The 144,179-nt window shown below is 44.7% G+C and overlaps 7 protein-coding genes across 7 annotated transcripts; 4 read left to right on the top strand and 3 right to left on the bottom strand.

Moving 5' to 3' along the window:
• Positions 1-60,710: 60,710 nt before the first annotated feature.
• Positions 60,711-64,704, top strand: ttll9 (tubulin tyrosine ligase-like family, member 9; the record flags this gene model as incomplete). The annotated part of the gene is made up of 14 exons (XM_084436486.1): positions 60,711-60,725; positions 60,865-60,911; positions 61,043-61,135; positions 61,248-61,359; positions 61,492-61,677; positions 61,798-61,866; positions 61,987-62,081; positions 62,205-62,241; positions 62,828-62,915; positions 63,210-63,268; positions 63,422-63,618; positions 63,747-63,860; positions 64,193-64,317; positions 64,634-64,704. 14 exons carry the CDS (start codon positions 60,711-60,713, stop codon positions 64,702-64,704), a joined length of 1,308 nt encoding a protein of 435 aa, XP_084292612.1.
• Positions 64,705-65,361: 657 nt separating this feature from the next.
• On the bottom strand, positions 65,362-68,667 carry fam217ba (family with sequence similarity 217 member Ba). The gene is made up of 4 exons (XM_084461955.1): positions 68,159-68,667; positions 67,958-68,057; positions 67,787-67,851; positions 65,362-67,672 (listed from the first exon to the last, which is right to left on the bottom strand). Exons 1-4 carry the CDS (start codon positions 68,266-68,268, stop codon positions 66,241-66,243), a joined length of 1,707 nt encoding a protein of 568 aa, XP_084318081.1. The 5' UTR covers positions 68,269-68,667; the 3' UTR covers positions 65,362-66,240.
• A 411-nt stretch (positions 68,668-69,078) lies between these two features.
• On the top strand, positions 69,079-70,899 carry ppp1r3da (protein phosphatase 1, regulatory subunit 3Da). The gene is made up of 2 exons (XM_084462023.1): positions 69,079-69,154; positions 69,450-70,899. Exon 2 carries the CDS (start codon positions 69,484-69,486, stop codon positions 70,414-70,416), a length of 933 nt encoding a protein of 310 aa, XP_084318149.1. The 5' UTR covers positions 69,079-69,154; positions 69,450-69,483; the 3' UTR covers positions 70,417-70,899.
• Positions 70,900-72,615: 1,716 nt separating this feature from the next.
• Positions 72,616-91,414, top strand: sycp2 (synaptonemal complex protein 2; the record flags this gene model as incomplete). Its single annotated transcript, XM_084461954.1, has 40 exons — positions 72,616-72,745; positions 73,054-73,139; positions 73,250-73,344; positions 73,535-73,569; positions 74,088-74,230; positions 74,496-74,548; positions 74,638-74,683; positions 74,847-74,951; positions 75,046-75,106; positions 75,219-75,367; positions 76,158-76,232; positions 76,532-76,655; positions 76,819-76,905; positions 77,009-77,169; positions 77,362-77,436; positions 78,225-78,294; positions 78,384-78,435; positions 78,544-78,626; positions 79,151-79,632; positions 79,751-79,893; positions 80,035-80,071; positions 80,528-80,571; positions 80,676-80,727; positions 80,941-81,100; positions 81,247-81,311; positions 81,636-81,815; positions 81,928-81,996; positions 82,786-82,891; positions 83,776-84,056; positions 84,341-84,649; positions 84,899-84,956; positions 85,568-85,711; positions 85,874-86,050; positions 86,227-86,417; positions 86,940-87,034; positions 87,236-87,335; positions 89,248-89,306; positions 90,539-90,617; positions 91,012-91,068; positions 91,325-91,414. 40 exons carry the CDS (start codon positions 72,616-72,618, stop codon positions 91,394-91,396), a joined length of 4,590 nt encoding a protein of 1,529 aa, XP_084318080.1. The 3' UTR covers positions 91,397-91,414.
• Positions 91,415-92,505: 1,091 nt separating this feature from the next.
• On the bottom strand, positions 92,506-120,401 carry phactr3a (phosphatase and actin regulator 3a; the record flags this gene model as incomplete). Its single annotated transcript, XM_084461953.1, has 12 exons — positions 92,506-92,681; positions 93,122-93,198; positions 93,602-93,742; positions 93,966-94,027; positions 94,429-94,484; positions 98,940-99,093; positions 99,329-99,549; positions 99,902-100,121; positions 100,536-100,754; positions 101,484-101,648; positions 102,815-102,979; positions 120,296-120,401. The coding sequence occupies 12 exons, from the start codon at positions 120,399-120,401 to the stop codon at positions 92,666-92,668; spliced, it is 1,602 nt and encodes a 533-aa protein (XP_084318079.1). The 3' UTR covers positions 92,506-92,665.
• Positions 120,402-121,235: 834 nt separating this feature from the next.
• Positions 121,236-130,711, top strand: pigt (phosphatidylinositol glycan anchor biosynthesis, class T; the record flags this gene model as incomplete). The annotated part of the gene is made up of 12 exons (XM_084461952.1): positions 121,236-121,662; positions 124,027-124,204; positions 124,775-124,902; positions 125,014-125,114; positions 125,512-125,598; positions 126,104-126,191; positions 126,308-126,405; positions 126,687-126,846; positions 128,123-128,323; positions 129,154-129,319; positions 129,501-129,584; positions 130,343-130,711. 12 exons carry the CDS (start codon positions 121,236-121,238, stop codon positions 130,590-130,592), a joined length of 1,968 nt encoding a protein of 655 aa, XP_084318078.1. The 3' UTR covers positions 130,593-130,711.
• A 1,801-nt stretch (positions 130,712-132,512) lies between these two features.
• Positions 132,513-134,419, bottom strand: wfdc2 (WAP four-disulfide core domain 2; the record flags this gene model as incomplete). The annotated part of the gene is made up of 5 exons (XM_084461951.1): positions 132,513-132,646; positions 132,829-132,966; positions 133,179-133,322; positions 133,711-133,842; positions 134,395-134,419. 5 exons carry the CDS (start codon positions 134,417-134,419, stop codon positions 132,513-132,515), a joined length of 573 nt encoding a protein of 190 aa, XP_084318077.1.
• Between the last annotated feature and the right edge of the window lie 9,760 nt (positions 134,420-144,179).

Below are 144,179 nucleotides of genomic sequence, written 5' to 3'. Positions count from 1 at the left end.
TTAAAAAAATAAAAATAAATTACAATACAAGTGCAAAAATGCAAATAATAAAAACAACATATTGAGTTACTCATTACCAGAGTAATGTAACATCCACACTCATCGAACACATAGGACTACAACACCACCTGTGCTGTGGCACCTGGAATCTGCTTTGACCACTGTTTTTATTCACCACCATATCATGTTATTATGCAGATTAAATGTACTGTATGTCTACACGACACAAAAAAGGCTTTATATAAATGTTATTTTTTGGCCAATATTTTAATGCACTATTTTCTCTCCCTTCTGTTCTGTTGCAGCTTTGATGCTGGGATGCCTGGTGTGGTTGAGGCCAGAGAACACCGTGATGCAACACCAGTCAGGTGTCGGCTGCTGTGCAACGCTGATGTCCAGCCCCCCCCAAAGATGGTCTTCAGGTGCAAGCCCCACCCGGACAGGACATGGCCAGACAGCAGTATCTGATCATGGATGGCTGTGACTGTGTCCATGGTACAGGCAGTACAATTACATAACATGTCAAGTATACTGTACAGTAGTATACAGTAGTGCAGAGTAAGTACTCTATTGTTTAGACAAGGTGTTCAATTGCTCAAGTGTTGTCAGGTGTTGATTCAAGTGATAGTGTACAGTAGTGCAGAGTCAGTTGTCTATTGTATAGACGAGGTGTTCAATTGCTCAAGTGTTGTCAGGTGTTGGTTCGAGTGTACAGTGGTGCAGGGTCAGTTGTTTATAGTACTCTGGTTGTACTATACATAGGCCCTCACTCTAATTATAGCAATGGCACACATGCAACCCCCTGGACCAACAAGTGACACCTTGCACCTTGTCTATATAATAGACAACTGACTATGCACCACTGTACACTCCAACCAACACCTGACAACACTTGAGCAATTGAACACCTTGTCTATACAATAGACAACTGACTCTGTACTACTGTATACATGTGCATTACATGCCTCTCTTCTTTACAAAGATGGTCACAACCACAACATGTCCTGAGAGCACATGCAAAATAACAACTTATGGCTACTTTTAATGTGCATGTCTGTATGTTTAATAAAGCATGTAGGAAAAGTTTCAATCAAGACTTAAATATTACCTATTCTGTTGAGTACTATGTTTACAATTGTTCATTCATGATATTATTACAATTAACCTTTCAAGTCGGCCTACACTTAGGTTACTTAGCTAAGAACCATTTTAATTACAATTTACTTCTAAGGGCAAATACTTTACTTTCATATCTTCATATCAATATAATATCAAGATCCTAGTAGTGTCCAGGTGACAAGACCCATCTTTATTTATCAGACATTACCGTCCTACCAGTCCCGCACAGAAACAAGCCAGCCAACACACATTAATTTTAAACATAATTTTGCAAGTCACAGTTTGTCATAAGACTGTAAAGCGGTTATCCCAGAATGAGTATAAAAGTATTAAAAGAGGTGAAAATCACTATTAATCTGGGTATGTTGAGAGTTGCAGCAATGCGTAAGGAGAGTTATGCCTGATTCATATTTGACGTAAACAACGCAAGCTACGTTGTGAACGCAAGCTCCAACATGACTCGAGAGCTTGCGTTCTGTGTTTTGCGCTCTACACAGCTGTAAGCTTGCCACTGTTCAGCTACATACAGCTTGTTGGTGGACACACAGCCTAAGTAAGGAGAAAGCCACCTTCCAGCAGTCCCATGACACAGGCAGCGAGCTTACATTCTGTTTATCTCGCAAATAAGCCTGGACACTCTCCATAGAGATCCGTTAATGCCAGATCAGAAAACGATCTAGCCAATCAGACGTTCTAAGAGAAAATACAAACAGCAACGCTTTGGTGTGACGATAGCGAGGAGCAGCTAAAGTTAAGGCTTGATAAGATGGTGATAGACAGATGGTTCATCCAATCACAACTGACAAGTATTTTTGAAAGTGCTTGCCCTTTTCCAAACAGTTTCCAACAGATAGTTCCCAAACCATCTAGCACGTCAGGTTAGGAGACAGCACATCAGTAAGAAAATCCCTCACTAATGACTGTCAGACCATGTCCCATGTTACAGGATAAGTGACTGGCCAAGCCATCAAGCTCTGGAAGAACATGGCAACTGGACAGACAGACAGACAGACAGACAGACAGACAGACAGACAGACAGACAGACAGACACACGGCACCAAAAACATAACCTTATGCCGGACTTCCTGGTGGAGGTAATAAGCACCAGAAACTATTAAGACTCAGGACAGAAGATGCTTGGAGAGAAGAGGGGAGAGGCAGCCAGTGTGCTGCCTCATGTGATTTATGTTTGTTGAAAACCTTTTATTGCAACCTGTCTCTTGGTGTGCCGCTGCTGCTGTGTTTGTGGATTCCCTTTCCCCTGGGTCACAATGTACTGAAATGTCTTCTACTGGGTCCCTGATATAAGGCAAGGCACGTTTATTTGTGTAGCACATTTCAGCAACAAGGCAATTCAAAGTGCTTACATGAGACATTAAAAGCATCAAGACGAAGTGCAAGACACACATTATAAAAGGTCATATAAAACAAAACGCAATAAAAGACACAAACAGACAAAGTGCAAGAAACACATTATAAAAGGTCATATAAAACGAAATGCAATAAAACACGTATAAAAGGACATTTAAAACAAAATGCAGAAAAAATAAAATACAAGAATTAAAGTTATAGTGCAGTGTACAAATGAATAATTATATGATTTAATAAAAAGCAGCGGCAAAAATAAATTCTTCAGTCTTAATTGTTATTGTTTAAAAGAACTGAGAGTTGCAGCGGACCTGCAGTTTTCTGGAAGTTTGTTCCAAATATGCAGAGCATAAAAACTAAACACTGCTTCTCCATGTTTTGTTTTAACTCTGGGGACAGAAAGCAGACCTGTGCCAGACGACCTGAGAGGCAAGCCGTGCACACCACACATGCACACCACACTCAGGAACGCTCAGGCACTGTTATTGGAACACCTGAACCATTATTTTTTGCACCTGGGTGGAATGAGCCTGTGGCTGAAGGTTCCCTCAATCTGCCACAGCTCATCATAGAGGGGATGGGAGGGGTTGTCCAAGATAGACTTCAGTTTGTCCCATATCCTTCTCTCCCCCACACCTCCAGGCTGTCTAGTTGTTGCTCCATGACAGAGTTAGTCTTCCTCACTAGCTTGTTCAGTTTGTTTGTCTCCTCAGACCTGGTGTTGCCTCCCCAGCTGGCCAAGGCAGAACAGTGTGCTGGCTACAACAGACTCGTAGAACATCCGCAGCAGCCTGCTACACACATCAAAGTACCTGAGCCTCCTAAGAAAGAACAGTCTGCTCTGCCCTTTCCTATAGAGGACCTAAGTGTTGTTCAGGTGCACTCCCAGGAACTAGGAAATCACCTAACCCGAGACCAAGTCAAGACCAAGAACAGAGTATATCGAGACCAAGACAAGACCAGACTTTTAGGGGTTGAGACCAAGTCAAGAACTGTTCCTTGGGGGAGGCACGTGTTGCTTATCTATATCTATACAAATATTTAAATATCAAACTATATTTGATAAAGTAAATCTTGTCAATCTTGAATGACACTGTCAAAATCCTTCCTGTATTGACAGGCAATCTATATCTAATCAAATCAAATCAAACTATACTTGTATAGCACATTTCATACACAGAGGAAACACATTGCACTTTACAGAGAGTGATGGGGGTGGGCATGGGTCCCACCCCTACATATTCCAGAGGGAAGCAAAAAGATAATGGAAAGCAACAGATGTGTGCGTATTGCGCAATGAGTGCGAAAGAACATTCACATGAAAGTGTGGAATTTATCTACTTGTACTTGTGCTAGACATCTGTTAGAATTTACGACCCATGTTGGAGCGAGAGATAAAACACACCAAAGCCATCCCACTGCACATCAAGGTCCTGTCCACCTTGGTATTTTTGGCCACTGGAACATTCCAGCGTCAGGTTGGAGACATATGCGGAATTTCGTAGCCGACACTGAGCAGAATCATGCCTGTGTTGAATGCAATCTGGCCCCAACCTATCCAGTTCCCATACATACATCACCAACAAGCCAAATTTAAATGAAGATTTCATTCCCAAACATAATCGGAGCCATAGATTGCACCCAGTGCCTGTCCAGCACGGGGAGGACACTTCAGTATTGGCCTGAAAAAGTGTGCCACATCATCTTGGCTTGCTCTGTGCTTCATAACTTGGCCATCAGACAAGGCGTCCCTCTGCAGGAACCCCCCAGACCAGACGAGCCCATGCCCAACACAGAGCCTTTACCACCTCCTAATGCCGCTGCCATTCAAACAAGAGAGAGATAATACAGAGATTTTCGGTAAGTCGTTTATTTGCAGTAAGACATTTGCGATGTTGGTCAGTTGATCCTTTATTTCATTTATTGATTTGGTTGTGTCTTGATTTTGCTGCCTCTGTCAGCACCCTCTGCCCCCCATGACGCACCGAATGGGGTTTGGACGGCCCCCCGGCTGCTCCCGTTCCTCCAGCTCCTGAGCGCAGGCGGGACTGGCTTGAGTTTCTGAGTTATTGACTAAACATTATCACATTATTGTCACGTTTATTTTAATTTTCACAAATTAAACTGTCATTGAAATTCTTACACCTCTAAATAAATGTTTAACACCTCAGTCAAACCTTTCCTTTTACCTGCAGTGTGACTGGTCGATGGTCCAGCTGGATCTGTTGGGAGAGTGTCTGTATTTCCATCATGAATAATTTCAGATAGTGCTGTGTCCCTGATGACCCTGGCAATAGGGGTATCCATGGGTGAAAGCTGGGTTGTTGCTTGTCTTCCATTTACAGATATTTCGTGTTTGTGGGCAGTGACGCGTTTTTTGCCTGCAAACAAATACCCACATCAGAATAAGTTGCATTGTTGGGGTACATTATTAAGAACCACATGCAATTCAATAATCATATTATCTGATGCACTTGCAGGTTATTCTCTTGGGAAAGAATAATACAAATGCAGGCTATGTATATTTGACAGGTGGAGCAGTTTCTTCCCAGCTTCCGATTGGCTCCCCACAATCACAGGCAGCTTGTCAGCTCCGCAAAACATACAAGATACCTTGTTGTATCATTGTAGAAATATACTCTGAAGAAGGCATTTGTGCCGAAACACGTCAGCGTTATTTGTAGCCAAATAATAAAAAAACTCTAATGGTAAGAAAGTCTTTCGTCACCTATTATTATTTATTTAAGGGATGTGCTACCCTCTCAAGTTTTTGATATCACACCTTTTTTTTTTTTTGACATTTCTGAGAGTGATCTTTCCTCTGACCCAACAGAATTAACAGCAGTCTTTACCTTCTCCCACGCAGCATTTTTTCTTTTGTTTGTCACACCTGCATTTAGTGTTCCAAACAATATTTTTTGGTTTGTTTCTACTTCACTTTCAGTGTCAGAGAAGTTCCTCTTCTTCACCCTCTTTGCCATGATTTCTGTGAGGAAAAAATCCATTCACACGATTATTAGGGATTGTGACGTGTATGACGCCTTTAGTTGTTTAATTACAATCTTCAAAGTTCTTTGTTCAGTAGTTGAAGTCGAATCAATAAGGCACTAGTAACCGGATCCAATGCAACAGGCTTTATTGTTTGTACAGCAGTAACAGACAATAACACCGGTGGGCTCTCGAGAGATATCACACACGACTGACTTATATACCTTCTCATACAGTTTCAATACACATTTATTTATACATTCTTTTTTGAATCAATGTTATCTGATGAACAGTCTCGTTTATGTGAGGGCACCTGTCTTCCCACGCTATGTTGTTCTACTGTTTTCTTGCCTGAATCAATGTTATCTGATTTTAATATAATGTTTCAAATTCTCATTTCCACGTTTCTTTTTGTGATAACACCTGCTTTCCCACGAGGCTCCTCGTGACTCCCCCTCCCTCATAAAAACTCTCCTGATACTATTCTGCTGCTCTGGCCTAACTGACTGACAATAGACATATATAATATCATCTTGATTAGAACAAAGGGTTGAGTCTAATTAGGGCCTGATCAAATTAATACACGACAATTGCTGCTACCATATATGGTCAATTGGAGGCGTTCCTGAATGCAAAGGACCCTAACCGTGCACGAGCATGGGAGTTAAGAACACGTGTGATTTATCACACCTACGTCTCAAGACGTACCTTTTCGACCTAGCCTACAATCACTAGCCAGGACCTTGAGACACAGAAAGGCAGCCTCAAACCTGTGAATCCTCTGTATACATTGGTGTATTTTCTGCTATGCACTGTATATATCAAGTAATGTACAGAAGCTGGTTACCCTGAAACAGGCTTGTTCTGTTCTGACATCTGTGTTGCTTCCGCAAACCACCCTGAGTTCGATTGATACCCCCGTGTCAGCTGTGGATGTTGTAGTATTTAGTTAACACACACAGACACACATCAGTCCACATCCGGCTTAGGCCTGGACCTGATGCTCTGAGCCTTTCTTGCCCTGAAAATGTAATTCTTAGCTGGTAGACAAACATACTCCTGGAGCTTGCTCGATCGCCTTGTTGAGAAGGGTCAGGGAAGAATTTTTACAGCTCACTTATCTGGCCCCCGGGTGATTACTGTTTTTTTTCTTCCCTCTGGAATATGTAGGGGTGGGTCGTATACCCACCTCCCTTGTTCTCTGTAAAGCGCATTGTGTTGCCTCTGGGTATGAAATGCTCTATACAAATAAAGCTTTGATTGATTGATTGATTGATTGATTGATCAAGGATTACTCGTGTGTGTACGACCGGTGTCCGCACCTTTGATAATTACGTTTGTTTTTGTTCTTGCACGCATTCTAAGTTTAATTTGTATAACAGAATTTAGAGCCTTTTCTATGTGTATCAGTAGTACTCGCGAGTGTTGCGTTGTCTTTTTAATAAGAAGCTGGCAAGGTTGTCTCAGGCTTTGTCCACACAAGCCTGTGTACTTTTGCAGCCATGCATTTGTCTTCGCGGTTGCCACTGTTCGTCCACATGCAATCGCGCTTTCGGGCCCCTGAAACCGTGTTTGTTTGAAACCGGAGTCCAGGGGCATCATTTATCATTGAGGTACGCCTTTTTTTACACAGTCTTTTCCACGATTTCTGGCGTATGCCCTCTTCCCATCCCACAGCGCGATCTATCAACCAAAAAGGGCGTATATTTAGTCGCCTTTTTACACGCTTTTCTACGACACCTCTCGACTCGGCGTACCGATTTAGACAGGTTTTTACACCCTTTTTGAACACGGGGAACTGGCGACGCCGGTGGTGCGTCGGTGAATTACAATGTTTGATGGAGAGAGGAAGAGAGAGAGTTTATAAACGCACAATCATGTAGGCTTATAGCCCAATTCAGCACAAACATATATCTCAATGCAAGATCGTGTCCTCTAACCGGCTCATTAATGGTCCGATATGGATTTGTTCCCCAAACTTAACCTATGCGCTGTCCCAAACCTTTCTGCCTAATATCCTCACATATGTCCTAATGCAGCCACTCCATCGAACGGCAATAGTTGACCAATTAGATTCTCATTAATATGTGATCATGTGGACCCGTTTGCTGTTTGGTAAGCATATAAATGACAGTCCTCCTGTGTGTAATGCGAGCCAAAATGAATCGGGCGCTACTCGGCCTACTGGCCGAGATAGAACTCCAAAGAGGTGGCGGCGATGGCGACTGCACCCACATATTGATAAGGGCACCATCAGTGAATGAATACGTCTATGTGAAAAATGTGCACACTATAAATAGCCAAATCATATGTGACGCCGACATGCTCATCACAAGTGTAGTGGCACGGTGGCCTGGCTCCACGCATGACTCATTCATCCTGGCGCACAGCAAGGTAGGGGCTAGACTGGAGGCAGGCGCTGCGCGTGACTGCTGTATTGTAGGTGAGTGCATATGCCAAGATACATATTCTTTTTTTTCTAAACTAATCTTTATTAGCATTTTCCATCCATACAACGACAATACAATAAAACAAAAAACACAATAAAAACTAACAATAACAGCTTATGGGTACTTCCATCAAGTCACAATGCAGCTATTTTCTCTTACTCAAATATTACAATTTCAATATTAGTGGTATCATCACACTTCCTTCTATAATCCATCCATTTTTCCCATCTCCCTTCAAACTTTCCTACCTGCATCCTCAATACATGCATGAACTTCTCCATAACATAAATCTCCTCTACAACACCCAGCCACTGCTCCTTGGTTGGGCGTTCCACCTTATACCAAGCCCTCATTATTGTCTTTTTACTAGCAACCAATAGTACTTTCACTAGGTATCTGTCCCCTCCTTGTACATCATCCTGTTATGTTTGCCAAGATACATATTCAAAGCTGATAAGAATGAGAACCAGTCAAGACCCCACCACAAAATGAGGACATCATTTGGTGAGTTATTCCTATTAATATCGTCAGCATGATGCTTGCTGCACCTGCTTTCATCACAATTTTGAAAATCACCTGCAGTGTTTTTTTCCGTTTTTTTCTACTCTCGTTGGTCAATTCCTCTCTCCCAGATCACTCCATCTCTCCTCCTTCCATTCCTGTCCAAAAAAATGGGGAATGGAAACAGAAGTATCAATTATTTTCTCTCCTCTGCTGCCAGAGATGTAAACATCCAGGTCACCCTTCGACCGTCAGGGTCGTTATCATGTTTTTTTATCTTAATGACCTTCCCCATCACTCCCCTCCATCCCCATCTACTCTTAGTTGGGGGGGCCTCACACGGCTCAAAGAACACAGCTAATGACTTTACAGCCCCAGTGGCCGTTGCGTTCAGGGCAATCCTCAGCCCACACTTATTCATTGTCCCTCCCAGGTTTGCATGTTCGGCCTTCCGATAGCACATCCTTCTCCAGTGGGTCAAGTACACTCGCTCCTCTCACCCTGATACGCCAGCTCAGCACCTCGCGATTAACAAAGTGTCTCTTATGTCTAGTAACCTCCGTGAGCCAGTCCCACTCCAGGCTGTCATCGTGACTCTTTCGGAAGGGGATCGGTTTCATTTCCCTGCTCAGGACTTTTCGCATCCCCATCATAGTTTTGAATATACCAGATATCGTCATAACGACGTCCACGTCCTTCAATCGCACAGCCGTCATAACCTCATTTCTCGTGTCTGACATTCCAATCCTAATGAGCTCTGGGCCCTTTGAATATTTCTGGCAGTCGGGTCATGAAGGCCTGGCTACCGGGAAGCAAATATCCACAACACTCTCCAGCTCCGATCTCACTAGCCCATTCAAATCCTCCGTACTCCCATGAAAAGTAATCCCCTCTCTCCCTATCCTAGGCTTCCTTACTGGGTCCATTGGTTCAAGTAAGGAACCACGTCCTCTATCTACACATATTCCAGAGTGGATCGTTATCCCTTCGTGTTTTGAGCACTTTAACAGTTAAACCCCTGTCCACTGGCACCTGCACTTTTTAGACATTTCTCTATCCATGCGAGGGTATGCAGTTATAACTAGACTAGCACCACATATCATGACAGGTCCTGCATAGCAGAACTCGACACCCACTCGGCCCCTTCCTCGGTCCGATGACTCCTTTCTCCACAGGTAGGTGTGTGGTCTTGTCCCCAGGGACAAGCAGTGGTTTTTCTTTCCTCACACGAACCATTTCACTTTAGGGGTAGGTACAGAGCAATACATGCCGACCCTAAGGCATATGGTGCCTATTTCAGGGGTTCTTCTTTTATCACAGGTTTATATCTATCCTTGCGGAAGTAACATGATGCCTACACTTAGCTGTTAGTAACTCTTTACCACCCACTCCAGGGGAGACAGCTAAAAGCACTTTCATTGAAGCCACTTCCATAGCAAAGGGTAGCCCTCTCGAAATATCACTCCGCCCCATTCTCATAAACCGAAATATTGGGATCTCTATCACTTGCCTTTCATATTTGCGTGGGATGTATGACTCCGTATTGTTCCAGTTCAATCTGCTTAGGTGTGATGACCCTTCTGACTCGGTCCTGTCCTTCGGTCTTCACAGCCGGGTTTCCTTCTCCAGGCCTCCGCCTCATCCACACCAAATCCCCTGGAACAAAAGGACAAGGAATTGAGAACTCTGCTACATTCGATGTATCACCATCAGACACACAATTCTTTTAGTCTCTACCCAGATTAATTGAGTGGTGCATCTTAATCATGTTAACCGGGGAGACCCAATCGTTCTCGTTTTTTATCATACTCTTTCACCGTTCTCACAGCCCGTTCAGCCACCTCATTAGTGTGGGGGACATGCAGTATAGACCAAACTGGTTGAACTCCCATTTCCTCTAAAACCCCTCGGACTGCTTCAGATCTGAAATACGCTGCATTATCCATCCTCAGTGACATTGCGTCACCCTCCTCCATTAATGCTCTTGAAATGTTGTCAGCTATGACTGATCCTTGACATGTCCTGAGCGGAAAAACATGGATCTTGCCAGGCCCATTGTCCACCACAACCAACACATAACGTTTCTTCCTCCTTGTCATGTTAGAGAAAGGTCCGGCTACATCAGCAGAGCAATGACAGCCCACTTGGCCCGTGGCAATCCGTCCTGGGGTGTAGTCTGTTTTCTTGAACCCCCCTGCTTTAGCACATGACCAACACTGTTGCCTGATTTTTGTCGCAAAGTCCCTAGCCCTTTTTACTCTGATGTCATTATTCCTGAGCCACTGCAACATCCTATTGACCCCTACATGACCCAGCCCTTCATGCACAGCGGTCAATAAATCCTCAGCCTCTTCATCCGGTCCTACCACCAGTCTAAACTCCAGGTTAGACGACTTGACATGTTGCATAGGATTTGTGTCCAAGTCAGGTGGATCTTGCAATCTCCAACCTTTAGGAACTATCAGCCTTAAGCCCTTCGCTCTGGCCCCGTTCCAATTCTGACCTTGAAATTTCCTCTTCTCTGTACATATCACCTTTGGTTCAACCATATTCTGTGCACGAGCATGTGCCAGTTCATCAACCTCGTGGTTACCATTATGGTAGTAGTCTCTCTGTGATGTATGACTTTCAACTTTCCTCCATGACAGTCATAGTTTGTGTCTGTTCTGCAATTATGGCCCATTGTTCTGCATGGGTTAAAGGTTGACCCCTCACATTTTGGAATTCACGGCATTTCCAGTATTCCAATTCTTCTGTACCTGCCTTATAGCAATAATCACTGTCTGTGACTATCTCCACTCGTTTTATGTTTTTCTGGCTACAGAACTAGAACTAAATTTCTGTTCTGTCTGGTTAAAGGTACATGATAAATACAGACATGGTTCTTGCTGAGACGGTTCCTACATGTCAGTGTAATGCCCGCGTCATGCAAACGTGTATGCACTTCTAACGGTTTTGCCATCTCTCTTTTTTCCAAAGGCTCACATTGCAAAGCTTTAAGTTTGAACCGTTCCCATTCTTGGCTGCCGTATCTCCTGTACGTTATTACGTCTAGCCGCCCTCTGTATCTTGTGCAGGGGAGATGTCACCTGGGAGAGGCCTGGCACGTGGTTGGAGATAAACTCTATCTTCCCCACCGCATGATCCAACTCTTTCAGTGTCCTCGGGATTCCTAACTCCTTAATGCTTTGTATGTAGCATGGAGTTACTTCCTTCCCCATGTCAGTGAAATTAAATCCTAGACACTTTAGCTGTGGTTTTGCAATCTCACATTTTTTTAGTCCGGCCGTATTTTGCGCCGCCCAATCCATTTCAAGTCATCTTGTGTTCATTGCACCGTGAAATTCCCACCACGGGAAGGAAGCAGGTCCATCATTTCTGCATTCCAGCTCAGCCCCTCCGTCCCCCTACACATCAGTCTCTCTCTCTCTATCATTGCTTTGTCTTTTTTATAAATTCCTTCTCTCAGGTAATCATAACCTGATGCTAAGTATGCATTCTTATATGGGGCGGGGACCCTTGTCTCTAATAAAGTAGAGGCCTTAGGAGCTTTGGATAACTCAAAGGCCTCTCTCCATGTCACCGGGTATCCAATCCTTATTGCCATGTCATAGTCCCTCTCCTCTGTGAGCATATCTAGATCCCCCTGGCCACTCACTTGAGTTACCACTAGCCCCCACAGGTCATTCCCTTGTATGTAAAATATTGGTTCTGCCAAAGGCGGCCCGAGAGACAATGGTCTAAATATTTGAGGCTGGGCTTGTTTGTTATGGCTCTGCGGTGCTTTTCTCCTGCGGAGAATTGGGCGGGGTTGGAGGGCTTCCTGCTGCTGTTGACTAGGTGATTTAGGTCGATCCCCATTCTGGGGTATCCCCTCTTCCCCCTCACTCTCTGAACCCGATGTTCTCCCTTCTATCATCTCGTGTGCGGGAGACAGAAGGCTATTCGTCATTCTCCTCTCCAATTCCTCCCAAGCGATCGCCATCTCGTGTGTCCCTTGTACCCACAACATCATTCGCTTCTTCCCTGGCCAGTGAAATCTGAAGAGGGCCCTTATTGCTCCTCTTGTCAGCTGTGCAGCTGACAAACCAAACAACAAAATGGGGATCTGAAAGAAAGAAAGAAAGAAAGAAAGAAAGAAAGAAAGAAAGAAAGAAAGAAAGAAAGAAAGAAAGAAAGAAAGAAAGAAAGAAAGAAAGAAAGAAAGAAAGAAAGAAAGAAAGAAAGAAAGAAAGAAACTGTGATAGGTAGAGCGGCCCGTCCTCAACCTGAGTTACTGTGGGGATTTGTCCTTCTTGTCTCGTCCATATCTCCTGACTGGCAAACATCTTACTGAAACACCGATCTGCAACTTCATTTCCGAACTCTAGGTTTTGACCCCTCATTTTCAAATCTTTAGCCAGGAGTGTCCAGTGTATTATACAGCTATTGTATAACGGTTGTCCAAATTGAAGGCACCTGTCACGGCCAGTCCCCCTTTAGGGAGAAAATGATGGCTCCTGTCGAGCATAGCCTTAGCCCTTGCTCGCCCCAGAACCGCTCTTCCTGCAAGGGCTCTGACCTCTGAGTCATAAATTTCTTCACTCATGAGGTGCTGAGGTGATAAGACAAGTAACCCTTTACTCCCAGGAACCACCACATCTGGACTGTTAATCCCCACCATCATTTCCAAATCCCATAGTAGGGATTCCTCTTAGTTCATCTGACTCTCTGAGGAGGGGGGGGGGGACTCTGACCCCTCTCACTTCTTGATCAGACCATATGGTTTTGTGAGAAAAAGTCATCCATTCTTTCAGCCTTTCTCCACTGAATTATCTCTGGGGCAAACACTTTCCCAAATGATGGCAATATGCCTTGTCTCTCGCGTTCGTGTCGGACTGAGCCTCGTCCCCTGTTTAATGTCAGGTTCATATCTCTATCATGACGTGAGTGTCCCTCATTAATTGATGCAAGGGGTCTCGGAATTGTGTTGGGTAGGTCTAGGTCATCTCTAGACTCCGAGTCCCATTCTCTTAAACTGGGGTATGGCGGAGGAGGGAGATCACAATATTGTGGGGCTGTCGCCACCGTTTCTCTTTCAAGGTAATTTGACAACTCCTCCACTATGGGGGGTCTATTCATTCCCCACTCCGTTTGATTCGTGTGGTCTCTGTTTTCCTGAACTCAGTGTTTACCTCTCCTCCAAACATTGATAATAAACTTTGCCCATCTTCAAACTCTCCTATTGTGCTCTGTGGAGAAGGTGCTCTTTCGTCTGTCATGTTTATGACACCCCTTTGTGTCGTTTTTACGACAAGTATTTATGTCGCAAATGAGCTCTCTTTAGCTCTTCAGCCTGTGTGAAGAGGTATCCATCTTTTAGGATTTTTTCAAAGAAAAAACAGACACATGTCCTTGTCCATAAGCCTGGCTCCCTGTAGCTGGCTTTGGCTAATTGCCCTGCTGTAAAACCTGTTATCTTCATCTCAATCATTAATTCAATTATTCAACCAAAACATTTTAATACTCACCAAACCAATAAAGGCAAGAAGAAAATATCTGGTGTTGAAGTAAGAATCTTTGTGAGGTTATACAAATAATCCAGTTACATGGAAAAATACAAGTCACAAGAAAAAGTACATGAAAGAGAGTAAATCCCAGGTTCTCAGCTGCTGACTTCTCCCACACCTCTGGTGATGGAAAGAAAGTGCCTCCTTCTCCTTCTTTTAATCCCCATGTTAACATCACTTTCCTTTCGTCACTCTCCCCTTCTGATTGGTTAACAATTCCTGCATTTGAAGCTTCTCTCTCTCACACCCAAAGCATGGAAAAATACAGGTTACAGATCATCACAAAATGGATTGTCTAACTAACAGCTTATTAAACATCTAGTTTTAAGCATTACTTATATATCCAGACAGTTAATACATTAATACATTTTCTAACCATTACATGCTTGTCATATATTTCTACAAGGTTACATAGTTGATTTTTGACTAACACATGCGTGCCTTATGAATGGTTAGTTCTGTCTTAAGTATCTACATTTCCAATAAATGATATTCAACTGTATTTTTACTAATGGATTATACTGTTATTGTCATCATTACGCATTAAGGACAGTTATTTCCCTCCATGCAAATATTCTTAACACAGCTTCTTTTGTCCATCCATCCATCCATCCATCCATCTCTCCTGGATGACTGAACTTCTCACCTGATCTCTCAGGGAGACCCCAGCCACCCTCCGGAGAAAACTCATTTTGGCCGCTTGTATCTGTGATCTTGTTCTTTCGGTCATGACCCATCCTTCATGACCATAGGTGAGGGTGGGGACGAAGATAGACCGGTAGATCGAGAGCTTTGCCTTTTGGCTCAGCTCTCTTTTCGTCACAACAGTGCGGTAAAGCGACTGCAGAACCGCACCAGCTGCTCCGATTCTCCGGCCAAGTTCCCTCTCCATGGTTCCCTCACTCGTGAACAAGACCCCCAGATACTTGAACTCCTTCACTTGGGGTAAGGACTCATTTCCTACTCGGAGCGGACGGACCACTGGTTTACTGCTGAGAACCATGGCCTCAGACTTAGAAGTGCTGATTCCCATCCCAGCCGCTTCACACTCAGTTGCGAACCTATCCAGAGAGTGCTGGAGGTCGCAGGCAGATGATGCCATCAGGACCACATCATCTGCAAATAGCAGCGACGTGATCCCCAGCTCACCGTACTGCAAACCCACCTCCGCGCGGCTACGGCTCGATATCCTGTCCATGAAAATCACAAACAGGATTGGTGACAAAGCGCAGCCCTGGCGGAGGCCAACCCCCACCGGAAAGGAAGATAACTTACCCTCCAAGATCCTTGCGAGAGTGAAGAGCTGGTCGGTGGTTCCACAACCAGGACGAAATCTGCATTGTTCCTCTTCGATCTGAAGTTCGACTATCGGCCGGACCCTCCTTTCCAGCACCTTGGAGTACACTTTCCCTTGGAGGCTGAGTAATGTGATGCCTCTATAATTGGCACACACCCTCTGGTCCCCTTTTTTAAATATTGGGACCACCACCCCAGTCTGCCACTCCTTTGGCACTGACCCGGACTTCCACGCAATGTTAAAGAGGCGTGTCAACCAAGACAGCCCCTCAACACCCAGCGCCTTCAGCATTTCTGGACGGATCTCATCAGTCCCCGGGGCTTTGCCACAGTGGAGTTGTTTGACTACTCAGTGACCTCCTCCAGGGAAATTGGCGATGACCCCATCATCTTCCGGCTCTGCCTCGATCGTAGAGGGTGGATTAGTCGGGTTCAGGAGTTCCTCAAAGTGCTCCTGCCAACGCTCAACCACCTCCTCAGTTGAGGTCAGCAGTGTCCCTTCCTTGCTGTATACAGCTTGGACGGTCCCCCGCTTTCCCTTCCTGAGGTGTCTGATGGTCTTCCAGAAACACTTTGGTGCCGACCGAAAGTCCTTCTCCATGGTTTCTCCGAACTCCTCCCACACCCGCTGCTTTGCCTTGGTCACGGCCGAAGCCACAGCCCTCCGGGCCAGTCGATACCCTGCAACTGCTTCTGGAGTCCCCCGGGCTAACATATCCTGGAAGGCCTCCTTCTTCAGTCGGACGGCTTCCCTGACCACCGCTGTCCACCACGGTGTCCTAGGGTTACCGCCCCTTGAGGTACCTATGGCCCTCAGGCCTCAGCTTCCAGCCGCAGCTTCAGCAATGGAGGCTTTGAACACCGACCACTCATGCTCGATGTCCCCAACCTCCACAGGGATGCCAGAGAAGCTCTGCCGGAGGTGGCAAAATGAAATCTCTCTGGACAGGCTCTTCCTCCAGATGTTCTCAGTTAACCCTCACTACACGCTTGGGTTTTCCAGGTCTGTCCAGAGGTTTCCCTGCCATCGAAACCAGATGGTGCTCAGTGGACAGCTCTGCCCCTCTCTTTACCCGTGTGTCCAAAACACATGTCCTCAGATCGGCTGATACGATAACAAAATCTATCATCGATCTTCGGCCTAAGGTTCTGATGCCAGGTGTACTTGTGGGCATCCTTGTGTTCGAACATGGTGTTTGTTATGGACAAACTCTGACTAGCACAGAAGTCCAACAACAAAACACCACTCGGGTTCAGATCGTGGTGGCCATGCCTCCCAATCACGCCCCTCCAAGTTTCTCCATCATTGCCCACGTGTGCATTGAAGTCCCCTAATAGGACAGTGGAGTCCCTTGCAGGAGCCCCAAATAGGACTCCACTCAAGGTCTCAATATCTGTGTGCAAGGTCCCAACCTTCATGCCTTCCGTTAACATAAATTCCTCATCTGTACTGTTAATCACCAGAATTGGGACAACTATGGAGGTAGATTTATATCATAAATACACACGTACGAAAGTATAATACGCAACCGTGTTTTGCTATCCATCCACACACATCTCTCGAGTCGTGTGTCGTAAAAAGAATTAATGCGTGCGTGAACAGATCCACGCGCAAAACCCCCTTTATACGTGCATAAACAGATCCACACGCAAGCGTGTTTTGCTATCGACCCGCAAATATCTCTCCATTCGTGAACCGTGTTTTGCTATACACCCGCAAACATCTTTCGATTCGTGCTCAACACCCCTCTTCGTACATATGCAAAGAGAATCCGCACGCAAACACCCCAAACGCTTTGCTTGCAAACTGGCAAGACACGCTTGCTCTGCTTGGATTTACGTATGTATTTTTGAGATAAACATTTCCCTGTTTGGCCGTCTCGATTCGTAACTCGTAATATTCATTAGCTGATTATAAGGCGCTATCTGATTGGCCGGTGACTGCCAATCATTCTAGGCTGGAAGTGGAGGTTGTTTGAAAAGTTATCAAGGGTACGCCGGTCTGCTGAATAACTTTTGCTAGCCGCTATCTGGTGTGAATGACATTACGTTTGCCATCTTAACATCAACCAGATGATCGGTAGCCTACTGTAACTGGGAAAGACATGTATTGATTTGTGAGTAACGTTGTGTTGTGAGCTGGTTCTCTCTATCTTTACGTTAGGCTAACTAACGTCAGCTAAACCTGTTTACCAGAGCTGTCGGCATTGAATAGGCTCATGACGTTGAACTAGCTTTGGGAGTATTTAGAATGGGCAATAGCATGTTAACGTTAGCATATCAGCTGACTAGAAAGTCAGCATTACATTCCAGATAATAGTTGATCTTTAAGCTTGATTAGCAATCAGCACCCCCCTGTGTTAGGGTACATTGTGCTAACGCGGTGCCCTCTCCAGTTCCGACTGCTGTCTGTTGAGATAACGCTGCCGACAGATTTCCACCCGGTCTGTCCATTGATAAGGGGTTGTTTTTCTCTGTCTCTTTCGCCTGGAAATATAATTAAAGAAATCTTCACTCAATGATTGTTTGCTTTTTAATTGTTAGTTGTTTGGGTAGGCCTACATTTGCTGATTACTAGCCTACCATATGCACTGACAACAGGCTACTTGTATAGTGTAGCGTTCCTACCTCATAAGGCCCGTTGGCAGCAGCGCCAGTGGGTCAGCCAGTGGGTAACGCGGCTGCTTGAGGAGCGGGAGACCGGAGTTCGAATCTCGCTCAGGGCGTTCCCCCGTTGGTTACACTATCATTCCGCTGCACAGGTGTTCTAATGATCGTCGTAGCCTAATCTAAACATTCAATTAAAGAATTAAAGCGTGTCCTACAACTGAATTGCTTTTGACACAGTTTAATAGAGTACAGTAGCCTAATGCTCACGCCATATCTCGTATATAGCCTACAACCCTATTTCAATTAGGCTAAGACAATTACAATTATCAAGAGTACATTCCTGTAGATTTCACCATACCCTTACATTAATTTAGAGTGACTAGACCATGAAGTGTAATTTCATTTTCATGTCAGTGCATATGGTAGGCTAGTAATCAGCAAATGTAGGCCTACCCAAACAACTAACAATTAAAAAGCAAACAATCATTGAGTGAAGATTTCTTTAATTATATTTCCAGGCGAAAGAGACAGAGAAAAACAACCCCTTATCAATGGACAGACCGGGTGGAAATCTGTCGGCAGCGTTATATCAACAGACAGCAGTCGGAACTGGAGAGGGCACCGCGTTAGCACAATGTACCCTAACACAGGGGGGTGCTGATTGCTAATCAAGCTTAAAGATCAACTATTATCTGGAATGTAATGCTGACTTTCTAGTCAGCTGATATGCTAACGTTAACATGCTATTGCCCATTCTAAATACTCCCAAAGCTAGTTCAACGTCATGAGCCTATTCAATGCCGACAGCTCTGGTAAACAGGTTTAGCTGACGTTAGTTAGCCTAACGTAAAGATAGAGAGAACCAGCTCACAACACAACGTTACTCACAAATCAATACATGTCTTTCCCAGTTACAGTAGGCTACCGATCATCTGGTTGATGTTAAGATGGCAAACGTAATGACATTCACACCAGATAGCGGCTAGCAAAAGTTATTCAGCAGACCGGCGTACCCTTGATAACTTTTCAAACAACCTCCACTTCCAGCCTAGAATGATTGGCAGTCACCGGCCAATCAGATAGCGCCTTATAATCAGCTAATGAATATTACGAGTTACGAATCGAGACGGCCAAACAGGGAAATGTTTATCTCAAAAATACATACGTAAATCCAAGCAGAGCAAGCGTGTCTTGCCAGTTTGCAAGCAAAGCGTTTGGGGTGTTTGCGTGCGGATTCTCTTTGCATATGTACGAAGAGGGGTGTTGAGCACGAATCGAAAGATGTTTGCGGGTGTATAGCAAAACACGGTTCACGAATGGAGAGATATTTGCGGGTCGATAGCAAAACACGCTTGCGTGTGGATCTGTTTATGCACGTATAAAGGGGGTTTTGCGCGTGGATCTGTTCACGCACGCATTAATTCTTTTTACGACACACGACTCGAGAGATGTGTGTGGATGGATAACAAAACACGGTTGCGTATTATACTTTCGTACGTGTGTATTTATGATATAAATCTACCTCCATAGACAACTCCTTGCTCTACCTGACAAACAACCCGGGCCACTAGGACATTACAATGTTCAGACAGTGACAATGAGGGTTCCAGCATACCTTCTACACACTCGCTGTATGGGCTTGTGACTACACCAGGAAGTATAGCCTCGCTTCGGGGTGGGACTTCAGTGTCTGATTTTATGACCACGGTACAGGGCTTCACAGAGTCTTCTGGGAACAACAGGTCTCCATCAAGGTAAACACTCTCTTCTTATAGTCAATCATGGCCCCATACTTAGACAAAAAGTCAAAACATAATAAGATATCACATGAGGGAACATCAGCCACAAGAAATTCTACTACTAAGGCCAGAGAGTTGAACTGACAGACTGCCACCCTCCTGATAAGTGCATGCCCCCCCCCCCTTGGCAGTGGACACATTCCCAAGTGTCAGTTCACAGCAGAGCCGGCCCTGACCTCCCTGGGACCCTAAGCAAAGTTCTGCTAAGGGGCCCTCCTACCTGACCCGTGAGACCTTTTTCTATCGACAGCCCAGTGCTAAAATCGAGTTCCCCCCCTGTAGCTGATGCTAGCTGTACACCTCTGGTTGTGCTAGTGCTAGTACTGGTTGAAGCTGCCTGTACTTCACCTAGGTCTGTGTTAGTAGTTCCCGAAGCTGGCTGTACTGAGCCTGTAGTATCTGTTGAAGCTGGCTGTACTGGGCCTGTAGTATCTGTTGAAGCTGGCTGTACTGGGACAGTGATATCTGTTGAAGCTGGCTGTACTGGGCCTGTAGTATCTGTTGAAGCTGCCTGTACTGGGCCTGTAGTATCTGTTGAAGCTGGCTGTACTGGGCCTGTAGTATCTGTTGAAGCTGGCTGTACTGAACCTGTAGTATCTGTTGAAGCTGCCTGTACTGGGCCTGTAGTATCTGTTGAAGCTGGCTGTACTGGGCCTGTAGTATCTGTTGAAGCTGCCTGTACTGGGCCTGTAGTATCTGTTGAAGCTGCCTGTACTGGGCCTGTAGTATCTGTTGAAGCTGGCTGTACTGAACCTGTAGTATCTGTTGAAGCTGGCTGTACTGAGCCTGTGGTATCTGTTGAAGCTGGCTGTACTGGGCCGGTGATATCTGTTGAAGCTGGCTGTACTGGGCCTGTGGTATCTGTTGAAGCTGGCTGTACTGGGAATGTGGTAGTACTGGTTGAGGCTGGATGTGGATCAACTAAGCTTGTACTAGCTGATGATCCAGCATCTCCTTTAGTTTTACTAACAAACTTCAGCATAGCACCTGTAAATTATAGGTAACAATGCTATTAATAATTTTATTATCTTATTAATTTCATCAGTGGCATTATGGATAGGCCTATCCCTAGTGAAAAACTATTACACAAGTAGACTTAATACATGTACTTCAACGTAGCTAGCAGCTAACATTATCTAGCTAACTCATTTGACCACACAGCGTAAATATTCGTGGAACAGATCGGGTAACGTTAGCTATTACCGCAACACATTTCTGAACTGCAGTTTATAAACAGCTGTGCATGTTGTGGCATTTCTCAAACCATACATAATACATTTCACTCTCACATTTGTCAGGCACAAAGTCACAGAACACAGCCCTGGAGTCACTGGCTGACAAGCAAAAGACACACGCAGACCAAGAGATGCGCTGCTGAGCCCAAGTGCTGGTTAGCAAGACAGACAGACTAAGATGCGCTGAAAGCTAACAAGCAACTTAACGTTAACTTTAGCCACTGTTATTTGCTGACATCAAACTTGGAGAGGAGATAACACAAGTTTACCTGATTGCTGTTCCCGCAATTCAGTCTCATGCTTTTCTTTTCCTCTTTTCATTGCCCAAAATGTAGCTCCGCTTCATCTTCTTTATGCTGTAACTGATTGACACCTGCTTTGGCACGAGAGGAGGGGAAGGCAGGGCCCTACGCAACTTGCGTAGCGAGCGTATAGGGAGGGCCGGTTCTGGTTCACAGACCCCATTTGTAATTGTCAACCACAGATACCTGTGGATGACGGACCAGTCCACTACACTATCCACTAACACCAAGAAATCCATTCCTCCCACTTTGGCAGCCACATGGCTGCCCTTCCTATTGGTAGGGGCCACAATCTGAGTCATAAGTAAGGGGGTGGGCAATTGGCCCATTGTACCCACCCTCTCTAGTTTCCCTGGACATAAGGGCAATAACGGCGTAGGTGTCGGTCACACCCACATTGCCAACATGCACCAGTTTGGTTGCGAGCTCTACACCTGGGGATATCACTTGGGGCAGCCCCAGTGTCAACATTGGGGTTCCTAGAGAAACCGGAAGGGTCTGCTGCCCTAGGGGGCATCTGGGTGTTCCTTGGAAAACCTAGAGACGGACGGGGAGGGCCAGCCGTCCTCGAGGGCATGTGTGATGACAGCAGCCTGTATTGTCTTGACCTCCTGACGCAAACTCTACTGCTCCTAATAGAGCCTCAAAACGGTCATCAGCTTTATTAGTACTCTCTGTAACCTCCCTCACTCTTGCATCAGGGATAACATACATTTGTTCCAAGCTTCTAAGGAGCTCCATTTCTACAGCCAAATGGATTGCCAACTCCAATGTTTTGGGTTTTGCAGCGCAGACGCTAATACTGAGGTCTCTTGTCATGAAATGGGTCACAAAATGGTCCCGGGCCAACATATCTCGGTTCTGGTCATTTACAGTGGGGTAAGCTTTGACCACAAGTCTAGGCAGAGCATTTCCAAACTCCTGAGCCGTCTCATTAGGTAACCTCCTCCTTTCTGCGAAAGCAGCCCTACTCCACTCGTCGCTATGTCAGGGTTCCAAGCATCTGGTAATAGCTTCTTTTAACCGGGCATAATTTATTTTGTCTTCAACAGAAACCTCATTATACATATCACATGCATGGCCGGACAGCAACAACAACATGAATTGGAGTTTTACAGGCTCACCCCAGCCATTTACATTAGCAGCAAATTCAAATTGCTCTACCCAGGCGGACCAGTCCCGACTCACTACAGTAAAGACATCGGGAATAAATACTGTCCAAGAAATGGGATTGGTTGGCCTTGAAGGGGCAGCCATACTACCAGAACTTGAAGGATGATTTTTGTTAGCAATTGCCTCCTGTAAACCCAGCTGGGCCGAAACATTCTCCTCCTCTGACATTTTTATTTTATTCCACCGCTGCCACCAGTGTAATAAACCTTTGCTATTAGAGGTTTTATAGATAGCGTAATGCTGCCACCACCTTTCTTTGCCCGGTTTGGTCCGGTGTCGGAGGTAGGAGAATGTTCACCACAGAGACTTGGATACAGGTACAAAAGGGCAAACTTTATTTAAATACATAATTCATTAAAAACACCCTGGCAATAAGCCTCTACAGAGGGGACTCCTAGTAAACCCGTAGGGTTCCCATTTCCACTAACACCACACACTTCAACTGGTTATTAAATAGGCGACACTCTGCCCAGAACACAGCACACACCAATCGCACAGCAACCCATGGCACACTAATAAGACTGTAACACAACAGAGAAGTTACACAGCACTCTAAGGACCACTGCAAATTATAGGCCGGTCAAAAGTCGCGGGCCAACATTGAACAAATGAAAATTTTAATATGGACCCAAACAAGTTTTGCTTTAACATTGAATATGCACTTATCACTTTCGCTTTTGGTGTGCATCAATGGTGTGCACTAACATATGTGAATACGCCCTCAGACACAAGTGTTGGTGCTCCATCTGCTCAGTAGAGAAGCTTGTAAAACCCTGACTGTCCTACAGCCAGCCAGGCAGACAGACAGACAGCCGGAATGCAGACATACAGGCCGGCAAGAAGGCAGACAGGATTGAATGAACAGGAACAGAGCAAACACAGCGGCCGGCTAGGTCAACACAGGTGTCTCTATCACAGTGAGACATTACATAACGTAAAGCTTCTGTTTTCTGCCTTTCTTTTCGCCATTTTTAAGAAAGGGTAACACGGTTACAGTTGTAGTATGAGATTGCTATGACTACTGTCACAGAAAAGAGGGCGTTTCTGGGTCCTGTCTTGATTGACGCGCCAAAACAACAGCAGAGCATTATGGGATTTGTAGTATTAGCGGTGAATGCGCTGTATAATACTGGCGGGCCAGCTCTAGTAGTTATTTGGTATTGCCTCGCGGGCCAAATATAATTACACTGCGGGCCAAATTTGGCCCGCGGGCCAGAGTTTGACACCCCTGCCTTAGGCCACCAGCGTCGACCAATAGAAGGCTACACTTAACAGGGCGATGGCATTTAGGCTAGACACATTCATGTAAATATAAGTAACAGAAATAGTGAACTCCCAAACATAAAGTTATAAACTAAGACAGAAACACTGACAGGACGACATCAAACAGAATAGATTTTAAAACTTAGCTCACCCCGAGCTGGCAAGACCCCCCCCCTGGGGATCGGACATGGGAGTCTTTCGTCCCGGATTAATTCATCCACAGCAGCGACTCTCGCGGTCGCAGTCACACAGAAGGACTTGCTGTCGATGGCCTGCTCCGGAGACACACGGTCGCATAAGGAGGTGTGGCCCTACTCCCCGGTCCCTATCACTGACTAAAGAAGGCGACCAGCCTTCCCTCCTAACAAGGGGCAACTTTGGCTCACTCGCTGTCTTCGCTGCCGGCACCACTAAAAGGCACGAACAGCACCCTCCCCCCGGGAATAACCCAACCTCAAACACAAAACACAGGATCAGTCTCTCTCCGTCGTTTGCCCGTTCAATGTTTCTTTTTATAATCTTCTCCACCCCCAACACAGGTGAGTCCTAAATCAACACTACACAGGTGAGAGTCATCCATCATTAGCGCTCTCCGGCATGTGGGAGTGGTTTACTTACTTACCCTACTTCTCTAAACTAGAAAAGCCCACTGCACACTAGGGCTGGGAGTCCGAACTTCGGGATTCGAATATAATTCGAATATTGACAGAAATACTGGTATTCGAACGAATATTAGGCAGCCCTTAATATTCGAACCTGTAAGTTTTGTAAATGTGTTGGCTAGCAAACGTTGCTTTTGATTCAGATTCAGGGTTTTTCACGCCTGGTGAAGTTGCAATCGCGAGCTCATTAGCAAGGCTATTGGACCTGTAGGAGGTGACGTTAGTTAGCACTTAGTTAGCAGAACAATGGCCTCGCCAACGCCCACAATCACGCTGGAGGAGATCGAAATCTATACCCCTAGACTGGGTTGCACCAGTTTGTCTAAACCCAAGCATTTAGTCACGCCTAAACACTGACTAAACTCTTAGTTGCTACTAGTTAGTCGCATATTAGTTGATATCTTATTTCGGTTGCACCACGGCAATTTAGGCGTTGTCTTAACTAGTAACTACTAACTAGTTACTAAAAAATAGTCGTTGTATGACTGTGACGGCAGGATCCAAATAGCCAATCGGTAAGCAAGTAAAAATGTAAACAAGGAGGTTGATCGCCCTTACCCAGCCCTTACCAAGGAGCTTGGGCCGTGTCCGAATGTCCATATTACATACTATATAGTACATACTGCAACTCGCCTACTACATACGATTTAGTACATACCTGTACTACTCCACGAAAACATGTTAAGTATGCGAGATAAATGTAGCATGCTTCACGAGTCATCCAGTGAAAGCGACGGGCTCCGGCTCGCATATGCGATTCATGTTAAACTTACAACAATATTGAGCTAGCCAGGCATTTGAGTTGGTCATCCAACACAGGCTCGATCCTCACCTTTCTGTATAATCCCAACTGTGAAATGGATGTGATAATAGTCCACAAAATATTCTTCCTTTGCCTCGTTTAGCACCAGCTGCAACACTCTCCTCCAAATTCATTATCTCCGTTAGCAAGGCTAACGTTGCACTTGGTAGCTTGTGCTTATTATTATTATTGGAGTTGGTGCTTGTGCAGTGGAGGGGTTCTTTTGGGGGAGTTAGCCGTTGGATTGTTATGCTTAAATTATCCTAGCCAGCTAGTTCCCAAGCTTGTTTGATAACCTTTGATTCAGACATAACGTAGGCTGCCTGGTACAGTCCACTGACCAGTTGCTGGTTAACTATGAGGATCCCAGCCGACCGTTGCATCCCCCCAACCCGCAACGGAGGGTTATCAACTCGGCTGGGACTCCCCCTCTCATCGCTAACCAGCAACTGAGCCAATTGAGCTAAAGGTGGTTAGCTAGCTCGATCGTGAAATTACTCAAACTTATTAAATATGACACCAATAAGCACACCGGTGCCAATAGTTAGCTTAATCTTGATATAACTAAGACATCTGCTAAAAAAATATTTTTTCCACCGACAGATTTAGCTACAATGTTTCAGCCCACCTCCATCCAGAGTTGAAGACGCTACTTCCTCGCACTAGTCATCACTTACACCACCTCCCAGGGTGGTGTACATATTTAGTTGTAGGAACTAGTCGTGAGTGGTGCAACCCATTTAAATTTAGTAGTGACCAAATCTCGAGTTAGTCACCACTTAGGTTATAGGCCTAGTCACCACTTAGTAATGACTGGTGCAACCGGCTCCTGGTTGACGAGGGTTGTTGAGTCTTACATACTGCAGCTAGATAGCCCATAATGGCAAGTTCTGATTTAGCCTAGGCTACATGTTTGATTAATGGGATATACATCCTACTACCTTTATTTATCTTTTATTTGTCTTTCAGTACCTAGCCTGACTGGCTTATTTTTATTTATTTTTGTCAAACAGTGAAAACCTACTGTTCAAGCCAGGGTCTGACATAAATTAAAAGAACGGTTGTTGACAAAGACTTGTATTTGCTTCTGAAAACATCATTGCTTATCGATATTGCCTATGATACAATGCCCACTAGTGGACAGAATGTGCACAACTTTATTTTAATACCTAGGTAGGTCTTTCTGTAAGAATTTAATGGTAAAAATATTATTAATAATAATTCGAATATATTCGAATATTATTATTAATAAATAAACGAACTTCGAATATGATTTTGGGGCAAAAGTCCCAGCCCTACTGCACACATTCAACGACTGTACATGCTGACGACACACATCCTGGGCAGAGGTCTACGCTCTCTGAGAGTCCCATTCTAGTTTGATATACAGTAGGCTAAGTGTGACAAGGTTCGAAGACAGGTAGAATAGATTTCAAGTAGCCTAGCTATGTTGATGTGACAACCTCTATATTTGATATAGTAACTATTGTTTGAATGATGCACTGTCTAAATCCCTCCTGTCTGAAGTCCAATTAATATATAATTTGATATCTGATAACCTCTGAGCTACAGCCCCAATTAGCCTACAGTTGAATTGCCTTTATTTAGAAAATAATTGAATCATTATTGGTCCTGGCTTCCTACTAAAACGTTGAGGGGGAGAGAGCATGGGAGAGAGCCGTGGGCGTGTCAGCAGAGGGATACGAAAATGATCGCAAAAACCCAGTGGAGCACTAGAGCGAGCAGTAACCTTCTGGCGCACATTATCTAGACACTGACCATAGGCCTCCAACTCCCACACAGAAGCAACCATGCTCGTCGCATCATCATTTGAGAAATAACCTGTCGTCTTCTACTGTAACGAAAATTACGCATAGACTTAATGAAAGACGTCAATATGGATAAGACATTGCGAATAAGAACCGTTCGTGGAGCTATCTTATCTGGACCATATGAGATGAAGGACTCGTGTTTATTCTTACATTTATAACTATTTGCGTTTGGACTTATTGTGATATGGCAAGGATATCTGTCGTCCTAGGACTTTTGCTATTATTCGAATTGCCATCAATTTTCTCAAAGGGTAAGTATAAGGCATTCGAAAGTAGGCCTATTATTTTGACTGACACGACGACATTCCAGCCGATGTGATTGATTATCATCAACTATGTATTTTGACCTGTATAATGTCAATCAAGGTGTCGTGGTCACTGCAGCCGTGGCAAAATCCAAGGCGCTACCGGCGGACCCCCCAGCGCGTTCTGAGGGGCAGCCGATAGGTGCGTATGGTCCGAAGAGCCCAGGGTGGCCACTGTCCGCGGTGGCGAAGGCTAGACCCAAGCGCTGCACATGCTACTCCTACAAGGATAAGGAGTGCGTCTACTACTGTCACCTTGATATCATCTGGATTAACACTCCCGAGTAAGACCTTTTTTCTTTTTCTATGACAATAAAATGCACGAATAGGTGGCTGGAAGGATGTTTTCTTTTCAGTTGAAATGGTGTGCTCAATGAAAACCCAAGAAAAACGTAGTAAATGTGAAAAAGACTGCTCTCCGCTTCTTTTTTTTAACACTTAAACTGTTATGCGGTTTATGTTCTGTTCTATCATTTGTATTCTAATCAGTAGGCTACATTAATCAGATTATGGCTTAAAAATGTCTAAAGTGTTTAGACACAACACTAGAATGTTCTGCTGGACTGTATACTTAACTACCAGACAGGGTCCGCAGACGGAACATAAACAAGCCAAGTTTAATAATTGCCTCTCACAGGCGCAGTCTAATTTGGGACGCATAGTTCAGGTCATAGCAAAGCCATTAGCAAAATAATGAGTCTGCACTGCCATAATTATGTTCGGTGTTACCGAGAAGTGGACCACATTATTGTGGACTGTAAGTGTACACACACGTACACACACGCTCATGCACACACACACACACACACACACACACACACACACACACACACACACACTCTCATAACCTTGTAGACTGACTGTGTGTACTCTGGTTGTTAACCTATTGTATGGGTTTATTCATTGTCCATTTGTGAAGTTTCCTTGGCGGTTACTGTCCATGGTGCTGATGTTACTGTATCAGGCTATGGCGTCCTTATGCAGGGCATAGGCTATTGTTGTGTCTAACTTCAGTCCCCTGCATGTGTATGTAGTTCTGACTCGCGAGCAAGTCTTGATTGGTGATTATAAAAGAACAACACACATTTAGGTAATGTGATCCCAGGCTGGGACAGCAACAGTCAGTTCCTCAGTTTCCACATCTTCATTACCATTCACAACAGCCATCAAATTAAAAGTTCAGCATCTTAAAGTTCCCAGATGAGAACAGATCTGTTTCAGTAACCTAAGCCTGCTTCATCATGCCTGGGGGTGGGTGAAACAGTTCCGATGCAGCACGAAGTGTGTCAAATTAGACGGCATTGATTATGCGTTTCAAAGTGGTCGGCTTGATGTCTACATGAACAATTTTAGATTCTCTTCGGGCTCTTGTCATCGTCTGACAGTGCCTAATGGATCCCAGTGAGCTGGAATACCGTTGCTCTGAGCACACAGAGACTGACAGACCGAATGGAGAGAGATCAGAGAGAACGCTCCACACCCAGGGATACGGGGCTCAGTAATGCTAGACAGATGAGGCGTCTGCAGAGCACTACACACTGGACTGAACCAGGCTTTAGAGTAACATCACTGACTGGGGCTCCGTTTTACATGTGGCCACTCCATCAATATGACTTGAGTGCATATCACTATTGAATCATTCTCACCTGGGAATTTCAAAAAGAGCTGATAATGGGCCCCATCACATTTTATTCATTGAGAGATTTTCTAAATCAGGTGATTTGTTGTCATTGAGGACGACGATTGTTGAGTGAGTTGAAAGGGGAGACATAACACAGACATGCCCTTTGAGATGATTACTGTACACCTCAGAGCTACCTATCATGCTGTCTGGATGGGCTGTCTCCAATATATGGCAAACCACAGATTTATCCCCTCCCAGTACAGTGAGTAGCTAAAGCACATCAAGTACCTTTGATATAGTGAAGAGCTTGGCAAGACACAGGCATTTTTTCCTACTCTTTATTGTCTTGCCATGGCCTCCGAAGGCTTTTCCAGGAGAGGCCTGGTTCACTTAATCTCTCTTAGCATGATACGTTTATATAGATTGTCTTATTCATCTAAAAGTTTAAGTGATATGACTACAACACATTTCCAAATGATCAGCGTGTGTCTTGGAGGATGTGGTGTCAGGCTGTGTTTATTTTCTGCAGTACACGATTGCTCACACATCCACGTTTCCAACAGGTGCAGGATAGAAAGATGGTCGTAAAGAAAAATAGAATATCCGCACATCAATAAATCTCGGTGAGAGCATGGAAAACTGTGCGGATATTTTTCCTTTTCTACTTGTTCTATGTATTTATTTCCTGTCAGGCTTAATCTCCAGAGCATATAGCATACAGAAGCATTACAATAAACTATTGAACCAATTTCCGTGTTTGCATGAAAAGAACTGGGCTCAATTCTCTGAGCCCTTTGATGTAAGATCCTTTTAAACTAGAACCAAACAATGGAGTTCAATAGTGTATGTCCCCACACAAAATGTGTACTGGTGTGCAGGCCCACCTCTTTCACATCTTGCCAAGCATACTGTACAGTCAGCAAAGAGGGGACAGAACACAGGAATTAGAGTACATTCACGCACACACAGACATACACCAGTGTTTGCCATGTCTCTCCTATGATGTTTTTAGCCTCTCTTACTCTGAAAATGTAATTTAATGTTATTTATTGCTTTATAAATGTTCTTAGCCGGTAGACAAACATACTCCAAGAGCTTGCTCGATCACCTTGTTGAGAGGCGTCAGGGAAGAATTTTTACAGCTCACTTATCTGGTCCCTGGGTGATACTGTTTTTTTGCTTCCCTCTGGAATATGTAGGGGTGGGTCGTATGCCCACCTCCCTTGTTCTCTGTAAAGTGCATTGTGTTGCCTCTGGGTATGAAATGCGCTATACAAATAAAGCTTTGATTGATTGATTGATTGATTGATAGAGCAAGTCATGGCACTGGCAATGGACTGGAAACCATGCCATTTTTTGGAAGAAATTATTTGGACCAGTTGGAAAACAAGTGCACAGCCATAGCTCATTCTATTGTTGGATGTAACACTGTTCCTCTAGTGGGCCATATACTCAGAGCAGGGCCTCTCTGTATGTGTGAATGGATCACTGTATTGTATGTGTCTATTTGAATAATGTGGGCTCAGTATTTGTGGTATAGAGTACAACTAAAGGAAGACACAAGTGGATTTATCAGGGATTTGGTTTTGAATATGTTGGTTTTCAGAAGTTTATAAGTTGTCCAGAACGCATGCTCCAGGTTGATTAGCACCAATTTTTTGTCCAAGTTTTTTTTTAAGACCACTAAAACAGTGACTGTCAAATGTAACCACAATGGATGTAATTAGCATAATCATCCACATTTTCTGAGCAGTTAGTTGGAAATTTAGTTTGAAACATTCTCCATTGACATTTCAGTCACCTATATTTACCTGCCAATGGAGATATTTTCCTCAGGATCACAATCTGTATGATCGGATCTTTGCAAGGATCGAATAAACTTTTAAAGGGTCGTCTGACACAGAGCAGCGTGCCTCTACATTATGTAACCTTATCATTTATTTTGACACCATTATCCACCACTTGGGTTAATCGGTGCAAGCAATTGTCGTCATCAGGACACCACTAACAGACTTGAGTGCCAAAGAAGACAAGATGCTGTACTTATGGCCTGTAGAACGCATGGTTTGAAAGACCCTCACATGGTTTCCATCTGAATATTTCCATCCCAAACCCGCAAACCCTTTTGTTGTATAGGGAATACGTTTTGAGTTAAATCCCAAAGGATGGGTAAGAGGGAGGGAGGAGAGGGACAGATGAATGGGAGGGATGTGGGCAGGGGAGAGCAGTCTCTGGTGACAAGCTGTCTGTCCATTGGGTAATGCTCCAAGAGGACAGATGGCTGACGCAATGGAATGGCATCTGAAAGACAACGCATTCATTCATATCTCATTCATACCGTAAAACACCCTTCACCTTTCTCAGTGAGTGCACCACATGAGCGGACATACCCTAAATCTGGTTGTGGTCTACTGGACAACTTCACATCACGAAGCAGCATAGCATTAGCAACATAAATTACAGAATATATAAACTTGTGGTGTCACAACTGCTTTTTCTTTAGATCAGAGCTTAATGAGTCCCTTAAAGTCATGTTAAAAAAATGTGTTCAGAATGTTGTGTTTGGCTATTTACTGAGAAAACATCTGTTATCCAAAGCAAAAAATAATTTGTGTTAACTCGCTAAGGCCCGTCTTGAATTGAGAGTGTAGTCATTTCTGTTTTGTATGTTCCCCTATAGACGCATAGTGCCTTACGGGATGTCCAGCTACCGAGGACATCTGCGAACCAGCCGCTCCGTTGAGAGTTTGCCCTCTGACCCAAAAGGGGCAGGATCTCAGCGCTGTGTGTGTGCCTTTCCCAGTGGTGATCCTCATTGTCACGACTTCTGCCAAACAAGGTAAGACACTAATGTCCACAATGATGCATTTAAGTGCAATAACAGTGTAATAGCAGGATGTTTTTGGTCTTATAAAAGCTACTCTTGTCTTGTACATGTTTCTCTCCAGTTCTCTCCGGAACTATTCAAACAGGACTACTCCCAAGGGCCGAGGTCCTGGATGACCTGCTTATTTCCATCCATCTTCACCTGCCCTGTGAGCCCTCCGTCCTGGACTGCACTTTGTACAAGCTGTCTCTTTAGGTACAGCACGTTCAAGGGAAGGGAATTGGAGCATCTTCTTGCTCACATACTTTGGCAACATACATATAACCTGGAACACCTTCCAGTGGTCCCAGAAATGGCAAAGTGAACACATTCAGTTGTGCTCTCTAAAGAACATCGAAGATCCTGATGAAAATCAATCATCATTATAGAGTCAGCTGATATACTAATTCAGTCCATCAAACCCACCTACGGAATTCGCTTGGGTTTGTTTTTTGTTTTTTTGAGATACCTGGGGAGAGATGGAGAGTCTAGGGGGCATCCTGAAGTGACCTTCCCTGCGTCACTGCTAACAGAGGAACAGTGACAGTCAATCTTGACTGTCACTGTATAAATGACCACGGAGCAAAGGCCACAGAAGGTTATAATGGCCCTAAGGACATGGACCTAAAAAGCTCCTGTGACTCTCTGTAACTCATGAGAGGCTGGGGAGAAAAAAAACACTTACAGTATATCAATGACTTTGTGTAACACACAGAATTTGTATAGCCCATCATAAACTGGTAGGCCAAGAATAATTATCAGTTTGTAGTATTATTATTACTATTATTATTATTATTATTATTTGTACCAAATTCTGTTATGTCTTTTTCTGGGGTAAAACATTTTTTTCAGATCTTTTATCTTAACTAGTTTATCAAAAATATATGTGAACTGACAATGTAGTTATACTGACAATGAACAATGACAATGTACAAGTTACACTGTACGCATATTGAATGTACCAAAGTTCATTGATGCCCAAAGATAACCACAATATTTATATTGTTAGTCAGATGACATTACTTTGTATCAACAATATGGTAGATTTTGAGATGTATTTGCAAACTTGAGTTCTGTGTTTCTGTCCATTTGAGTGGTCCTCTAATTTCAGACAACTAATGAGGATGATGATAAAAGAAACCAAGATAAGCTAGCCACATCACCATGCTGACTAACATGTGTTACATAAGGAAGTTACATGGGACTGAACTGCATGGAAATGAAAAACCTAGAGCTGTCATTACTCCACAGACAGGAGGTGCTCCTCTCAGCCTTCTGAAACTGTGTTCATCTGTTTTACATTACTGAGGCGGACCATAAATTAAAAAAAACTTAAAAAAACATGCATTTTCATATGAGACTAGGGACAGGATTTACAGTTGCACTCCTGTCTTATATCTGATCCCTGTTGCCCCAGAAGCTACAAAACCTCACTGGAGACCAGATCATCGGCTGTTGTTCTCAAACTGCATTTTTATTGGCTAATGAAAACCTTTCATGTGCAGAGGAGGACACAATTCCACATGGTCGACTCATGATGTCAGCTGAAGTTTGTATTCCTAACGGACGACTTGTGGAAGGGGATATAGTAATTAAATACACTCCAACTCGTGTAGTCTATTATAAAGTTTGATTTAACAGTTGGCCTTTGCACTACATTATGTGTTTGGGTTTGTAATATGAATTAAAGGTAAATGAGGGAATGTAATAAAATGTAACTACATCCTTTGCTAGTTGTTCTACTTGTGCCTTGATACAAATTAGCAATAAGGTACAGTATTGTGTTCAAATTGCCATGGATCAGAGCAACTGTTATTAAGCAATAAACAGGTATTCATTATACTGTATCCACTCATTCATCCAAGTTGTTTGTCATTTGTAATATGAATTAAAGGTAAATGAGGGAACGTAATAAAATGTGTCAATTTGTAGCTGACTTTATCTAACTACATCCTTTGCTAGTTGTTCTACTTGTGCCTTGATACAAATTAGCAATAAGGTACAGTATTGTGTTCAAATTGCCATGGATCAGAGCAACTGTTATTAAGCAATAAACAGGTATTCATTATACTGTATCCACTCATTCATCCAAGTTGTTTGTCATTTGTAATATGAATTAAAGGTAAATGAGGGAACGTAATAAAATGTGTCAATTTGTAGCTGACTTTATCTAACTACATCCTTTGCTAGTTGTTGTACTTGTGCCTTGATACAAATTAGCAATAAGGTACAGTATTGTGTTCAAATTCCCATGGATCAGAGCAACTGTTATTAAGCGATAAACAGGTATTCATTATACTGTATCCACTCATTCATCCAAGTTGTCTCTCTCCTCATATTGGTCTATTGTTCTTGATAGAGAATAAAGTGGATTGTTTTTTTGTCACTGATGAACACAAAGTACTCTAAAATGTCAAAGTAATAAGAGAAAAGACATATTTTCCTTAAGTAATTACAAATGAAAAACTACAGCTGCTGCAGGCACTGGATTGGGGCCGAGCATTCAGGAGGAAGAGGAAGGAGACAAATGACAAATACATGAGGGCCTCTTTAAAACTTCCAACATTAAAAAAATCTTTAAAATCATCTGTCTGAAATCCAAACAATGCCTCAGTAGGCATTAGCATGTTTATTCTGCACTACCTGGGGCGTGAACTCACAACCAGACCCCAAGGGAAGGTCATGTTCTTGTTTGAGCCATGCGAGAAGCTATAGCAGTTTGACCTAAAAACAGAAAAATGTCACAGCTAGATATTTACCGTGGGAAACCATATATACCGTGGGAATCCTGCATGAACATTTTAGTAGGCCTACATACTGTGATGGGAATGAGTTGTGGGACTCTGGACTGAGCATGGATTCACTGATTGATTTGATTGGATTGAACACAGGTGGGACTGATTGAGATGTAAGCAGACAAAAAACTGGACAGAAGAGATGAAAACCAGAAGAAACAGTAACAGCTACAAATTAAAAATATCATTAAAAAAATCATGTCAGCGCACTGGAGTATGCATTTGCATGTTGTTGAGTCGTCTCGCGGGCCAGACGAGTCGACTTCCAGTCCGGATTGTCTACTACGTGTTCAGGCATTGAAATTTTGGCGGATATCCCGTCAAAATTCCTTAGAGAGTAGTAGACAGTCCAGACCGGAAGATATTAGTTTTTTTAAGAATTTCCTTTTACAAATTCTAAGCGGCTGAAGTCTAGACTCCTCCGTAGAGAGTCTGGCTCCGAGACTACTTGTTGAGCTACCTGTAATGTGAGAAGCCATAGATCGTTTCACACTGACTTCAACATCACAATCACAAGGTTTGCATGTACTGTACATGTAAATGACACAGGTGCATGTAACATGGAGGTTTCAGCAGTTTCCACAAAATGTTTGTTAAAATAAAGGCAGACAAAAACAAAAAACTTAACAAAAGACAAAGCTTACAAGCTTACAGACTTACAAGTTGGCACAGGACAACGCACAGCTACAGCAAATAATAAACAGACAAAGAACAAGAGGGGAGCTAGGCTATATATACACAGACTAATAAGACAGGTGGAAACCAATCAAACAATCAGTGGCACAGGTGTCCTCTCAGGCCACATCCACAAGAACACAGATATTTATAAAAACGCCCCCCCCCCAAAAAAAATTTTTTTTTATAAAAATAAATAATAATAATAATTGCATCCACACCAACAGATCTTTGGAAAATCTCTCAGTCCACACAATAACGCAAACTAGGCCAGGTCTAGCCTGGCTTATGTGCGTGGCTGGCTTGTTTCTGTTCAGGACTGATAGGACGGAAGCTATTCATGCCACTGAAATAGCTGTGAATTGAAATGACATGAAATAATGTCTGATAAATTAAGATAGGTCGCCTGGACACATCGGTTCCAATGCTTCTTTTGCTAATCCAGCACAATGAGCTCACAACAACTAGCAGCAGCTTCCATAACATTAATGGTAGCAGTCAGTGGCTAAAGCAGTTACACTGATGATAACATAAAGTCATCCCCAATGGGTCTTGAACCCCGGTCTCCCGGGTAGGAGTCCAATGCTCTCACAACTACTCTACTTGTGGAGTGAAGATCTACAGGTTGGTTTTGGTGTCTTTCTTCCAGTCCCTATGTGGGTTGAGGTTAGAATAAGGGTTGGGACAGGATCTGATCTATAAGGCAAGGGGTAAAGGTTGGAGTGAAAGGATGAACATGTGGAGGTTTGGGGTATAGTCCCATAACGTCATTCCCACCAGGTCTTGAACCCTGATCTCCCGGGTGGCAGTCCAATGCTATCACCACTACTCTACTTATGCAGTGGAGATCATTGGCGTCGGGAGCCGTGGGCCTCCGGGGCTTGAGACCCGAATGTTTTTCATCTAGCCCCGGACGTTTTTTGACCCCCAGTTCCCAGCAAAAAGTACATATTTTAATAAAGAAATGGACGCAATACGCAAATCAAATTCCAAAATCGAGTCAGACAGTCACAACTCTCCCGTGTGGGTCGTATGTTATAGCTAGCCCCCTCCGCCCTTAGCCTAGGCTACTGTAGTTTTCCTCTATGTTTTTTACATATTAAAATGACACTGCTCAGCGCCCTTCTAAAGCTGTGAAACCTCCCATCAGGGCATGCTTTGAAAGCGCACCCCCCAAAAAATTGTGCGCGCTGTGCGCATGTTTCATTGGTCCTGGCTTACCCGGTTCTAGGACCCACCAGACGCCACTGGTTATCAAAAGTTTTGACATGCTGAAAAAATAAACTCGAACGCCATTGTGTTTTGCGCTGTGTGCGGGTGGGAGATATATTAGACCAGTGAGATGTCCAGGCCCTTTGCCCTGGTGTGTGGCAGCTGTTAGTGTCAGAGGGTAAGCCTCGTTCAGACTGCATGATTGCCATCTCTGAGGGATCTCTAATAGATGATGGTCAGCTGGCTCTTTTTAGCAACTGCAGTCATTTCATCTTCCACTGGCACATTTTCCCCCCAGATTTTTCATTTTTTAAGGGCTCATGTCCCGCAGTATGTTGCATTAAATAGTCTTTACTACAGTAGATGGAAATGTGGCACATTGAGTTGTTTGTCAGGGTGTTACCTATATTGTCATTAAAAAAGACTGGGCACGACACTGGATGCTATTTAATATTGATTTTTATTTATTAAAGTCCTGTCTCGTTTACCATGATTTGTGTATGATTACTTCTTTGCCATCCCCTTTCATAACTAAATGTGGTCTGATGATTAAATTGCTATGGCTTCTTGATTTTGCTCTCAAAGTGCGCCAAATGGATGCATTTAAATTAACAATGTTAAAAAATGTATCACGGGGGAGCATGCCCCCGGACCCCCCTACAGGGTCGGAGGTCCACCCCCCATAACTGCCCTGTGGGAAACACTGTTTATGGTGTGTGTCTTTGGTGCATGGTGGCAAACCCAAATGGGCTCCTAAAATATATTTTCCTGCAGGTTTCACCCGCAGTTTCACCCGCTCTGAACTTCAGCCCCTGATGCTTTTCCCTTAGCCCCTAATGTTTTTGAATCCTAGAAACGCCCCTGGTGGAGATCGGGTCTTGATTTTGGTGTCCTTCTTGATTTTGGTGTGCTGGGACTACTGCCTCTTGTGGTGTCCATTTTCAGTGTCCAAAATAAAATGTAAAAATGTGTGGACGGGAGGCCAAAACGCAAAGAAAATACTACGTTTTCAGAAATATCTGTGTCCGTGTAGCCGGGGCCTCAATCAGAGCCAAATTAGCCAGTTGTAGTCCTAGGGTCCTCTATTGGGGTGGGGTTGCCAACAACAACGTCTCTGATTGGTGGAGACATTGCTGTTACACTATAGGATTATATAGGAACAGTAGTAGTTTGAGGGGACAAAATGAGGACATACTTCAAAATGCTGTCAAAAATTACATTTTTGAGATAAAATGCCACACTACATCTACCATGTTATGAAATGTTTTTCATTTTTTTCATGAACATTAGAGATTTATTGAGAGCGTATTTGCAGTAACTACATACAGTACTGTTCACAGTAAAACATTTTGATGCGCAGTGGACTCTGTGAAATCTGTGAAGATCGTTTGTGGAGGACAGTCTGAAGATGTAGTGTAGCAATTGGGGTGTCAATTGACCATATATTTATAATCCCTGCCAGCTCAAAGCATATGGTTAAGACATAAGTTTCTGCTCACTTGGGCCTACATTTTGGTGGTGGTTGCAAAGTGATTGCACGTACGGCTGATTTGTTATGATTTTTGTACGTTTTAAAGTTTAGACGGTTAATGTAGCGCCACCATCAAGACTATTGAGGAGTTCAGGACTTCAGTTGAGGACTGCTGGCATAGGACTGGACCTATGTGCAAAGTTTGGTGATTTTTCATGCATGGGAAATCAGACTTCCCTAATAACTGATTCCATATGTATAACCCCACCCCCATCCCCGACATACACACAAAATTGCTCATGCTCCATCAAATTGGATGGGTGCCATTGGTGTACAACAATTTTTAAGTCTTGCCACAGATTCTCAATTGGATTGAGGTCTGGGCTTTGACTGGGCCATTCCAGGGTATTGACTTTTTTAAGCCACTCCAGTGTGGTTTTGGCTGTATGTTTCGGGTCATTGTCCTGCTGGAAGATGAGTCTTTCCCCAAGTCCCAGGTCTCCTGCAGACTGCAGCAGGTTTTCCGCCAGAATTTCTCTGTAATTTACTCCATTAATTTTGTCCTCCATCTTTGTGAGTTTTCCAGTCCCTGCAGAGAAGCATCCCCATAACATGATGCTGGTACCACCATGCTTCACATAAGGGATGGTGTTCTCAGGTTGATGTTTGGTGTTAGGCTTGTGCCAAATATATAGTGCTTAATGTTGAGGCCAAAAAGTTTGATTTTAGTCTCGACAGACCATAGCATCTTCTTCACTTGGAATCAGATTCTCCCCGCATGCCTTCAGGTACACTCTAGCTGAGATTTTGTCCAAGATATTTTTTATGGATGGTCTGCTTCATTAGATAGGACAGTGAAGATTTTGACATGAAGTGTGAGAGAGAGAAGGGAGGACAGGCAGTACCAGGCCCGGGCAGGAATCGAACCCAGGTTGCTGAGGTAAGGACTAGCCTTGTAGTATGCGCCTTAACCTGGTGAGCCACCAGGGTGCTCCTCTGCCTGAGATTTTATGTGAGTTGTTTTCAACAAGCGCTTTCTTCCAGTCACTCTCCCATAAAGCCCAGGGCTGAGTTTCCCAGAGGCATCGTAGCGCTACGTTCATCGTAGCGCTATGATGAACGCCATAGTTTACGATGAACGTAGCGCTACGATACCTCTGGCTTCCTGTTCGCTTCAGGATTGATTTTAACATCTTAATGTTTATTTTTAAGGCTCTACATGGTTTGGCCCCCCACTATCTGTCTGAACTGATTCAAGTTCGGGCAACATCTAGAACCCTGAGGTCCTCCTCCGAGACTCTTTTAACAGTCCCTAGATCAAGACTTAAGACCAAGGGTGATCGATCTTTTGCGGTGGCTGGTACCAAAGCTCTGGAACAGCCTCCCTCCACACATTAGACACGCACAGAACCTAGGGCTCTTTAAGTCTCAGCTTAAAACGCACTTGTTTTCACTGGCTTTTGAGGCCTAATAGCCTACATCCCTTGTCCTGTTTTGTGTCCTGTCCTTTTATTGTTCTGTGATTATGTGCACTTTATTCTGTTTTTTGTTTTAGTTTATTTTATATATTGTACAGCACTTTGGTGCAACTTCGGTTGATTTTAAACGTGCTTTATAAATAAAGTTGACCTTGACCTCCGGGAAACTCAGCCCAGATTTGTGTCTGGGGATATGTTCCAAAATCCTTCCCTTGATTGGTGCTTTTCAACAACCTTGTCTCGGATCTGTTTATAATGTTCCGTTCACCCAAGGACAAGTGTATTTATTCTGAAATCAAGTGAAATAACACTAACCCTAACCCTAAGTACACACAGGTGGACTCCATTGAACTAATTATGTGATTTATGACAAATAAGTATTGTGCAATCAGGTGTGCCTTACTGCAGCACAATGATCAGGCACATCTGAATAATCATTTCATCCAATGGTGTAAGACAGGAAATAGAGAAGCATTTTTCATTTCAGGAAGTACTGGAGTTGTGCATATAGCCCATTACAGGACCCGAGGTGATCTTTATTCAGCCACACAGTGACACACACATTGTGCAGCAACACGACACACAGCGCACACACACATGCAATTTCCGGGGGTCGTCGATGGAAATTGTTCCCTTTCTCAGTGGGTAGCCATCATTCATCGACCAAGTCCAAGTGCTCAGTCCAGGGCTGAGTTTCCCAGAGGCATCGTAGGTCCGGAGACCTTGTTGCTGTGAGGCGACAGTACTAGGTACTACGCCACCGTGCCGCACATGAGCAATTGTGGGGTTCAGTGTCTTGCTCAACGCGGTACAATGTCGGGAGCTGGGATCAAACCGGGGACCTCCCCAGCCAGCCACTCTACCTCCTGAGCTATGCCATTGTACGGACCATTGTAGGGCAAGGTCATTTTTCAGTTCTGTACAGATTATGAAATTGCAGATTGTAAGCTTTCAACTGATGTCTTTTGAATGATCATACACTGAAATCCGAAAATAGCTGAAGATATGTAGGCTACAAGATGTGTAGGCTTGTAGGCTACACCTAAAATCAACAATCCCTCTCAAAGTGTTTAACCCAGCTGGAAAACACATTAACAAGCTTACTTTACTGAGTATTTAGTAATCCTAAACATGTTGTTTATTACAGTATAGTGAGTGACTTCTTCAACACTTACACAACCCTAACTTTTGTAATTCTGATTCCATATTGTATCACAATGAAATGTGGAAAAAGTCCAAGGGGGGTGAATGCTTTTCATAGGCACTGTAGATGGTGGTTATGAATATATTAAACCAGCCACCTAGCTCATAAGTAGCTCATCATGTGCTATGTACTACATGTATTATTGAGATGTACTGTACAGTAGGTCTACAGTACCTCATCAAACAGAATCAAAACAAGAGAGTTCCACTGGAGTACAAATATTACCTTTGTCTCGGAATGTCCCTCCAAGTCTGAAAACGTTCCCTGGGGTCTGAAGTTGAACTTTTGAACACCACGAAGGCTGTTCTGTAAACAAGGCCTCATTCCCAGAGCGTACTCTGGGAAACAAGACTATGAGCTGTGCGCTGATATATAATAGGTCTAGACCCGTACAAGGTCTTACAGGTTGCTGCTACTCCCTGAAATGTTTTGCTAGAAACGTCCACCCTGGAATATCCTAATAAATCATCTTTTTTTGTTCCACCTGGTATTTTTCTACACCCATGTATAAATTCTGTAGTCTGACAAGTCCATGGAAATGCATGAGCTTAACACTTATGTTCTAGTAACTGTGCTTCCTGTGTGACGATAATCAATCAGTCCAGTGACACGCATGTCAAAACAGCCATTCAGGCTGCCTTCACGGGGGCTATTTATGTAACATAGACATCTGCTAATGCGGAAACCACAAAACACACACACACACACACAAATGGATGGAATTATGCATGGATAAACGGGGATCATTAAGAAGATTTTTCATGGATTATCAAAAATGACATGTGCGGTCGAGCAGGACTTTCACAAAACTCGTTTCACAGATATCACATTCCATATGCTGCACTCTGTTCCCTTCGCTTATGCTTACAAATCCCTATGACGTCAGTTGTGAACCCAGCATGTTGGATATGTCTTCAGAGAGGGACGGAATTATTTCATGACTATGAGACTAATAGCACCATGGGGCTTGGGTGAAATTAGGTATAGCAGAGAAGACTCTTTCTTCTCTTGCTCCCCTAACAGCACTCTGTGACTGTATCATCCAGTGTGGTCCTGCTTTTTATGTCTAAGGAGGCATTTGATAATTTGATCATAGTCAAATATGAATCTACCAAGGACACAAGGACATCAAGGACATGAACAAATGCACAGTTGTTTTTTTGCTGCAACCACCACAAAAGTTGGAGGCATGACCAAGTCACTCTATGCGTGTACACGGTCGCAGTTTCATTTTGCTAGAACAAAATTAAAATGTATGCTGAACGACAGAACTATTATACAGCCCACAGATTTCTTCTGAAAACTGTTGAATTTCTGAAAGTACTGTAGGTTTGTCTAAATTTTTTATATAAGTAGGTCATCATATTATGTGGGAGCTGTTTCAGTTTAGGATTTGAAAGTTAGACAGTATATAAAAAAGATTAGAATTTTGTTCCCCAGACTCCAGTTAAAGCTGGGAATAGGCTGTGAGATTTAAATGTTGGTGAATCTCTCACACTGCACAACTGAAAGTTTCAGTCCTACCATCTCAGACTTGATTACGACTCATTCATACACTCCGAGACACATAAATCCACTTCTGCAGACTGGACAGTTGCCATGACACAATGTCACAAATATTGTTAATATCAAATATTTTATTTTCATTTTAATTAATTCACTTTAGACACTGACACATACAATACAATAATATATTTTGTATTGTGTTGCTGACTCTGGTCTGCTAGCTGTAGAAAAACTTCAACTCTCTTTTAATCTCTTTCAAGATGCCCTTGTTTCTTTAAAGCTTGTACTTAATGTGAGCCAAACTTAATGTATGTTGTTCTCCAAGGCTTAAGACCCTGACCTTGATAATCTGTTCTAATGGCTCTATCAGAGAAAGTCTCAGAGTACAAATATCTTGGTGTTTGGCAAATTAATGACAAATTAACATTTCGTTTTCATATTGATAATCTTGTCATCAAACTACGCCAGAAAATAGGTTACTTGTATAGGAACAGAACTAGGTTTCCATTGGTTTGTAGAAAGAGAATTGTGGAAGCTGTCTTTTTAACTGTCCTGGACTATGGTGATGTAATCTACACACATGCTTCTGTTTCCACTCTTAGATCCCTGGACTCAGTTTGTCATACAGCACTCAGGTTGGAGACAGCTACAATACTCATCATTGTTCTCTTTATGAGATGGTTGGTTGGCCTTCTCTTTCTATTAGACGTGAGAAACATTGGTTTTTATTTATTTTTAAAGCTCTTATTGGTAAACAACCACATTACATATCTAGTTTGCTTGAGTGGAATGGTAGGTCTTACTGAACCCGTTCTAGTGAGTTGCTTCTTTTAAAAATTCCTAGGGCTTATTAAAATTTATATTTGTCTGCTTTTAGTGTTAGTGCTCCAATGTCTTGGAATGCCCTACAAAGTTCCCTAAAATGTCTTCCCTCCCCACTCTTAATCATTTTAAATCTATGCTTTCTGTATTTTTAACATCTTGTTGGGATTGTTTTAGCTGAATCTCCTGATTTTTTATGTTTTTATCTTTTAACCTTTTACTTTGTTTGCCTGTGTTATCACTGTCTTCTGTTTCTTGCATTTTCCTACTCGTCATCACTGAAAATGAGGGCAACCTCAGTGGCCTTCAAGTAGAAATAAAGGCTATTGAATTGAATGAATATGATATAACTAGAAATGGTGAGCACAAACCTCCGCCCATGAATGCATTTTGTGGCTCTGTGCACGTGCATGTGCATATGAGAAGGACATGTTGGGTATTGCTGCATTCCTTAGGTCGAGAGCTTTGGGCGGCTCTGTGGCACCCCCCTCGGGTCGCAAGCAGTGGATGGCGATTCGGTGCACTCCAGGCTCTCCTCGTGCACCCCCCGTGCACCCCCGAGTCCAAACCCTGTGTCTCTAGTGTCCCCACACGGGGATCTGGCTTCGCTCAAAGTTTTGTTTTGGCTCTGTACACGTGCACCTGCATGCGAGCAGGACATGTTTCGTATTGCGTATCAGGAACTGGAAAGACCTGTATTGCATATCAGGGACTGGAAAGACCTATAGTGATGTCATGTACAGCCGGATCTGCAGTCTCCACATCTGGTTAAAAGGATACTGCTCTCGCATTAACATCCCTTTCGTGGATAACTTCATCACCTTCTGGGACCGTGGGGACCTCTTCGCCGGGGACGGCTTACACCCTAACAGGGAAGGTGCTCGAATGCTCTCGTTGTCTATGGAGCTAGCCCTAAAGTCCTGGACCTGGACTTAGACCAGGATCTGATGCAGGGTGAGTCTGATCCATTTCAACTGCCCTACTTCTCAACATAGATCTCCTGTACCCACTGTTTGGGCGACACCAGCTCCATCTCACCAGCGCTCCTTCACCAAAGACCTGGATGCCCTAGCCCGCAGAGACCTGGCATAATAGCAATGTTTATGCTTCTATAAACAAAATTTCCACACCTGAATATGTCATTCAGGGCATTATCTCCCATCACACTCAAAACAGTCAGGTGGATCAAATATGAAAAACCTGATATCCGTTACAGTGAATATACCACCCAGGCATGTCAGTCAGGTGAGCCGGTCCGCTTCTCCGGAGGTTATTTCGATGGCGATCCTGAATGTCAGGTCCCTATCAGGCAAAGCTTTTCTCATTAATGATCTTATACGTGAACGTAAATCAGACTGTATTTTTGTGTGTTGGCTGTTGCTACCACAAGAGGCAGTGGTCCCAGAACATCAAAACAAAAAGACTCCACATAATTCCCAGGTCAGCGGTGGCCGAGTGGATAGGTGGCCGGGTGGATAGTGTGCTGCCTATCACTGCGAAGGTTGTGAGTTCAATCCTTGGTGTGGACATACCAAGGTACCATGACATATTTTGTCACTGGATGTTATAGAAGTTATGTAACGACCGTGGGTCATATTTGTTCATTATAGACCCTTTTACAGCCTAGTCAGCACAAGTATGCGTGAGCATTCTTGAAACAGTAGCAGAGGAAGACAGACAAAATCGCCATTATTAAGCGTACGAACTGGACTGAGGACATAATCAGAAATGCCCGCGTTTGCGGTGCCCATTTTATATCAAGTAAGTTATTTTGACTACCTGGTTTCACTAGAATGTCTGTTGAAATGTTGCCCTTCTCAGTCCCGTTGTCGCATTCCACTCACTCATGCCAGACAACAGTCCTTTGCTGGTCCATTCACTTTGCCGTCAAAATAAATCAGTGTCGGCCTAGGTGGAGAGGCGCTCATATTTACAAGTGTCAGATAAACATGAAACTTCCGTTACCTAAGCAAAAGGGTCTATTTTAACAAATGCTGGGTTGAAGCTTCAAAGCACCGCCACCACCACAGAAGAAGACTACTTCGGAAAAATTATTTCACTCGGACAGAACGCGTCTAAATAAGTTATTTATTGGTAGCGCCGAGGCTTCAAAACCCAGCATTTGTTAAAATAGACCCTTTTGCTTAGGTAAGTGAAGTTTCATGTTTATCTGACACTTGTAAATATGAGCGCCTCTCCTAACTAGGCCGTCACTGTCTCCCATCTCATTCACACGCTCTCATCTTGCATCCACACATTCCCGCCATTCTCTGGCTATTGAATAAACACGCCGACGGGCTTTCCTACTACGCCATCTCTATGTTGCCTCACTGGTTCCATCGTCAGCCGTTACACAAACTTTTACAATACATTTTTACGGCCAAACATTTTTGCAAGGGACAATAAAAAAAAAGATTTTTTCCACAAACCCCCTAAAATTTTGCTGTTGAGGCTATCAGGGGGTCTCAAACCTGGAAAATCAGCATTGGAAACACCTAGGCTACAGCCCTCTTTGGGTCAAGCCCCCAGGAACAGCTGGGCTGTGAAACATTTTGAGTGCAGTGGCCAAGCTCGGTATTGCAAGCTATTTCATGCATTTGGGGTCGAAAATACTGGCCTTTATTTTCTTGTTTTAATTTTTTTTAATCTTTTCCCGGCACCGTCTCCCGGTGTGTGAACAATTTTCAGATCACTGGTTTCTGGTAATATGATATGCACTTCATGATGCATTATGAACGGAGATTATTTCTTAAACAGTGCTTAAACACTTTTGTGGACGGAGATCATTTTAGTTTTAAGACACAGTTTAAAGAGTATAGTGTAAATGTACAGTAGCCTAAGATCATAGACATATAAGTAGCCTACTTTATTGAGAACTCAGATTCTGTCCCAGTTGGAGGTAATACCCCCTGGATGCCAGCATTCCAACTCAAATCCATTAATGCTTAAAGGAGAAGGACCTTATTTATGGCATACTATAAGACGTTTGACTCACCAAGATAACTTTGGTGTAATTCGGAGGCCTGTAGAAGAAATTTAAAATCCAGCGTGAGCCAAGTATATCCATGTAATGGCAGCAGACGGGGCACCGAGAATGCAGCATATAAAAAAAATTATTTTCTGCCGCAAAACGGTTGTTTTCATCAATCTATTTTTATGAATCGCTAGTTGTGCTTCGATAGAGCGAGGGCTTGTTGTGGTTTTCACATGCCTCTGTAATATGATCTTTAGAAACGTCTTTAGAAACGAAATAAAGCTTCCCCACTTGCTCCAGCACGCATGCGCAAAGCAGCGCGCAGACTGGCCATTCTCCGTCTGTAGGCTACACTCGCGGCTCACATTCTCTACGCTACGATCGGCTTCCATCATATTCTAAGTCAACTTCTTTATCCTCAAAATCAGATAAATATTCAGCCATATTGCACACAATATTCCAAAAACAAGCCGATCGCGCTGGATTTTAAATTTCTTCTACAGGCCTCCGAATTACACCAAAGTTATCTCAGTGAGTCAAACGTCTTATAATAAGCCGTAAATAAGGTCCAGGTTGTCGAAAAAGAGCCTTCTCCTTTAAGCACAGATCTTCAGACAAAACATGTTTGGTCCAGAGAACAATAATGTTTCCAGGAAAGGAAGGAAGGAAGGAAGGAACTAATTGTCTGCCTTTCCAAGATGTTGGCTGCAGTGTGTGATGCCTAGCTTTGACTAAGGCAAAGTTTTCCCTATGGTATGAGTAGGCAGAGCATTACTTGAAGGGGGCTTAGCCTGAAGTGTTGAGTCTGTTTGGGGGATTTTCTCCTACTGTAGTGGTTAGGACTGGGAACCCCTCCTGCGGCTTGTCCTGCTACATTAGGGTTAGCCACCAAATCCCAATCCCATTACCCCAAAGTAGCCGAAGAAAGAGACCTACTTGATGTTGATATGACGGTGATCTTGAGAATTGCGGGATGTTCATTCAGTGCCATGTGTGAGTGTGCATAGAACAACAATGAAATATCAAAGTTGCAAAAATGTGTATACAGTTTGCCACAATATTTTCACCCATTGAGGTCCATCTCAGAGGTCCATTCCTTTGTGAATGACATGTGGATATGGGATTGATTAGATACAGCATCATTATTCAATGTCAGGGAAAACATTTCTCAGGACTCTTGCCTCTGAGGGATGGTCCCGTTGGGATTTATGTCTCCTACATAAAAGAGTAAAATCCAAATGGATTTTATACATATAGAACATTCGATTCCCGATTGGGACGTTGTCGGCACTGTGGATCCTCTCCCCAGGGCTGTCAGGTATTCAGGTGGGGTATCTCCTGGGTATTTCTGTGTGCTATCTCCGTGTTTGCAAGGGTTTCCTCTATAAAAACCCAATACGAAAAACATGGAGAACAGATGTTCTTCAGTCCTGTCCCTGACCAAGACTTGGACTGAGCACTTGGTCCACGGGTGCCACTGACAATGCTGCCCACTGGCTGCCTCTGGAGGGGGACAGCTTGGATGGGTGAAATTTAGAAGACAAAATCCACCAGTGACCGCTTAAATGCATGTGTTTGTGTGTTCCGTGTTGCCGCTCACTCACGCGTGTTGATGTAAATTGCCATATGGCCAATAAAACGACCTTGGAGGTCTTGTGTCGCCGACCAACTCAGGTCCGAGGGGGCGGAGTCTTGCCACCACGCCACTATCCACACCATGGACCACAGAACTCAGCCCAAGTAGGCTAGACACACACGGTCTTCTCCGGTGGGTAGTCTGGAGAGGGATACACTGTCCCCAACTGGCTATAACCCAAGGGGGTGGAGCCTTGCCACCACGCCACTATTCATGCCACGGAATCCACAACTCAGTCCTTGAGTGGGCTAGAGGCACACAGTCTTCAATGGTGGGTGCATGGAGATTGCCGGGAGGTCACTGCACTGCTCCTGACCTGCTCTGAGCTTAGGGGGTGGAGTCTCGCCACTACGCCACTATCCAAGCTACGGACCCCACAACTCAGCCTTTGAGTGCGCTAGAGACACACAGTCATCACCGGTGGGTGCAGTGATTGCCCGGAGGTCAGTAACGTGTACCCGACCAACTCAGACACAAGGGGGCGGAGTCTCGCCACCACGCCACTATCCACGCTACAAACACAACTCAGCCCCTGAGTGGGCTAGAGATGGGGGTCTTCATCCGTGGGTGCATGGAGATTGCTCGGAGGTCACTGTACTGTCCTCAACCAGCTCTCTACCCCTGGTCATCTGGGTTTATCCCTTACCTTTGTCCAGAAACAGAAGTCTTACCAATTGCAGCAACAACAACAAAAACTTCCTGTACAGAAACAAGCCAGCCACGCACATAAGCCAGGTTTACCTCGCCTGGTTCTCCCTTCTCTCCAAAAGAAAAAAACAAGGTGATTATCTTGGAACCACATTCATTTTCAAATCAAATTTTCATTTAAAAAAAATTTTAATCAAAAAAACACATCAATGAGGGTGAGCAGCACAAGCACACACAGGTCCTCTACTCACTGAGTCCAAAGACTACTGTCTTTGCCGCTGGCTGGGCTCTTCAGCAGTCCTAAAGCCTCGGATACACTAGAACACTTTCACAAACTTAACAGATAATGAAATGACTGGGAATATACACTAGATGACTGGCTTCTGCTGATTTTTGTATAACAACTGAAAAACTGGGTATCGCACATTTAACGACTGGACCAGGTGATAGATCATACATTATACGACTTGTCACTCCAACTGAAGCCAACTGAACATACCAAACTCTCATCAAAACACTTGTAAGAGTTTGCAGAGTAAACAAACATGGATGCTGCAGATCTTCCATTCCTGTACTCCAATTCACTCGCAGAGCTCTCCGTTCATTCCTCCCTTTTCTGTTAGTCATTATTATTCTTATTTATTTTTCCTGTGTCCGGCCTCCTCTGATTTCATTGGCTATTGACGATAGGCATTCACAGTGGGGTGGTGACGAGTTTACACTACACCATTGCGTCCAGAATCTGCTAAAAAATATCAAACATGTTTGATATGCTCCGACTCGGATTGGGAGAAGTCTGTTCTCATCATACACTTGGCGATTTAAATCTGTACCCCTCATACACTTACAGATTTCTGTGCCAAATTGCCACTCCTACTACCCCCAACTAGTGCAGACTGCTTCTGACAAGGACAGACTCGGCAGGATTGTGAATCGTGTATAAAATCGGGCATTATATCTTGTAGTGTATCCTCAGCTTAAGACTACTGTCTTTGCTGCTGGCTGGGCTTTTCAGCAGTGTGGAAGCTCATTATCCAATTGTTTCCAGCTGGTGTGCTCCCGGTTTGGCCCTGATTGCGGCATGGACTACAGCTGGGGTGGAGTGTTGTCTGGGACACGATGAAGGGGCGGTAAACCCTATTGATCACCTGGCCACGCTGTCCGTGGTGCTGAATTTGGCCAGTCTGCTCGATACCTGCCGGGCGCTGTCCATGGTGCTGAGGGCTAGGTTTACGCATGGCGAGGCTCGGCCTGTGCGTTAAAGAGGCTGCGTAATGCGGCCTGGTGGCAGCCTCTTGCCAGATGGTCCCGGGGAGGATGCCACAGCGTGTCCTCACTACGACCAAAATGAGGGCACACATCACACCAGTCTTACAATCACTAAATTGGTTACCTGTCAGTTTTATAATAGATTTTAAGATTATTTTATTAGTTTACAAAGTACTCCATACCAAACCGTCAGGCATGGTTTTACGATATACACCAAGTAGGTCCCTGCGATCCTCTGGCACTGAAATTTTAACGATTCCTGGAGCCAGGACTAAGAGACATGGGGAGGCAGCCTTCAGTTTTTACGCCCCCAGCCTTTGGACTACCCTACCAGAAAACCTAAGAATGGCTGAAAATGTGGGAACTTTTAAGCTAGATCTTAAGACATACCTTTTTGATCTTGCTTTTATCATGTAGTTTTACTTATTTTTAATATTCTTTTATTTCTATTTCTTTTAATTTAATTTCTTTAAAAAATGTATTGGTAAAAAAATAAAATACAATAAATCGCTCTGTTGGGCATTTTAGTGCCATGCAATAACATTAAGCTTGCTTTAACATAGCCTACAATATCTGATCATACAGTTAGTTTAATGCTAGGTTACAGACCTACCTTTGTCTCCGGGAGAAATTCCAGCTGCCTGCAACTCGAGGCTTCCCAGACAATATACCCATGCTACTCTGCCTCTGATAGGTGGGATGTATTGGTTTAGATTTGACATGTCGAGGCATGAGATTTTTGTTGGTGTAAACTAAGCCAATCAGACATGAGTAAATAATAATAATATAATCGATTTTTTTTTTTCAAAGGGGAGGATAAACATGTCATTTCAGAATAAAATCCCATAAAATAAAAACATGTATTTTATGTATTTAAAATACATAAATACAGGCTACAGTATATGTGTAATTAATTACAGAATACAAATTACTTTTAAAATTCAAGCTAAGTACAAATTACAAAATACTTTAAAGTAATTAAAATACATATCTGCCAGTTATTTATCTCAATGACAGTGTTCAATGTTTTTTATGTTTGTTTTTTTAATCTATTCACCTACTGTAGCCTGTTCTAGTATGGACAGTGGAATATCTCTCTCATTCTCTCTTCACATCTCTATCATTCATGCTCTCCTTTCACAAACCCCACAAAGCACATATGGATATGTTTGGTGCTGTTCATCCACGCCAAATACAAGTTCTGTCCAGCAAACATTGACCTACTATTACTCATCAACCTGGAACAGCAGCATTGGAAACACCTAGGCTACAGCCCTCTTTGGGCCAAGCCCCCAGAACAGCTGGGCTGTGAAACATTTTGAGCGCAGTGGCCAAGCTCGGTATTGCAAGCCATTTCATGCATTTGGGGTCGAAAATACTGGCCTTTATTTTCTTGTTTTAATTCTTTTATCTTTTCCCGGCACCGTCTCCCGGTGTGTGAACAATGTTCAGATCACTGGTTTCTGGTAATATGATATGCACTTCATGATGCATTATGAACAGAGATTATTTCTTAAACAGTGCTTAAACACGTGTGGACGGAGATCATTTTAGTTTTAAGACACAGTTTAAAGAGTATAGTGTAAATGTACAGTAGCCTAAGAAGATAGACGGATAAGTAGCCTACTTTATTGAGAACTCAGATTCTGTCCCAGTTGGAGGCAATACCCCCTGGATGCCAGCATTCCAACTCAAATCCATTAATGCTTAAGCACAGATCTTCAGACAAAACACGTTTGGTCCAGAGAACAATAATGTTTCTAGGAAAGGAAGGAAGGAACTAATTGTCTGCCTTTCCAAGATGTTGGCTGCAGTGTGTGATGCCTAGCTTTGACTAAGGCAAAGTTTTCCCTATGGTATGAGTAGGCATAGCATTATTTGAGGGGGGCTTAGCCTGAAGTGTTGATCTAGAGTCTGTTTGGGGGATTTTCTCCTACTGTAGTGGTTAGGACTGGGAACCTCTCCTTTGGCTAAAACATGTTGTCCTGCTACATTAGGGTTAGCTACCAAATCCCAATCCCATTACCCCAAAGTAGGCGAGGAAAGAGACCTATTTGATGTTGATATGGCGGTGATCGTGAGAATTACAGAATGTTCATTCAGTGCCATGTGTGAGCGTGCATAGAACAACAATGAAATATCAAAGTTGTAAAAATGTGTATACAGTTTGCCACAATATTTTCACTCATTGAGGTCCATCTCAGAAGCCAATTCCTTTGTGAATGGCATGTGGATATGGGATTGATTAGATACAGCATCATTATTCAATGTCAGGGAAAACATTTCACAGGACTCTTGCCTCTGAGGGATGGTCCCGTTGTGATTTATGTCTCCCACATAAAAGAGTAAAATCCAAATGGATTTTATACATATAGAACATACTTGAAACTAGAGGATCCTGTATGACAATAATACACGGAGCATCACGGTGGCACAGTACTTACAGTAGCATTTTCACCTCACAGCAAGAAGGTCCGCGGTTCGATTCCCGATTGGGACGTTGTCGGCACTGTGAATGCTCTCCCCAGGGCTGTCAGGTATTCATGTGGGGTATCTCCCGGGTATTTCTGTGCGGAGTTTGCAGGTTCTCCCCGTTTTTGTAAGGGTTTCCTCCATAAAAACCCAATACGCAAAACATGCAGAAGAGATGTTCTTCAGTCCTGTCCCTGACCAAGACTTGGACTGAGCACTTGGACTTGGTCCACGGGTGCCACTGACAATGCTGCCCACTGCTCCTGGCTGCCTCTGGAGGGGGACAGCTTGGATGGGTGAAATTTAGAGGACAAAATCCACCAGTGACCGCTTAAATGCATGTGTTTGTGTGTTCCGTGTTGCCACTCACTCACGCATGTTGGTGTAAATTGCCATGTGGCCAATAAAACAACCTTGGAGGTCTTGTGTTACACAAATGCACGTCGACAGTTCTGATTCTGTCTTACTATCTGTAGAGCGCTGTAGAGATCTGTTGTAGCTCTGAAGATGAGCTGTGAACTGCGAAGAAGCAGTGAAGGAGATACTGTTGATACCAATAGAATATCCAATCTTCACACTACACTCATTAATGGGTATAATAGCAACGCATCCATTACAAAAAAGGTGAGGTGATACTTAACCCTAATTAGTAAATATGCTTTGTGAAAAAGATTTTATACAAAGGTGTGAAAGTATGAAAAAAATCATTTTCAAATCAGTAACAGCAGCCAATTATTGTTGGATCATTCTAAACTGAAGTATCTCAATGTCCGTTCATTCCATATGGTATACAGTATTTACATTGACATGTCAATAACAAGTCTTACCCAAATACAGTAGTAAAATGTAAGGTATAGTATTTTACTCTATTTTTCTCCCTTCTTTCCAAAAGAAAAAAAACAAGGTGATTATCTTGGAACCACATTCATTTTCAAATTTGGGAACACATCAATGAGGGTGAGCAGCACAAGCACACACAGGTCCTCTACTCACTGAGTCCTAAGACTACTGTCTTTGCCGCTGGCTGGGCTTTTCAGCAGCGTGGAAGCTCGTTATCCATTTTTTTCCAGCTGGTTCGGCCCTGATTGCGGCATTGACTGCAGCTGGGGTGGAGTGTTGCCTGGGACACGACGAAGGGACGGTAAACCCTGTTGATCACCTGGCCACGCTGTCCGTGGTGCTGAATTTGGCCAGTCTGCTCGATACCTGCCGGGCGTTGTCCATGGTGCTGAGGGCTAGGTTTACGCACAGCGAGGCTCAGCCTGTGTGTCAAAGAGGCCGCGTAATGCGGCCTGCTGGCAGCCTCTTGCCAGACGGCCCCGGGGAGGATGCCACAGCGTGTCCTCACTAAGACCAAAAGGAGGGCACACATCACACCAGTCTTACAATCACTAAATTGGTTACCTGTCAATTTTAGAATAGATTTTAAGATGATTTTATTAGTTTACAAAGCACTCCATAGTCATGCACCTGAATACATGTCAGGCATGCTTTTATGACATAGCTACACCAAGTAGGTCTCTGAGATCCTCTGGCATTGACATTTTAAAGGGGTAGTAAAGGGAAAATGCATGTTTAGCCCTGTTTTAAGGTTACTTATGATCATATACAATGGTTCAGATCAACACGTTAACAAAACTAGCACTTTTGAGAAAGTCTGATGCTCTACCACCGTAGAGGGGATTCAGGAAGCGGAACTACTTATGGTAGCTATTGTTATTGTTTATGTTGCTAGGCTACCTAGTTTGCAGAGGTTTACACACGTATGTACTGCGACTAAATAGTTCTATGCTAAATATTTTAAAAAGCCTTTCCAGATGAACTAGAATCTTACTTTATGGCAAATTATGTCAGAACGCCAACTAACACCTCGGTGAGTTTCTTGCCTTTGAAATTGAGAGTTTAACATGTTTTTTGAATGATTTTTCAAGGTGCCCACCCACCTACATTGTATGACCTAAACGGTGGTAGAGCAATTATCAGACTTTCTCAAAAGTGCTAGTTTTGTCAACGTTTTGATCTGAACCATTGTATATGATCATAAGTAACCTTAATCATAAGTAACCTTAAAACAGGGCTAAACATGCATTTTCCCTTTACTACTCCTTTAACGATTCCTGGAGCCAGGACATTATTTATTCTGTAAAGCATTGTGTGCTACATTTGCTTGTATGAACATGTAAATAAATAAAATTGACTGACTTTATTCCAGTCCAAACCCTTGTGTCTATGTGACCTTCCTTCTTTGAGATACGGCCATTTCAATCCCCCCCCATTGACAATGAATGGGGGGGATTTTTCGAGTCCAAATTGCAAATAATGAATGGAGGTTAATGGGCGACCGTGTTTGGCCGGCTCTTTGGCACCCCCTTGGGTCGCAGCCAGAAGGGGGTAGGAAAGGTCTCTCCCCCTGCACCTCCAAGTCCCAACCGCTCCAAAATTGTATGGGTGATAAATTGCCCCATAGTTCACTCCTCCACTGAATTTCATGAAAATCGGTCTAGTAGTGTTTTTGTAATTCTGCTAACAAACAAACCACCCATGTTTGGGCGGCTCGTGGACTGTGGATTCGGATCCAAGCCGAAGTCGAAGCCTCGGACTCCCTGGGACACCCATATTTCGTACGCTGGCTGGTCAACCACAAAATGACTTGAAAACAGGGAAATGCTGAACTACACTGCTGAACTATTTACTTGAGGTTGGTGTTAACTGATTGTGTGATAAATGGGAAATTAAGACCACATTGAGAATATGGGTGCTAAAAGAAATCCCACAAACCTCATTGTTTATCATGTTTGTCATTCTGGTATCACAATGTGTCTACTCATTTCACCAATAATGTTTATTGTATTATGTACCCAGTTATTTATCTCAATGACACAGTCTTCAATGTTTATGTTTTATTTTTATTTTTATCTATTCACTGTAGCCTGTTCTAGTACAACAGTGGAATATCTCTCTCATTCTCTCTTCACATCTCTATCATTCATGCTCTCCTTTCACAAGCCCCACAAATTATGTATGGATATGTTTGGTGCTGTTCATCCATGCCAAATAAAAGTTCTGTCTGGCAAACATTGACCTACTATTACTCATAAACCTGGAACAGCAGCATCGGAAACACCTAGGCTACAGCCCTCTTTGGGCCAAGCCCCCAGGAACAGCTGGGCTGTGAAACATTTTGAGCGCAGTGGCCAAACTCGGTATTGCAAGCCATTTCATGCATTTGGGGTCGAAAATACTGGCCTTTATTTTCTTGTTTTAATTTTTTGATCTTCTCCCGGCACCGTCTCCCGGTGTGTGAACAATGTTCAGCTTGCTTAAAGATTCACGTACATCATTGCAGGTTGCCGTTTCCAATTCCTACTGGATTTCGTCATCAGCATGCTCATTAAGGTCATTTCATTTTCTGTTTGCTCTATCATGGTTTTTCACACAACTGAGGTTTGCAGCAGCAGATTTTTAAAATGCTGTCAATCCAATCAAAACTGGCCAATAGAGACGTGGTCCCACCAATACTAGAAATAGGTTTTTAGCGGAGCGGAGCGGACCGCTGTCCCTGATGCTAATAATTTGCCAGAGGTCCGCTTGCCATTCGATGTGCAAATGGCCAGGAACCTACCAGCGGATTTGGCCGGAGGTCCGCCAGCTTGTCCATCGGGGTCCTGCTGTAGGTCCGCTAGCCTTGTGTTATCTGGGTTTATCCCCTTACCTTTGTCCAGAAAAGAAGTTGAACCAATTGCAGCAAAATAGCTAACGTTACAGCAATCATCAGTGTAACTGCTTTAGCCACTTAACGCTACCATTAATGTTATGGAAGCTGCTGTTAGTTGTTGTGAGATCATGAGCTTACTGGCTATCCTGCACTTATTGTGCTGGATTAGCATTGGAATTGATGTGTCCTGATGTGTTAATGTCATTTCAATTAACAGCTATTTCAGTGGCATGACTAGCTTCCGTCCTACCAGTCCTGAACAGAAACAAGCCAGCCACGCACATAAGCCAGGTTGGACCTGGCCTGGTTTCCATAGACATGGGGAAAGAAAAGGCTGGGGAAAGTAACTCTTTTTTCTGGGTATCACTCAAAGTCAAAAGCAACTCTTAATTATCACACTTTAAATCATTGGGTCCATTTTTTTTTAGAAGCCACACATCTTCCAATGCCTTATCCAGTTCTTTTAATACATCCATGGTTTTGGCTGCTAGGTATCAGGTCAGGATCAAGATGGCATGCCATCCTGAGGCGATGTTTAAACTAATAGGCTATGGTTTCCTTTTAAAACACATAACTTTTGCTACACTACTCCGACATTTTCGAGGCCCAAAGGTAGAGATTTTTGTGAAACACTGACCCAGGTTTCATTTGAATAGCCTACTCTGATTGCATTGTAGCAGGGTTTCCCAACCTTGGGTCCGGGCCCACCTTAGGGGGGCGCCAACAATCGCAGGGGGGGCGCCAGGCCCCAGACAATTTGAGGCCTTAATCAATCAATCAATCACCTTTATTAATCGGACACTGGTCCATAGAAAAAACACATACAACAATATAAATACAAGACAGGGATACAAAAAAGGGTTTAAAACTCAGTGTAGAAGGCACTGGTACCAATATGTCCAGAAGTGGGAACTGTATCTTACAGTGCTAAACTTAGCAGCAAGAGAATTTATAGGCTACATCAAGTTCCTAAGCAGAGCCTCAAAGGTGCTAATTCTTGCCGTGCTGAACAGTTCACTGGCACTACTCCACCTGGGGCCTCATTTATCATTGAGGTACGCCTTCTTTTACACGCTCTTTGATAAATGAGGCCCCTGGGCTTGTTGAAAACTATTCTGAAACAGTCATTGTAGGCAACCCGTAGTTTGTGAAAGCTCTCCTTTTTAAACTTCACCCACAAGGGGGCAGTATACAGCGGGGTACAAAAAGTTCTAAAAAAATTTGAACTTCACATAATCGGAACACCAGTAAAATCTCCTAGCCAGCATATTAGCCTGGGCATACAACATGCTGCGCTGTCTATACATGTCATCATCATCTAACATTAGATCCCTAATGATATGACCCAAATACTTCTGCTAACAGACAACATTTTCTCTGACAAGTAGAATGGGAAACTGAGGTCCTTAATATTAGCTAGACAAAGACTCATGTTATTGACATGTCACAGCAATTTTAACAAAATACGTGATCATATCTGATGAAGGGTCAAAAAGCCTTGTATTTACAGTACTACAATACCACATAAATTCAACAAATTAATCTGAGACTATGAATCGTGTCAACATTAATATTACTGCTACTTGCGAAGCGCTTCATGCACCCTAACTTACACCTGATGGAATCCATCAAGTGTAAGTTAGAGGGCTCTGGGGAAGGAAGGTCGGGAACCCCATTGTAGTGTGAACAGGCAGGCTTTTGAAAGTCCCAACTGAATGGCGGTCAATGAGCAGTTATCGTCAAATGTTTTGGGCACCCCGTCTCGAATTGTTAGATACATCTTAAAGAGGGTGTATACCAAATTTGGTGCTTTTATCCGCGGCGTAACGATTAGGTCATTTTTCTGGGATAATCCCCCCTACTACAGCTGCACCTCCAGTCATCAGTCCAGCTCCTGAAGTTTGCTCAAGACACCAGGCTCATTGCACTTATCTAGAAGATCCAATGTTCACACTACACTCATCAGTAGGTATGATAGCAACGCATCCATTACAAAAAAGGTGAGGTGATATTTACCATAGTAAATATACTTTGTGAAAAAGATTTTATACAAAAGTGTGAAAGTATGAAAAAAATCATTTTCAAGAGAGCAGCCAATTATCGTTGGATCATTCTAAACTGAAGTACCTCAATGTCCATTCATTCCATACAGTAGGCTATATTTACATGTCAATGACAAGTCTTACCCAAATAAAGTAGTACAATGTAAGGTATAGTATCTTACTATATTTTTCTCCATTCTCTCCAAAAGAAAAAAACAAGGTGATTATCTTGAAACCACATTCATTTTCAAATTTGGGAACACATCAATTTTTGTAGCTCATCAATGACTCACAAATTAGCAATATGAAATGTGTTGGTGTGAATAATTTTTACGAAACAACTTTTATCTGGTCTACATTGAAAAATTAAAAAAATGGCGAACATTCCATTAACTCAATACAATAATTGTGTGAGGCTCTAACAAGCCTGACATCATTCCCTCATCTTGTTTTGTTATTCTTTGATAGAAGGCAGGAGTGGTGACATGGTGGTCAGCCAATTCCACTTCTATGTGTCTGTGATGTGTGTGTGTGTGTGTGTGTGTGTGTGTGTGTGTGTGTGTGTGTGTGTGTGTGTCTGTGATGTGTGTGTGTGTGTGTGTGTGTGTGTGTGTGTGTGTGTGTCAGGTTGGCTGAATGGATGTAGCTATCACAGCATGAGGTCAATTGCAACTGCAACAAAGAAGGCATTCTCCATTTACCTTTAGACCATTCTTCGTAATATGCTTACAATTAGGAGGCATGCAACTATCCCTGATGAAAAGCCAGCTGTGAGAGCCTAGGGGATAAAGAGAGAGAGAGAAGCAGAACAAGAGGACAATGGGAAATACTACCCTCCAGCAATATGGTCCAACACATTGCAGATAATTATTGTCAGACATTCTTGGTTAGGGGTTTGTTGCCACCCAGTGGTGAGGTTCCATAGGTGACACCTTTACTTGAAATATCAATTCAAAGCAGAGAATTTACTTTAACAAGTCCTTGGCTGCTTCCTACTCTACTCTCCCTTATCTTACTATTCTTTAACTTTTTTTTTCATTTTCTGTTTTTCACTTTCATGTATTTCATTACAAAGAAAGGCATTTGGATTTATTCTAATGTATCATAAGCAAAAGTAATTTATCTCTGATAAAGGTTTTAAAAAGGAGAAGAAATATAATGTTGAACATTCAGGTGCTATCGTGTATTATTAGTCATGGAGGTATAAAGGACTTCCTGCCCTTTTTGGGGTTGCCATGACAACAGATGTTGTCCTCAATTTACAAATCTGGCTCACGTATCAAGCTAGCTGGCCAGCTACTGTAGTTAACGTTAACCTTACTGTATGTCTAGACTTATTGCCATTATCCACCTTTAGCCATCTTTAATATAATGCAGGTGCATGTGTATTGAAGACAGATTGCGGCAAAGGTCTATAAAGCAGCTATGTATAAGACAAAGGTGAGAAAAAGAGTGTAAAATACTTGTGTCAGGTTGGCCGAATGGATGTAGCACTGGCTATCACGACATGAGGTCAATTGAAACTGCAACAAAGAAGGCATTCTCCTTTTACCTTTAGACCATTCTTCTTAATATGCTTACAATTAGGAGACATGCAACTATCCCTGATGAAAAGCCAGCTGTGAGAGCCTAGGGGATAAAGAGAGAGAGAGAGAAGCAGAACAAGAGGACAATGGGAAATACTACCCTCCTGCAATATGTCCAACACATTGCAGATAATTATTGTCAGACATTCTTGGTTAGGGTTGCCACCCAGTGGTGAGGTTCCATAGGCGACACCTTTACTTGAAATATCAATTCAAAACACATTTACAAGTCCTAGGCTGATTCCTACTCTACTCTCCCTTTTCTTACTATTCTTTAACCTTATCTTTACATTTTTTGTTTTTCATCCATCCATCCATCCATCCATCGTCATCCGCTTATCCGGGGTCGGGTCGTGGAGACAGCAGTTCCAGTTTCTGTTTTTCACTTTTACGTATTTAATTACAAATCAAGGCATTGAGATTGATTCTAATGTATCATAAGCAAAAGTAATTTATCTCTGATAAATAAATACAAAATTAAATGGAGAGAAAAAAAAAGTTAAATATTCAGGTGCTACTGATTCTGATTGGACAATCGCGCATTCTATCATAATGTAGTCTGGGGCCTTTCTCGGTTCGCAGTTGTTTCGCCGGTCTAGAGCGGAAGCGCGATGACGCATCGCATAATCATCCGGTCTGGACCGGAAGAATCGCATAATCATCCGGTCTGGACCGGAAGAAGAACAGTTGTTGTAATGTTTTTACTGTAGGCTGCACATGGTGAAGTTTCGAGTAGATAACATTCGCGATGGCATCACCAGCATAACACAGACGAAAATTGTAAAAGAAGATGCGAGGAGAACTACCGGTTAAGGAAAAATAAAGCAAGCGGATGTTGGAGGCGGGCTCTACAGGCTCGAGCCGGATGAGGGGGCGGGCTTAAGGCAGTGAAGTAAATAGAGGCTCTTCTCCCCGAGGAGAGACTGGTGACGCGAGGCTAATCATAATGGAGCAATAATCATCGCTGCCAAGGGCAACACAATATCTATGGGCGACCTTTGGAGGTTGTCTGAAAGTTGCTGAACATTCTCAACATAACGGTTGGCTTTTGAAAAGCGCCAATATTGCCCAGGCACACGGAACCAAGTGTTTCTAGGGACGCGTTGCTGAAGCCAGATAGTTTATTTGTGAACACGAATGTATAATGAACAAAATTAAATATCTTTTAATCAATATTTCGTCTCTGTGTATTAATGTCGTTGGTAAGTAGCCGTGTACCCTTCAGTGCTCCCTCATGGAGGTATAAAGACTTCCTTCCCTGTTTGGGGTTGCCATGACAACAGACGCTGTCCTCGATTTACAAAGCTGGCTCACGTATCACGCTAGCTGGCCAGCTTGTTAACGTTAACCTTACTGTTTGTCTAGACTTATTGCCATTATCCACATTTAGCCAGTTTTCATATTATACAGGTGCTGCATGTGTATTGAAAACGGACTGCTGTGAAGGTCTATAAAGCAGCTATGTCTAAGACAAAGGTGAGAAAAAGAGTGGAAATACTTGCGTGAAGCTAACGTAGCCCTCACATAGTCAGATGTTCAATCCCTTAATAACAATTGTTAATGGCTAACTTAGATAACGATAGCTAATTTGGTAATTCGTTCTGATTGACATTAGACTGCCGGGTACAAGGGCCCCTATGGCTATCAGAAGAGGAGAGAGGGGTGAGTTTTTCTGACTGCATGGTCGCTGATAGTGGGCTTTATAACGTTAGCTAGGCCTACACTGCATTGTGGGAACCCATCCAATTATTAGTTTGTTTGTGAATTAGATCAATGGTTGTTTTTCTTTACAGGGAAGGAAGAAGCTATGTGCGTTACAAATGTGGCCTCTTAAACACCATTCAGGATGTCCTGAGACAAAGACCTGGCTGGGTTGAGGTTAAGGAGTGAGTTGTGTTGTGTGTGTGTGTGTGTGTGTGTGTGTGTGTGTGTGTGTGTGTGTGTGTGTGTGTGTGCGTGCGTGCACACCAGTGTTTCATTTGTTTATCTACTCTGCAGTGATGGAGAATGGGATTTTAACTGGTGTGATGTTGGGTGGCTGAGGGAAAATTTTGACCACTCTTACATGGAAGAGCATGTGAGGATATGCCACTTTCGCAACCATTATGAGGTCAGTCAACCTCTGCTCAGTGTTGGTTTTGTGCCATCGACTGTAACAACGTTGAGTCATTCACATTGTTTCTGTGACTAAAATGTACTCTAAGTGTGGTGTGCATTTCTTTTTTTGCTTCATGTTGTGCAGCTGACTCGCAAGAATCTAATGGTAAAAAACCTCAAAAGGCATCGTAAAACCCTGGAGAGAGAAGCTGGCCGAGTGGAAGCGGCCAAATGTGACTTTTTCCCCCGCACCTTTGAACTGCCCAGTGAATACCACCTCTTTGTAGAGGAGTTCAAAAGGAGCCCTGGCAGCACCTGGATCATGAAGCCGGTGAGGGGAACTGCATTGGAACTGACATTTCACATTAGCTCGGCTCGGTATATTGTCATCATATCATTGTCAATTGTACGTACGACTGAAGTCACATGTGACTTGTGAATTTGTGTTTAGGTAGCAAGATCCCAGGGGAAGGGTATTTTCCTGTTTAGAAAGCTAAAAGACATCATGGATTGGAAAAAGGTAACAACGTGCAAAACATGAGAATGCTTCCTTTGAACTTCATGACACACAGGCAAACACACATACTCACACAAACACATCCACACAGACACTCACAGTGCGATTGTTGTGTTTGAATAGGATGGGAGCCGCTCAGAGGAGCAGAGAGATGAGACCCAAGTGGAGAGTTATGTTGCACAGCGTTACATAGAAAACCCCTACCTCATTAGTGGTATGTCACAGTTAATATCTCTCATTTGTAATTTGAAACAACCGCAAAAAGAAACAACTGCAGGCAGTATAATGATACTCATAACATTGCTCATTGTTAACTTCAACTTTTTCTGACTTAAAGGTAGAAAATTTGACTTGAGAGTGTACGTGTTGGTGACCTCAGTAAGTATGTATCTAATATGACACTAGTCCGAAATGAACATGTTAGAAGTCAGAAGTGATAAGAAGGTTAAATGTGTCTACTGTTATGGAAAACATTTGAAACATTTACTGAAACATTCATTTAGCAATGTTTCAGAGTAGATTGTCTTTCAACCAGTCACTCAACAGTTTAGAGATTCAAAGAGACAAGGCTATCTGGTAGATAAGAATCAGCTGGTGTTGACTCTATACTCATAATATAGAATATCTACGTATCCACTCAACTCCCAAACACTTCCTGTTTCTCCCATGCCTAGGGGCTATGAACTCCTTTGAACTGAGATTTTAATGCTGAACCCCTAAATAAATTGTCAAACTTACTGTTGCAGAGCCTATTGTGGTTTTGGCCTGTGTCAGTAGATAGGAAACACTGATGGTAAATTAGCTTCCCAAACTTCCTGGAGTTCCTTGGTAAAATGGCATTCAGGTTGTAACAGAATCTGAAGGGATTTTTTTTAAATTGTACCACAACACAGTATCAGTATACTCAATTACTTCATTTTATGTAGGTACAAAAGATGATTTCTGTGTGTGTTTCTCTTTTTAGTATATCCCCCTTAAGGCCTGGTTATATCGAGATGGCTTTGCCCGTTTCTCCAGCACCAGATTCTCTCTCAGCAGTATTGATGACCAGTGTATCCTTATCATCTCAATCCATCCTGTATTCTTTCAACAGCCCATCTGTTATTTTCCACTTAATGTTATTGGCTCACAGCCAAATATATATACTGTACATACATATGCATGATTGTTAAGTGAATATAGCCTGAAATGGCATGCAAATTAATAACATCCAAATTGTGATCTACAGTACTCTTTGTAGTCTTTTGTTCGCGTGGCATCTTTCATCACTTTCCCCCTGGGGCGACCATAACACGTACAGTAGGGTACAGCATGTTCCCAAATCTCTCCTTAATACTTCCATTAAGATGTCCACCTCACCAATGTCGCTGTGCAAAAAACAGCACCAGATTATGATCCTGAAAAGGTTGGAATTTAACCTAGGATTTATGAAGGTTTTAACATTCAGAAAAGAAATAGAACAAGACATTTCTCTTTCTACTTTTCTCATTCTCTTTTTGTTTTGTCTTTTCTGGCCTCTGTCTCGTTCCCTTCAATCCCTCCGCCCTCCTCCGTGCAGGGCTGTAAGTGGCAGATACAGCAGCTGCGCCGGTTCCTGACCGCCAAGCATGGCACAGAGACCGTGGAGAGCCTGTTCAAGGACATAGACAACATCTTCATCCGCAGCCTGCAGAGCGTGCAGAAAGTCATCATCAACGACAAGCACTGCTTCGAGCTCTACGGCTATGACATCCTGCTCGACCAGGACCTCAAACCGTGAGAGGCCTCTTGTCAATCTGAAGCTTTATGGGCTGCCATATTGTAACCTAATGATCGTCTTGAATGTCACCAGCGTCGGCACTGAAACTCATTATGCTCTGTTGTCTTTCTGTGCGTGTTGACAGGTGGCTGATCGAGGTGAACGCCTCTCCCTCTCTCATGGCCAGCAGTCAGGAGGACTATGAGATGAAGTGTCGGCTGCTGGACGATACTGTACACATAGTGGACATGGAGGGCAGGTACAGGACAGTACCGTATGACCATGGCAAACTCCAGTCCTTAAGTATATCTAGTTTAAGTATATCTAGTTTAAGTATATCTAGTTTAGCTTCCTGCCCGCAGACCAAGGGAGTACATCAAAGTTATTGTCTGTATTTAAACTAACAGTTACCCTGAAATTTCTGCTGCCCCTTTTAGTTCATGAAGAGGCCTGGTAGGTGAAAGCAATACAGTGAAACTCTATCTGCTCCTTTCACATATGACTGGCTTACTAAGCGGACGAGAAGCAGAGGTGGTTATTGAGAAGTGGGATGCAGCCTGAGGTCTCATAAGTTGTGGTTTTTCTCATTAGGTTAACGGGCCGAGAGAAGAGGGTTGGCGGCTATGACCTTATGTGGAACGACGGGCCCGTCTTCAGAGAGGATGTGAACCTTGAAACACTGGGCAGTTCCTGTTACACTGCTAACACTCACTTAGGTAACTGTCAGACCATACTGAAGCTAAACATTCAGCTTCACCATACTCTCGTCAGGGTTAGTTCTAGCCAGTGGAATCAAGTCTGTCATTACCTTGCATTGGAAATTAGCAATAGCTATACATGCTATGATGCAGTTCTTTGGAAGATTGCTGCGCAACCTAACAATGTACATTGTATCTGTCCCTATTCAAATAAACTATAATGAATGAATGACCTGAAATGGAAGGAAAACCTAATTGAAAATGACAGGCCATAATCAAGTCCAGACCAAAGCTTTTTCTATGAATGTGTTATCATAATGTCTCTTTACTACAGGGTGTGTGAACGACAGAAAGAAGCAACTCCGGCAGCTTTTAAAGCCCTTTCCAGGACAAAAAAGGATATGATTAAAAGACCAGGGATTTTGAAAATACATTATGTGTAATAAATCTTTATTTTCTTAAGAGGCCCTGTATCTTGTCTCAATGTACTGTGGTGACTCAATGAAAATTGCTTAAACTTGAAATGAGTGCAAAACATATTTATTTGTATGCCTTACAAATAACTGCATTCAACATTGAGAAAATATGTACCACAATCTTTTTGCGTGCGTGTCAACATTCATTATACCACATTACAGACCCTGGTCTATGGCTTTGATGCATTATACAGTATCAACATTAAATAAATTAAGCGAATGGGTGCAATCTGCTGTATACTGTACACATCACAATTATCATCTTTATGGATTGATAGGCATTCTAATGTAAACACACTGAATTACACATACAATGTTCAAGTAAGAAGCACACTTGTAACAATGAGATATGTTTAGACGTAACAGCTTGAAACCAACACAAGGACTACAGTAAAGGCCTATTTGAATTTCATAGTATTACAATTGACCAATGTTGCAGCACAGTAAACATATCAGAAAATGTACATTCATCATTTCCACTTAACATATATTCTGATAAATGGAAAATGTAAACCCAACAACGTCAAATACAAATCTAACTGTTGAACACAATATCTATCATAAATAGAACTATGGTGTACAAAATCTGGAAAAATATGCATTTTTACATTTGTAGCAAACATTAGGCCTACACTGTCTCTCTTGAACAAAAAGCTCAGCTCTAGGCAAAATATTTGAATAGACTCCAAGAATTAAAGTCTATACAAACAAGAGAAAAGCCCTTATAAAAAAAACATTGCACATCTAAGATATGCTACAACATTCTTATTCAATCTGAACATACAACACAATTTATTGTACCTCTCTACTAGTTCAACAACTCATCTCTTGAACCAACAGATGGACACTTCCTGAAATAAGCGGTGCAAAAGAAATAAATGAAAACCTCCAAGTAACATCAAAGAAAGAACAGCAAGAATATAAATTAAGGAACATATAGTACATTCCAACACCAAAAACCACTCCACTAGAAGGATAATAGTGCCAGCTAATGTGACTACGAGAGAACTGGAATGAGCAGGATTTTAATTTGATTGTTGCGTGTTGAGCTGGTTCAATATATATTTTACAGTTAAGACTATGCCTTACCTATTTTTCAATAACCTGTACTGACAAGTGACTGTACAGTGCAAAGTGCCGTGAGCCAAGGTGTTCAGTGTGCCTAAAAGCCTTGCTAGGACGGTTCTACAGTAGCTCATGTAAAGGCATTATAGTCCTGGTCAAGACTGTGTTCCCTAACTTGTTTCCTAACATTCCAACAACAGTACTACAATATTGCTCATATACTATGACTGGTTTTATCGTTTTTATGTCACAATATGACTGAAATTAAAGAAAAAGTTTATTCTATCTCATTGTTTTGACCTTTTTAAGGCTACAAACAACTGATTTGTTGATCGTGTTAGTAATGCACTGATAATTACACACATAGCAAGCATAGCTTAAAGATCTTCTTCTTGAGTGGTTATTTTGCAACAAAGTTAACATTTTTTGCTTTCCCATTCTGCTTGGCGCCTAGTGGTGCTTTGGAGAGAGATGGGGGCTCCTTTGTTGTTCTTTTCACCCCAATTTTGACCTCTTGACCTCCTCCTGCCTCAGTCCTCTGCCGGTCTCTCTCGCCTCTCTTAGTGGTGTTCATCTCTCGTTTACTCCCGGAGTTAACACATCTCTCCGTGCTAAGTCCTTTTACCCCGCTGGACTCCTTCCTCCCCTCGGTTTCGGAGTTAGCTCTGACACGGCCCTTCTTCACACCAACTTGCCCTTTGCTATTAGCGCTAGGCTCCTGGGAGGGCTTGCGGACATTGCCCACCGTTTGCGTGTGTTTCACGTTGCTCCTTCCCGCTGAGGAGCTTCCTGGGGTTTGTAGTCCGCCTGCTCCTCCATGGCTGCTTCCTGTGGCTCTGCCCTCAGAGGAAGTGACCCGGTTCTCACTGCTGCTCCTGTTTGACGGGGCCCCGGGCCTAGCTCTTCGCTCAAGCAAGGGGCTGAGGCGCGAGTGTCGCTGGTAGGCGTAAGCAGAGCAGCTCCCGTTGCAAAGCGGGTAGCGGATATGACAGTGGGGGCACACGGGGAGGCGGGAGACCTGCTGCTGGGTGGAGGCAGGAGAGAGTGGGGGGTTGACGGGGTTGACAAGGAAGGCCCGCTGGCACTGGCGCGGGCCCTTGGGGGAGTTGAGGCGGGTAGGGGGCGCCGTGTGGGGCCGAGAGGGGTGGGCAGTAGCAGCATGGGGAAAGCCTACAGGCCTGGGACGGACCCCGGAGGGCCTGCCACTCTCTGCCTGCACCGTCTGGATCTGGAGCCACTCTAGCTGCAGCAGCCTTTCCAAGTACTTCTCCAGGGGGCCCACGGGCTTGGGCCTTGGGGCGCCACGGCCCTCCGTGTGGAGGAACACCGCCAGCTGCCGGAGGCTCCAGGTATTGAAGGGAGGCGGCAGAAAGTCGGGGTAGCTGTAGCTGGGGCCGTCACTGTCATCACTTGAGGCCCCGCAGGGTCCTGGGAAATCTGGGGGGAAGTCGTTGGAGTTGATGACCTCAGCACGGAGGTTGAGATGGGGCGGAGTACAGGGCGTACAGGGGGAGGGGAGTATGGGCAGTCGCTCAGAGTCTGATAGGTCGCTGGCGCTGTCAGTATCGTCTTCCTTCGATTCGTAGTGCCTCAGCGACTCCAGGGTGGGAGCTTGAGCGTGCGTGAGAAGGTGAGCACAGGCTGGCCCCTGACGTAACCCTGGTATAGGTGACAGGGGAAGAGAGAGAGCCCTTCTGCTGCTGCCCAGGGCACCATGGTTCTGGTCTAGCTCGGCGCAACATAAGGACGTCTGCTGCACTTCCCACTTCTCTTTCCTCAGAGCTAAAGAGAGCTTGGGCGGTTTAGGCTTTAAGACTCCTTCCTCCTGAGGGCTGTGAAGAAAGGTGATGGTGGTGTTCTTAGAAATGTTTTGGCTGCACTAATGTACTACCATATTTTACTTCACTGGTAGTTACTGTACAATGTGAGAACTACTGTAAACTTACCTTGATAGTTTGGTTGAGTTCCGGGTAGTGGCAGACTTGACTCTGCTCCCTCTATATTGAGTAGTCTAAATACAAAAAAGGAAAACGTTATCCACATTATAACCTTCTGCTGAACTGGTGCGTAATTGAATGAATGTTTTCGTAAGCATGCTGTCTCAGTAATTCACTCGCCTTCTGGGCTGTTGGCACCGTGTCCTTATCCTGACCCGGACTTGGGAGGCCGTTTTTCACCGGAATTCCTGCCTTCTTCATCTTGTTACCTTTCTTTGAACTGTTGAAATAGCCGAGAAAGTCACTATTTTCATTACGCACTATGGCAATAATACACGGGTTAAATTATGTAATTATCATTGTAAGTGGTTCTCACGATACCTGGTGGTAACTGGCCCATTATTTTCAGCATTTTTAGCCCAAATCTTCTCTTTAGACACCACTCGTTTCAGGGTCGTGGACGCTGTGCGCTCCTGGATGATTGGTCCCATGATCTTGGGTAGAGGACTGCGGCTTTCAGCCCAGTGCAAAAGAATATTGTTCTAGCTATAGACACCACCAACCTAAATCCTTGGGGTATTCTACTATTAGAATGAGGGTAAAACCTTCCATTTTGTCGAAAGTGTTGCAGTGCATCATGCGCAGAACTTGAGCGTCGATTCCCTACAGTGCGAATTAACGGTAGCCTACTAGATTCCGTGTAGTAGACCAGCTCCAAGTGTCGTCGTGTCTACCGCAGGTCCGCAGAACGTTTTGTACTCATTTATAAACCGATGCCTGAAGCAATGGTACTTGCATGCGTGTAGGCTATGTCGCCTTCGGTATACTGTACTACGCAAACGCTTTTGTTTGGCTTCCAAGTGTAAGGTTTGTTTACCAGCTGATGTCTGGTTCTCTCTGCCTCCTGCCTGCCTCCGCACAGTGTCGCCTGAGCATGACGGGAGTTGTAGTAATAATAGCACTAACGCTTTTACGGAAAAATAGGCTGTTGGGGGTTTTATGGTTAAAACATACCGGCAAAAACATTTGCATTGACACCAGGTTCAGAGGACGAAGTCATGTACAAGCAAAGTTATCAGTAACACCCACGCACATCACTGAATTTTCACTAAATACTTCATTTCCCATAAGACTTCTTTAACAAAAAAAAATACAGTAGCTGCGCACATACTTACTGATCTTCAACGACACATTTATTTGATAGTGATCTGCTGTTTATCTACTTAGGTCATGCCACATACAGTGCATATCACTGAAGGGTTGTCTGCGCAGTGACGCACGGAAATATGCAATGTCTTATAGAATAGTCACTGCAAATGGAAGACACGTCCTCCAACCTGCGAGGCTGTTTGGCTACTTTTATTACATTGTTTGATGGTGAGATGCAATTTGATCAAGTGTATAGCGTTAGAACAGCCGACTCAGGTGTGCTCAGATGAATATAGATACGTAGGCTACTCCGATACTCGAAGTTAAGTCCACTTACAAAAGTAACATGGGACGATTATGAGAGCAGGTTCCATATCACAGGACACCGTGTCTTTCTCACAGGCTTTTGCTTTCTCGCATGTCCATTCTCAATTGCATAAAAATGATTTAAATGTATATTTTAATTTCACTAATTAACATAATTCTCACCCAATAAATCTGATCCATTTGCCTGTCCTCCAAGGGGTGCTGGAGTTCCAGTTCCATCGCTGAAGAACATGGATGGATCATGGTCCATCGGACAGAGCAGGATTCCCCCCAGGTCCAGAGACCCAGAGGTTCCAGTCTCTAAGGCCACAAGCCAGGCCTCCGGGCCCGGCCTCACCATCAATGTGACTGAAATGCTCAAGTCCAGTTTTAAACCTGATACAAAGAGAGAGCCAGTTCGAATCCGCCCCCCTAGTCCAAGGCATTCTGCCCCCAGAGAACTGGAGTTCAATCGGAGGGTCTCCTGTGAGCCCAAGCCCAAACCCATCATCCGAGGACGCTCACGCTCTCTGCCGTCCACCAATGAGAGGAAGAGGCACACCCGTAATATCGGGGTGCGTTTTGTTGATTCTCTGGGGCTGGACCTAGAAGATGTGAAGCTCTTCAAAACTGGGGAGGACCCCTTTGTGCCACAACATGTCACCTTCAGGCTGTTGATGGGTGCAGAGTTAGCAGGGGGTAAGAACTTGGAGATTTCACTGCCATATCTGAAGCCAGTGTTCCTGCAGCAGCCCGGAGATGAGCCTGGGTTTCACAGACGTCTGTGCCAACAGAGAGTGTGTCTTGAGAGGGTCTTGTGTTTTGAACTGGGCATCATTGGAATCACCCAAGTCCTCAACCTTGACTTCGAGAAAGAGGTTATTGCACGTTACTCTTTCACAGAGTGGAGGAGCTTCACAGAAACCAAGGCATCCTGGGTGTCAACTCTCACCAAGTCCTGGGAAGGAAGAGAGGGCCAGCTCAGCTGTGACACTTTTCGCTTCCACCTGCCTGTGCCCCCCTTCCTGCAACCGGGGGCTGTGCTAGAGTTTGCTATCCGTTACAAAGTGTGTGGAACTGAATGCTGGGACAACAACAACGGGCAGAACTATAAATTGGTCTGTCATAGCTACAAGCTTACTGTACCCAAGGAGTGTGAGAATAGCATGGTGCACTTTATTTAGAATACTGAAGAAAATAGAACCTCTGAAAGAAAATAACCAATAGGACACTTTTTTTGACTGTTCCAAGCAAGTCCAGTAATTTGAATCATTAATAATCTATGGTCATTTGAGTGACAATTCACTGGAGCACCAAGTTGTTTAGCCAAAGCATCAGTGCCACACAGACAGAGCAGCTAGTCTATGCTTGGGTTATCTGTGTCATAATGGTTTTGTAACAGCACACATACTGATGCAGTGCATGTTGGTTTTAGCAAAGGCACTTTACTTTAGATCTGAAGATAAAACTGACATATTTACCACTGAGCACATTTCATTGTGAAATATTTGATTATGTCTAACTTAATGCACTTTTTACCTCTGTGATTTCTACTGGTTGGATGTTTTATAGTATATTAGCGTATGCATTTGTAATGATTTTTAGTCACTGACTTACTTTTAAGAATTTCAATGTTGTAGGGAATCCATGTAATGGATGAGCCAAACATTCCCACTATGCAAATTCCATAATTTGATTTAGGAAGTTACGAAATAATTAACCAGTGCATTGTTATGCACTGATGCATATAAATGTACACGTAGAAGTGTTTAATTCAGATTCAGATTAAAAAGCATTGATACTGTCTTGATCATTCAGAGTGCGCCTCCATTGCGCTCTAGTTCAAGTGGTGCGCGCGCATTCACATTGCCATCTTTCGCGCGCTCCCAGACTCACCGACCGCTGCTGCTCACTGAGGAAAATGTTCAGGTTTGTTGACAGGTTACCACTAGCTTGTTAATTAAACTAACGGTAGAGTAGTTAAACAATCCAGTCTTTTGAAATGTTAGTCTGTTGACCCAGGACTACTGTTAAATTAGCTATTAGTTGCCATATTCAGCTACAGGACCAGCCAACTGTAGTGCTAGCTAACGCTAACGTTACCTAATCCTAGCCAACTAACGTTAGTGGGCTAAGAACCAGTTGAGGTTCATTGCCCTGTTTAGCTAGGCATACGTTTCTAACGTTATACCTTCTTAATCTAGGCAATGAGAATACTACATTGACCTTTCCCTGTAGTTTGTGTGTAGTAATAACTTAAAGTTAAGCATTTTGATTGTCCATTATAGAAGTTGAGAGATCGAGCGGTAGTGAGTGGATGAATGATGGCACCGTGTCAGGATCAACAGGTGAGATACAAGATATCATACTCAGCATATGTTTTATGAGTAGGAGTATATGCCTAGTGTAGTTAATTAATTCAAGCTTAGATGGAGTAAAGAAAAGTTTGCATAGTGCCGGGTGAGTTAGCTTAATATTCTTTTATTAATCATGAGACATATTATTCTGCTGCAGCAGAAGGAGCATCTCCAGGCCAGATCAGGATAGACTCTTGCTTACAATTCAACCACACAATATTTTATACCCCATAAACATTGAATAATTTTGGTTAGTCCAGTATGGTCACAATTCATATGTCCCTCCTCATACGGGCATAACTAGTCTCCACATTTAATAGTTTACTTAAGAAACCTGAATCACTTCCAGGCATCCTGTTCAATTCCGTTGTGATCTAAACACATTCCTAATAAAGTGATATTAGACAGTTGAGACACTTAAATGTCTACCACAAAGTACAGACTAATCTAAACACAGCTGTCTTCTATTATAAAATTATTTAAAAAATACTACACTAGCAAGGTAATGGCCAAAGTTTAACAGAGGAAACAGGCCAGTTAACCTTTTTGTATTCAGTTGGAGAAGCTAGTTGATGAGGTGCTGAAGAGCAGCAATGTCCAAGCATTGGAGGACTTCATGCAGGAAGACATCAGTGAGAGAACAACATTGAAGTGTTCCAAACAGTTCCTCACCAAGTTGGACAAATTAATCAACAGAGTGAGTAATAGTGTCAGACTATCCCTGTAGGTGTCTCAACATAATGTCTTGTAAAGGGGAATAAAGCATTATTTTCTTACCTGTGTAGGGATTCAATCAAGGGAACATCAAGAATGCCTGTCTGGGACTCTCCATCCTGCATAAGTGTGGGACAAACCTGGTTCAATCTGGAGGTCGGGGGTTATCTGAGATGGTGTCTCAGGGTCTTGTCAAAAAGATAAGTATATTCTCATCACTTGCACTGATTTATGTTTATAATAATATGCTGATGTAAGCTATACATTATATTTCTTATATTGTTTGATGGGCTGTGTCTGGTCTTTGTGCACATGGTGCAGTGGTATGAGAAAGCCAGGCAGTTGTGGGTGGAGGCCGGAACACGGAGGACTGAGACCTTGCTGAACCTTGCTGAAGACTTCTTTGATGCTGTAATGGTGAGTTGCCAAACAACACTTCCTGGCAGACAGTCCCCTTCTGGTAATGAAGGGCCCTATTGGTTTCTGAATCTCTGGCTGACCTATCCATGATACAGTCGGTCATCTATCTTTGATCTAGCTTTGTTTTTTCCCACTGTTTGCATAGGCTGTCCATGAAGCAAGCAAAGACGGTACGTGTGCACTCAAATCTGACAAATTTACTCCCATCCCTGGTCCACGATAAAGTGACCAGGGATGGTCACATAAAACAAACAAAATTAAAAATTAAAATCACATACAGCAACAAATCAGCCTGTCTGCTTATGAATCAAATCAACCTGTCTCTCATAGGCACATATCAAGTCACAGAGTCCCTGCTGTATCCATTTGGCCAACTAGTTGCAGACCCAAGAGTCCACATTATAATCCAGAAAGAGGTGAAGAGGAAACGTGATCATCCTCACACAGTTCTTTTTAGTTTTAGCAAAAGTTAAGTATCATTAAAGATGGATGTCAAATTCTAATGTTGGTGTCCATGTTATTGTAGGCGATTCGGAAACTGAACCTCATCCTGGATAAGATCCCTGTGGAGCTCAAGAGAGAGAAGAAGATCTTGTCATCTCAGGAGGCGTCTGGTGTTATGTAATTCAAATGGGATTTCCAGTATCTAAATGTGTCATTTTATATGCTATTGCATTACATTTTACATTACATTAGTCATTTAGCAGATATTTTTATCCATAGTGACTAACAATATTGCCACCACAGTATCTGCCTTTTGCTTTGAACACTGTTAATTAGTTTGTTCTGCTATTTCTGGTCATTTTCAAAGGAGCATCCTGGCAGGCAGGATTGTGGAAGGCGGTGGTAAGTTTGAACTTGTTCAAATACTGTATTAGAAGTACAGTATTGGCAACACACCTCCGCTTATGGATAGGGATGCACCGATTGCAAAATTCTGGGCCGATGCCGATGTTTAAAATAACAATCCGGCCGATGTTTATTTTATTTTATTTTTATTCCCCCTTTTGTGCCAGGGAAACAAAGAAATGATGCCTGCTTTTCAAATGGCCAGTTAGATTTGATGTGTTAAAATCCTTGGCTGTAGTACCTCCTCTTGAAATGTCACTTGAACAAGTTTTACAAGTTGCATAGCGCATATCTTTGTCTGAGATGGTGAAATATCCCCAGAGGGCCGACATTTTTATCTGCAGCTGGGTAGGCTACGTTTTGCAACAAAAAAAGCCGTAATTGTTGCGACATAACATCGGCCACTACCATCGGTGAATGTCATTTTATTTGCCGATGGGCTGATGGCAGTCAACAAGGCCAACATCGGCCGATGCATCGGTGCATCCCTACTTATGGACTGTGCTGTGTGGTAGATTATGACCTGCAGATCGGCCTGATGGAGGCGCTATGCAGGATGACCACGACAAGCCAGAGGAACGAGCTGGCTGACCACTGGTTCACCATGGAGTTTGTGGCCAGCGCCTTTAGCAAGATCCAGGACTCTGAGTTTGAGACGGTAACTCAGCCTGATATGTACGATAAGACTCGCCGCTGTTACATGACTTCAATGGTTTCACCTTCAATAGGTTACATGGGATTATTTTACAATATTAATAGGGATTGAATTGGCCTCACTAAAAGTGCTATTTGAGTTTTGTTCTGGCTAGATTCAGTGGTATTTGCTGTGAGTAATCTGGGTATGATCTGAGGGTGTGATATGTACAGTACTATAACTTGTTCTCATTGTCAATACAGTATAACCAGTGCAACTTGTTTCCCAGGACTGCCGCAAGTTTTTGAACCAAGTGAACGGGATGCAGGGAGACAGGAGAAGGTACACAGGGACCATTGACCAGTAATTGTTGTAATACACACTCATTCGTCAAGTCGTACAATTACAACATGGTGTCTTTCCACCTACAGAGTCTTCTCCTACCCTTGTCTGGAGGTGTTTCTAGACAAGCATGAGGTCAGTGTCCCCTGTTAATGACCTTCCCACTGAGTGAGAACCGCTCATGTTTGACAGTAGGGAATTGCATAGACAGGTAGAATATTTTGTGGTGTTTGAGAAGTGTGAGAGGGTCGCCAGCCGCTGTGTGCACAGCTGAGAGTTGTTAGGTTTGCTTCTCCAGCTGCTGATGCCCTCTGATGAGAAACTGGAAGAGTTCTGGATCGACTTCAACCTGGGGAGCCAGAGCATCTCCTTCTACTTCTCTCTGGCCGATGAGAGCTCAGAGGTACTGGCTCACGTAGGAGGTGTGGTTGCAACCACACTTGGTAGTGAGGTCTAAACACTATGCCAGTAAATGCTCTGCTTGTATTGTCGCTCAGGAGGGCCAGTGGGACACTGTGTGCATCCCAGAGAATGAAGTCGACAGTTACACAGTCACAGGTAGTCAAACCAACATTAACACTGTATTGACCCGGTTCTATCAGCACACACGCTTTAGCCAGGCCTCTAAAACTGACTGGCCCTGTGCCTGCGTGCGTGTGTCTTTGCGCAGAGGAGGGTCAGAGCCGCGTGCTTAGGCTAAAGCTGTCGGAGCCTGTGAGTGTGAGCGGGCTGTACGGTCTCAACCTCACCATCCACTTCAGCTCCTCCCTGGACATCATGCAGGCTGCCCACAGCGTCTACGGACCCTCCAAGGACAAGGTAGGCCCTGCCCTGCTGCTCGCGCCACTCTAGATGCACTGGACCGCGCACGAGTAAACACAGATACAGGTGCATCCCCCAAAAATTTGAATATTGTGAATATATGAAAGTTTCACTTTTTGAATTAAATTCCGGAAAATAATGAACTTTTCCACAATATTCACATTTTCTGAGATGCACCTGTAGTGGTGTTACTACAGTGTTAATGGTGGATAAAGACAGATCGATGGATTCAGTGGCTATAGTATAGAGGAATGTGTATTGATATGTACATATGTAAGTACTAGGGATGGGCATCAATGATCGATAATTGATTGATAATGATTAATACATTTAGTGGAAATTAGTTTGTCTACGTTCTGTGTGAGAAATGTATTTGTTGAAAGGCTACGCGAAAGTTCCCGAAGTAACGGTATAGTTGATGCATATTAATATTTAGCCAGTCCAGCAGCAGCAGAACAGCCTAGCCATGTTGAAGACGAAGCGGGCAAAACGAAGTTTGGCGTGGGATCATTTTTATATTTAACAGGCGACACGGCTTAGAGGATTGTTATTGGATTGAAGTGTCTAGTTTGAATGCCGTTTTGAGTGCAATCGCGTCAGCATGCGTGGACAGCCTAATGTAGGCTAACGTTATCAGAACACAAGAAATAAAGCTATTTTAAAGGAAACATGCTCTATTTGTTAATTCTGCCTTAGGCGTTGTTTTAATGGAAAAAAAGCTTATCAATTAATCGATAGTTGATTGTTAATTCTTAAGTAAGTACACACTGTACCTCCTCCCTGGCAGACATTTATGGGCAAGAGTAGCACCTCTGTAGTGAAGACCACTGTCAAGATCATAATGGATGAAAGCAACACCCAGGCAAGTAACGGACTCAGAACCAGAATGTTTATTTGCCATGGTAGTTTACACATACTAGGAATTTGTTTAGGTTGATGGTGCATACACGGATGGTGACAACATTAAAAAAGGGTGCAAGGACGGGACAATGAAGACAACAGTGCAAATAAAAAATACAATATATACCATTATATAATATATAATATATACGGTGTGACACTTTAATAAAATATATCAATCAAAATATACCATAAAATGCAAAAGCTGTAGTTTGAAGTTGTAATAAAATACAAAATTGATCTTACTGTCTATCCAAACAGGCTGTTGTTCCTGAGAGTCAAATGTCTCTCATCGCCGATAGAGAGAGGAGCAGCGCCCCCTGTCTGTTGTCCCCTTGCCCTGCACCCCTGCAGGTGACTGACTACAAAGATGTAACAGTGTTCTGTAACACTCTGACTGAAGCTCTTAGAGCTAATGAATTGCTGCTATGGAGTATTCAGTGTTGTCACGTCCACACACACACACACACACACACACACACACACACACACACACACACACACACACACACTATGCATCTCTCTCTTCCTCCAGTTGGTGACCCCAGCTAAGAGGAAGGTATCAGAGTCCAGCTCCTTCATCACCAGCGGTGGGGTTTGTGGCATCAGTCCTTTCACAGTCGTCATTCCAGCATGTAGGTGTCGTTGCATCGTCTTATCAGTGCCCGTGTGTGAGTGAGTGTGTGTCCTGTGTGAGTGTGTGTCCTGTGTGTTTACCGTGACGCTTTCCCCCGTCAGCCACTCTGAGCGGCAGGGCCAAGGTGAAGCCAGCCCTGGAGCTGGTCAGGAGCCACGAGAGACAGGCCCAGCCCAGTTTGGGAGGGCCGAGGACGACCAAGAGCTCCAGCAGCAGCAGCGGTGTCTCTGGCAGCACACTGCCACACAGCAGGAAGGAACAGGTAGGACATTACTGTACGGTGCAGGACGTCAACGTAGGGTCCGGACTCCACCCACCTTTGTGCACATGCAGTCACACTCACACACTCACAAACACGCCGTAGGTGTAGGCGGCATGTGAAACGGAACCGGTTTTACACATCGGGCACACAGGCCTGAGAGTCCTCTTTTTTTTATCTCTCTCTCTTCCTCAGATGAACGTCTCTCTTCAGAGCAGCCGTTCAGAGAAGGATGTCAGAGCCAGGGCTGTGGCAGAGAAATACCGCCGGGTAACGTGACGGCGTTAAGCCCAATTTATGCTTCGTCGCTCGACACTTTTAAAACCGTCGCTCGTCACTTTCGACATCATGGGCGACACTTTTTGTGGGGGAAAAAAGTGTCGCCGAGGGCTGTCGCACACCAAAGTTTTTTTCTAATGTCGCTGACTCCGTCACATATTGCCGCTCAAGTGTGATTGGATAGCTAGATAGAAGGCTTGTGCGTTGCCATGGATATGCTTGTTCCGCAGCCTTGTTTTAGTTTTGTCTTGTCATTTGATGTTTGGCTGTCATGGAAGGAGTAGAGGAACGTCTCTCCGAAGCTTGTGAGGAAATATCTCCATCTATACAATTCATCCCTGCCCCTTCACAGAGATGCCCAAGTACTGCGGAAAAGAATGAAAACAAACCACATTGAAAACCGCTCTCTGAATAACCTAAAAAAAATAAACTATTTCCCTCAGAAAGCCGCTTCTCTCAGAATGACAACAAACGCGCAACAGAAAGACAAGCGCGCAGCTGATTGTTTCCATAGAGACGACGCGAAGTGTCGCCCGAAGCATAAATGCAAGTCGAGCGACCTTTTTTTTTGTCTGTCGAGCGACACTTTTCAAGAAGCATAAATTAGGCTTTACTCTCCCCGGCTGCGTGGCAGTCGCCGAAGCACGACACCTGTGATTTTCCGCACCTGTCCGCACCCTGTGCTGCTGCAGCTGTCATTTTAGTCCTACTCAAGGGGGTTGTAGGAATGTGTGGTCATACTACACTGTACTGTACTCTACCTGTCACTTCTCTCACAGAACATCCCAGCGGACAAGGTGTTGGAGATGGTGCAGGCCGACCAGGATGTCGAGGGGGAGGAGCCTCCCGGTACGCCTCGTCAGTGTGAAATGTCACGCAACGAACGTAAACTGAACCCACCTTTTGATGTTCTGCCATTGTCCTCACTCCTTTATCAGACCAGACCTTTGTTCCAGACTCACAGCCCCCCATGAAGAAAGAGAGAGCCATGTCAGTACAGTGCGCTCACTAACTCACTCGTTAAAAGAAGCATGCGTGTTAAATCTAAACAAAGATGCAGCGATGGACTGAGTGTGTGTTTGTGCGTCCGCCCAACAGATTTTCCCGCTGGACCAAGGTGTCGGTGTCGGGGACATTGCTCCCAGCACAGAGAGGTGTCCCCAAGGCTCGGCCCAATCCTGGTACTGTACATCAACATGGATTTACTCCTGTTCTACAGCTGGGGCTTTGTCAGCTACTTAAGAGCATGTTATTCCCCACGATCCTGCTCTGGACTCACAAGTCTTTTGCTGTTGCAGTTAGTGCCTGATTCATAATTGTACAGAGGTGTGCCTACAACTAGGGCTGGGATTAATCGATAATAATGATTCAGAATCTATTCATGAATCCCAAAATCAATCTTTTATTTAATGAATGAATTAATAAATGAAGGAATGAATAGTTCATTAATTCATTCAATGATTCATTCATTCATTCATTTTTGGAAGTCAGTATCGATACCCAGCTGTAGTAGGCCTGCTGATGTGTTGCATAACTTTGCAGTCATGTAATTAAGGTTACAGCAAAAAAAAAACAGGTTTTAGTAACACTAACCGAATCGATATTGAATCGAATCGAATTGAATCGTGATAATCGATTCTGAACCTTGTGAATCGGAATCGAATCGATACCCAGCCCTACCTACAACCGTCTCCCGCCTTTCCAGGGCCTGCACTGAGTCTGGACCAGCAGGAGCGCCCGTCCTCCGCCCAGAGAGGCTCAGCCTCCTCCGCTGCAGGCTCGGCCCCTTTCAGCCACAAACAGCTCCACGCCCAGCTCACCCAGCGCCTGCAGGAGGTCCTCAGGGAGAGGGAGCAGCAGGAGGACACTGGGCCTGGGGAGCGAGGTGGGCCCCAGGAGAGAGCACGGCCCCGTGAGCGAGGTGGGCCTGCAGGGCAAGGGCCCAGAGAGCCCCAGCAGCAGACTGGGAGGCAGCCTCCGGGCAAAGGGAGGAATAAGAGCCAGAAGTCCAAGGACCCAGAGCCCATCCCAGTCAAAGCCCCCATCAAGCCCACCCCAGTCAAAGCCCCCATCAAGCCCACCCCAGTCAAAGCCCCCATCAAGCCCACCCCAGTCAAAGTCCTACAGGAGAAGGCAACTCCCAACCCCAAGGTTAAACCCACCGGACCAAACTCCAGCAAAGAGAAGGTGAAGCCTCCTCTTTGAGGGGATACACATGGAAGTCACTTAATTCGGTCAGTCTTGTAGTACCGTACATGAGTCAGTGTCTTGGTCTTCCTCACGTGTTGCTGCTGTGTATCTCTAGAGGGACGCGGAGGTCACTGGCAGCATGGTGAAGCTCATCTCCAGCCATTATGAGACCTCCACCACCACCACCTGCTTCTCCTCCACCAGCAAGGTCACAGCCGGGAACATCCCCCTTCACTGGAACCCCCCACCTATCAACAGGTAGAGCACACACTCAGACCATCGAAAAACCATATGAAGATAAGTGTTGGCTCCAAGTATACTCAAGTAAATTGCAGGTACTGCATAGCAGCATATATCCATTATGTGTTTTTTTTTTGCCATTAACTTGTTTTGTGTCAGATCTCTCTTTGCGAAGAGCTGGTTACCATCTGCTAAGGTATGTATTGTAGTCGTTTATACTGTCCTCCGCTTTAAATGTTTACGTCTGCAGTTGAACGTCTGCATGTTGTATGACTGTCTTGATTTTGCATACTAATCTTAATTTTTCCACTAGAAGGACACCTCTGGATTTCTGAAGTCCTACAGCAACCCAAAAAAAACCTCTGGGATGCAACATGGGTAAATGGTTCCAGACGAGAGTCCAAAGGTACCATTACAGTGGATTAGATCGAATGCCAAGTTCACCATTGTACTTTTCCCCTGTCTTTAGAGAGGACGTCTTCTCATTCAGCAAGGACTCCCCTATAAGAATTGGGGTAAGTGAGGCTGTACTTTGTGTAACTACTCAGTACAGTATGTACATAACTGCAGTATATAAGGCCCTATTACAAAGTCCTTTGTGTTTATGTATCAGCTACTTAACATCTCTGTTCTGCCTCGTTCTGCTCTCCAGGGAAAGGGGAAGAAGTCCACTGGGTCATCAGCCATTGACAGCAGGTGAGACAGCGTTGCCTGTGTATAGAATGTCAGATTCAGACAGGCCCCTCTGGAGTTAATAACCCAATCTCTAATCTGTGGGGCGTTGATGCTTCTCTGTCCAGTGTCATCTCCTGGGCTCTCCCCAGCACCACCAAGAAGGACCTGGCTGTGAAGGTATTCGCAGCACTATTTTTGTGGTATTTAAGTATTATTGTCAGATAATCCGAATCTGATAATGAGAATTAGTTTGAAAGGAGGCCAAGGTTTACCTCTATGTGTGTGATTATTTCCCCTCGGTGTGAATTTACAGGATGTAATACTGTGTGTGTGTGTGTGTGTGTGTGTGTGTGTGTGTGTGTGTCTGCGTGCGCCCCCCAACCCCGCAAGCGCCACGTGAGGAAGCACCTGTTCAGTGACACGGACACAGACGCCATGACAGAGGTCAGCTGGCTGAGAGAGTCCAGCAGGAAGCCCAAGCCCAAAATCAACGACTACTCCAGGCAGCCCCCCGCCAAGCCCAGAACCCCCCCACCACCAAACACCACATGTATGTACACCCACACAAAGCCCCCCCCTCCGTTCTTAACATCCTCGTATGAATGACATAAGGCCTCCATGATAACATTTCCACTTACTCTGCACTGTGTGTAGTTGCTGGAGGATGATATCTCATTAAGTTCCTTTATGTTTCAGTTGAGACCCCAGACCTCCCCCCAGCATCCCCAAAACCTGTGAAGGAGAAAGCCAAGGTAAAGAAGGTGAGACTTAAGTGCCAGGAAGTGATGCACGCGATGTGTTTGTGCACTGCCATGCTATAGGCTAATTATTTGAGGACCGAGATAGGGTTTATCTTGATGTTAATTGTAGGCCACACCTTATCAGTTGGGTGTGTCCACTTAACCAATCACCTCTGTGTGTATATAAGCTTCTCTTCTTCACTTCAAGACTTAAGTGCCAAGAACACATCGAACACTACACCCCAGTGTTTCCACATCCTCTGCGTTCACAGTTTAACTTGCTACAGTTTCACGGTGCACTAGCCCAGTCGGCCACTAGGTGTCACTGTTGCGCTGTGTTGTTAGAAGAGAGCTGCGCTGAGGGAAGCCAGTGGTGTGGTGCTGGAGCAGAGGAAGGAGCCGGCCCCTGCAGGGAGGAGCAGGGCAGCCTGGAGGCCCCAGAGAGCTGCAGCCGCTGCCGCCAAGAGCTACAGGGAACCGGACAGCGACAGCCAATCAGAGACAGAGCAGCCACCCGCTCCTAAGGTGTGTTCCCTCCCCCTCCTTGTTCTACACTTTCTCCTCATTTTGGATTGAGATGAAATTTACATGATATATTGTCTTTTTCCGAGATATAATTATGCCTAAACCCTAACAGAAGCGCTCTATGGGACAGCAGGAAAAGAGTGAGCGAGTTGTTCAGGAGGTAGCAGAGGTGAAGAAGAAGATGGCCGCAGCCCCCGCCAAGAGCTACAAGGAACCCTACAGCAACAGCCAATCAGAGACAGAACAGCTGCCCGCTCCCAAGGTGTGGCCCCTTTCTTAATTTTGAAGTCACTCAGAGGTCCTTATGCTGACACAAAGTGTGAAGTCATTGTAAATGTACACGGACAGTACACGACTCACATTTACAGTGTGTCAGATGCAGGCTAGAGCGCCAGCACATGTCTTTCGTGGTTTTGCGCTCAACAGAAGCGCTTTATTGGAGAGGAACAGAAAAAGAAGGCTTCAGCACCTGCCAGGAGCTACAAAGAACCCGGCAATGACAGCCAATCAGAGACAGTGCAGCCAACCGCTCCTAAGGTGCGGTCCCTCCCAACTGCTTATTCTACACTTTCACCTCATGTTAGATCAAATTTACATTATAAATGTTGGATTTACGACATGTAACCATGCCTGCCACCAACAGAAGCGCTGTATGGGACAGCAGGAAAAGAGTGAGCGAGTTGTTCTGGAGGTAGCAGAGGGGAAGAAGAAGATGGCCGCAGCCCCCGCCAAGAGCTACAAGGAAACCTACAGCAACAGGCAATCAGAGACAGAGCAGCTGCCCGCTCCCAAGGTGTGCTCCCTTTCTTAATTCTGAAGTGACTCAGAGGTCCTTACGCCGACGATACTGAGTGTGATGTCAGTTTAGAGCACCAGCACATGCTTATCTTTCGTGCTTTTTTGTGCTCGCCAGAAGCACTTTATCGGAGAGGAACAGAAAAGGAGTGAAAAGGTCAATCAGAACGTGGAGAAGAAGACCGGCCCAGCCAAGAAACAGACGAGTGTACCGAAAGACTCCTGGGCTGCCCGGTTGGCCTCCTTCTCTCCCTCTCCTCCCCCTGTCGAGAGGATGAGATGTAAGGGTAAACCGACACATCTATGTCAACATAAGCCCACCCCATCAGTTCAACCAGTTCAATGTTACATCACCAACATGTGGTATATTTCACAACCTCTGTAGGCTTTGGTTTCTGAGCGTGGAATTTAGTAGTAGGCAAAAATTGACCTAGTTAATCCTTTTGACCCCTTGGGTTTGAGTCATGCTCTCTAGACATACCTTGTTTGTCTATGAGATAAATACATAAGGGTGCGTGTCTACCAGGGAGCTGTATTTTAGAGCTGGCGCTGTTTTCTCGTTGTTTACAATGGGTAATGAGCTCTAGGGCGCTATAGAGACGAGAGCTGTGTTCCAAGCGCTTTTTAGCGCTACAGCACCACGAGCTCTAGGCTTTTTTTGCAGTTGAAAAAAGTGTAACTTTTTGGGCTAGAGCGCAGGCTGTAAACGGCTGTTCTGACAATGACAACGGTCAGTTTTTGGCAAAACCGCAGAGACAGTAAACGTTAGCTAACATTAGCTAGCTAACTTGGCTAGTTAATCTGCAGTCTGCAAAAACACGACACTCGTTGCTAACGTAGCTGTAAAACATGTGTGGCCTAGCCAGCTCTAAACTCCTCTCGCTCTAGTGCGCTCTACACAGCTGTAAGCTTGGCGCTGTTCAGCTACATACAGCTCGTTGGTGGACACACGGCTTAATACTGTAAGCATACATGAGTTCCTGTTCCATTTCTGTCTTGTCTCTCTTCCTGTGAGAAACTGACCAACTGTCAAACCGCTTTAACTACCTCCTAGACTCTCTGGACTGTAAACTGATCTGATGTAAAGCATCTCCTTCCTATCGACCTCCTCACTGATGGCCAGCTGTCTCAACATCTGCGCTCGTCTCCCCCCTCCCCCCCATAGCTGTCGAGAAGCCGCTGTCGAGGAGACCCAGGTCCCCCCTCACCCCGCTGGCCTTCCTCTCCACCTCTCTGGTCCGCAGCCGCCCCCCCTCGCCATGCCCCCCCTCGCCTGTCATGGACCTTCCCAGCCCCCCTCACAGCAGAGGCAGCCGAGACTTCCAACCTTCCTCCTTCTACAGCGCCGGGATTAAAAGTGACAGCAAGGCAGCGAAGACTCCCGCTCTCCCTCCTCTCCCCCACCTCGCCCCTGTGCTACGAGCCCTGAGACCCGGTCCGGTAGAGGTGAGATGCAACGCAGCTACAGGATCTACTCTGACACGGTTTCAATCGGTGGAATGACAGAAAACGTAACGAGTGCAGCATGAAAATGATCCTCGTCGCTTAACTGTCCCCATCATCGACGGTTATAGTGATTAGATATCCCCAGAGACAGATAGCAAGATCTGGGCCATATATGGGCCGGAACGAAGCCACAAGGGCCAGATCTGGCCTGTATATGGCCCAGATCCGCTTGCTATCTGGGGATGGATTCATTCATCTCCCTTGTCTCTCTCTTTCCCCCCCAGCCCCAGCTGAGCCCTATCCAGCGGGCTCCCTCCTCCGCCCAGTCTCCCCTCCTCTCCGAGTGCTCTCAGCCCCCCCTGACCTCCACCGCCCTGGAGAAGTCCCTCCCAGAATCCCCCCTCCACTCCCAGCTCACCACAGGAGACACCCTCAACCAGGGCATCCATTTTGGCTCTGGCCAGAGAGGCCTGCCCGCCTCCTCCGACAGGGAGTCTGTTGTCTCCAGGGTAACGCTGAGCCAATCCTCCTCCTCCGTGATGTCGGTGTCGAGAGTTGAGGGGAACCCAGTAGCCATGGCTACCAATCTGGAGGTAGGGATACCATGGAAAAAGGTTTCCTTTAAACCGGGGTGAGGACTAGGAAGGGCTGTTGTGGGGAATTCGTTGAGAAACAAAAACATAGAAGATAAGGGTTAATTAATGGCACCGTTCAGTCTTCAACACAAAATATGAAAATGTTACATTACAGTAATTAATTGGTATTGCCACATATCTCATTGCCATAGAGCTTATATAGTCATCCTCGGAACATAGTGCTGACAGATAATTGCGTCTTGACAGAAAACACCATATTTTGACCATGGAGGCAAGCCAGTGCAACAGCAGTATCACATGTCAGGTAAGCGACCGCAGCTCAAGCGCTCCTTAGGGGATCTGTCATTACAGCCTTGTCCACCGCAGACCTGGGTTGAAATACTATTTGAAATCCTTTCAATTACTGTACTTTAGCATTGACGTGATTCTGCCTGAAGTGTCAGGTAGGTGGGGTTTGCATTTTTAGAAACGGCCTGTTGGTTTATTTTTGCCCGACAAAAACAATCATCAAGCACAGATAATTGAAAGGATTTCAAATAGTACTTCCAGCCAGGCCAGGTCCAGAGACATGGGATAGCAGTAGTATTAGTGCTGCTATGACTGATGAATGTGAAAGAGTGAGTGTCTTAATGTAATGCTATGTCATCTGTATTGTACTTTGTTTTACTTATTATGTTTGTTGTTTTTATCTATTACCTGTTTACAGGGACTGCAGATGCAAATTAGCCTAAGGGTAACTCTGGTGCGATGCATGATTTTGATGATGATGCATGATGATAAATGTTTTTACATTTATGTTTTAATTGCACATGGTCCCTTCCAAATAAAATTGAAAAAAAATGAAAAATGAAATTAGGAATACAGTCTGGTTTAGCTGATCAAGGGTTATCTACTCAGGCCTGGTTCTCCTCACAGGACCAAGCTACAAGCGCCACAACCCCAGCCCCTCTCCCAGTAACTCGGAGGAGGAGGAGGAGGAGCAGAAAAAGAGAGTGAATAAGAGCAAGGGTAGAGGAAGACAAGCTCTCAAGATGAGGCCCAGGAAACTGTTCAAGTCATGTGAGAACTAAGAATTTTGAATTATTGTCTTATATGTTCTTGTCTTTATGTAATTATAGGCAGATTTCTATTTGAACTCTCTGAATCACAAAATTGTTCTTTTGTAGTTTGTTTTAAGTATTCTTATTTTGAATGGTTTTGTGTTCTCAAATGTTCTCTCAGCAGCCAAGCCCATTCCCCAAGGCCAGACCCAGAACTGGGAAGAGCACAGTAGCTCTGAGGATGAGGAGGAGGAGGAGAGAGAGGACGAGAACAAGGGAAAAGGAAGGAAGGATGGCGCCTCCAAGGCTACCAAGACAAGCTACCACCACATCCAGAGCAAGAGTGCTCATGACACCGGTACAGAGACCATATGTTTATTGTTATTGTTCACGCTAGTGAAAGTAGGACAAGTAATTCTATTCAATCTAGCGTGCAGCCTTACTGTAGGCTTTAGCTCATGGGTGTGGGACCCATCGTCGTTTGTGTTTGCACGTCTGTATGTGTGACATCGTGTGTACTTCCTCTATCCACAGTCACGGAGGTGTCTCCAGGGGGGGAGGTGGGCAGGATGGTGTCGACCCACACGGTGAGCTCCAGCCACTGGGAGGCCAGCGTCGAGGACGAGGAGGAGATGGACATGGAGCTGCCGGACATGGGCCGCAGCACCCAAGACATGGGCGCCGTGTGTCGTCAGTTCAGCTCCGAGCTGCGGAGGAAGTGTCAGGTTGGAAGCAAACACACAGACCGTCCCTTTTAGGTGTCCCGTGGTTCAAATCTCGCCACTGCTGTCTGATTGGTTCTACTCGAATTCTACTTGCGCATTACGGAGCTTATAGCGCAACCATGGGGAGCCTAAAACCAAGGATGTCTCTTACCTGGATTCTCTTACCTCTCTCTTATCTCTTCGGGTCAGTTGGGTCGGGTCGGGTTCAGTGATCGAAGGGTCAGTGGTTCGAATCCCAGCTCCGACTGTCCACATGTCAAAGTGTCCTTGAGCAAGACACCTAACCCCAAATTGCTCCCAATGAGCAGGTTAGCACCTAGCATGGCAGCTACCGCCATTGGTGTGTGAATGGGTGAATGAGAGGCCATTGTAAAGAGTTTTGAGTGCCGCTAAGGTGGAAAAGTGCTATATAAGTGCAGTCAATTTACCATCTTACTTTTGTTTTGGGTGCGAAGGCTTAGTAGTGAAAGCACCTACAGTACCGCCACCGTACACTTAATGTACATCTGTTGTGGTTTGCAGAATCGCACTAGGAGGATGGAGCTGTACACCAAACAGTCTCTGAAGACCGTCCAGCAGCATGTGTCCTCTGTCAGCGTGCACGTCAGCAAGCACAGGTCAGCTAGTGAACAAGTACACACCTCTTAGGATGCATGGCTGTGTTTGTCCAGGGTTGGGTGATTAATCTTTCCTGAAGAATTGTTTAATTCCCCTTATACTGTATGTATCTCTCCCATCTCTTGGGCTCCCTTTCTCATATCCCCCCTCTTATTCTGTCCCTTTTCCACCTCTGTGTGTGTGTGTGTGTGTGTGTGCAGGTGTCAGAAGCTGGAGCAGGTCCGCGGTGCTCTCGTGGAGGAGATCAGCCAACTGGAGCAGGACGACGCCACTCTGAAGACCATGGAGAAGGAGCTGACTGTAGGGCGTGGCTTAATCTCACATTACTTTATAGACCAATCATCATCCAGGGTTTTTCCTGCCCTCAAAATGAGGCGGAGTTGGTACCTTAAGTGGGGGGTCTGGGGGTCCTCCCCCATGTGCACTAATGTGTGCTGGATTAGCTTGTCTGCCTAACTATTGGCCTACATTATCCAATTTCATTGTGTTGGTTTTTAAATAACAAACATCCTGGAACATTTGTGAGGGCACATCAAAGCACTGTGACTATAATGTAGGGTGTCAGGCAAAACATGTAGGCTACTGTAGACTAACGGTTTTATGTCAATTATGATTGGAAAGGATTCTCCACACTCCCATAGAGAAAGCATTGCCTGTTCGATAACCTAAGCTTGGTAACTTTTTTTTTACAAGTTATCAGCGATTCTTTTTTTTTTTAAATATATATTTTAAGGCATTTCTGCTTTATTGGGGATAGGACAGTGTAGGTGACAGACAGGAAGGGTGGAAGAGAGAGTGGGGAAGACATGCGGCAAAGGGCGTGGGCAAGATTCAAACCCACGCCGCTGCAGAAAGGACTAGCCTTTACATGATAAGCGCCCCAGCCCATTGAGCTACCAAACGGTCCGTGTTTCTGCGACCCTCCTAAGTCAAGATATGGCTAGGCGTTTCAGTCATGGGAGGAACACTTGTTTTCACCGTCACCGCGAATAACATCGCACTTAAGTATGTAGGGCTGGGGATTGGCATGGACCTCACGATACAATACGATACGTATCACGATACGTCTCATGTAAAGCACCTTGGATTGCCCTGTGGCTGAAATGTGCTATATAAATAAACTTGCCTTGCCTTGCCTTGATACATGGGTAACGATACAATAAATACAGTATCACGATACATTGCGATACGAGACAATACATATTGCGATACATTGCAATACTCTACATAATTTACTGAACATTTTAAAATACAGCTGAAAATACAATTCCATCCCCCGCTCCCTGGAGGTGATCCTGAGGGCACAGGGAATGTAAGGACATTTTAAATCCATTTAAAACATTAATAATGTATATATGACTGAATTATATCCTTAATTGTCTATGTCTATATCTATTCCCTGTCTTGTTCTGTATATTTTCCTTTTACTGTACCGCAGAAAATCGATACGGTATCGAGGGGAAAAAAATGGTGATGTACAGTATTGCTGTATCGATTTTATTGCACAGCCCTACAGTATGAGTGTGTAACTAGTGAATCACCTGAATGGAAAATAGGTTGCACCAGATCAATTATGTGCACTCACACAAATGCTCCCAATTATATTTCGAGGTCGCACAGATACAAATTTACAACATAAATCACTGGAATTATTATTATTTTTTTTACCTACTACGCAAAATGTGTACAGGTTGGCAGGTCTTAGTGGGTTTTTTTGTCGAGAGCTGGAGGCGGCACGCAACTTGACGGAGGCGGCCGCCTCGTAACTCTCTATGCAGGAAAAACCCTGTGAGTATATCGCCCAGGCCGCACGCTTGTGTCCTATAATAATCGTCAGCTTCTTAAAATAATGGCCTAAGTCATATTTTCAAGCTTTTAAAAAAACAGAAAAATAAAAGGGCCTGAGTCCCACTCTTGACGTGAGCCAGTATACTACTGGGGCTGGAACAGCGTGATCTTTTCAATTGAGGATGTGGGCAATTTTACCAGAGGTGACCAGCATCATGAAGAGATGACGTAGGCAAAAAAAAAAAAGATTTTCCTCAAAAAATGCCCTCTTTTGTGTGTGCTCTAAAGTAAACAGAGAGAAGTGTTATGCAGAGTTATTTCAGATGTATGGTGTATATATATGGCGAAGGCCCCGGGGCCTGTGTGTGAGTTGACTGAATCACTGTTAACCATTTACTCCTCTGTTGTTCCTTAATGCGCTCAGACGTACTGGAGGAAGCAGTCTGTGGCTTTCCACTCCTACCATGAGAAAGAGACCCGAAGGTGAGGGGTCGTGTTGTGTGTGTCTGCACGTGTGTATGTGTGTGCCTGTGCGCGTGTGTGTGTGTGTGTGTGTGTGAGAGAGAGAGAGATTCATCTATTCTTTATCTCTTTTCTGTTGGGCTCACTGGGCATGAAAGGATTACTGTACCCATTCAAATTGTCCTCCAAATTTTTGTATGACTGCCTCCAGTCATTCTTATCTTCATCTCAAAAAACTATGCACTGCTGCATCTGCTAAATCACCACAAACAAGGACGTGTGACCCTCTGAACACAAGTATCTGTTGAGCTTAATGTCGTCAACAAGGTTGGACTTCGTCCCCTGAGAACTAATGGGTGTTTGTTTGTTTGTTGGCGCGGAGGTCGTGACACGCTGGCTTTTCACATGCCTGTTATATATATGAAGGCAATGCTTATCTCAGCCTCCGGGTGTTAAAGTCTCAAGACAACTTGTACTTATTGAATGAATGCATTGTAGCACAGATTAGATGATTGTGAGAGCTTACATCCTAGAGGTCCCTACTCCACTGGAACTGGCCAACTCGACTCTGAGGTTGTGTCCCGTGATTGTGAACCAGTGATGAGACACAGCACTCACTGATAAATGAACAGGCTGACTTATCCTATGTGATTAGGGTATAGCCTCTCACTGACAAGATGTTATCTCACATCTTGGGGGTTGAGGTCAGGTCTTGATATCTGTGGGCTTTTGTAAAGCCGCATTACACTGTATTTTGTTTGCACTGTTTTTTGCATTTAGTATTTTGTATTTGCACCTTTTTTTTTCCCCGTCTCCAACAGCGTACGCCTTAACCCTAGTCGAATCCCTAGTATGTGTGAGCCATATACAGTACATGGCTAATAAACAGATCTTCGATCTTATGGAAGACCGAGATGATTGGAGACTTCGCTGTCAAGCTCGTCTGAGGACGACCTAATGATCTTGAATTTAGTTACAGTATCACTTAGTGGTGTGCTTTACCTGTTGCGTGTTCCCACGCATTAAAAATTAACACCTGCCACCGGCCAAATGCAGGTAAAATTTCCAATTGGCGACTAGATTTCGGAAGGCTATCTGAAAAAAATATATACTTGGCCGGTAGATTTTTTTCATCTACAGTCCCCTTGGCAGGTGACTCACCGTGAGCCAAAAAGTTAATTTCCACCCCTGCATACACATGTTCTACCCTCCTTCCTCACCATTACTGGGGTGTTCCGGTCTCTTCATTGTAGACTGCAGGGCCTGAAGAGAGTCATCCAGACCAACGTGTGTCACAGCCTGGAGTATGAGGAACAGATCTTCACCTCTCAGGTGCCGACACAAATTTATTCCATTTGTTAGATTTTATTATCCCATTATCAAAGGTACATGAGGTTTTGGAAAACACCACAGCTCACTATTGCTTATGGGGTAATAAATACTGAAAGTGAAATGGAGGGTTATTCCAGGCCATAGTGGATAGTGGTGAACAATTTATTTTTTATTCCCATATGGGTTTCTTAAGATAGCTTGTTAGAATACAAACTGAACTCATGTGGACCCAAATATAAATAGTGCTTCTACTGCCTGTTAATGTGTCCATCACTCTCTGTAACATGTGGCATGAATGCCCCTATGCTGACCTCCCAGTCTCTCCTGGGGACTGTTTGTCCTGAGCATGCTGTTCCACATTTTAAAACCATGTTGTGTCACATGCTGTTTTCAGATGTGCCTGATGAGGAAAGACATGAAGTCAATCCAGGACAGACTCATGAAAGAGATGGTGAGTTGACATGACAAGACGGGACCCGAGCACATCAGTGAACAGTTAGGCCAAGGTTGTTGTTGTTTTTTTTTTGGGGGGGGGGGGTGTTTTAACTTACTGTCATCCAAATAGAGTCAAACTCTTAGAAGGCCAACACAAAGAGCTGCCTTTATAAGCTCGGAGGGTGTGTGTTAAGCTCGGAGGGTGTGTGCCCTGAACGTGTTGCAATGGCATGTACAGTGACAGGGGTGTGTTTTCCCGTCTGCCCGTTTAGCAAGAGGAGGAGATCCTGAGTGTTAGGAGAGGACTACAGGCTCTTTTCATGCCAGATGGACCCAGATTCTGACTCCAGCAAATCCAGGACCCCCTCTGCGCCACATCATCCCTGAGCGTTTAAAGATATGTTCATGTTCTGTCCGCATCACTCACTGTTGTATGTTCACTGAAATTCAACACAAATAGAAATTGTATATATTGGCCTGAGTTAAAGTAATATAGATTATTTATTCAAATGTAAAATATTATTTATTCAAATGTTCATTTATCTTAACATATTCGTAATTTGTTAATTGCGGTGATGTTTTCGCAATACCAATTTTAACAGTCTCTGTTAATGAAAATAATATTTTTAATATAAATAATGAATTTCATAGAAAATAGTTTGAACATCATTCTGTGTAAAGTCCACCTATTTGCCCACTTTTAAAATTGCCCTTCTCACAATGTTCTGGACTTTTCAGAGAAATAATTAAAGGAGAATTCTGGCACACTTTGCTGGGCATACTTACCTGTGAATAGTGCTGCGCTTTTCATATTAGAAAAACCCATGACATTACATGATAAATGACATTTCAGCTCCATGAATCAGCTTGTATGCCAACCCAACTAGCCCTACGGATGCTATGCCACAGTTGTAGATTCAGCGTGTGATCCCCTTATTAAAATAATAGTATAAATAATAATAACATATAATGTACATAGTAAATGCTAATTACCAAAACAGGAGACACAGAGTTTTAAAAAAAGACCTTGTATTTTTAAGACAAGTAGTGCTTACAAAGGTTTCTCTTTTCAGTGAAGACATTGACAGTCCAGTTCAGATTGACATATATACAGTTGATATGAAATTCACCCCCCAACCCCAGACCACATGGTCCACACACAGTCCAAGTGACACATTATTCAAATAAGAAAGGTGGAGCTGGTCACATGCACAACATCCTCCGGACGGATTCACCACCTTTCCAAAAAGGAGTCCATTAACAAAAAAAACACCAACTGACGAGATTGACCCCCCCTCCCCCCACCCCCCCTCCTCCAACTCCCATCTCAACCAATGGGCAGCGGGAGTGCCAAGGTTCCATCTTGGTCTTCTTCCTCCAGGCAGCTCCCAGGGTGGAGACGCGGCTTCTGGGATTCACCACCAACAACCCCCGGACCCCATCGTCTCCTCCTCGCCCCTCTCGCTGATGACCAGGGACACCGGAGGAATTCAAGACACCGCTGAAGACAAGAGGCTCCAGGCTCTCGAACAGTCCCCGCTGAGCAGCTTCTAGCGCCACCGACACCGCCCGAAACACCTAGCTCAGCATTTCTTCACAGAAGAAACTCCCCTTTATGGTCGGTGGAACCTGCGCACAGAATGAGAGGGAGGGAGGAGGGGAAAGGGAGGGGGGAGATCAGGACCGGTGTATTTCTAATCACGCCCCAGTTATCGTTATAGCTTTTCATCAATCTGCTGCGGCTATTTTTAGCCATGGCCACTAAGTGAGGCACTGCAGGAGTCCGCTCTATATGCTGTGGGTCACTATTACAGCATCGCCTAGATTAGAAGAGCTATCCTTTATTTACCATGACAGGCTCAACCAGGGACGACAACCATTTGTCACGTTTTACTTACCAGCGTCGGCTCCCTAGAGGACACCCTCCCTCTCCCCTTCTTAGCAATCTATCTTTAGCTCAACCTTTCTAGACAAGAAAATGAGAGCTAAATATACTCTGCTGGCAGCTGAAAATAGAACCCAACACACACACACACACACACAGACACACGGGAGTAGAAACTACTGACCTCGTTAGGTGCTTGCTCGATGCGTGCACTTCCATCTCGGTGCTTTTGAACTCGTTGAGTTCTTTTCGGATAGCCGCCTGTGGGAAAATTAAAGGGAGAGGTTAGAGCGTCTGCTAAGTGCACAGCCACTCACACACACACCTTCACAGGTATCAGAGGTGGAGTGTAAACAAGCTGAAATATGACAACAAGGTCTCATCCACAAGGATGGATTCAGGGGTTGAGAAAGAACAAGCTGTTGAAACAGTGAGACCTGATGCTGTTAACGCTATTGAGATGGGCAAAAAAGTGTCTCCACCATTCACAAAAACAAGACTGACAGAGGTTTAACAATCAATTATGTTGGTGTAATAGTTTTGAGTCGAGAGGAATGTGAGGAATGTGAAATATGCAGCCTAGGGATTTTTTGGGGGGTGGGGGGCTCTCTCTCACACACACACGCACACACAGTACAGTACCTACTCACACACACACACACACCTTGTCAGCTGCTGAGAGCCTGGTCCAGGGCTTGTCTGCTCTCCTGTCGTAGTCCTGAGCTTTGGCCACCTCAACATAGTCACTGAAACGGATGAGAATCTTCCGGTCCCGTAGCTCGTCGACTGTGGGCCGCTGGTTGAGCTGAAATACACAATAAGCAGGGATAAGCATTGTGCCCAAAGCAGGTACTGTATTTACCAGGATACGTAAGGATTGTAGTTGATCTGGACCATGTTTGACAACACTGGTACAGTTATGGCAAGGCTGGGCTCAATATGTGATGATTTATATACCAGTTCCGATACCTCGCTAATACTTGTTTGAATGTACAGATGTTTGAGTTGTGTTTTGTCAAATGCTGCACCTTTCTGTTTAGGCGCTGTTTGATCTCTCTCCTCTCCTCCTGTTCTGTCTGGTCATTCCTCTCTAAATCAACAGGAAGGAAGTCATTAGTCAGGAAAAAACAGACAGAAAGATAAACAGACAGACAGACAAACAAACAGATAGATAGATGGATAGATCTATCATTCAGATCTATCAGATCTAGATAGATAATCCTCATTCACAATTGAAAAAAAAAGGTTAAAAGTATTCTGATAAGATCACTCTGAACTAGGGGTAAAAGAAAACTCGTACTCATCCACTGAGTGGAATGAGTGGATGTAGCTTACAGTGTAATAATGTATGCATTATTATAAGACTTTTTTGGAAGCCGTGAATTTATTAGGATTACATGATTTAAAAAAGAAAAAAGAAAGAAAAGAAAAAGGAACCAGGTCAGGAGATTTCGGATAACAGAATAATTAATAAGAAGTGGCAAAACTCACGTTTAAGAATATTCCGACTCTCCAACTCCTCAACGTTGGGTCTCTGACTGAGCCTCCTGCGGAAAAACACCAAAACCACGTTTTGAACCATTTTCGATTCAAACTTCTCGTCTGTTCTTCAAACTATCCAGTAGACTGTGTTCTCTTCACTGTGCTCGTTCTAGACGGAACTCCCCAGTATCTCCATCTCGAACCCCGACTATGATTCTTTGGCAGAGGCGCTCCCCACATCTGGACTTCCCCAAAGAAGCACGATTCGTTCCTGTCTATTTCTCAAAAAATCCGCTTTGTGAATCCTCACGGAATCATTCGCAATGTCAGAATCACTAGACTTCTAGATCTAGATGGCTGCTCTCTGCTATCCTGTGTGGACTACACACGCTTTTGATGCGCCGCTTGAAGGGTACGCCTCCCCCGACTGCATACATAATTCGTTGGTGGGCGGGGCATACTGTACACGACTCCCACTCCAGGCATCCCCGACACCTCATTATGCTTACCGCTACTAGGACAACAACATTTCTCACGTTGCACCCACCCTTTTAAATCCTAGAGAATTGTTTTAGACATCCAAAATAGCGAATTTATTTTCTTTAGTGCGGTCTAATTTTCCTGATATTTAGTTACGAGACATCCTTTATGGATCTGTATTTTCAATCTGTAATTCGTTTATGCCAATGCTGTATCAACCCCGGGTCATAGCCCATAAGCAATATAAGCAATAATATGTGTTCCCTCAACATCAGAGCCTAAAGGTAAAACCAAACAATGGCCGTGACTTTTGAGTCACCTGTAGGATACACGTGAGCTTTTAAACGACATATCAATGATAAATGTCTGCCCGACAGTGCTCTATAGACCAACAGGTGAAGGGCAAGGACAGAGTGCACAATAACCGCCCCCACCTTCACCTCCACACTTCAGTCCTTCAAAGAGGAGTGAGGTCACGTGCTTATACCCAGACACCGAGGCCAGATAGAGCTCATCTGGCACCTGACACATGCCTCAGCTGGGAGGCTGGCCAGAGACAACTTGTTGGGCTTTTTAAAATCGGTATTTGTTATTTTAAATGGCAGTCGAGTATTTCAGGAGTGCTAAACATAAGGTTTTTACTGCATATAACTGAGGTGTAAGCAACATTCTGATACGTAACTTCACCCCCTCCCAAAGTAGCAGTCAATGGATAATGAACAAGGGACTGCAATCAGTCTTTGTAAATTAGCAGGGCTAGTGTGGAATAATTCATCAACTGTATATCCCCAGTGGAATTATTCTGATAAATAAGTGTGTAGGAACACTTAGCCATGTGGAAATCTTACACCAGTTAATTGTCAGCAGCTGCTACATGGTCAGAATTACAAATCATGCTTGTTGCATGATGTAAAAAATAAAATGTATTTGCTACAGTATGTATCTGAAATTAATCTAAAATGTATCTGAAATTTTACAATACATGTCTGACTTGAACACTTGAACAAGGTAGTCAGACTCATTATTTGTTCAAGTCACAAATGTAGGCTATTTTCCAATTTCAGATACAAAACCATGGCAGATTGCCTCCTTGAACCCACCAATATGATCCAGCACCATCAACTGCATCACTCATCTCTAGTGTGACTGAGAAACGGGGCATTTCAACAGATGTGGTGGCATTAAAATTTCAACAGATGAAATGGAGAATCACTCCAGAAGCCCCAATGGACACTCCATCCACTGTGCTATTGACCTGGCCACCAGGTTGCCTAGCAACAACAGTTTCTCCCTGGAAATCTTTAAGACAATAGAATCTTCCCCGGGATCCCTTACTACTCCTCAGCCAATCAACGACCACCAGTGTTGTGTTGAACTACAGAACTAGCGTGGATGTCAGAGAGTGGCACTATTAGCTTGAATGGGTTGAATACACAAGGCTCCAGCTCTTAATCACACATTGATGTATTTTCCCCACTATGAATGTTTCATTATATTGACCCAATGGATCATTATGCAAAATGGTTGAAAGACCAGTAGCACAATACACAGTGTTGTGCAGAGAAGGACTTACATTAGTAACCTATTCACTGTATCCAGACGACACACATTTCTCAGCATTGGAGAGCTTCCCTTGTATTCTAACTACATTCTAAAATTAAATCTGGATAAAAATAAACTCCATCCCCGCTAGACAAACCATAGAAGAGACAACCTTGTGTGGGTGGCAGCAGGAGTTCACTCTCTATTCTCCTCCAGATAGCCACTGCACACTGAGCGAAACAAAGGCAACACTGCTTCTAGCAGTCACCATAACCAAGCCAGCTCCTTATAAAAACCACCCCCTGCATTGTACTGTAACCCCCCCACCCCCACCCACCCCCATCTCTGCTCTCATAACTCAATAACAACATACATTTGAGGAGGAGAGGCGGGGGGCTGAGGAAGGGGGTCCACTGGAGATGCATTATTCAACAGACTCGGTGGCTAAGAATAGCAACAGCAAAGTGGCGAAACGGCGTAATTGCGAGGCGGGGAGCGCTATAGATAGAAAGGTCATCTCGCGCCGTGACAACGGACAGACTAGGTGTCATTATCCGCATTATTCCACGATAAGTCAGAACGGCGTCTTCTGCTTGCTCGGCAGCGGTGCCGGCGCTTTCCCCCTGGGCCCGAAAGACGGGGAATTCAATCTATGCGGGGGGAAGTCTTCCTGGGCGATCTAAAGACGGGAGTGATGGACTGTTTTGTCATTCAGTAAGAGTGCCCTGAGGAAATGGTCTTTACTCCTCCCCTAAGCTGCCCTCCTCTTCTCCATCACTCCGGGCTAAAAATAGCGAGGCTTTCCCTTCACCGAAACAGTGCAGTGTGTCACCAAAATATAGAGCACCGGCAAACTGGCACATACGCTAGTATTAGTGGCACTAAAAGGATGGGTGCAAGACACGTTGCCTCATGTTATGTCTACTCTAGTGAGCGAATGACAATATTTAAAGTTCTAAGTCTACGTTTTGTCTGGAGGTAACCATGACTCCAGACAATGGAAACACTGCAGGATTGGATAAGAGTTGTGTTCATGACAACCTGTTATTGGCCTCCGAGGCTGTGATTGGGCCAAATGTGTTCATGGTAACTTCCATGCTAACCTCCCAGCAGCTGCGGATCTCACTGCTGTGCTAGAGAAGAAACCCCTCTGTCTTTCCACAGCTGTGTCTGACCCCGGGCCTTACGCAAGCTGGAGTCATGCTGACTGCTCGCCTTTACATAAGATGTGTGTTTGCACCTGGAAGAGAATACTCAGGTGGTACATCTTATCAAACCACAACATTGTATTGTGGGAGTTGGGACATTTCTCCCCTCAGGTCCTAGCCGAAGCGAGAACAGCCCCTCCAAGAAGAGTATTCCTGGGAGTCTTCAACAGCTCCGGTTGTACGTCTCTCTCTCTAGAAAGACCATTGGCACTCCGCACTCCCCTGTGATTTTAAGGCTCGGCAGGTTACGCAACAAACACGGTTCCATACACTGGTGTGAAGGAACCTCAGGTCCTGAGATGCGTTGCATACTGTACTGTGCTCATTCTGTACTGTAAACAACATATTACAATGCAACAATGTTCCTCAAGTATTTCACAAGGCATTATGTTCTATACATGTTAACCATGCGTGTCTGTTCCTGGAACTAGTGTTTGTCTTTCTGATCCTCCTGGAACATTCTGTATTTTTAGCGTGGTTGCTCTTGGTAGAGAAATCTGGGCGTTGTACCACAACATCACATGTACATGGTGTGCAGGCTGCCTGCTCGTTTTGCACCGTTTCACACTGATTGATCGTTGAAACACTCAGTTCAACGACTCATCTCACTCCCTCAATTGGGGATCGCTTCAGTGGAGATCTCAATTAGTTAAATCAGCTTTCGAGTCTGTCTGGAATAAAATCTCTCCGATACACAACAGAGTCCCTTTCCAGGAACGGGGTTGTGCGAAGCCCAAGAGTTGAGCCAACAGAATGTAGGCGACGATGCCAGATTAACCGACACAAATTGAATCAGTGGGAGACAAAGGGATCATCCTTAGACAAGATTGTCTCTCTCACCTCCACTCTAAATCCCCCCACCTACAGTGCAGTGCTGCCCCAGTCCACGTGACATAACCAGGGCCATTAGGCTTATGGCTTTAAAACGCCCTGTCACTACTCTGATGTTCAGGCAGTCCCCCAAGTTCTCTCCCTGCCCATCATTTTAAAAACACAAATGTTCCATCGATTCCTAGAAGGCTTTTTAAAGCTCCCGGGGGACCTTTTTACAAGCTTGTTGTAAGGCGTCAATAATTCAAATGCATTATTACAAGACATGTTACTGTATGCAAATATGCGGGTTGGTGTGAGTACCTTTTCTGTGAAATGGTTTCGCCATATTCACATTCCAAGTCTTAGTCCGTGAATAATTGAATAGGCCCATATGGCAATACTGTAGGCATGAGCTGCTGTACATTGGCTGAGAATGGAGATATACAGTAGGTGATAAACAAAGGTGTCATGACTCACTTGGCGAGTTTCATCTCAATCTGCTGGCGTATTTCCTGCCGCTCCTGGTCGCTTCGTACTGGGAAGATATTCCTGTCCTCCAGCTCCTGTTTGCTGGGCCGGTTCCGTAGTTTGACAGTCAACAGCTCCTTCCTTAATCTGCGAGGCAGTGTACCTGCACACACACACACACACACACATTTAAAACTGTATTTCACATAGAGAAAATTGCAACATTGTAACTGATGAGTTACATGGGACTTGTATCCAAGTAAGATCCTTTCCATGCTAAAACATGAAATCCCAAAGTTTTATGGAAAAAAATCGGTAAAAATCAATAGCCCCTAAAAAGCCTATCAGATGTGTCAGCTTGCTGTTGTCACGCTGCTTTTGGGTTCTGAGGGACCCACCAGAGATGACAGAGTCGTTCCAGTCGTCCAGGTCGTTGGGGAGGCCCGAGGTGTTGGAGAAGCACTGGTCCAGCCGTACGTTCTCCTTGTTCTCCTCCGCCTCCTTCTTCCTCTCTGCCTGCTGCGCCCAGTCGCCTGCCGCCAGCGACTCCCTCTCCGAGCTGCAGGAGCGAGAGAGCCGCCCATCAGAACGCCGCCGCCCCCCGCACCCGTCATGCACACTGAGGAGAGGACATGTGGGAGGAGCGGGGGGGGGGGGGGGGGGGGGGCGCACATGGAGGGTTAACGTGGGAGTCATTGGGGGTTAGTAGGGCTGTCATCACGGGGGTTAGTGAGTACGGCCGTTAGCACAGGGGTTCAAGTATAGGGGTGAACATTACGCTGTACATGTGCATGGGTGTTCTGCGAAGGGATTTACACGCGGGCGTCGGCATCGGGAAGCGCCGTCCGACAAAGAGCGAGCATTAGCAATGACACGTACTGTAGACGAGTCTGAATTAGGAAGGGGGTGCCATGTTGGAATTAGAAGACGTGTGTGTGTGGGGGGGGGGGGTACAAGGCGATGGCGCTCACTTCTCTTGCCGGTTCTTGGAGGCGAACGCCCGCTGTAGCTCCTCCATGATGCAGCTCGGGGGCATAGGAGGGTGCATCATATTGCCTATGTGGGGGGACCCTGAGGAATTGGAGTGGAGCCCACGCAGCACCTTGGGGGCCAGCCCGTCGGGGGTCCTGGGGGGCTCCTTGGGCAGGAAGGAATTGGGATGGTGGAGGGGCAAAGGGGCCGGGCCTGGCTCTGACAGAGACATCAGAACAGAACACGGTATAAGTGATATGGTACAGTATGCATGTGTCGACAAAACAAATATGCCTCAGTTAGTGTTACTAAAACCTTTTTTTTTTTTGCTGTAACCTTAATTACATGACTGCCAAGTTATGCAACACATGAATACTAGGGCTGGGTATCGATACTGATTTCCAAAAATGAATGAATGAATTAATCATTGAATGAATTAATGAACTATTCATTCCTTCATTTATTCATTCATTCATTAAATAAAAAATCGATTTTGGGATTCATGAATCGATTCGGAATCATTTGATTCAGAATCGATGAATCGATTTTTTAAACCCAGCCCTAGTATTCACTAAACGCAGGCCCTATCGCTGTGTGCGCTTGTCCGTTCCTCCCGGTTCTCCGCAGCCCTACCTTCGCCAGAGCTCAGCTGTAGCAGCGGTTTCCGAGGTACTTGAGGCGGGGAGTTTCCTGGAGGCGTGTCCTCTTCCCGCCCGTCCTCTGCCTCGTCCCCGCCCTCGGGGACACCCTCGGACATGTCACCACTGGGGGGCGCCAGCACCTCCTCTCCCTGATCGTCAGGGAGCTGGACGCTCTCCTCCTCAGCCTCGCTGTCCTCTGGAGGGTGCGCCACTGCGGAGCAATCAGGCTCAGGTTGAATCATATCTAATCATACCAGACAGTCGTAATTAATCCCACCAAGCAACTCAATAGCAGTAAATCAGTCACAGTGAGAGAGTCTGAGCCTGAGTCTTTCTTCCCATGGTTGTGGCTCTCCAAGGGGGATCATTAAAGTATCTATCTATGAGATGCCTCTATCGCCCCCTAGTGGGTCATGTGATCTATCTATCTATGAGATGTCTCTATCGCCCCCTAGTGGGTCATGTGAGTTTCACATGCTTGTTTTTCTGCCCTTCCCTTTCTAACAAATATGTTATGTCCTCACACAGACAGATACTGTAGGAGTTGGAGAAAAATGTGAATGACCTCAAAGTCTGCAGCTATTTGTAGGACATTTAGTACAGTAGGACTATTACCGAAGACACAGATTTAGGAACTCATATCTATTTTTAATAACTGTGTCTTTACCATGTAGATCCCTTACCCCCTAATGTGGATGCAGTGGGTGAATGAGAGCTATGGATTGAATGTCTATCTGTCATTATGCTTTCAGCTATCATATTCCGACAAATCATTGATCTGTCGGAATAGAGAAGGAAGATACCCAAACAGCTTCCCCGACCACTTTACTTTTCAACCCATCACTTCTTCCTCAGTCAAATCAGAGGTCCTCTGTGGTCGTGCCGACGAGCCCCGTTGACGGGCTGTTCTCGCCGGGGCGCAGCTGTCGGACCGGCCTACCTGTGGGGGAGTGCTCCTCCTCCGGACCCAGATACTCCACGCTGCTGACCGTGAGCGAGGGGGTGAGCGGCCCCCCGAACCCTCCCAGCATGAGCGTCCCGTCTGAGGAGCCCTGACACGGCGAGCCGGGGTCGTGGCAGAGCAGCCCGCTGGCCAGGGCTACGTCTGGAGGGGGGCAGAGAGAACGAGCAGGGCGAGCGGAAACGTCATAAGCAACCTTTAATGACAAAAACATATCATGACTCGGTAACACTTTATAATAAGGGTACATTAATAAGCATTAGTTAATGCATTATTAAGCATTAAGTAACAGTTAACTAATGTCTCTATTAACCATTTACTAATGTTATTTATGTTAACTAAGGTTAACTCACCTAACCCTAATCCTAACCTTAACTAAGGTATTAATTAACATTAGTAACCTAACCTCACCCTAAATTAGCATTAGTTAACAGTTAACTAATGTTTTTTGTGACCCTTATTGTAAAGTGTGACCCATGACTCAACTCAAGTGCTAACATTCATCTCCAGTGACCTAAACCACCTTTATCACCACATCCTACCAGCACACAACTCACCCTACACAGCGTACCCTACCTCAAATCAAATCAAACTTTATTTGTATAGCGCATTTCATACACAGACGCAACACAATGCGCTTTACAGAGAGCAATGGGGGCGTGGGCATAGGTCCCACCCCTACATATTTCATAATAACTACAATAACATAACTGCAATACATAATACATATAGTCATAACCTATAATATATGACTCTCTCATGGAACCTCATCTTCAGTAACCTCACCCTCAATGCACGTATATAGCCCGTGGGCCTAGCATGCGGTACACCCTCAACATTACTTGCTACAGTAGTTCAGTAACTCACTTCACCTTATAAAGCCTCACACGAAGCCTCATTCTGTATGATGACCATTATTGTCTACCAGGTCTACAATACATTTGACTCGTAGGCACACACACTCAAACCTCACATCAGCGTTGCGTTGTGTGTGTGTTTTAATTGCAGCACTCGAAGCTACAGTATTCTGCACAGCTGGCACAAAGGCTCAATTATATTATTCAGAAACATCTACTTCATGAAGCCTACTTTCCAAAACATCAAAGTGTTATTTTACTGTTGACAGCATTTTACTGTTGACAGCATGGTTTGCGCCAAGATTCTAAGCTGGTTTCCCTGGCCTAATGATACAGGTGTGTGTTTGTGTATGTGTGTGTGTGTTTGTGTGTGTGTGTGTGTGTGGTCTTCCTCGGGCGCTCCCTGGGGTGTCTCTCTCTCTCCCTCTCCCTCTCTCTCTCCCTCTGTCCTACCTGTGGAGCTCTGCTTGAGCTTTTCGTTTTTCTTTTTCCTCCATTTCCATGGTTTGAAGATACGCCCCAGGCTCGCCAGCTTGCTGTTGCGGCGGATGGGTGGAGTGTGAACCCCCGACACCAGGCAGCCAGTGTGGAGCACCCTCTGGTGGTCCATCACCTCCACTGCAACCACACACACACACACACACACACACACACACACACACAGGTGGGGGGAGACAGGCACAATGGAGGGAAGGGAGAGGGGGAAAAGGGGGATAGGTTAGAAAGAGGGGATGAGAAAGGGAAAGGGGGGTTGGAGAAGGAGGGGACAGAAACAGAGAAAGGAGAAATAATTATAAGCTTTCAAAAAATATGTGCCGTTCTATTTGGTCAACATTTCATAATAATCACCTTGGCAATATCATGTCGTGATGAAAATGCTCACACTACGCATGTATAATATGATTGAATGGAATTGAATTGATTTATCAATCAGACTGATTTGAAATGACATGTGAGGTAGAGAGGAAGAGAGGAAGGGAGGGAGGGAGGGAAGGAAGGAGGAAGAAGGAGAAAGAGATGGTGGAGGGAGGGAGAGATAGAGAGATGATTTACAGTTATCCTAATTGTCTTACTTTGGACCTCATAAGTCTAACAAAATAAAGGAAGTGAACTTCAGAGACAACAGTGCCGAGAAAGAGAGAGCTGTAGAGAGACACGTACAGTCTTTTTAAGGATACAATAGAAACCCTGGCAGGTGCATCAAGCCACTAGAGTTTCTGAATGACCACATTTGCATATGTGTCATCTGCAGACTGTCTAGTCCTATCACTGTTTTATCTCCTTCTTTTGATGCTCTGTTACTCAGCAGGCTGAGAGCGCATCCCAGCCCCGGAGCCAGGAAAAGCATCTGCTTCATATATATTCTCAATACCTCCCATACTGTTGTACAATCGACTGGACTGACTGAATGTCGTCGTCAGTTGTGGAGGTTTTTTCTCTTCCAACCCTCAATGTGTGTGTGTGTGTGTGTGTGACTGGGTGAAACAGTATCCCTGTGAGTCCTTGACGTGTTGTTGTTTAAACTCACTCCCCCAGTATAAATATCGTCCACCCGAGCTGATGACCAGCTAGCTTTTCATCGCCGTATTGATGAAAACGGTGTTCATCACGCCGGAAACCTGGATTCAAATCCCACCCCTGGGCAAGCAGTTACATATGGGTTACGTGTGTGTGTGTATGTATGTGTGTGTGTGCGTCAGGGAGAGATTTGTGGGATAGATGAGTGCATCAGATGTATTGTAGTTCGATTTGATGAGCTGACCACAATAACCGAATTGACATTCTATGGAGCTCCCCTCAACCTCTGTGGAAAACACGGGTTCCACTCAATGACTCCTTGAAGCACCCACACAACAGCTGCACCCCGGGAACACACATCACTGTTCAAACACTCATGAAAGGACTATTATGACGATGAAATTATTTGGTAGGAGTAAAGATAACTCAGTTCTGTGTGGATATGGGTGTGCTGTATGGAGTAAGTAGAGTGAGGAGGGGAGGGAGGGAGAGTGAGTAGTACAAGCCCTCTCTCTCTCCCTCTCTCTTTCTTTCTCTCTCTCTCTCTCTCTCTTCTCTCCTTCCTCTTCCAAACACACATGGGGTGGGAGAGGAAATGGGCTAGTGAAAGTAGCAGGAATGGAGGGGGGGCGGAGTCTCCAGCCTTGCATTTGACCCTTGCATTTGGGTTAGTAATCCACACACACACACACACACGTCCGCCGGAGTGACCATCACAACCGTGACCATAACGAGAGCCGGAACCAACAGCGTAGGATTCAGGTCAAGCTACGGTATAAGACGCGGCGACGCGCGGGCAGACACAGCAAAACGCTCAGGAGAGTAGAGTAGAGAGAGAGGGGGGGGGGGGGGGGCGGTTAAGGCCCGCCGCTGTTGCCATGGCGACCACATCCAGATGCTGCCGCAGCAGCCGTCGGTGTGGGGAGGAGGAGCCCCCTCGGAGCAGGCAGAGCTCTGCCACTAGCAGCCCCAGTGCATGCTGGGGAGGGGGTGAGGCAGCATGGTAGTAGTGGAGGAGGAGGAGGAGGGAGGGGGAGGGGGGTGTCTAGGGGGGAGGGAGGAGAGGAAGGGGGGGATTCCAGGGAGGGGAGGGGGCTGTTGCCATACGGAAGAGCTTGCAGCAGAATTTCAGCCAGCCAATCAGAGAGCAGCTATTCATAATGTATATCAAGTTTTTCCTCCATTTTTCATAGGAGGGGAGGCGGCTTTAAAAAATGTAATGAGTTTGTGTAAGCAGAGCATCTGGTGAAAACTGGAAAATTACTGTAGGGGCTTTTTCTGGATGGTTGAGAACCAATGTGTGTCAAATGGGTATGAAAAAGCTACATGCAGCACATGTGGGGAACTATCCTAATTACTATGCTAACGCAAATAAGATTAAACAAATCCATGTATCATGTTTATGCAGGAGCCCATTATGTGGTTTGCAGTCATGCTCCTAAATCCAACACTGACAAGATGGACTGGACAGTAATATGCTCCAATTATGAAATCATGTATCAACTGTATATTCAAACACTGTACACAAAGTTACCACACGATATCTCATAGTTTTCTGTAAACACCGAGAAAACAGATCATTTCATAACCAGTGCCGTGTCCCCTAATAGTGTCGAGGAAACAGTGAGTGGCCCACACCATTATGCTTCTGCGTGTCACCAGGAACCCCTCCCTGTTTAATCACTCTGTCAGCAAATTCAAAAAGACCAGGATATTTTCCTCCGGCCGACCTCCTCTGCACAATAGTCCAGCTACAGTCACTCTCCTCTGGTCCTTCAGACGAGGAGGCAAAGCAAACATAACAGAGAGAACATGGCGACCTAAAAAACATCGCCGAAACAGGTCAAACCACGGACGACAGTTTTGTGTCCCAAGTGAACTGTGCTGACAGTCTAATCTGGCTCGGTCAAGTTCACAATTACCTCGAGCGAAGCTTGTATATATGCACTTCCATCCAGGCGTGAGCGACAGTGTTGTGTGAAGTTGGAACTAAGCGCGTCTGTGGCATCACTGCGTTGGAAAAAAACACATAGCAAAATGTCCAGGTTTCCTGATAAACAGGCAATGGTGTTTTAGCTTTTACTTTTAACCCGTTCAGCTCAGGGTGAGGTCACGAATTGTGTTAGCAAATAGGCCAATTACAGACAATGTCGCTATATTGTATTGTTATTGTCTTACAGTAAGGTACAGTAGCCTTGAAACAAGCCTTATTTACGATGCCCTAGCTGCCTGATGTCCATGTTCCAGGGGTGCGGTTGCTATGCGCTATGTCAGTCACCTGAGGTCAAACTCACGCATGATAACACATGTGACAACCAATGGCCTTGGACGATCATGAAAAATAGACATGATCTGTCATCCAATCTCAGAGGTCCATCCACACAGATTGAAGGTTGAGTGCAATGTGCACTCAATGGATAAAGCATTATTTTATTGAAGGCAGGTGTAAACACTTGCATTGGATGACAGTAGATATTGGAGACCATGATATTACAGTGTCTTGACATGTACTGGTGAATATCTGCAAACGGAGCGCTGCACAACGAAGCAGTATTATATTGCACTGCTGTGAGTTGTAGGAGGCGTGCGTTACAACCAACTGTGTTCTCTCAGGGATCTCAGGGGGTCCCATCACTGCTATAAATATCCCAGACGCATCCCCAACAACTGTGGAGAGAGAGTTCAATCTACCCCCCGCCTGCGTCTCCTCCACTTCAGGGATGTCAGTGTGCCCTTGAACACGGCACCTCCTTACTTCTAACCTCCTCGCTTACCCCCCTGGCACTGCCAGCCTGCTCCCATCTGTCCCTGGCTGCTCCGCCACCACGGTCACAGACTAGCAGAGAGAGAGAGGGAGAGAGGAACGGAGGGAGAGAGGAACGGAGGGAGAGAGGAATGGAGGGAGAGAGGAATGGAGGGAGAGAGAAACAGAGGGAGAGAGGAACGGAGGGAGAGAGGAACGGAGGGAGAGAGGAACAGAGGGAGAGAGGAACGGAGGGAGAGAGGAACGGAGGGAGAGTGGAATGGAGGGAGAGAGGAACAGAGGGAGAGAGGAATGGAGGGAGAGAGGAATGGAGGGAGAGAGGAATGGAGGGAGAGAACGGAGGGAGAGAGGAACAGAGGGAGAGAGGAATGGAGGTAGAGAGGAACGGAGGGAGAGTGGAATGGAGGGAGAGAGGAACAGAGGGAGAGAGGAACAGAGGGAGAGAGGAATGGAGGGAGAGAGGAACGGAGGGAGAGAGGAATGGAGGGAGAGAGGAACAGAGGGAGAGAGGAACAGAGGGAGAGAGAAACCGAGGGAGAGAGAAACAGAGGAGAAGAGAGGACTTAAAGGAAAGGATAGAGGGGAAGAATGAGAAGGAGAGAGGGAAAAGAGAAGAGACAGCGTGAGCAAGAGAGACAGAGCGAGAGAGAGAGAGAGAGAGAGAGAGAGCCTCCATAGACCCCAGCCACAGTGATTTAGGAGTTATTCTGAGAGAGTCTAAAGGGCACCTACAGCATTGTGTCTGAAAGGAGGGTCCAGGGTTCAGAATGACCCCATTCAGGCTCTGTGAAGCTGTGTGTCCAGTCATACAGCCTGTTGATAAATGAGGATGAACTCGAAAAAGCATGAATAAACATGAATAAAGGCTGCTCAGAAGGAAAATACAAGACTGGTCAGTCACAAACTGTACAAAACACACCATCACCATCTATCTTACTCAGTCAAAACCATTGAAAGGCATTTTCAATAAACAATATTGGGAGCTGCGTCCTTACATTCATTTGAGTGACAGTAATATTGTTATAGTGCTTTACTATGGGGGTCTCCACGTGGGATCAAGCAAAGACCTGACCGGCATACACTCTCGTGTACACACTGAGTAGGCTGTGATGCTCATGTGTGTGGGCCGCCGGCACTGAGAGATGGAAGTGATGTCAGTGAGGACAGCAGCCAATAGGAAAGGCCTGAGGGTCCTGTTTGTTACCATATGTTGGAGTTAAGAGCGAGGACTGGTGGGCGGCTTCACAAGTAGGCCGGCTCCTGTTCGCTGCTAAGGAGCCCTCTCTGAGGATGACCTCTTTCAAGAGGCATATTTCTACCCTTCTTCCCGGAAACATAGAATTCAAGTCCACCTAAGTCCAAGAGGACGGGTTTCTCCACACATGCTGTTCCACGGAACACTTGAAAGGCAGCCTTGACAGGGACGTGTTCGGGGCAACGGTCGCGGAACCGGCCAAACCATACCTGTAGGTTGCTACGGTATACGTGCGGGGGCGCGCACACGCACAAGCGGGCGGTGGGATGTGCTCCTTCCTTTCCCCTCCTGTCGCCCGTCACGCAATCGCCAGCGAGTCTGCGAGAGCCGAGCGTTCTGGCGCCAGCAGCCGCTCTCTCCCAGAACCCCCTGCTGTGAACCGCGGACGACCCAGACGGTGTGTGGGAGACACGAGGCCTCAGCGCTAAAGTTCACTGCTACTGCTAACAGTACCGTCCAGGAAATTTGAGAACCCCCCCCCCCCCCACACACACTCACCATAAAATCAAGAATTGTATGTCTTTGGGTGCTTCTGTGACCATAAAGCTATTAGTTAGAATAATGCCAAATACCTTGGTGACAGAAACTGTTGACCCCGCCCAGATTACAGCCTCTAAATGCTGTCTAGCAACAAAGAGGATTTGAGCTTAGACAGAGAAGCTATTCCATTTCCATTTCCTGTTCCTATTCCACACGGGGAACAGGAATAGGAAAGGGAAGATGAGGGCTAGAGAGAGAGGGACAGAGGTGAGAGAGAGAGAGAAAGAGAGAGAGAGAAAGAGGAGACAGAGAGAGCAGACGAGTGCTGGATGGCTGCCTTCCATTGGGTCCTCAGTAAGCAGAGTTCTACTGGGAGTCCACAGCGTCGTTTGTGGTCGCTAGGCAGGAAAGAGGGGGGGAGGAGCCATCACCACTTTAATGACACATGGCATTTAGAGATCCCCGAGTCTCACAGTATCAACTGCTGCTACTATGCCTGTGGGTTCACACGTCTACCATTCGACATAACACTGTTACTACAAAAAAACACATTCAAATACTGAGGTTAACTGAGGTACAGGAGGAAGCAGGCTGTTCAAGGTGATCAAGAAAGGGCAGCTTTCTGCATGGTTAGCAGAGAGGCTATTGTTCAGCTGCCATAGTTAACACAGTAGCTTAACCCTGAAAGTACAGTGACAACATTTTGAATATTAATTGGATTTTCCCTATAATACTAGAAAGCGCAGTTTCTCAGCTTTCAGCAAGTGTTGGAGTGAGGAATTTTTTAGATTTGTTCGATATTTTTTTAATATTATTAAATATTTGTTAGATATTTTTCAAATGTTGCCGGTGACGTGGTCGTATCGAAAGGGTTAATGGCAAGTGTGTTTGTGTATCATTAAGTCAACATACTGTGCCTGCACCCTGTGTTCCATGTCATAAAGATGTTCAAAGTTAAACTGTGTGGTACCAAATGTACTGTGAGAATGACTGCTTAAGCCTAATTTATACTCAGTCGACAAGTGACAAACCGACCGACATTTAGCATTTATACTTCAGCGAAGTGTCTGATCACCTCCATGGTAACTTGCAGACGCGTGGCAGATTGATCCATGGCGACGAACGTGCCTTCTATGTAGCTATCCAATCACAACTGTGCGACGAAAGTGACGGCGTCTACGACATTAGAGAGTTTGGTGGGTGCAAGACACAAAAAACAAACTAACAAAAAAGTGTCGACAGTGACGTAATTTCTGTCTGTTGACACTTTCAAAAGTCTCGTATGACAAAGTATAAATTGGCCTTTAGTCATTGTGTGTATATACAGATCCAACCAGGATTACTTATGAGTATGCCAATAGCTCAGTCAGACCAGTTTCATTTGTCTGTTTAGTTTCCTAGTCCTAGAGGAAAGACCATATTTGTGTATATGTATGTCTGGGATAAGGCTTACTGTAAATAGTGACCAGAAAAGCAAAAGTCCCACTGCATTGTGACTGAAACGCTGTCCATGGTGCTGAAATTCCTGCTACTGTCTGCCAGCCATACAAGATTCAAGATCTGTTTGTTAGCCATGTACACTCACCAGCCACTTTATTAGGTACACCTTGCCAAAAAAATGCATTCTAATGCAACAGTCCTGTAAATCTCTCTTCGTGATTGTTATAATGTTCACTTTATGTTGAAACAGTTTACGAGAGGTGGTGAATCAACTATATGATCATTTTGGAGGATGGAGTTTGTGATGCGGTTGAATTCAATTGTATTGAATTGTACTAGCACATCTTTCTATTTCAATCAATAGGGCTAGTACATGCTAGTACAATGCAATAGTGTGTGGTGAGTGTATGTACAGTGTGTGTGCAGAGTGTAGTGTGGTAGATGAGCGATGCTATATACAGTGTGTCCAGTGTGTGTACCGTTGAGGTGTGTGGAACAATCAGAGGTCGTGCGCAAGTGGTGCAGGGGGGGGATAGAGTCAGTGTGTGTGTGTGGGGGGGGGGGGGCACAAGCCTTGTTGATGAGTCTGATGGCCGTGGGAGAGAAGCTGTTTTGTGACGTGTGGACCCGTCCAGATGGACCACAGTCTCCTGCCAGAGGGGAGTGGGTCAAAGAGACCGTGACCGGGATGGGAGGGGTCGGCCGTGATCTTTAGGATCCTGGAGGCGTGCAGGTCCTGTAGGGCGGGCAGTCTACAGCCGATCACCCTCTCAGCGGAGCTGATGATGCGCTGCGGTCTGCCTTGGTGTTGGTCTGTTGCGGCGGAGAACCAGATGGTGATGGAGGAGGTGAGGATGGACTCGATGATGGAGGTGTAGAAGAGTACCATCATTGCATTTGGCATGTTGAATTTCCTCAGCTGCCTCAGGAAGTACATCCTCTGCTGTGCTTTTTTGGTGAGGGAGCTGATGTTCAGCTCCCACTTGAGGTCCTGGGAGATGGTGGTGCCCAGGAAGTGAAATGAGTCAACAGTGGTCACTGGGCTGTCATTCAGTGTGATGGGTGGGGGGGGGGCTGGATTCTTTAAAAAGTCTACAATCATCGCTACTGTCTTGAGAGCGTTGAGCGTTGAGAGAGTACCAGCTCTGTGGCCTAGTGGTAGAGTGTCCGCCCAGAGACTGGGAGGTTGTGGGTTCGATCCCTGGCCAAGTCATACCAAAGACTATAAAAATGGGACCCATTGCCTCCCTGCTTGGCACTCAGCATCAAGGGTTGGAATTGGGAGGCTACATCACCAAAATGATTCCGGAGCGTGATACCGCTGCTGCTCACTGCTCCCCCAGGGGATGAGTCAAATGCAGAGAACAAATTTCACACACTCAGGTGTGTGACAATCAGTGAAACTTCCAGGTTGTTTTGGCTGCACCAGGACAGCAGCTGGTTGATCTCCCACCTGTAGGCGAACTCATTGCCCTCGGAGATGAGACGCCAATGCTGCTAAACCTCTGACACAGACACACACATCACAGAGACTTGAACAGGTACCCCTAACATGCCCACACACACACACACCCACCCACACACACACACTCCAAACGGTCCAGTGAGACAATGAAAAGGCAGATCATTTCCCTATACTAATGTATTTGTTTTACTACTGTCATCTGATCTGGCTTGTATTTAATTTAGGCTCTCTGGAGACGGCCTGTAAAGATCATCCCTGCTCGATACCGCTCTGCTGTAAGTGCTTATCAAGCTAACAGTCACTCTGAGAAGAAGCCGTTTCTCATCTCTCTCTCTCTCTCTCTCTGTCCATCTATATCGCTCTCTCCCTCTCCCTCACCCCCCTCTCTCTCTGTCCATCTGTATCTCTCCTCATCTCTCTCTCCCCATCTTTCTCTCTCTGCCCCCCCCCGCCCCCCCCCCCCCCCCCTGTCGATCTCTGTCTCCCTTTTCTGAGCAGCCGGTCTACCGCCCTCTCTACCCTGTCTGCTGTGTGGGCTCATTGTTCTTCCCCTGCCTCCCCATCCCCCTATCTCTCTCTCTCTCTCCCTCCCTCCCTCCTTCTCTCCCACCCTCCCTCTATTCCCCAGCGTTTACGTCCCGGATGCCGGCGTTTATCAGGAGGCGGGGGACCCAGGAGTCTCGCTGTCCCGTCACGTCGTCTGTCTCTGTCAGGACCGTCCCCGACTGTGGTGTGGGAGGCTCAGTCAGACAGAACGCCAGCGCGGCGTATGAACTCCACACCCCCGCCCCCCCCCCCCCCCCCCCCCCCCCCGCCGTCCTCCTCATCCCAGCACCACACTGATGCGAAGAGATGAGAGCTTCAGATCATAGACTGGGCCCTACCATACTGATGTGTTAGAGAGCTGCAGGTCATAGACTGGGCCCTGCAGGACATAGACTGGGCCCTACCATACTGATGTGTTAGAGAGCTGCAGGTCATAGACTGGGCCCTGCAGGACATAGACTGGGCCCTACCATACTGATGTGTTAGAGAGCTGCAGGTCATAGACTGGGCCCTACCATAGTGACGCGTTAGAGAGCTGCAGGTCATAGACTGGGCCCTGCAGGTCATAGACTGGGCTCTGCAGGTTATAGACTGGCCCCTGCAAGTCATAGACCGGGCGCTCTTCCTTAATGCCGAACAACCACAGGAGAACTCGTACAGCTTTCCACAATCCCATGAGGCCAATATACAGTTTAGCCAAAACGATAACCACGGTGTCCCCTCTGGACATGGCCGGAGGTCATCTCCTCTCATCCTCTCTCCGCCTCTGCCCAGGAGAGGTCTCTCCTCTCATCCTCTCTCTGCCTCTGCCCAGGAGAGGTTTCTCCTCTCCCCTCAGCTCCGTCTTCTAGCACGGCCTCCTGGACTCCGTTTAACCTTCGTCTTTAGCTCCATTACCTCCTATCCCTGAGCAGCCCAACCTGTGACAGGTGCTTCAAGCAGCTCGGGTCCTAGTTCCTCGGTCTCCTAGGGCCGTCTGCTCCACTGCCTGACTGCTTTGCCTCACACACGCACGAATGTGCAGGCCCAAGCTCACACACACATACACACACACACAGGGATACATGCATGGACAAAAGCATGTAGGTGCACGCACATACAGTACAAGCATGTACAGTACACGTTTAGCATTATACATTTTAGTATTGAGCAGATGCTTCTATTTAAAGCCACTTAAAATAAGTATATTTGCCCGACTGTAACCGACTGCATCGACCTCCCAGTCATCTCTAGACCAAGTGACATCAGCAGTCACAGTGCTAGATCAAACACATACACATGATGTGACTGTACAGTTTATTATATATTATAAATTATACAGTATATTAGAGAATATCCTTTTTTTTTGCTTGGGTAGCTTGTTTTATAAAAAAACACGGATAGCCCCTATATTATTGCATTGTCTATCTGTGCACTGGAGACGATCCTGATAATATGCTGGGTTGTGTGCTGTTTCTGATTGCCTTATTTTAAATTGAATTATTATCAAATCAAATCAAACAGAGGAAACATAATGTGCGTCACAGAAAAGAGGAAAAAAGGCATACATACTGTATATACTAACACTAACCCTGACACTCATTTTCCAGAGAGAAGCAAAACATCTGTTCACCCATTTAAGCCAATAAACTATATATACTTACCTGCCTATATAGGCCTATATACGTACTTAAATATATTAATTCATATTATTCACGGAGACCCTTCTTTTATGCAACAACTTGGAATGTATCAGAAGGATGCAGAGGTTTCTGACTCTATTTCAGGCACTTTGGAGAATCTGCTTTAGTGCCAGTTAGCATTAGCACCTTGCTAGTGAAAAGTATGGGGAGGATGGAAAGCCATTGAAAAGTATGGGGTGCTGGATTGCTAGTGTAAAGTATGGGTTGCTAGATTGCTACTGTAAAGTATGGTTTGCTGGATTGCTAGTGTAAAGTATGGTTTGCTGGATTGCTAGTGTAAAGTATGGGGTGCTGGATTGCTAGTAAAAAGTATGGTTTGCTGAATTGCTAGTGTAAAGTATGGGTTGCTGTATTGCTAGTGTAAAGTATGGGTTGCTGGATTGCTAGTGTAAAGTATGGGTTGCTGGATTGCTAGTGTAAAGTATGGGTTGCTGGATTGCTAGTGTAAAGTATGAGGTGCTGGATTGCTATTGTAAAGTATGAGGTCCCAGACAGCAATCCGATCAGGGCCATATACAGGCCAGATCTGGCATGTGTGACTTAGTTCCGGCCCATATATGGCCCAGATCCGCTTGCTATCTGGGGTGCTGGATTGCTAGTGTAAAGTATGAGGTGCTGGGTTGCTAGTGTAAAGTATGAGGTGCTGGGTTGCTAGTGTAAAGTATGAGGTGCTGGGTTGCTAGTGTAAAGTATGAGGTGCTGGGTTGCTAGTGTAAAGTATGAGGTGCTGGATTGCTAGTGTAAAGTATGAGGTGCTGGATTGCTAGTGTAAAGTATGAGGTGCTGGATTGCTAGTGTAAAGTATGAGGTGCTGGATTGCTAGTGGAAAAGAGTCAGAAACATTTGCATGCCCCTTTAGGTTTCGATTTGTATTGTGTTAAAAGATACATACATGGTTCACAACCTCTCCATGCTCTGTCTCAGCAGTTTTCGCTGTTACCTTCTGGCCGCCGTTATCATGTTCCTTTGAGTAAGACCAACCGTCACTCTAAATCTTTTATCCCCTCGGCTATCAGACTTCTTAATTCAGACGGTAATCACTTTAAATAGCCTATACACTGTCCTTGACAGAACTATCAGAGATCTTTTTACCTTTTGACTTAAATGTTCCCGACAATGACCTTGTTGTCTGTTTTACTGGACTGTGTATACTGTAGCATGGAATAATGTTGTATGTTGTTGTTGTTCAAATGTTTTTGTTACTTGAGCAAGCTACAAATGAATTGCCCCACGTGGGATCAATAAAGTTGTCTGAATCTGAATCACAGTTGTTACCTCCACCCCTGCGACAGCGCAGAGCGAGAGGTAATGTTTTCAGTGGTGTGTGTGCGTCCATACGTCTGTACGTCCATCCACACAAGAGTCCTCTGTTGTGGCATCATTTTCTCCTATAAGACCAGGGGGGTATTCCAGAAAGCGGGTTAAGTGAAAACTCTGAGTTTGCTAACTCTTCAATTCAATCTCAGGGTTAGCAAACTCAGAGTTTTTACTAAACCCGCTTTCTGGAATACACCCCAGAACATGAACTGAAATTGGTTGAAGCTGAAGAGCTGGCAACAGTCACAAGACCTTTACTGGCTTCCTGCTCTTCGCTAACTGAAGAGAATGTTGTGGATATGGGATTATGGGTAAATCTCCCTGTCACACTCATCAGTCAGCTCAATTAATTGAAAACAAAACAAATTGTTGTTCTTTTCAATTAATTAATGTTTGCATACAATACACTTGGTTGGTTATTTGGCATTCAGGCACACACGCACGCACACACGCACACACGCACACACACACACACACACACACACACACACACACACACACACACACACACACGGTTTGCATGCTGACAAAAGCCTAATCTGCTCCCACATCTGGAGGGAATAAGCATGAGGCCTGTTGTTGTTTTCCATGTGTGGTGAAAGACAGTGATCCCACAGCTCTGTGTGCTCAACACGCCACACACTGGAAGCTTATCCCATTCAATTCTCTATAGTAGAACAACACGCTGTCTTGGTGCATTGTGTTTGTATACATACTTATCTGAGCAGACCATAGCTTGTGACCACATGGCTTTGTGGTTCAGTTACGGTCTGAATATGGTCAGTATGAGACAGAACCATACAGTAGTCTGACAGGTGCTGTGGTCAAGCTCATATGTTCCACTGACGGTCTCACTCTCAACCACAAATCCTAGACTTGTATTATGGCAATTGAAATCGATCTCTTTTTCTACAGCGAGCCTATATAGCAACAAGTACAAAACACGCCATACCAATCCATGTTACTGAGATAAATAAACAATCAAAGGAAGCACATTTGAGATCTATCAAGCTAAGAGCTGGTCTCTGCCTCCCTGGAGGAATTGAGAAGCTCTATAGAGGAAGATGAATAAAATTGTCTAGACTACACACAGGTGGCCCTGGCTGTCTTACCTTCCTCCCAGTATGAGAGTATATGTCAAAGCCTAGGTGCCAATCTGCCAATCTATCTACACCTACAGCTGTGCATCTCTCTCTCTCTCTCTCTCTCTTTCTCTCTCTCTCTCTCTCTCTCTCTCTTTCTCTCTCTCTTTCTCTTTCTCTTTCTCTTTCTCTTTCTCTTTCTCTTTCTCTTTCTCTTTCTCTTTCTCTTTCTCTCTCTCTCTCCATTCTCAACAACAGCAGTCCTGACTCGCTGTATTTTTTTTATTTTTTTTTACCTTTATTCATGTAGGAAGCAATGAGAAAGAGATCTACTGTATAAAAAGATCAAAAAATTCTATATTTTACTAACAAACAAAGTGCAATAAAACATGTGAATGAATGGGTTAGAAAGAGCTGGGCCAGCTGGCCATCTCCCTCCCCTTGTAGGGTCCTTTCACTGTTAGCTACGCAAGTGATGACTCATATCCTGCTCGTGGCTCATCTGTCACCCTGACATGGCATACAGGGAGAGCGCAGGTCACCCTCTAGAGCAGAGTGGCGAGGTGGGCGTAACCCTGAGGTTACGGTGACACAATGGAGCTGCAGGGCACTAGCTACCAATAAGGGAGGGAGATGGGATGAGAGGGAGAGAGAGAGGGAGAGAGAGCGTTTTGGATGAATCAACCAATGAGAGAGAGACTCTGGGGTGGGGGGTGGGGGGGGGGGGTGCAGGTGGGCATTTCTCACACAGAATGTCATGTTTCCCGCCCAACTGATTCCATCCGATTCCTGGAACATTTTTAAGTGGCAGGAAATGCGCTCCGGGACAGCCGCAAGACTTCTGACTGACAACAAAGAACGGGCCCTAGAAAGAAAGGTGTAATAGGTCAGCCAATGAGGGACAGAGGGGGAAGTGTGAGCCAATAAGGCAGAGAGAGAGAGAGAGAGAGAGAGAGAGAGAAATGGGAGGAGAGAAAGTCTAGATTTAGTCACGGTAGTCGGTAGAGCCGCTGGTATCACATGGAGCCTTGAAGAGGTGTGATTTAATATCCATTCAAATGTGGTTTGTATGAGATATGAATGGACAGGGTGAGTGTGCGCTGTACGATCCTGGCAGACAGCTGGAGTGAGAAGTGAAACCGCAGGGTAACAGAGACCTGGCCAGATACCTACTGCTTGCACGTCAGGTGTGTAGGTCCACAAGTCTCCTTTGTTAAAATCACAAGATTCATTCAACACATGCTCAAGCAACCAAGTTTCAGCCACATTTCAACCACATTTCAACCACAAGCAATAATTCAACTGGGATTCATTGTCAATGCGGTTTCCTACAACTCTCACCTGCATTGTCCACAGCCTTCAAATAGCAATACCCAGACCCTGTTTTCAAGGACAGTGCTTCTACTTCCACCACCACTAGCCTGGCTTCTGGCTTGTCCTTTCACATCATTGAGTGAGCTTGACTGCTTGACTGGGGACAAAAGGTCTACTTCCTGTTCACTGCTTCCACCGTCTCCAAGAGTGTGTCAGGATCCCTCAGCTAACAGCAGGGGAGATATTCAGGCTTCACTGTTGCTGTACTGTCTCCTCCAATAAGTCTCACTCTCTCTCTCCCTCTCTCTCTCTCTCCCTCCTTCTCTCTCTATTCTTGTCTCTCTCAGTCCAGCATTGCTGGTAAAAAGCCCTTATCTCCTCCAGAGCCTGGAAGGGAAAGAAGGAAAGAGTGGAAGGAGTCGAAGGTGGTGTAGGGAGTGATGACCTAGACACAGTCTGTATGATTCTGGGCATGCTGGGTAAGTGTTGGAGGGTGGGACGAGAGGTGCATGTGTGAGTGTGTGTGCGTACGGCTCGTTCAGTGGGTAATGGATCCATGTCTTTGTGTGGGCGCAAGGCCGAGAGTCACCAGTTTTCAAACTTCAACGTCAGTTTGCAAACTTCTTCTGGCTCCATTCAATGTGATGGAAATTGTTTCTCGTATGACTCAGACCTTGGACATCAGTCAAATTATTCCACGCTCTAAACAAGAGGGACATTTTTTGTCATAATTGTTTGCTTTTTCCATCCTGCATGTAAAGAATACATTCCCCAGAAGGCTTGAATGTTCAGAGTCATCAAATAAGCACTTGAACATTCTTTTCTCATAGGAGAGACACACTAAGACACTATCGGGAGTCACAGCATCCTTGTACAAGGGCCAGTAATGATGAATTTGGGACTGCACGGCCCACTGAGATGCAGCCTCACCTGGGTATCTCTCCTGTCCTCTCTCCTCTCCCCCTCCTCTCTCCTCCCTTCCTCTTCCTTCTCGAGTCCTGGGGCGAACGGTGTCCTGACTGCTCTGCTGGTTTTCCTCATGGGGCACTGTGGAGTGACTAAGTGATACTTTTAGCTAAAGTGACATTTTATTAGCAGGAGTGGCTAACGGACCCTTGCCGGCACAAATTAATTGAACAGTAGGGGTTCAGGTACAGTAGGCTGCCAGTAAAGAGGCCGGCATATATTTGCAACCGCGTGTGTTCGCAAGAAAGACACTTCAGCGTCTAAGTCAACAGCTCAAGCATTTTGGTGGTGCATCAACAGAATGGAACACGGAGCGCTTGATGCCCTGTGTAAAGCAATGTTGCAGGAAGAGACCTTCTCCTGAGTCGCATGGATGGTCGAAGGCGAAGGCTGTTTTTTTGTCCTCTTATTGAGTCTCTTCTCAGGCTTTTAAGTAAGTGGAGGAATACAGTATCAGGCTCTGCAGCTGCAAAGGCTAACTGTGTAAAAAGGCTTAGTTATCCCCTGGCAAAGACTGATGCCCCCAGACCACACAGACACACACACACACACACACACACAGGGACGATGCACACAGAAGGACGGTACACACACAGAGGGCGAACAATGTGTACTCTGGGTCACCAGACATAAGCACTGTACTGTTCTACTGAATGCCATTGTATGCTCAGGTTGCTGTCATACTGCTGTGAAAGTCTAATCTGTCAATGTGCTATTTTTCTTTAATCAGGTGTGACATGAGGGACCACGGCGTCATTATCACATACATGTATGTGTGAATTAAATCAGCCATAGGAGGACAGAAGTGGCAATGATCCTTTTGAAATGTGTGATGGGCAGTTGATGTTGAGTGTACAAATGTGTAACTGTAGGGCACGACACGTCAAAACATGGGCTGTAAGATACTTGGATGGACATGCAGTTTGGGATGCAGTGAGTAAACGTGTCTACTCTGATGTGCATACTACATAGGACATTGATGGATAAGACACCACACAGTTTAGCTATTAGTCTGTGCCACAAACACAGATAGTACTAGTAAAAACACGTCACAATGACTCAATGCCAAAACTACAACCAAAACAACAACAACAACAACAACTGTGAATTAATGTATGATACATGTATGCATACGCATTGTACAGTAATGGTATCATAATAACAAAATGGCAAGTAAAGCACTGGAGTGCTATAAAGAACAATATAGTTTATTTCATGTTTGAAGAAGAGATCAGCTGTGCCTAAAGCCATATGACAAGAGAGGAATGGAAAACAAGCGGGATATCTGGCTCCAAGCACTGTGCACCTGCGTGCTCCATGCCAAGATGAATCGATTGGCTCTGCGTCCAGGACTGCATGGTTTTGGAGCTCTTTTAGCTGCTCCTACATCACGTGGACCGAGCGAGGGCTCATTGATCATAGGGCAGTTTGATCTACTCAGCATGAGAACCAATTGATGCTGTCCAAGCGCGTCGCCCTCCCCGATTCGGCACGATGGGCAAAGCTCCATGGAATGAGCGCAGGCTGTCTTTCAGACCAAAACCTAAAATATGCGAAGCACAACCGTCGCTCACACATAGTGTGGAGTAGCCTCCGCTTCACGAACAGAGCGGAAAATATAACTCTAGACATTTATCCCGAAATGATGAACCACACATGCGCTCCCAACTAATCTTGCCTATTTTGCATCATGTGAAATACAATGACATGAGCGCAATAAAATCAAACTGGTAGGCCTAGTTGAGATTCAGCACAACGTAATTTTCAAATATGCACTTTAGCAGCCACAGATTACCTACGAGGAGGCTAGGCGTCAAATATTACGCGCACATATTTTGGGGCAGCGCATCCATTCATTAAAATGGCTGTGGAAATGGCAAACGCGTCATCGTTACAATTCTTCTATTTCTCAGAAGAATGTTAGTTTAACGTCACCACATTTGCTCTAAAATGGCAGCATACAGCATAAAGATGCGCAAATTATCCAGAGTGGTCCTCGTTTCCCATTGGGCAATAATGGATTTGGACACCATGCACGTATACCCAAAGCCGACATAGCCTAAATTGGTTGCCAGAATACCCAGACAATAAAATATTTCTCTTACCTGCACTGTGCACTAGCTCGATGCCAGACTCAGTGAGTATGTTCGGGTCACTTTGAGATCTGCCTCGTTGCAGAACACAGGCGTCTATTCCATCTGATGTAGCCATGGGGACAGAGCACGGGAATTCTGAATAAAATATTGAAAGCCCTACCAGAGGCAGGCAAGGGCAGAAGTAAGCAGCAGCTAGTGCTTAGATAATTCGTTGTGACAACACCCGCTCTGAGCATCTAATGGGGAGCCATGGGTGAAGCAGAATTCTTAGTATGTTTCAGCGCGTGTGTCTAGGCTGCGCGCGCGCGCGTGCGTGGACGTGGGAGGGGTGATACGGATGTGCCTGATGCCAGTCTATCTGTCACTGTCTGGGTCTCGCAACGTTCTAGTCAGCCACATAGCACACTGTGGGGCTATCATAGGCTAGACTACATGTAACACATCTGTAGCCTACTGTAGGCTATTTTAGCAAATCAAGCACCGACCATGACAGTATAGCCCACTGCTCAAATAGATCTCTGCGTCGTTGTTAGAGGCTATGCCGACTAACCTAATTGAGAAGCGAATAGCAATCCCACGACTACTGAATTAATTGAAAATTAAATACTTGTTTGCTTATTATTAGTCTATGGGAGTGGCACACCGTTTTTTAAAACAAAATTATCCCAGTGTGAATTCCCTCACACACGAGTGCAGTGATTAATGAATAATAAGAAAAAACATTTGTATTATTCCACTGGAATACATTGTAACAAAAACATTTAATTAATTTATTATAAAATAAAATGAAAAGAAGAGAGATAAAAACGTTAATCTAAAAATATTCCAAAGCTGTCTGCGCATCTCTTGTGCAACGATGAACGGCCATATGTAATATAATCCTTCCATCCCATTGGTTAACTTGGGATATGACGTGTAAATAAGGAAGTAATCCCCGTGAAACAGGAAAATGGCGAACAGCTGCACGTTCACTGTGCTGGCGTTTATTATCTGTGCCCTAAATGCATTTCTTTTAGCAGATATTCAAGAATCGACTCCAGTTAGTGATACTGACAATGTCTTGACTGTTAATGCACAAACACAGCATGCAGACGAATCACCAACAGCCACCGAAACAGAGGACCAAAGGCAGAAAGAGGCCGCGGAGGAGAGGCAGTGGGAACCTACAGTGGTGGAAGCGACTCCCGTCGATCCTCCAGTTCCAAGTGACAACGAACCCGCTCATGTACCTAGATCCAAGGACTCTCGTTCGCCACCGCCCGCTAAAGACCAGTTCCAGGAAGAACTGGTGATCAGACCGCTGCATTCTGGTGATATTTATGCCAGCTTCCAGTTTCGCACGCAGTGGGACACAGACTTCGTGCGAGGAAGTAAAGGTAGGACAGAACTCCTGTTCATTGCCCATTTGTCAAGTCAGATTTAGGAAAAGATGCTCTCGAGCCACCAAATTAGCCCTTTGTAGTTGTGTTCTCCCAACCCACCGTCTACAAAGAGAAGCTGTCTCTGCATATTTTAGTGCCTACCCTGCACCAACACATCTACTGCCTACCCATTTAGGCTATGAAAGGCGAAAAACCAAATTAGCATATTTAAATCCCCCTCCAGCCCTTCACTGCGGCCAGGCCAGTCTTCAATTTGGAAATGCAAGTTATGTGGGTCACCGTCTATTCCCCTTTGCGCAAACACTTGCGTTATTACAGTAAAGCGGGTTTTCACTTGTAAGAGGGATACCTGAAGAGGAGCGTTTGTGTGTTCTCTGCTATCTTGGGGTTGTCGAAGATGAGTATCATTTTGTGTTCCACTGTCCCTTATACAGTGAACTGAGGGACATTATTTTGTTAAATGTTGTATAATTTTGTCTTGTAAGTCCATGTGGGCTGGGCATCCTTTGTGGTGTAAGACACACAAATAAATCATATCAAATCAAATGTAAGAAGTGAGGTTTGCCGGCGTCGTGTTCATTTACTTAGTGAAGTCAACTAACTATTGGTTGATTAAAGAAGTGAAAGGACGTGCTGATGTGGAGGCCTTTATTTTGAAATGCCACATCAGAAAGTCCTCAAAGTCTCTGAGTGACACCCTGAGGTTTTCTGCTAGCACCTGAGGTGGAATTGTTGTGGCATTATGGGCAGTCTTCTTTTAATCCTGATCTGAAATTAGAGGAAAGTAGTATAGGACATTTTAGAGGGCCTCTATTTTGAAATGCAACATCAGAATGTCTTCAAAGTCTCTGGATGACACTGAGGGGGTCTATTAGTAGCCTGGCTTCGCCAGACCCAATTCGCAAAAATGCGAAGGGTCTGGAAATTCTCAGTTGCTTTCTGATTTCCAAGGGGCGTTACCAATGGGCGTAGATCAAAATGGCTCTGGATGCAATTGGATAGACCTACAACCAATCAGTGAAAATGCCTCTACAGCAATCCTCTGTTCTGTCATCTTATTAAACCCGCCCCTTAGATAAACAGTTGTGATTGGCACGAACAAATTTCTGTTCGAGCGGATTCCGTTGAACGGTTGGATATCCAGACTGATCTGCGGAATGAAATCGAATGTGAGCTTGCGAGATCAGGCTGGTGATGCCAAGCTAGTCTACTAGCCCTCTGAAGTGGAATTGCTGTGTCAATATGGGCCATCTCCTTTTAATTCTAATCTGAAAATTAAATAAATATAGTTAATATGACATTTTAGAGGTCTTTTATTTTGAAATGCCACATAAGAACGTCCCTTCACTTCCTTAATCAAACCATAGTTAGTTGACTTCCCTAAGTAAATCTCAGTTAAAAACAGCTTTACCGTAATAACGCTAGTGTTCGCGCAAAGGGGAATAGACCATGGTCCACATGACTTGCATTTCCGAATTGAAGGCTGGCTTGACCGCAGTAGCCCTTCTGTTACTTATCAGTATGAATATTGGTCATATGCGGCCTTGATTCGCAAACTTTTCGGTAGCATAAAGGTTAATGCGGTGTTGTGTCAGGTGCGTTGGCAAGTCGGAGGACAGCAGGTCAAATCCAGCGTGGGCAATCAAAATTAGATTTTTATTTAGCCAAGTAGGCTTCCTCCTAAGTGATACAATACAATATACAATAGCCTACAGGCTATAAAATATACAGTCTGTCAAGCATGCCCAAATGAAAACTAATGACGGTGTAGCACTGGATTCCATCTGTCATATTTAGTAGCCTCAGTAGCGCAGGGTTGTAGTGGTGAGTAAATAAGTAGTTATACTCTGACTAAAGAAGTGGGTATACTGTAGCAGTCATGTTACAGTTTTTACATTAGTGGTGTCTTGTGTTTAAAGAAGTGAGTACACTGTGGGTCCATGGATAAAGACGTGGGTATACTCTATCTGTACCTCCACATACCCTCCACTACACCACAGCAGTAGTGGACATAAATTAATACAAAAAAATCTGCATGGGATGCCTACTATACTTGTTCAGTGAACGCCACTGTATAACAGTTGATTTGGACCAGGCGCATCAGGGATGTTATTGGAAAGACAGCACTCTCGCATTGTAAAATAATGAAAACAATTATTAAAATATATTTCAATGATGCAAATATTATTGTAGTCAATTTCTAATCTAATCTAATCCTCCCTCCCTCCCTCCCTCCCTCCCTCCCTCCCTCCCTCCCTCCCTTCCCTCCTTCCTTCCTTCCTTCCTTCCTTCCTTCCTTCCTTCCTTCCTTCCTTCCTTCCTTCCTTCCTTCCTTCCTTCCTTCCTTCCTTCCTTCAGTGTCCCACTACCGCCTGTTCCCCAAGTCCCTGGGTCAGGTGATAGCCAAGTTCTCAGTCCGGGAACTCCACATCTCCTTCACGCAGGGCTACTGGAGGACCATGCAGTGGGGACAGCCCTTCCTACCATCTCCCCCTGGTGCTGAACTCTGGGTATGGTTCCAGGACACGGTCACCGAGTGAGTATACCCCATCCGTTGGTGGCATCAATTAGGGCTGCACGATTATGACAAATGATAATAATTGCGATTATTTGCTCCAAAATGGTAATTGCGAATAATAATTGCGATTAATATTTATTAATATATAATAACCAAAATGCTCCCAAATCACGGACGTAGATCCCTTTCTTGCTACTAACTCACTGACCTCGTTTTCGCTCATTTTTTAACTACTCACAGCTGCGTGAGTCTTGTAACACTTGTCTTGACCTACTGCTATCTGTCTTCTCAGTGAAATTGCTGCGCACAGCGCACTCAGCGGGAACGCATGTGATTGGTCAGACAGCATAAGCGCCTGTGATTCGTCTGTGTAGTCCTAGCACACTCAATTCAAAGCAAAATTATTAATCACATTAATTGCGGCCTTTTGCGATTAGTTAATTGCGGAAGTCATAATCGCGATTGCGATTAATTCACGATTAATTGTGCAGCCCTAGCATCAATGCCATCGGCCGTCACACCTGAAGTGTTTCCCTCTCCACTGCATCAGCATGTCCATGAGAGAAACGTGCCTTTTCTTTCACCAAGTGTGGACGGTACCTGGAAAGAGCTGACCAATGTCCTGTCTGGGATCTTCTGTGCCTCCCTCAACTTTATCGATTCCACCAACACTGTGCAGCCTAATGCTTCATTCAAACCACTCGGAGTGGGCAATGGTGAGGTTCCCTTTATTCAGAAAGCAGCTGTCTGGAGCATCATTATCTGAATATCTTGATACTACAGTTATGTTGTTGTTGACAGACTGTATCTGTATTATTGCTGTTTAGTGACAGACCAGCGCTTCCTTCGCTACGCTGTGTTGCCACGAGAGATCGTCTGCACAGAAAACCTCACACCTTGGAAGAAGCTCCTGCCCTGTGGCTCAAAGGTGTGTGTGTGTGCGCGTGTGTGCGCGCGCGCATGTGTGCGCTTGTGTTTGAGAGAGAGAGAGAGGGCCATAGAGTGTGAGTGTGAGTGTGAGTGTGTGTGTCCTCACTTGCCCCTCTCTGGGTTTGATCTGGGGTCCTCTGACTCACACACACATATGACCACATATGACCGCCTCCCATAAACACAAGCGGAAGGTGGTCATACGCGTTTGTGACCCAAGATCGAACCCAATGAAGGGCAAGTGAGGACGTTCGACACACACACCACACACGCTCTCTCTGGCTAGCAGTACGATGGCACTCAATGTTCACACTGAGGGAGTTGAACCAATTCAATTCTGTTACATGTGCATCATTTCTCCATGGTCCACCCCCATTGCCCTCTCCTTCCTCTAGGCTGGTCTTGCGGTCCTGATGAAGTCAGAGAAACTCTTCCACAGCAGTTTCCACTCCCAGGCTCTGCACATCAGACCTGTGTGTCAGGTAAGATATATTTCTGAGGTATAATCTTAAACTGTATCAGGTAAATTATACTACTGAGGTGTAATCATAAACTGTGTCAGGTAAGATATACCGCTGAGATATAATCATAAACGGCCAGGTAGGGTATACGGTTGAGCTATAATCATAACCTTCTATTATGGAACATTTGTGGACCGCTTCAGGAGGTTAGATATACTTTTTTCCATTTAATTTCAAACCTTTATTTCAACTCGTTAGACACTGAGGTTTCCCTGATTTGCGGTGTCGACGAGCTAACACAATCATACACAATCATAAACAAACAATAATAAAGAACAACCGATCAATGTACAGTGTTCCAGATAGAATCATTCAAATAATTGCAGGATGAAGTGCAAAGGCTAAGGGCCATAGATTTAAAGTCTGTCATAGTAGGAAGCACCTCAAGCTTTAAAGTCTGTTGGATACAGTATATGAAGAAAAAAGGCAGCTGACTCGCAGGTGTGTGCCGTCGTCGTGGTTTCAGGACTGGCGGTGCACATCCACGGCGTGGGAGCTGAGGCAGACGCTCAACGTGGTGTTCGACCTGCACACCTCCGGTCAGGGGAAACGAGGTGAGCACGAGGACGACGGTCCATTTTTAGCGCTAACCCTTCAAGCTGCCGTTTGAAAAGGAGTCATTTGACACAATGCTGAAAGAAGACCTCGATTTTTTTTTTTTCTCCCACAGATTGGTCGCTGTTCAAGATGTTCTCGCGCACCCTGACTGAAGCCTGTCCTCTGGCCTCCTCCAGTAAGGTCTATGTGGACGTCACAGACAACCCTCAGGTCAGCAAACGGCTACTTAAAGCCTCGTACTGAGACGCTTTTTGCTCAGACTAATAGATGGAATTAAGGTAAAGCCACCTTTTCGAGGCTGCTCATTCAAAGCAAACGGCTAACAATATCGTGTGGAAACATTTTTTCCCAAGACTAAATATTAGCTTCTTTTTGTGTGTGTGTGTGTGTGTGTGTGTCTGTGTCTGTCTGTGTGTGTGTCTGTGTCTGTGTCTGTGTCTGTGTGTGTGTGTGTGTGTGTGTGTGTGTGTGTGTGTGTGTGTGTCCTGCAGGGGGAGCTGTTTGACCTGAGTCCAGCCACTCCACTGCTGAGCCAGGCTGTGGTGCTGGGGGACAGGAGGACCTACTCCGTCTACGACCTGACGGACCGCGCCACCTTCGGCTCAGCACGCTCCCTCAACATGCTGCTGCGAGCCAAGACCGCCAACATCGGTGAGACGCGGGGGCGGGGCTTCACATTTACACTCAGGTCCATGTTTGGACTTTGTGGATTCTGTCGGTCGTGTAGGGTGCGTCTTATTTGAAGCGCTTATTTGAAGGAGGATAGAGCATTGGACCATCAAACATTGAGTGTTTTCGCTTCCCTCTCTATAGTCTCCCCTCTGGATAATTAGTGGCAGGATCAATATATATATTCCCCAGCTGTTGCGGAGCGGTTCTGTAGCTCAGGAGGTAGAGCGGGTCGTCCAATTATCATAGGGTCGGCGTTTCGAATCTCCTCCTGACGAGGACATGTCGAAGTGTCCTTGGGCAAGACGCTGAAACCCAAATTGCTCCCAACGAGCAGACAAACGCCTTGCATGGCAGCTGCCGCCAATGTGTATGTGTGAATGAGAGGCCTTCATTGTAAAGCACTTTGGATAAAAGCGCTATATAAGTGCAGTCCATCTACCACCCCACTCTCCCTATCTCTCCGTGAAGAGCTTTGTGTCTGTGTATGAAATGCGCTATATAAATAGTTTGGTTTGATGGTTGGTATGCAAATGAGGCCAATATATATTTAAATCAGGCTCTAGCCGTTGAGTGAGTGAGTGTGTCGGCCTTGCCAGTATTTCGGTACAAGTGCAATCCCAGCAATTTAGTTTTTGTTGCGGACCAACATGAGTGTGCCAAACCAGGCGAGAAGTCCAAAGGGGAGAAGGACGCTTTCAGCGGTCGTTCGGGTAGAAGAGTCGCAATGCGGTCACTGCTCTGTTTTTACAAGCGGGCAACATCGTCGACGAGACGAGTAGAATTTCAAGAATCGATTCGATTCCGATTCACAAGGTTCAGAATCGATTATCACGATTCGATTCGATTCAATATCGATTCGGTTAGTGTTACTAAAAGCTTCTTTTTTTTTTTTGCTGTAACCTTAATTACATGACTGCCAAGTTATGCAACACATGAATACTAGGGCTGGGTATCGATACTGATTTCCAAAAATCAATGAATGAATCATTGAATGAATGAATGAATGAACTATTCATTCCTTCATTTATTCATTCATTCATTAAATAAAAGATCGATTTCGGGATTCATGAATCGATTCTGAATCATTTGATTCTGAATCGATTGAATCGATTTTTTTAAACCCAGCCCTAGAGACGAGTCAAAAGACGACACCTTCGCCCCATTCTGCAGCTGCATCACGTTCTCCTTTTAAACCCGCAGCCTAATCAATCTCTAGTACACTATTTCACCGCCTAAGCTTCCCCCTCTTCTCCAGGCGACATGCTGCGGCCGCTCCTCCACGGCGAGCGCTACGTGGCGGGCTACGGGCTGCAGACGGGCGAGATCCACACCCTGGTGTACAACCACCACCCGTACCGGGCCTTCCCCGTCCTCCTGCTGGACACGGTGCCCTGGTACCTACGCCTCTACATCCACACGCTCACGGTGACCAGCAAGGGACGGGACAACAAACCCAGTGAGTGGCGCCACAAAGCCCTGATCTACACCTGCCACTAGACCCCCCCCCCCCCAGTACTGTGTCAATCAATCAATCAAAGCTTTATTTGTATAGCACATTTCATACCCAGAGGCAACACAATGCGCTTTACAGAGAACAAGGGAGGTGGGCATACGACCCACTCTCTACATATTCCAGAGGGAAGCAAAAAAACAGTATCACCCGGGGGCCAGATAAGTGAGCTGTAAAAAGTCTTCCCTGACCCCTCTCAACAAGGCGATCGAGCAAGCTCCAGGAGTATGTTTGTCTACCGGCTAAGAACATTTATAAAGCAATACATTACATTAAATTACATTTCAGAGCATGTGTATGTGTAGATCTCAAAGGGATGGGATAGGCGAGAGCTTCCGCCATGCTGCTTTCGCACAGTCTGTCCTTTCAGATCTGAATATTAGGGCCCTGCTTTGCTATCCATAAAAGACAGGCTTCTCAGAGATTAAAAAAAAAGCTGTTTCAATGCGGATTTTCTGCTGACTTGGCTTTTAGCTCAGGATTCAAGCTCTTGATCTGTGTCTGGGAGGCCTCCATAAAGAGATCTCACCGAATGCTGCTGTCCTCTCCAGGGCCATTCTCTTTGTGTCCACCAGGTGGAGCTCATGAACTCTCACGAGCTCCTAGCACATTAGTGTATTATCCATAGAGCCCAATGAATGGCATTGCCCCAAAGCTGTGCGCTATTAAGTTTAGGGAGACCTCATTCATTTTAGCTCCCACCTCCCTCATCAGTTTACCTATGTAATATTACTATACATAATGATATGTTATCTCCCCCCACCCCCCTCCGCCAGGCTACATCTACTACCAGCCATCTAAGGACCGCCTAAGACCCCACCTGCTGGAGATGCTGGTCCAGCTGCCCCCCAACTCGGTCACAGAGGTGACGGTGCAGTTTGAGAGGGCACTGCTCAAGTGGACAGAGTACACCCCCGACCCCAACCACGGCTTCTACGTGGGGTAGGCATCTGTCTGGGTCATTCGACCGCGCCTCAGAAAAGCCGATACTCACAGTGTCGGTTTAAACTGCTTTTTTCACCCCTGCGGTCCAAATACTATGTTGAATTTGGCTATGATGGGGTCGTACTTCCATACACATTTGAATCCGTCTTCTGAGAGTTCTGTGCGTCACTCCCCACAGGTCTTCTGTCATCAGTGCTCTGGTGCCCAGTGTTGTCGCCATGGATACCAACAGCACCAAGGAACGCCCGCTTTTCAGCAGTTTGTGAGTATCAATTTTAATGATCGCTGACAGGGAATTAATGCCATCTGAGAGCATCTTAGTAAATGGTGGAAAATTCATTATTTGATGAAAAACTAGCTATACTTAACATGGAGCTGTAAAGGTCGATCTAAAACTGACATTGGGCTCCAGAGCCCAAGTCCAAATGAATGGAGGTGAAGGAGCGGCCTTGTTTGGGGCGGCTTTGTGGCGCCCCCCCCCCCCCCCCCCCCCCTCGGGTGGCAGGCGGCAGTTGGGTGCACTCGGAGCTCTCCCCTTGCACACCGCAGTCCAAATCCCATATCTCTAGGGCCCCCCACACAAGGAGGAGGCTTCACTCAAAGCCATTTTTTATTGTGCTGCCTGCAAGTTTAAAGTTTGACAGCTGTCCCGACTCCCGTGGTCTCCCCTCGGGCTGGGCATATGAAAAAAAAGAAAACGGTGGGTTTCTGTGAGACATGGCTGTTTCAATCTCCTGCGCACTCTGGTGGCCAGGCGGTGAAGTGCATGATCGATCGGCCAGCGCTGTCTCCCTCTCTCTATATGAGAGAGAGAGAGAGAGAGAGAGAGAGAGAGAGAGCCATAGAGTGTGTGTGTGTGTCCTCACTTGTCCCTCTCTGGGTTTGATCTGATGAGAGAGAGAGAGAGAGAGAGGGAGAAGGAAGACTGTTTGATAAGAGTAACTCCTAGACAGATGGAAAATCTATGGAATTGAAACAGGAAGGTACCTAACGGCCCTCTTTCACCCTTCCCCCGTCCAGTTTCCCATGTAAGGAGGAGTCCAGTTACTTCATGCGGGTGTACACTGAGCCCCTGCTGGTCAACCTCCCCACACCTGACTTCAGCATGCCCTACAACGTCATCTGCCTTACCTGCACCGTAATCGCCGTGGGCTACGGCTCGATCTACAACCTCCTGACCCGCACCTTCCAGGTGGAGGAGCCCAGCCCGGGCCTCGCCAAGCGGCTAGCTAACATCATCCGCAGGATGAGGGGGGTGCCTCTGTTGTGAGTCGGGATGATAACGCTAATGCGAACATCAAGAACTGGCTGGTTTTTAGGCCACGGGAAAAATCACTGGAGAAGTGTGACTAACTTCCATGGAGGTAGTTATTCAACGACGGGACGTGGAGGCGCATCTGTGTTTTAAAGGGGGGAAGGGGGGTGGGGGGTGGGTGGGGTTACAGTCATGCTTTCAGAAGGACAAAGAACAAAGGAGTAAAATGTCTTTTGTAAAACTAATGAATGTTCAAGGCATTTTCTTGCCTGCGAGGAGTCTAAAGCCCACGGTATACTTGCTGTTTAGCAACACGTACGAGTAGTCAAGCGCGCACCTGCACGTTCAACTGCATCCGACGCTCCTAACGAACGGTAGACGCGGCAGACGCGCACGCGTAGTTAAAAGCAAGTATCGCGGGCTTAGGGACATCTTTCCTCAGTGCACTACTACTGGTTGTCTTGTAAGACGGAGAGAGAGACGATGTCTGAGGGGATCCAAGTGTGCAGTCCAGGTTTCAGTGGGGACTTGGTTGATGAACACAGGAAGCCCTTGTTCTGTATGATGCCTGAAAAATACTATTTTATAGTATTGGCATATGAAGCCATAGTGTCATGCACGGACAAGAATAGTCTGTCATCTCTTAACCTCTTCAATCAAAACAGAAGTGTCTTTATAGATATAGTTAATGAATGCATGTTAAACTGTTGAATGCACTGACTGATAATTTTGGTGATGCGAGTTGCCTTTTGTCATTTTTAATATAATGTATTTTTTGTTCAAATAAACAGTCGATAAAATGGTCAACACAGCTTCAATTGTTCAAAACCCTGCCATTATAAGAAATAAATTATTTGACTGCATATATCCATAAAATAATATATTAGTTACATATTATTATCAACTATTGTGTCTATAGTGGCATCTTACATGTTTTAGTTCTCTGAGCAAGACTGTTAATATATGGTCTCTACTGAGCAGTAGGAGAATGTGTGAATATGTATGGGAAAACTGGGCTATTTATTATGGTATTTTCAATAAATTGATGAAAAGAACAAACTTGTCTGGTACTTGTCCATAATATGGATTGTCGGGGTGAGTATTCACTTGTATTCTATGATGACAACTAGATTACTTTGACTTTGCTCTGGAACTGATACTGTTAAACCACATCCTCTCACTTCCCTCAGCTGTAGTGTGTATTATGCAGAGGATAGGAGTGGTTACTTCTCTCACTGAATACGCACTATCCTCTTTAAACAAGCTTCGCTTCACTCCAGCAAAGTCTGGAGAGAGCTCAGACACAGAGGTCTCTTTCTTCGGCCGGTCAGCGGTTTCTTCCTCACACGTGTTTGGCACTCTAGTGTGGAACAAAAAAAAGAAATCCCCCCGCATTCCAAATCAATGATGGACTCTTCCAGCTAGTTGAGCTTAGCTGTCCATTTAGGAGAGGAAGTGGCCAAGCGGGTATTCCAGTACCCGCAAGCTAAGAACATAGCAGCATTGTGTGGAGGGTAGGGCTGGGTGGGTGAAGGGACTCTACCGCTGCCTAAACCTGCGAGCAACAGACAGAATCTTGGCCAAATAGAATAATCTGCTTAGTAGCCAGAAAAAAAGTGCACTTGTGCAATTTCCATTCGTGGAGGATTTCATCATTTGTTATTACAGCGTGGCTCCTGCAGAAGAACACAGCCCATAAAAAGGCACATCTCTGAAAGACCAGACCTCTGCCAAGAAGCTTGTAAAGCTCACAGGAATGCATCAGTACAGATAGTTTTATTGGTTGGGGTAGCATAAACAAAAGTGAAATAAAACAACAACGCCCTAACACGCCAAAACACATAAGCACGCCTTATTAAACCCATGCACTCTCTCTTTGTCAGTACTTGTGAAATGTAGTCTCTGAACGTCTCAGCCTCCTACTGTGTTGGCCAATCAGCACGGCTCGCTGCAGGCGTGGCCGCAGGTCGTCCGGCAACACTTCTGTTCCCCTGGACACTGGCCATCATGGTAGCAGAACTCGGCGCACATGTGGGTCGCCTCAGGAAGGGCGCAGCGGCCTGACTTCACTACGGCAACGGAGAGAGAAATTCTGGGTTCCATCCAATTCTAATTCAGCCATAATGGACTTATTTTCTTTTGTGGAGGAAGTTGCGGGGTGATATATTATTACACTGATTATAATAAATATTATTGATCCTGTGTCATGTTCATCTTCTTATCTAGGTGCCACCATGGGTCTTTTCCTTACCTGTGTATGGTGCGATGCACTCATGTCCACAACCATTGTGGCAGCACTTCTCGTTTCCGGGACAGTCGCTGTCATCGGAGCAGAACTCTGCGCACATCCCGGAGCCCCAGCTCCTGCGTGGACACACGCCTGGCTTTGCTTGAGGGACAGTAGAACAGAGAGAGAGAGTCAGCAAGACTCCTGAAATGGATGAAACATTTGAACTGCACAGAAAAAATCTAATAGTACATTGTAATTTAGGGTTTTTATGTTTACAGATTCAATAGCAGCATTTCATGGCAATCATTGAGGCATTTGGCCCCAACTGCAAGCAGCACGAGGCCGATGGATGGATTGGCTGCTATTCTTACTGAAGGCAGGTGGGACACAAACCGCTCCGCAGTCAAATACACAACATTTGTGGTCTTCTGGACAATGCTCGTCACATTCGCAGCCCCTTTTCGATGGGATGACGTTCAGACGCCGCGGGCAGTGACCTTGCTTCGGGCGAATCACTGGGAGGGAGACAGATGGAGAGAGGGGTGATTGAGAGAAATCGCTGAAGTGAACTCAGACGAACTTAGATCGTAATTACAGTGTAATTACGAAATGGCAAGGAAACATTGTGATTTCAGGAAAACGTTGCAGGCTGCGGTCTATGAAAAAAGAGAAAATATGGCTATCCTCGTTGTTTCTAATCTGATTTATTGTTACAATAGACGGCAGTCAGAAATCTGTATTTTTGTCAGTCAAAGCGGGAAAAAAGCTGAGAAGATGAAAAGAACACTAGGATGCAACTCACATAGGCTAATAATTATATTGATAATGATATAGGCTAGATATTTACATCCTAGAATTAAAAACAAAACTTTTACAAAAACCCACAGACTTTGCAAAACTCACCTGTGGAATTGCCTTCAGGTTGTGCAGCACAGATTATACCCAAATCTACAAATGTTAAAAATACAACAATGAACCCACAAAGCGCTGATGAGTGCATCTCCATCCTGACTTCAAGTCCAACTCGAGACTGTGCTTGTTTGGACAAATATCCCAATACAACTAGAGCGCGGACTGGACAAACTGCGCTCGCTGGGTCCCTACGCCGCTCATTTTACATTCCGATCCACTCAGGTCACATGATGTGTTAACAACAGTGATGTCTGGATCTCTAAATTCCTATTGACAGTGATAACAACACTGGGAAGCTGGGCCAATAAGGTACAACCAGGCTTTATGAGAATCATTAGGCTATAACCCAGGGCTCATCGACATTATTGACTCACACAAGGTCCCATACAGAAATGAATAAAACAGTACGCCTGTATTGTGTTATAGGCCTACACATAGCTAATTAGGCTATGCACGGCAACGCTTTTTATGTTTTAACCTCTACCCACAATGCTCATGAATTTAAAAATAATAATGATGTTTTATTGAAAGATGAACAAAACGTATGATATCCCCTAAACGAATCCAAAGGCAATTTAGGAGGAGCCAGTCCCACAAACAGCAGAAAGGTCATAGCACACTGGATGACATGTCCTTCCTTTGGGGAGGAATTCGACATGACCACAACATTTTTACCCCATAGAAGATTCCCGGCCAACATGAAATAGAGGTCTCGTACCACTTCTCTGTGCGAGATTACACCAGGTTTGCATGATATTGGATTTCAGATGAGAGTGTGGCTGGGACTCTTAGCTGTGAGATTGGCCTGTCTTTCTGATTCAACCCCCTGATCCTGATCTGAAGCAGGTCCTGCTCAGCCAATCTAACTGCTCTCCACCATGGAGGCCCAGCAGAGACCAGTAGCTTTACATGCATGTTACTGTATGAGGGGCAGATGGCTATAGGGTCCTTTAGTAGTACATAGTAGCCAGATATACTATACTCTACATGGTGTTCCCACTGCTAAAAAGCTTTGTTATAGAAATAAGAACCTGGAAAGTATTATGGCAAGGAGGTGCCATTGTGCAAATAATTATTGTGCAATATTACATAGACTAAAGTAGTTTTTTTTTCTTTTTCTCTCTCTGTTATTGGGTGTCAATACTTCCTTGATAGTGTGTCACACGTGCTTGGATGAGAACATCTCATTGCAGTGGTCGTTCTTGTGGTTCAGCTGGTTCTGAATGGTTGTCCACAATGGCGGTCCAACTCAAGACTAAAACACTGAATACTAAGTAGCAGTATCAGTAATTTTGGGCAGAGTAATTCATCTCTTTGTGTTGTAGCCTACCAACAATAGCATCTCCATTTTGATAGAAATGAATGAATGCATTGGTTGATGAAAATGTAGCATTTCAACTGCAGTACCACAGTTCTCCTTTGGGTGGAGGTCTTTGCTTGAATATGTCGCTACAGTTGGCCTGTGGTGGCTCACCTCTCTCTCTCTCTCTCTCTCTCTCTCTCTCTCTCTCTCTCTCTCTCTCTCTCTCAGGAGGCTTGTAGATAATGTATCACCGCATCTCACAGCTTTTAACACTGTCAAATAAAGAGCTTCACCAGAATAAAGCCAACTCATAAAACAAACTCATATTCCAGATGTCCCTCAGCAAAATGTACTCATCGGGTTGTGTGGTGAAATAAGAAAAGCAATATGGATTTCAGAAGGACGCAATCTGCAGTGTGTTGTCTATGTTAATGTATGCTGTCCGTGTTCAGTTTGATTGACGGGTATTCCCACATCCTTCAGACGTGGAGAATACTATACAGTGCATTATTATACAGGGAGCTGCTGGTCAGGAGGTAATCCCTCCTTCAGGAACGCCAAGGAAAGACCTTGCAATTTACAGGGACGCAAAGGTTTAGGCCTGAATTACCAGTGAGCTCTGTAAGTGACCCATAGAATTCTGGCCATTGTCTGTTCAAGAATAACCTCTTAGATTCCTCTCTCTTAGAATTTTCCTTAGCCATATGTATTGGAGGAATGTCCTCTTCCATGTGTTTTGTCTGACAAACACACTGGCTCTCAGAATGAACAATTTCTGTTTATGCTAACCGTCTGTATCCCAATGATATCAGATGCATAACAGACTGCATGCACCTACCTCTTTCAGTATTACACCATGACCCCCGCCCCACACACACACATGTGGACACCCACACACACATACACACGAACACACACACACATACACACACAAACATATTTCTTTTCACTGTCCTTGGGAATTCAATCATGCGATAGCTGCATGTATTCTCATTCAGTGCATGCATGTAACAAAGCAAGCCTAGCTGGGTTTATGTCCTTGACATGATAAGAGATTATACCATTTTCACACTGAGCTTCTGGATGTTGAGAATATGAGCACAATGTTTAGAATGTCTTCATTGGCTTAGGACATGGTATTATTGTGTGTGTGTGTGTGTGTGTGTGTGTTACTTGTGTGCCAATGTCATATGGTTAGACAGAAACAATGAAAGTTGTTGACAGTAAGGATTGCTCAAGCATTGGTCGAGTTCCAGAGATTATTATCTACGATGAGCACTTTTCAGCCGGCATAATGCCTTTTCACTGTCTCCACAGACAGACACAGAGATGATGGAAGAAAAAGAACAATAGAAGAATAATATGAGAACATAATGGTATTACTAAATGGTGGAAATATTGTTGACAAGATGCAAAAAATACATACATATATATAAATCTGCAAAATTCTCTTCTCACCAGTTTGGCTATTCTGTTTTTTTTTTAATTCCTGCTATTTAGTGTCAGATACTGTATCTGTATGATATCCATCTGTCGTCCTAGGCTAGGCTGGGCCACTCGCTAAAAACCTCGTCTTCCTGCAGCGTGACAAATATCCCGACCACTCCGTTTATTGGCTCTTTTATGGATTCCCTGTGTCCAGACAAACCCAAAACGCGTCTGTCAATTTGACCTTTGAACTTAGTTAGAGCCCCTCCCCCTTCTCCTCAGTCTCCTACCCCGTTATGCATGACACTGTACAGTGCCCTGGCTGTGACCTCTCTATGCTAAACCCAATTTGGATATTATCTGCAGCCTAATGTTCTAATCCCAGTCATCCTGTGGAGAGGGAATCAGATTCTGAAGCAGAGATTTCCCCAAGGCTTACTCGAATGACTGTTAGGCACTTGAAGGGTAAAGGCCTCTTCATATATCTCCAGAAATTGGAGAAGTGAGGACGTAGGACAAATAGGAGGTATTAGGGATTTGTTGTGATGGGAACAGGAATCCTCTTTTTTGGGCGGTGAGGACAAAAGAAGCAGCCAAGAGGGAGGTAAGAATGTTGTCGTTCCCTCATGCTTGCGTATTAGTTCTTGTTGCATGGCCAGAGACCTGAGAATGCTTTAGCATTTGGACTTGCACTTCTGCTGTCTGACCTAACAACTATTTATTCCTGTTTCAATTTTTTACACCTTCCAGGGAGGCCTTTAGCTCCAGTAATCCTACTCACTCCATGAATAATTGTTCTGTAATGACAGTGGTTTAATCGCAAATGTGGATGATCATAAAAAAGTAGCTGACTGCTTCTTTGAATATTTTCAAAAAATCCTTCCCATCATCCCTTTGTCTTCGATGGCTGACAAGGAGCCCAGTGGCCTCCTGGGAAATCTCTAATGTATTCAGTGCAGGCCTTGGGAGTAAAATGAAAACAAATGTGGTGTAATAAAGCTGAGAAGATGAAGCGATTCTGTGATGATGCTCTCCACCAGCCCTATAAATCAAAATAAAAGTAGAGCAGGTCATATGTTCCTCCTCCTCCTCCTCCTTCTCCTCTCACCCCCATGCATACAGATATGGACTGGAGGAGACAGAGGGGGGTGTAGGGAGAAGATCCTATCTATCCAACTACTATACCTGGGTGCATACTCTCTGATGGTGGAGCGATAGAAAGAGAGAGAAGGACTCTTTCTATCAAGTCGGTGGTCTTTCTATTTGGTCAGGTCCCATGGCAATTAAAGTCCATGTAGATTTGTAGATGTTTCTAAGTGAAGGAACAGGGAATCTCAATACAGTAACATATTGTACAGCTAATATGATTGTGTGTGCTTGATTTAGTAGGATTCTGATCTTAAATGTAAACTAATGTGATGTTTATGTAGGCCTATATGCTGTCCAGGGACGGGCCTTTAGCACCTGATGGCAACCCTGAGGATGTCTCCACCTAGTGTAAGATGTTGCCCTGATGGCCTCATCAGCCATTTACATTTTCAGAGTGAGAGAACAGATCCACGTGTAATAAAAACGGGAAAGCATGAGGCTTGTAGCTGTAGCATCTTATCAAACCTCTAGGGGCTGCTGTTGTGCTAATGTAATCATGATACTGTACAAGCGGTCCCCAACCAGAGAGCCTGGAGGCTTGACTTTAATGGTTGGGCTCATTACCAGAGGAAGAAAAAGTATCTGGATTACACATAAACATCAGTATAACATTTAATATTAGGCTACATTGTGAAATCACAATTCCGTTAGGTCCTTTTATAGCAAAAAGGGCTTTAAGAGAAGCTAAAATTCAGCATAAGAACTGAACTAGGTGCAATAGTGTTGTAGGCCTAGGTCCAGAACTAGTTAGTTTGGTTTTCTACGATACTTTTATTTAGGCATCTGGTAGGGAAATAAGCCCCTTCAATCCTTTTCCAAGAACCTGCCTTTGAAGATTGATGCGATACTTCACTGACAATGAGCCTACTTAATACACAGATAAAGAATAGCAAACAGAACGTACAGTAAATAATTGATACCTAATAAGTCGAGGGGAGCACACCACGGCGTTCTTTTTTTCGGGCCAAGCAGAGGAAAGCTCCTGACTTGTTTATTTTTTCTTCCTCCGTTTTCTTTTCATGTCCTTCTCATTTTACGAGCCATGAGTCAACACAGCACACGTAAATGATATTTTGACACAGAGAGACATGAATAATGCATTTGAATTTACTTTTTATGCGGGAGCTAGACCCCTCTAAGCACACTTTCTATTCCACCATCTCCCCTCCCCTCTTCCTTACCCCTCTCTCCTCGTTTCCCCTCTCCCCTTCTCTACCGTGTCAGTTCTGGTAGCTAGCCGAATAGTGGAGCTTGTTCAGAGAGAGTCAGTAGGAGACCCAGATTCACTGACTTGAGGATCCATCGCTGGCTTGTTTGTTACTCAGCTTTCTCCCAGTTCACTCACACGGTTTCTCAGTGCTGTGTTCCCGAACCGAAGAGAGGAAAAGGTACAGTAAAAGACCCTGGAGGACATCTCCCAAAGTTACGCCAGGAAAATTAGTCCCGTGGAGGTGTTTGGTCACCAGAGAAGGACTATGTTGTGGTCTGTGCTTATTTAGGCCTATTCAAAGTTTTCCGTTATTAATAATCAGTTAGGCTACTTGTGGTCATGGATCATCACTGCATTGATAGTCACTGTCAGCCAGCTGAGAATAGACAACAAACTCCCCGTCCTTCATCACAAGTTTAAGGTCTTTGCATAATAGCCTAGGCTACCAAATTACTTTTGTGGCATTCCACTCTTGTGAAGATGAATGGGGCAATCATTTTTAAGAGCTCTAAGATCTTCATCATCATCATACTTATCATCATCATCATCATCTCTATCATCATCATTGTCAACCTAATAATCCTCATCCACCATCATCATCCTCGTCTTATCCAAGCCTTTAATATTAGTGCCTGAAACCATAATCTCCTTAGTCACCACTTGTGGCTAATTCTGCCCTCATCTTTGGGTGTGAAATCCCTTCGCTCGTCCACCGGGGGATGAAGGCAAGCAAAAATAATCCTTGTCATCTCCATGCGCTGGTCCTCCAAGTGCTTCCTCATTCATAATTTACTGTTCCCATTATGTCTGATGAAGGCCACTGACCTAGAAACACCAGGATAATCAACTCTTTCAAGTAGCGTTAACGTTGAACACCCAACACCACCACATTGACCACCACAGCACATTTCTCCAAGAAACATCAATAACACTGTGCAGTATCAATACTGGTATCTCACTCTCCCTCTCTGCTGTAGCTATGCATATATACAGTATTCACATGGGAACGTGGTTGAGGTGAGGTTCCCACTTCCCAGGCAGATGTTTAAGGACTTACAGTAAGGCCTATATCTCACAATACAGCTATTCTAATGAGGCGTATACTGTACATATTGTGTATGGCAGCTAGTAGGCATATGTAGATTTGGATTCCTAGGAAAATCAGTTCAAAGAAATATGATCATATGCTTCTCTAATGCAGTAAAGATAGACCAAAAGACTGCACGTGGGGCTGTTTTGTGTATTTACAGTAACAACAGCGTATACTGTACACCAGAGACTGATTTCTGTAGAAACAGCAGCTAAACTAAATAAAAGCAGCCGTTTACATCATTAAGCAGCTGGTGACTTGTAAAGCAAAAGTCTGTTATATTTGAGAATAAAACACATTACTTATTCATCTGAAGCTATGCATTTCCCCCTTCCGTGACCCAGAAAGTGCATTCTCCCAAAGGTATTTCAAAAGTGCAAATAAACACGTGGTGTCGTGTTATATAAAGTAGTAAGGTGTCTGCAGGTTGCACACAACTGAAAGTGCAGCACACATTAACATTGGGTTTGCTTTTGGTCATACATTTTTCCCTGAGCTCAAACGCTTTCAATAGGCATGCTTTTGTTCTATAATTGGGTTCCAGGGAACAATAGAAACGCTTACCATAACAAGTAATCAGTTCTTCAGTCCATCCTCATCCCACAATGCAGTGCCCCATAATGAAAATACAAGAAGAAAGAGGGCCAAGTGTTCAGCTGGCTGAATGGTATGAGCTACAGCGCAATATTCCAGTTAGTTGGATTAATGGTACAGTGCCGTATGTTTGCTGGCTTGTTGTTACTGTACCAATCGGTAACGTGTTTTGTTAACAATTAACCTTGCATATGTTTAACTACATACAGTAGCAATACAGCTACATGTAGTATTGTAATTACATGCACCTGCTATGTAATCACATGGTATTAAGTACGGTTTAGCGGTATACATTATTACAGAAATGGAAATGGAAGCAGGAATGGGAAGGGGGGTTCTGCAGGGGTAGGTACAGTAGATGCGACAGAAGAGCAGCTGAAGGTTGTGGTACCAAATCCAGATCAATCTTAGCACAGTGGAGAGCCCCCACCCCCTCCCCCATACCTTTTTATACTTCTGCAAGAACCTACTGTACACTGCTGAACAGTAATACAGTACCATGCCATTACATTAACTGCTGCTATGTACAGTAACTAGTAGGCTAGTACTCTACAGTAATTAATGTACACGTAGGCTGCAGTCACACTACATGACACTAGCATCGCCTAGATTCTTTTGCTTGTGGGCACATTGGCACTAAATAGCAACATTTTCAGTTGTGTACAGTTTTAGTTGGTTTTGAGCATAGCAAGTTTGTACAGTATGAAGGTGTCAGTGTAATAAATCAATTTAAATGCAAACATCAGAACAGTATTTTATTTGTTTAGCATACTGTTATACAAACTGCAATACAAATTTGGTAAGATTATTGACACCAATGAAATGTCTCTACGAGCATATAATTTGAGGTCATGTAGCTCAGGGAGACCCATCAAGACCACTATTAGGCCTAATTTTCAACGTTGTCTTCCATGTGGAAAAGAACAGAACTTTGATGGAACTTAAGTTTTTTTTAAATCATTTTGACAGAAGGAAAGACATTCCAGATTTCCCTGTGATTGGCTCATTTGTAGCGAATCTTCACACTATAATTCGTCTAGATGAAAATGTTATCTATATCACCTTTAACTTTCCTTTGCTTCTCGCTGTTCGCTTCGCCCAACCATCCTCCCGCCTTCACTTCCTCTAACTTCCTCTCCATTGAAAATCAAAGGTTTCTGACGCTTCCGCGCGTTGTCGCGTGTACTGTACCTCAGTGTTAAGGTAACGTGTTACCCATGTTGTTGAACCTCTGCTCTTATACAACAAGCCCAGTTTTCAATCACCGTTTACATTTTTTACGTGACGTGTTACTGTAGTTCCATGGAAAATTCCATGCTTAGCTAAAAGCCACGCCTATATCCTATGCGCTTCATTTGTAATGTTATGCAGAGCTACAATACCCCTTTAGTCAATTTCATAATGTATCTCAACATAATGCATATTAAACATTAGCTGTACTTCTTTTGCCATGTCCAACTTTCCAAGGCCACGTCTTAAAACGCTACTGCTCAAGACATCTGAAATATTACAGCAAAACAGACCCTCACACAGAGTATAATGAACCTGTCATCCCCCACCCATGATGCATGTAGTCATCATGTACAGGGTAGGGGGGGGGGTAGACGAACTACATTTGAACTGGTGGTTGCACTCTATGAAAGGGCCTGTATGTGTTTTGTTTCGGAACCTGCCGCCCATATCAAGCGAAGTTCACCCACAGACGTCGTGAGCCTGTGAGCACATGCCCACACTTCCATCGCAGAAGCAGGGAGTGCTATAAAAACACCACAGACTCCCCAGCTAATAGCATAGCTAACTTTGTTACAGTTACAGAACATGACCGAACTACCTAAATAAGAGTCATCTGATCTGTTGTGACTTTAAGATTTGCCTACTTGCCTGTGTTAATGTTAACATGCTAGCGCAAATATGAAATGTTCGACCGCTCGCACCTTTACTGAAAGGTTCAGTGTAATATGACACATACATAAGTTATGAATATTTTGTTTCATTCGCCCATGCCTTACACATATCATCCTGTCAACTCGCAAGCTTTTTACATGTCCGACTGTTTGAATATTGACTTACCTGTACAAAATGTCTCCATCTAGTGGTGCAAAAAAAAAAAAATCCAATCAACTGGTAATACTCCTTGTGCACTATGAATGTTGAAAACAAGCACCAAAAGAGATACTAAACACATCAAACTCTGAACTCTGTGGATTTATTAAATCGACGGCCTCCTGAGTAGAATAGACTAATAATATACACATCAAGCATAGTTGTTGTTGTACGTTGTTGTGCGAATTGTACCTTGCTCCCTCGATTTCATTGGGTTCAAACACAAAAAAAGTTATTACCTGTGGGAATTGTAACATTGAGAATCTAACTGACTTCATCAGCACCACATGAGTCATATAAGATTATGAGTCATTCTTCTCAGTATTGAACACATGTCCTGGATAACCACACACCTACTGATGGGGAAAGTTACCGAAACATCAGCAAGCCTGGCCTTCACAAATCACCCCATACAGTGAAACTGGGACACTTTGTACAGTATTTATCATGGTGCAACAGGCCGTAGCTACTTTATGTCAAACAGATGTGCAGTCAAATAAGACCTGCCATAAAATGACAAGGGAAAATCAACATCCTTGACAATCCACACAAATGTTCATCGAATTAAGGCTGAGGCTGATTGGTTGACCCTTCTCCTTAAGAACAGATGGTGGGAGCAACAGTGTGGGAGTCATGTGTTGTCTTTGAAGAAGATATGCTGTGGTACAGTATGTTTCTTTATACACACACACGCACACACACACACACACACACACATACACACACACACACACACACACACACATACACACACACACACACACACACACACACACACACAATAAATGCTCCACTTACGCTTAATCAAGTAAACTTCATCTGAAGTTGCAGCCTCTCTTTGAAATGGATGCATCTGTGTCATTATGGAGAAATAATTGTGGCCACTTTCATCTCAATGCAATTAGAGTCCCTTCTGTCAAGTTGTTTGTTCGATAAAGGACAAGTGCGAATGGAACCTTTGTTACTTTAATCATGTATCTTTTTTTCCAAATGGGAAAGAATACTTAGCAGTTGAATGTCAACAACTCAATATGTCCTTCAACCCTTTTCCCTCATGTATCCTATGATGAGTTATCCACTGCAGCCCACTGCACAACGCAGGAAGTGACATAATCAATATGCAGTACATTTCACCAACTGTTTACTCTTGAATGTGCAACACCAGCAGATAGCCAATCAGATTAGGAGAGTCCACAGAGGAGACACGGCATCAGTAATAAAAGCTACTACCATAATCGTGACATAGTTGAGAATCAATAATCAAAAGTTACATTGAAATCACATAAGGCAATATTACTTGAAGCTACAGTAGTGACCTATTAAGCACTTTGAAATGAGTGACATTGTGCGTCATAACATTTCATGATGACAGGTGATTGGATTGGCCTGCTGAGTCAATGGGTCCAGACCAGATCAAATTTCCACGGCGTCACCATCACTTGGCTTTGTAGTCAGAGAAGCACGGAAGCAACATATCGTTTTTGCTTTGAATTGACAATAACTCCTGATGAAAAACACACACACACACACACACACACACACACACACACACACACACACACACACACACACACACACACATT

The sequence above is a fragment of the Borostomias antarcticus genome, assembly GCF_949987555.1.
Source record: "Borostomias antarcticus genome assembly, chromosome: 3".
In the NCBI taxonomy this organism is placed as follows: Eukaryota; Metazoa; Chordata; class Actinopteri; order Stomiiformes; family Stomiidae; genus Borostomias; species Borostomias antarcticus.
This window is presented reverse-complemented; position numbering and strand designations above follow the sequence as displayed.

Coding starts and splice junctions, on each gene's coding strand:
- fam217ba (XM_084461955.1), bottom strand. CDS start 68,268: ATGGGACCAATCATCCAGGAGCGCACAGCGTCCACGACCCTGAAACGA. Junction 68,058..68,158: donor AATGGGCCAGTTACCACCAG/GTATCGTGAGAA, acceptor CTATTTCAACAG/TTCAAAGAAAGGTAACAAGA. Junction 67,852..67,957: donor CGGTGCCAACAGCCCAGAAG/GCGAGTGAATTA, acceptor TTTTGTATTTAG/ACTACTCAATATAGAGGGAG.
- ppp1r3da (XM_084462023.1), top strand. CDS start 69,484: ATGGATGGATCATGGTCCATCGGACAGAGCAGGATTCCCCCCAGGTCC.